Raw genomic sequence first — 126,068 nt, 5'->3', positions numbered from 1 at the left:
ATTTGGCCTAGTTTAGGAGAATATTGATTATTTTTTAATTGGAGTCGCCCACCAATAGGTAAATTTATTACATATTCTATAATAGTCTATAGTTTATAGTCTCTCTCTCTATATATATATTCTATTAAAGATAGACAAATATATAAAAATGTAAAAAATATATTTATTTTATATATTTTTATATAAATATTTCAGAAATTCTGATTTTAGAACTTTTAACATACATTGAATATGGAACTATGTTATGTTCTACCTTGTCTAATTCGATAATGATATTTTGAATTTTTTAGTAGTAAGGATTGTGTTTGGGTTGAGGATAAGACAAGCTTGCCACACCCTATTGCCATCATTGACGATGATATTTTTGAATTTTTCTAGCATAAAAGATCGAGTTCAAGGTAGTCCAACCGTGTTATGCGCCCCAATGGAGCGAAGTATGGAATAAATAACCAACCTTAAAAATAAGGCATAAAAATGAAACAAAAGACTAAATTATATCAAGATTAAAAATTTAATAATTGTAATAAATTAATTAAAGTACAAGAACTAAATTATTATAGTACATAAAAATAAAGGACAAAATATATTATTTAAAAAAATAGACAAAGTCAAAATTAAACACGTGTAGCTTTCAATCTAGGGCAATATTCAATTTCAAACTAACTTACACCATTTTAAGAAATAACTAACCTTGAAACATGATGCTATTATTAACGAGTATGGTTAGCACTCACTTAACCTAGTTGTGTCATATGTCATTTGTTCCACTTTTATAGTCTAATCCCCTAATGTTTTTGTCTTCCACCACCAAAAGAAACGAGGCTAATGACAAATGAAATTTTTATTCATAAGTTATGCAAAGCTTATATATTTTTCATGTCACGGTTTGAAATTTTCTCAATTTTTTTTTATATATATACAAGCTCTAATACTTTGCATTTAATAATAGCGAAGGTTAATATAAATATTTACATCACTATTATTAAATATTTACATTAGGCCTTAACCGCTCATACATCTCTAAATAAAAAGGACAACAAAATCTAAATACAAAATTAAACACTTCTACCCACAACACAAGCCCCCACGGATCTTTTGTTCGGGATTGCTCTTTACACATAACTACCATTCTAAAATAAAAGCTACACTAGCTTGCCTCATCCACGGTTCCCTTAGTTGGAATGATGCAAAATAAATATGACTCACAAGCCCAATAAATATAATATACAATAAATGGAATCAACAAGGGATGAATCAATAAGGGAATTTTCCACCTACATTAAGTACCCCCAATACAGTGTATCATGATACCATCTAACAAAAGAATATTTACTTTTTTTTTATTTGACACACCATGACATATTATCCTCCCATCATGAACCCATACCATGATATACCATATCATATCTATACCATGATATACCAAATCATGCACCCATGCCATGACTCATATTACTATGCAATTGAGGTGCATGCTCGTTTACTCACATATGGTCATTGGGGCTCATACATAACACACCGACACCCAAGGCCTCAACATATAGGTAATATACATAATTTTAATTAAATATTTAACATGTGGATCGAGTCTCACTTATCAAGCTCATAGCCGTAATTCGCTCGCGCCAAACGCTCGTCCACCCATATCTGGGTAACAATACTATATCATCAACTTGTGGATCATTGTTCACCCATGCACTAGTTTTTTATCATGCAAGCATTACGATCTGAACCTCCCTCATTCTAGACAAGTGCCTACTGAACTTGGTTTTGGATATCCATTTCCCCCACGGGGACATAGCTGTCATGCAAAATAATAAGTGCGCTAAATAGTTATCATACACACGCATCAACTTACAAATATATATATAAATTTGTGCATGACCACATGCTTCCCATATCACTATGCTCATGGATGAACATTTCACTACACTTGTCATCCCAATGATGGTCCACAATCACATGAGATCAAAGTATGCGTGCATTAATGCCAACATGACTCAAACATTTCCAAACATATGCTCACTAAATATTCCACGCAATGCCCATACATTTCCATATGCTATATGTAATAGTCAAGAATTTCTCAAAAAACTCAAGTGTAATTTATCTTCAGCCATAAGTAGAATCGTCATATGGGGCTTCCGGGAAGTTAACGAAACCTTATGGGGGCTCCAATTTTATATAAGAATCAACCCTGAGGTAGTTTCGATATGAAACAATAGCTCGGTGAGTACACTTAGGTGAAATCGTCCTTATCGAGTAAGTCTTGAATTATTAATTTTAGATTTTTAGTATCGTAATGCAAATTAATTCAATTGTTGAGGGTGTATTAGAAATCAGAGAAATACTCAAATGAAATAGGGATGAAATTTGAGATTTAAATGTGTATTTTTTTTTGTGATAATGAATTATATAATATGTTATATATATATATATAATATGTGCATGTGCATGGAGGTCATGCCTCTGCAAACTTCAGGGCTAAATGAAGTGTCGTTTATGTAAGAAGGGATGGCCAAGGTAGTAGAGAGCCTATAAATAGAGGGAGAGATTGAGAAATTTGGAGAGAATAAATGGAAGTAAGGATGGCAGAAAGTTTGGCTAAGAAAGGGATGAGAGATTGAAAGAGATCGAGAGAGAGCTGGGAGCCTATGCTCGTGGCCAGAGACAACCGTGAGGGCGACTAGAATGGGCTGCAACAGCTTGTGGCAGTCATGGCCGCAAACTTCTAGCAACTGGGCAGCAAATGCGACAGCCGAAGTGGCCATAATGAGGGCCGCTAAGATGTGTGAAGATGACCGGCAAGGTTGAGGAAAGCCAGCGAATGTGGCAGCGACCGGTGGGGGGGCAATCGTGTGCAGGAAGCAAGGGAAGACGAAGAAGAATAAGAAAAGAAAAGGCAAATACGAAAAAATGTGGGAAAATAGGAAAACATTCTATAAAATTCTAGAAATTAATTTGAGGCTAGAGAAGCATGCTTGGAGCCAGGAAATCGATTAGGCACATGTTTTGAGGTTAGCGCACTTATACCGAGAAAGCCTGGGAGGCTAAGTCAAGGATAGTGATTTTTTTCAAAAATTATTTTATGAATTTTGGTAGGTGGGAAAATGTTTAAGGACTTATTCAGTATAGAATTATTGAGGAAATAAAAGAAGAAATAGAGAAAAATTATGAGAAAATTAGGAAAAATAAGAATATTGATACCTTTGAATAAATATGATCGTTAGGGTATGCTGACGTTCCGAATTGAGTATATTAGAAGCACGAGAACAAAGATATTTCAAGATACGTTTAAGGTAAGTGGTCCGACCGTAAACCCGATTTTATGCAAGTGCTTTTATCATGTTGGCAAGCCTTGTTAGTTGTTATGTTATATATCATGTAGATTGCATTCATATATATTGATGATGAAATACGCATATGTACACAATAAAATTATTGGTCGTGCATCACATAAGATTTGAGAGTACGGAGTGACATCGCTGCTCTACCAAGGGTGCACACATACACCTCGGCTCGGTAAGGAGGCTATAAAAATGGGGAGAAGCAGTTGGGTGCAGTCAACCTTAGACGAAAGAAATGATGACATGTTACATTTGCATACACGCATGAGATGATTTTGTTCCCTTAGATAATTCATTATCTAACTTGGACTTTGTTCCTGAAATATTCAAACGTTCTATATGGAGATTGTAGTAGAAACGAGGATGAAAGAGGCATGTAATGACACTTAGGAAAGTGTATGATCTATTGGTTGTACGATTACGTAGCTTATGTATTTAAATTCTGCTACTTTGAATTTCGAACGTTTTGAAGAATGACGATGTATAAACCTTATTCTTGGTTAATGTTAATGTTTCGTTCGATTCTTAGCTTCCGCATTTGATGTTTATGATAATTCTCATTCGAGATAGATGAATGAAAATTTTGGGATATATATAAAGAATGATATAGTTAGAATTAATTTTGAATAAAAAAAATTTATTATTCTAGAATTGTCTCAAGTTATAACATGCCTGGAAAATGAGGTATTACAGTATACACATCATTATGCTAATATTGTACATTCTCAACCCATATAACCCCATGGCAACCAACCATAACGCAACATTAACAAATGAACATATTAATAGTTATTATGATTCTGATATATACATATATATATATAAACTCCCACATAATCATAAGTATTTTACCACTCATGGCTAAATGTAATACCTATTTTTCACCCATAGTTATATTTTTACCACTCAATAATGACTAATCGATTTTTAAAATATTGATGGACTAAATAATTGTTAATAATGATGGTTAGGGCAGTATCAAAGCATAATAGGAAGCAACAGTCAACATGGTGGACATATAACTTGCAACAGTTGACCATAAGAGCGGAATGGTTGACAAATGTCTCTCAACGGTTGACCGCCAGCATTTGGTTTCCATGATCGGTCGATAGGCATGCCCCAACGATCGACAACCATCATCCATACATTCGACAGTCGACATTTGTGACACGAACAGTCGACAGCAAAACTCGGCAACATGAGCAACCACCATGCGAGACCCAAAAAATACATGCAAGATAACATCAAAATATTGCATAAACTACACCCTAATCAAGAAATGCATCACTCTTTAAGAAATATAAGGCAAATCAAAACCCTATTGATGTTTTTGAATAAAATACATTAAGTATTTAAGAAAAATCAACAAGATTAAACATGGTAAAATATGTAAGAATCATCATCTCAATCATAGGAAGGACATCAAACACAAAAACGATTAATTAGGCAAAATTCTAGAAAATTTGTAGATTACGAATGGTAACTTTAAGGGCATATTTTGGATTCATAACTCAATCAAATCTCACGAAATATGAAGCTAAATTGAAGCTCAGAATCTATAGTTTCTAAAACAACAAATGGATTAAAAATAAAAATAACTACAATAAATTATTCCCCAAAAATTGAAACAAGGATAAATTACCTGCAATAATAAAATTATAGATTTTAAGTAGAAATTAACAAGGTTGTTATGGGGTTAAAACGCAATCAAAAAATTCAAGTAATATGTCAAAACGAAGCTTATGAAGTCTAGCTTACGGAACAAAAAGAAGATTACAAATAAGATATAACCACAAAAAGTTATACTCTAAAGAGTATAGCATGCCAAAATCTGTCTGAAAATTAATAGGGTCCGAAAATTAGCATTTCAACCACCAAATCCTATAGATGGGAAGAACAAATCTTTTGAATGCAAAAGAGGTGAAAAGAACTTGTAACAATATGGAAAGAAGAGAGTAGGAACTTGCCTTTGATGGGTCCAACCCACAAACCCAATCGAATAACAAAGCTAAAGAGAGAAGGAGATGGCTAAATCTGGAGCTTGCACCCACCCCTCTTGGGGTCTTCGAGCAACAACAACATCAAGGAGAAGAAGAAAATGAGGAGAAGGACCCTAGCCCCAAATACCCCAATTTCTGATGCCCTTTTTTTTTCTTTTCTTTTATACTCATACACAAATGTTTATAATATATATCTACACACATATATAATAACCCCTGTTATACATAACAAATTAATAAAACATATAACATATATATATATACACACACACACTGACATGGTAGCCCTTACTCCCCAATATATATATATATATTTACCTAGGGTTTTAATGGAAATCGAGGGAGAGAGAATCCAAGATCTCACAAGGGATCTTTTAGTTATAATAAGGAATGGATAAGAATTTAGAGGGAGAGAGAAAATGAGAGAGAGAGATAATAGAATGGGGAGAGAAAATATTCACGTCATTTATTTCATAACTCCATTCTCTAACTGTGGCCATATAACCTCTAGCTAGAATACAAACAATTGTGAATGTACACTCGATGGTGCATGGTTGCTCTTAACCAAGTACAATCTTTATAACATAAGAGAAATTACATTTATTATCCTACCCTTAGGAATTTGGCAAATACCTACTCTTTTGAAACATTTATTGTCCTTGAGAAATTGCAAAAGTTAGGCAACTTGAGGGAATTGCCTGAGAAGATTAGGCAGGTATTTCCAGATTGTGTGATCAGGGTGTAAGTTGGTCCACTACTAGTGGCTCCACTCTTTCTGATGAGTCTTCTTCTGGAGATGGAAGTCCATGCTAGTCAAATCAATAGACCCCATGGATTTTTGTTAACATGGAGACGTGAAAAAATGGGTGAATCAACACTCATTTCGGTAACTACAGCATGTATGAAACCTTCCCTAGCTTGGCCATTATAGGAAATGGTTTATAGTACCTGGGACTTAATTTTGTCGTGGGGGTTGTACAGAAAATTTGTCACTGGAACTTTTAACCTTCAAATCGACCACATCCCCCACCTCAAAAGTTCTCATCCCATCCTATCTGCCATTTGTTTCATCTTGTTTTGTGTTATCGTTAATTCTTTCTTTATCACCTGTAGTGCCTCATGTCTTTGCTACAAGTATTGGTCCGCCCCCTTTTAATACTTGAGTATTACATGACAAACAGGTATTATTGGTGCTTTATATCCAAATTGTGCCTCAAATAGGGATATCTTCAAGGAATGGTGGAAGTTATACCACTATTGGGTTAGTGGTAACCACTTATTCCAACTCTTTGGCTTAGCAAAGCAAAAGCACCTGGGGTGGCAAGTCTTTGAGGACAAACTTGAATACTATGTCTATCTCATGCAATGTGGCATACGACTCACTATCTCATCTCATTAGCATCTCATGCAAAAACAATGGTAGTAAACTATGTGCCAGTCCATGATCGATAAATCATATTCCCCTTATGATAAATCTGAGGATCGAAAATTTCTTTAAGAAATCCTGAACTAAAGATTTTGTCACATATTCTTAACACTTAAGAATAATATCTCTACTAGGAAATTTGGGGACTCATTTATTAAGAGAAACAGAGAGATTGAATCAAGATATGACCTTCTATATATAAATATATATGAACAAGATTACATTATTTAGTGCTAATTACATACATCCCATGTAATATAAATCTAGCATTTGAGAACTAACACAAACAAAGACAATTATGTTACCTCTTGTCTAAGGACTAGTAGCACAATCAAAACCTATATCAAATCATTAATCCTCTTATCCATGTGATCAATTACTTGCATTACATTCAGCAGGTGTTCAACTAGCATTCACCCACATGTCTACTATTTTCATCAAATGAATTATGGCATGTGCCTCACCATCCTTTATTATTAGCAACTCATACTAATCAAGGATATCAACCTATGTGCCAATCCGTAATTGATTAATCATATTACCCTTCTAAGAAATCTACGGATTGAAAATATCTTTAAGAAATCCTAAACTTAAGTATCTCTGTCATATATTCTTAACAACTTAAGAATAAGACATTTATTAGGAAATCTAGAGACTCATTCATATACAAATTGACGAAGTATGAATGAAGATATGACCATAAAACATGAGAGTATATTTTATTAAATTTTCAAGATATATATATCATTAGTCCCAAGTTACATATATTAGACATCATCTAAATCTAGCATTAGGGCATTAACTCTAACATTTTCAACCTACATATTCTCATAAACACACTCATAGATCTCATTAGATAGATATATAGAATAAAAAACACTCAATATATCCTTAGCACTTAAGCACTTAAAGATTTTTGTATAAATATTTTCATGCAAAACTTGATGCAAAATTTTCATGGCTTTGAGATTTAAAACAAATTAAGATTTTTTATGCTCATTCCAATTAGACTTTGGTTTTTAAACAAATCAATTTTTGTAATCCTCCATATTTTAGAATCAATAGATAACATATATGTAAGAATCCTTCTTTTCCATTGACTATAAAAGATACCATCAAAGTATAAAACTAAATCTATAGGATATGCTTCATTTTGAGCTAATTTTTTTTAAAATACTTAGGATCACTCATAGCTATTAAGCTAAAGACAAAGAGCTTGCTCTGATTCTTCTAAGAATATTATACACCCAAGAGGTTGATGAATTGGGTGTTTTAAAATCTTTTTAAAATTTAAAAAAAAAATATACAACATATGTTTTAAACCACTTTAAATATTATGCTTTAATTATTATTCAAAACAAATTTATGACTTTGAAAGATAGTGTCGTAAATATGATTTGAATGAGTATGTCTTTAAAATAAGGCAATAAATGCTGGTTGGAATATCAGATTTTTACTACTTCAAGTATGTTGTTGTAATTGTAAATAGTGAATGTAGAAATATTAAATCTTTTTGAATAAAAAGACAAGATTAAAAAATACAACACACACATGACTTTTATAGTGGTTCAGTTCAACCAGATTGAAATATCATCGAAGAGAGGGGTGAATTGGGTGTATTGAAAATTTTTGCTCTTCTAATAAAATAACATCAAGGCTTGTTGTTGAGTTTTATGTCATGAATGTTTTAATGATAACTGTTTTATGCCAAAACTTTAGGGGTTATTCTCTTCGTGTTTCAGTTTTCAGTTTTAAATTTATTTTTAGTTTTGTATTTTGAGTGTCTGTTTTGAAATTATTAAAAATGTGTTCTTTTTGTCTGTAGCGTTCTTTGCGTTTTAAAAATTTTAAGCGTGTTTGTGATGAAAACAATCAAAACGATTTTTTATTGTTTTGAATTTTCTTTACAATTTTTTTCCTTATTTTCAAAAAATGTGTTTTTGAAAATATGGAAGTAAATATGTGTTTACTGTTTTCGAAAACTAAAAATGATCGGAAAATAACAAAGATTGCTTTGATGATGATAAGTTTAAGGAAGCTTAATAGGTTATCTATTAAAGTTCTCATTCATGCTGAGATTGTTTTACTATTAATATGTTCTTTTAGGATTTCAAGTGATATTCTAAGTATCTATAATACATGAGTGTCATGTGGACTTTATGATGCTTAGAGAAAGCTTAAGGTTGAAAAATATCTTAAGTGTTCAAAATATGTGGAAGCATTACTCAAATTTTAAGAGCAATGTGCTTAAATGTCAAACATCAAATCTCTTCAACTGACATGGATCCTCAACATCCAAATTCGTCAATCACCTTAGGGTTTCATTAACTACTTGAATAAGGCTTCAAAGGACAAGAGACTTTCTATAAGTCATTAACCAAGATGGCAACAACCTTCATAATGCCAATAGCCTACAACAGTAAAATAAGGAATTTCAAGTAGAAGATAAACAAAAAATCCATCAAACACAAAAGACGAGCATCAGAGAAGAACTTTCGAGAAAGTCTCATAGAGAAGATAGGTCGACAATTACTCTTTCATTTGAGAAACACAAAACAAATAATGGGGAGCAATTGTTGTGCCTGAGAAAGTGGGCATAAACCCCAAGATAGGCCTAAAAAAGGAAGTTCAATAGGCCTTCCCAATAGAATTGTCCCCAAGAGACTCTCTTGGAGGCCTCTCTCGGGAGTTTTCCCCAAGTATCCTCAAGAGAGACTTTTAGGAGCCTTTCCCAAGTACATTCGAGATGCTTTCTCCAGTCCAAAAATGTGCCAAACCTACTTTCTATGTCTCTGCTTAGAAATATATAACAGATGATCCAAAAGATATGGATGCTTCTTCACCTGTCAACTTCAACCTTTATAAATAAAAGGTTAAGTATTGGAGGACTCACTCAAGAGACACATGCAACCCTTAACCGCTTCTTCTTTCACAAGTCTTCTAGAGACTAGAAATTCGAGATGAATACTTTTCCATAGTTATAAATTTATTATTGTATGTAGATAATAAAATAATAAAATCTTAATTATTTTATTTTTAAAAAATATATATCTTTAAATTAATTAATAATAATACATCTTGTACATCGCACAAATCACAATGTAGTTATCCGTACTTAACCAATTGTTCATATAACAATCTCTCACATGAATCCCATAGTGTCTATGGCTAAGTTAAGTGATAAATCTCAAGAAGTCCTTATAAAATTGTATAATTACATCCACCTAGAATGAGTATAACTAAAAAGTTGTTTGAAGGATGTTGAAATCATGTGAAACAAAAGTGAGAACCAGTGATAGAAAGGGACAACAATTAATGTGGTCAAGGTATTTGGGGAGAAATCGGATGACACATGTAATACTTTGCATTTAATATATTTAATTAACTTATCTTATTATATTTGTAAACTCAATGCCAAGTAAGTCCTCAATAGTCTAACTTAGATCCAAACTAACATCACCCGTTTGAAATCGATAAAACAACAATAATCCTAATTTTTTTTTAATAATACATTTTGGTCCCAAATGATCATACCTTCTCTATAAACTCATGATTTGCTCATTCCCAACCCAGGCGAACAAAATAATCCCAAAACTTTAATCCCACCAAATAAAGTTTAATATATAAATTCTAGACTTCTACTAATACTAAAAAATAAGGATCATGCTTAACTAGTAAAGATGATACTCTATATAGGTAGTGTGATTAAGGGTGTTCAATTTGTTTGAACTGACCTTAAATCAAATCGAAATCGAAATTGATAGAAAATTCGAACCGAATATCAGATTAAATAAGGGTAGGACCCAACTGAATCGTTCCAATCTTATTTATTTTATACATAGCATACAATCAATGGCAAAAGGCATAAAACTGCCCCTTAACTTTGCCATTTTGGCCGTATGGCACCCCCAACTTAGACTTGGACTTATTATGCCTCCTTACTTCTAATTTTGTAACAATTATACACGTCATTGTCCAAAATGCAACGTATGACTACAAGAGGTCTAATGTTGCAATTCTCCAAGCGTTTGCAGAGTAAAGGAACTAAAGTCAAACTTGTCAACACTCATTTCATCTTCAACAAAGCCATAAACTAGGCTGCCACCATTTGCCCATTCAGCTTCTTCGCCGTTGAGACCATTTTTGTTGACTTCGATAACTACAGCCTGGCATAATTGAGGGCACCACGGAACCACCAGCCTTATCTTCAATGTCTCATCCACGAACTTGCTTGAAAGCTTGGCTTGTTTTGTGGCCCTCACCACTTTGTGTTCTATGTGCTCTAGCCACCCCGTGGACTACATCGTTTACGATCCCTTCATGGTGTAATGACCCGTTCCCACTTATGGGCGTCACCAGTAAATAATCGACCGGATTACTCACCCAACGAACCGCAATTGAAGGGTTGGACTATGTTTCAACAGGAAATGCCCTAAGTAGGAACTAGACTTCATCCTTCCCTTCGCTCCACTCAGGAATCGGTCCCAACTCAAACAAGAAAAACTCAGCAGACCGAGACCCGAAACCCAAGTGAGCTTCACCTCTGTTCAGATCACCCCATAACAAGCCAGCTGTGACCCAGGCACAAAACTAGCATAACAAACACTTTGCTGAGTATTCAGGATTTATGAGAACATACCTCGTTGATCCTTACTCGGTCCGAACTTGGCTTCAACAACTCAAGCCACACATAAATCATGCGGACTCATAATCATCTATCACACTGATATGATTACAACAATTATATATATCTAACGCTCAACAACACATACATTTACTCACAAGGGTATACATACATGAGATAATAAAATACACTGCTCGGGAAACATCGCTAGTTGCCACAACAGCCTCCCGGCGCCATCCTTGCTTTCATCTGAACTTGTAACATCTACACATAAGGTGAAACCTGATGAGTCATAAAGACTAAGTAAGGGTGCAATGAATGTAAATATGAATATAACCATGTTTATGTACACCAAATGCATGCAAATGAGGCTAGACCCATTTATCCTCACAACCCACCAAGGTTTGAGGCATTAACCTATCAACCTCCACCACACTAGTCCTCCATATGGCCATAGGTACACTAGATCTTGCATCACACAAAATGTAACCACTACATGCCAATGCAACATAAAAACATTATCAAACATAATTACCAACTTGCAAGGCCATATGGGGCCATCCCTTAGCCGGCTCGAAGTCTAATCTCTGTCTCGGCACGAACTCTAGCCTGAACCTCGAACTCTTCTAAAATCACCATCTTCACGGTCAAACCTAGATGCCACACAAACCCATTCACATCAGGCATTAATCCAAAGCCTGTGATTTTGCCACACACCACAAAACCACTCATCAACAAATTTCCAAATAACCCCAACCGAGGGCTTAAACCAACAAACACTTCATATTTTATAATCTCCACAACATCCCAATAACATGCTAATGCTTGAAAAGAAATTTAATAAATTTACCTTAGTCAATCTAGAAAAGAAAATCGGCCAATCGCCCACACCGGCATTGCCTCATTGACTGCCATCTCATGCCCAAAATCCTATTCTTGAGCTTCTAGTATGCTCCACGAGTCTCGAAATAATTTCCAAAATTTTCTCCCATTTTTCTGGAATTTTATGGCATTTTCTCCTTTTTTTCCCTTATTTTCTAGATTTTCCTTTTATTTTCCTTTTTTCCTTTTTCTTTTATTTTTTTCTTCCTCCTTTCTTCTTCACCTCCCCCGCGCGCCTGTTCATCGTCTTCCTCGCGCGTCCGGGTAGCCTCAGGCACGACCGCCCGCTACCCACTAGCTCACGCCTGGCCACACACCAGCCACTGCTCTGGCCGACTCTGTCACTGCTGCTCGCCACGAGCCCACCGCGGGTCGCCTCTAACCACTGCACGGTTGTTGCCACCATGGCCTCCCTAGCCCAACCTCCGCCGCTGCAACTGCAGCTACCACTGCCACCCAAGACGGCCCCTGTCGTCACTTCCATAGCGACCATCGCCTCCGGTCGATGCTAGTCCGCCGCTACTGGTCGGCTTGCATCGGCCATCGCCGCCATCACTGGAACAGCAGCGGCCGACGCCGCTGCATCTTGCTGCAAAACCGGCCAACACCGGCTTCTCCCTCTCTTGATCTCATTTTCTCGCTCACGAACTCTTTCTCTCGGCCCAACTCTTTGATCTCTCCCTTTCTGTTCTTTTCTTCTCTCTCTGCTTCTAATTTCAAAATTACAGAGACATACGAAGCTTCCTCGAAGCTTCCCTCGCCCACACTATATATATATATAATATGCACATATTACACATTTAACCCACTTAATTCTCATAATTTCACTTAAGGAAACATTAATTGCACTTTGGGAATTCTAATAATTATACTTGGACCGTCCAAAGATTTTTTAATTAATTACCCACAAGCCACCAAAACCTTAATTCTCAAAAATTAATAATTGACTTTTACTCGAAAATGTCGATTTCATCCATGCACCTGCGTGGGACCTTTATTTGACCTGAAAACGCTTCACGGTTGCCTTATTCACAGATCGGACCACCCCTAGGGTCCCCTCAACTTTTCGATAGTCCCCTGCAACGATTCGGGACTGTCACCCATCGGGCTTATACTGAAATTATTTCAAAAATTATTTTCGGTTGGACTGCTTCCAACGTCATTATCTTCATCTTGAGATGCTTATCAATATGTTGCCCTTTTTCCTGGACATCCAAGTCCCTGCCGCCAATTCGGTAATTTTATTAATTAATTACTCGAAATTGACTCTTGGGCATCTCGGATCATCTGAGATCCTGTCAAAATAATCAAAAATTATTTATTTTCAATATCATGTAATACCAGGTATTACATCTTGGTATGTTATTTTGTGGTATTTTGCCAAATACACACACACCTATGTAAGAACTCGCTGGCCCCATCTCCATTGTCACTATCTCTTATGGCAGTGCTGAGAGCCAAGCAAATGGAAGCGATAGCGTGGGGCATAAGGCTAATAAGAGCCACTTCTTATGGGTCATGAGGGTCATAACATAGGCCAAGATCCAGGGAAGAGATATCAAAGATAAGGTTGGTGGTTCCGTGGTGCCCCTAGCTATGCCAAATTACCATCGTCGAAGCCATCAGAAATTGTCTCGACGACGAATGAGTTGAAAGGGCAACTGATGATGATGAACTCGATGGTGATGAGTGTGACTTTGGCACCTTTGTTCTACATGCATTTGGAGAATTACAACATTGAGTGTGTAATTATAGTATTAGACTGAGTGCAGTCACGCACTGCATTTTGGACAACGAGATTTGTAATTGTTATAATATTAGAAGTTGAGGGGCATAATAGGTCCAAATATAAGTTGGAGGTGGGATACGACCAAAATGGCAAAGTTAAAGGGCATTTTATGCCTTTTTGCCTACAAACAATATACACAACATATATACTTATACATACATAGTGTTGGTATGATACATATGCAACCATACTATGCAGTTTGTATTTGTATATATGTTTATATATGGTAACTTATTTGATTCTCGATCTAAAATCATGATTGAACCGCACCAAAAATTAATTTCTAAAATTTTCAAATCAAAAACTAAATTAGATTTATCTGTATTATCTATTATAAAAAAACAGTCGCCAAATCATTTTCCTGCCCATTTCCAATTTCCATTTCGATATTTTATTTTAATATGTGTTTTTTTTTTTTTTTTGCTTACCCAAAATGGAATTTTTTTAGGTCATTAATTAAGTCTAGATATGTGTAAAACGTGTAATTTTTGAAACTTGTAGATGGTTTTTTTCATGGATGAATAGTGCTTGAAGAATGTCTATGCATGTTGGTATATGAAGAGGCTTAATTAATGGATGGCGTGCAGCTGCCTTTTCAGTTTCCACTGCACATTTGGTTGTGCAGTGGGTTATCTCGAGTACCGCAATGATTAATAGTTGTCATATCTTGAAAATTTATATATATACCACAAACCACGTCTTTATTTCCCATCTACTTCTATTTTCTTTGTCATTTGGAATTGCATTACAGTGAGTCATGTTTTAATGGCATTTCTTTTCTCTACTTGAAACATTTCTGAAGATCATTGTGTTTACATTGTACTTATGTAATATTTTTTTTCTTATCTACCAGCTCTCAAGTCCTAAGCAACATAGTATGAGCATGGCATCAATATTCAACTTGGTATCTGAGATTAACTTAAATAAAATTCAGTGGGTAATGAAGTTGCGGGTTGTGCGGCATTACGAGAAGCTTCTGTATTATAACGTCGACGAGGTATTGTTCTGAGTTAGATCCACCTAAGAATGGTTACGTTTTTTCATTCCATAATTTTGAGATTGGTTACATTTTTTTATTCAAATTTATTTGTAATGTGCAGTTTTGCATATTGTAGAGATTGAAATCCTCTGATTAAGATTGGTTCCATTGTTTGATTTTTTTCTATTTTTTATTTTATTATGAAGATTTACTGATAGTATTTTTGCTGTAATTTTTTCATGTTTGTTGTAATTTAATATTTTTCATCCTTATTGTACTTTACTATTTTTAACTATTGTGTGTGTCTCTTCGTTCCATCATTTTTAGATATGTTACGATTTATTTCCTTTATTTATGCTTTAGATTTTTTTTAACTTAATTTTACTTCCTTAATAGGGGGAGAATTCATGGTACTGTAAATAAGGCTTTGATTCCAACTTTTTAGCCTATGTTTTGCGAAGGAAGTTTATATGTCATTCGCAATTTTCTAGTTGCTTCGAATAACATAACGTTCAAAACTTCTTCTCACAAGTACAAGATAAATTTCTTGGCTAGAACTCAAGTAATTGAGGTGTTTGATGATAGTTTTGCAAATTAATCTTTTTGTGACATTTTGGCTTGCCCAAAACCTAATGACTCTGAACTATTTTGTATGGACTGCCTATCTTGATTGTTTCATTATAAGATTAATTTTAATTGATTGATTAATTTTTTGGATTAATTTTTATCAATTGCATTCTTCATCAGATGCAATCAGTGAAGTTGTTACAAAGTGTGAACCGAAGAGTAAGTTTGTTAAAGACAAGCTTACTACCTTATTCGACGTCGTATTGGAAGACAAGGAGTATGATTGTGCTTTGTGCATGATCTATCATAGTATCGTAAACAGTTCATTTAATATACTTATTTACTTTTAAAAATGTTTTGTCAATCTCAAGCAAAATTCATATGTTGGTCACTCTATGGGGGGATTGCACAGATCAACTTAGTAGCATCTTGAACACTAATAATTCAGAACCTGTGATCGTTCTACTTCAATACTATTGGGCAAGAATTTTCAACGGTTTTTATTTCCTGTTGGATAAGTTGAATACCTTACGAGTTAAAGTTTATAACATATGCATCTTTATCTTCACCTATGACTGATATGCTAATTATTGTTATTATTTTTTTTCTAGGTGAGATAAGAGTGTCAAATGCTTTTATGTGACGTAGATACTAATCAATGCAAATATTGACGAGATCTGCAAATTTCGGAATAAGTGTTATATCTATATTTTTGCAACGATTTAATCTTATAATGATATCTCTTATACTCGATCAATTTATTACTTTTGCCTTTTCTTTTTCTTTTTTTTTTTGTGAAGTTTGTTATCTTGGTCGAATCCTAGCGCTAATAGAATTAGTCAACTGTCATCGACATCCATTTTCACGATTGGTGATGACCTTGTCAGTGGGGGCAGTCGGATATTAGCCATGGATTAGTTGCGTGAGGCCAGTGAGGTGGGACATAAAGATATATCATTTTTTACGTGGTTTCTAAGTTTAATTTAATTAAACACAACTGTTTTTAAAATAAAATCATAAGTGGGGAGTTTTTGGGTTTGTGGGACTATTGAGGCCACAAAAATTGAAGGTGATTGGTATTTCCTTTCATGCATAAAGTGTCTAAAAAAAGGTGACCAAGGTTAGATTAAGGTTTTATTGCGAGTAGTTGCACTCTCACCCTGCAATTAAAATTCAAAACAAAACACAATAAAAATTTTAAATTTTTTTCTTTATTTAGGCGAGAGATTTATACTCGTCAGTGTACGAGTGCAGTTGTAGTACAAATTTAAATTTATACTTTCTGGATGAGTCCAGATCGTCCACTAAGAGATTTATTTATGGCAAAAGAAAAAGAATGTCACATACACGCACACGCATTTAGATGGATTGATAACAAGATTTTTTATGGTTTTTTAGATAACAAATACTAGAAAATAAAGCAAGGCAGAAGTTGAAATAAATACTGAACGTAAGAATATGAAATTGAATAGTACTTGAATTAAGACAATTTCAGCGCCAACCCGTTGATTTCCAAATTTTAGCATAAAAGATTAGCAACATTAATTTAATTTTAGCTATGAGGGTTTGTTATTAAATACAATTAGAGATAATGATAGTTCTAGTTTAAGCAATCCACATACATTATATGCGGGATTCTAATTTAAGCAACTACCATAAATTCAATTACAATTAATACACAAAACAACTAAATTGATCATCCGGGTTTGGGTATGATAGCGTTTCCAGTTCTAGTAACTCTCATGCGTGACATAAAAGATCTAAGTTAGGCTTACGCTTCAATCTAAACCTAGTGATTTCTCAATAATTAAAACACACTCATACTGAAGTTTAAATTAATGTTACTCATTTAAAACGCAGCTTTCTTTGGCAATCATTGGCGTTGGACATTGTCCTTGCCTTAACCCAAGATTAGATTTAGCCACTCATCTCCATTTGAAAATTAATTGACAGGAATTTAAATGACATAATTTAAATAACAGAATTTAAATGACAGGAATTAAAATAGTAGAAACTAACCAACCATTTAGGCGGTCAACAATTAAATGACAAGAATTAAAATTACAGAAATTTAAAGGTATAAATTAACCGGCCATTTAGGCGGTGAATAATAAAGTAACAATAAATGACATAAGAATTTAAAATAACAAAGAAATGAAGTAAGATCACAAGATAAAACAATAAAGAAAATGAGAGAGAACAAAAGCAATTTTCAAAGAGAGAATTCTAAGGAAACAACTAAACTTTGATTCGAGAATAATAATCACACTACAAATGCAATCAAGTGAGCTATTTATAGGCCACAAGATGCAATACAAACCACACAATTTCAATTATTCAATTAGACATAATTATATCTAATGGGCACTCACACACTTAAAGTTAAATGGATTTTAGCTATAATACACACCAATATTAAATGGATTTTAGCTAAAATACATACCTAATAAAGCACTCATAAAGTTAAATGGATTTTAGTTATAATACACACCTAATAGTTAAATGGATTTTAGCTAAAAACACACCTAATAAAGCACTCACATTAAAAAAATAAAAATAGATTTCTATAATTGGGTTTTTAATCCTCATTATGATTAAAAATAATGCTTGGACCTTCTCCAAATGCTATATTCCATGGGTTGCTCAAGTTGGGTCTTAATTCTTCATGGGCTTGAATTCTTCATGCCTACAAAAAAAAAATAATTCAATGTTATTAATAAATTATATATTATATATATATGTATGTATTACACATGGCACACACATATATATATTAGATTATATTATATATATTACATGCACGCATATAATGATGTATGTGTATTATATATAATTTTATATATTATTATTATTATTTTTAAATTTTACTTTAGAACTTCATTTCATTTATTTTTCAATTTAAACTTGCATATAACCATAAAATATATATTAATATCTAATTTAAGTCATTTTTAAGATCAAAATAAAGGTGCAATTATAACATAATTTTTACAAAATTAACTACTAATCATACCCCAACTTAAATATTTCTAGTCTCTTAGTAATCAGACTATACACCTGCCAAGCTTTATTCACAATAACTGTATGAATGTAAAAATTTTAAATTCGAAACCAAAATGTATAAAATCGAATAAATAATTAGCATTCTAAATCAGATTTTTGGTTAAAGGTCATACAATCTTAGGAATAGCAATTAGGATAACCAACACAAAGACTTACTCCTTTGAAGTTTTGACTTCAAACCTTACTATGGATTTTCCTTCTAATAAAAAGGATTACTCAGATGTACACACAAGGGAGAACACCGTTATAAGAGTAAATGCAGAACAAGTTCAAAACTCGGTGTCATCCCGAATACAAGGAACGTATTTTCATGAAAGAACAGGAAAATTGATATAACTTCATGACTGGGATAATGCTCTAAATGAGTAACTTCTGAAAACATGATTCCCTACTCCAAACTCGAATTCTGAGATCACATGATTTATAGCATCAAGAGGGACCAGACTGGGTTGTAATTGAGTTATGAGGTTAATAGGGGTTGTCAAAGAAAAGGTAGAGTGTGCAAAGGGTGTGTCAGGATTTTTTTTTTCCAGCATTTATTTTGAAACAATTGTGCTGAATGGCTAAGAGAATTTTTCTCTTTTTTTTCACCTTTTTTTTTCTTTCTTTTTTTTCTCTCTTTATTTTTTTTAAATATGAAAATAGCTAGATAGACTAATTCCCAAAAACACACCAGATTGGACAAAATTCATATAGGTATGGGTTAAACGAGGGTAACCAAAGAAGTTGTATTACAATTGGCTCAAATGGGCTAATAAGTGAGGTTAATGTAAAGAAAGAAAAAAGTTTGTAGGTTCAAAATGAAAGAAATTGATCCTTCTATCATGCTTCTACAAAATGATGTTGCTTAGTCATCTAATTCAGAATTTGAAACTAGTCAAATTCATCCGCTATCATACTAGACATTCAAAGAGAATTGATGTTTTGAAGCAATTAAAAAGATAAGATAAACAATAAAACATATTTAGAGTAAGTGTTATTTCACTCAGAATTAACAGTTAGTAGGCTCAAACACTCACTTGGGTAATAGTCTCCACTTCTGTTGAGGGATCATACAGTGTACTAATCAGCTAATTACTGGAGGTCGCGAGTGCAAAGGATGGCGAAAGAAGAAGAATATAGGAAAAGAGAAGAAAATAAGAAAAAAATGTTGAAAATGTGGGAAAAATAGCCAAAAAATTCCAGAAATTTGAAAATATTTCTAGAAATTATTTCGAGACTCGTGGAGTTACTGGAAGCTCAAAAATTGAGATTTGGGAGCGAGATGGCGCCCAAAGAGGCAGCGCCAGTGTAGGTGGTTAGCCGAATTTCTCCTCAAGAATGACTAAGGTAAATTTATTTAATTCTCTTCGAGTTAATAGCATTATGTGGAATAATGAATTGTGAGGTATGGGTTGGATTTAACCCTAGGTTGGGGTTGTTTGGAAATTGTTGGCGGGATGTTTTGTAGTAGGGAAAAAATATAGGCGTTAGTTTAATGTCCAATGTACGGTTTGATTTTCTCCTATATTTTCATATGTGTTCCTGTATATATTCTTGATCGTGAATGTAAATGTTGTTGAGTGCTAGATATATGTAGTTACTGTAATCATCATAGTATGATAGGTGCTGGTGAGTTTGTTGGTTGTATATGGCTTTAGTTTGTGGGGTCGAGTCTCGACTCAGGTAAGGATTGAAAGGTATATTCCCATAAATCCCCAATACTTAGCGATGTGTTTGTTATGCTAGCTCGGTGTCTGGGTTACCTTTGGTTTTCTGTGAGGCAAGCTGGAGAAAAGTGAAGTTCACTTGGGTTTCGAGTCTCGTTCTGTTGTGTTTCTTGTCTATGTTTGTGACCGATTCCTCAAGTGGAGTGAAGGGAATGACGAAGCCTAGTGCGCACCTAGGATATTTCCTGTTGAAACATAGTCCAACCCTTCTGTTGTTGGTTTGTCGTGTGAGTAATCCGGTCAATTATTCACGAGTGACACCCATAGGTGGGAGTGAGGCATTGCAGGGATCGTGAGTGTACTCAATTGGTAGGGAAGAGTTCTGCAGAATTGAAAGATGTTGTTGTGAAGGTATATTCAAAATAGTCAGACTAAATTCTATTATCATGGAATACAAAACCAAACATTATCCATCTACTTTATATTTCTAGACAAGTCTACCAAGGAGATGCTCCCCATTGAGATCGAGTCCTTGATTAGGAAGAGGATTTTTTTCAAGGTGCAAGTGAAGTCCGAAAACATACGTAGACGTAGTAATGTGTTTGTCGTTAGGCGATTGACTGACGATCGAAAAGTGATTTCCAAACACGTTGGTTCGAATGATCACGACCAGGTGGGTCATACCCTTAACCTTCTTTCCTTTGCAATGCTTTATTTAATTCGATCTAATGGTTGACCATGATTCCTGTTATTTTAGAAGTCTGAAATATTTTCGAAACTTGAAAAAACTGATGTCGATGATAAGAAGGTTGCCGAATAAATCCACAATTTAATTATCTTTTTCCATTTTCCTTGACATTCGATTTGATGGTTTGTTTTTTGTTTTTTGAAGGTATCTTCTTTTAATGATGATGAGTTGTCGACCCCTTTGAAGAGTATTACAAACCAAATTGAATCGAGTGATATTGCAAGAGAAAGTTCTCCAAAAATGAACCTATTGGGTGACCTATCATCGAACGCAGCAACCAAGAAGATGCGAGCTGTCATTAAGATAGAGAAAGATTGAAATTTTGTTTTGATCGTGTGTTAAAATTGTTGGTTTTGAGATTTCTGGATTGTTTGTTTTGAGATTTCTGTTATTTTGGTGGATGTTTTGAGATTTCTACATTATTGGTTTTGAGATGTTTTGTTGTTGCACTTTAATATATCTTAATTCTGAATTATTCCAAAACTTTAATTATTGACTTTGAATGATGCATTTTTTCCTAAACTATATATTTTGAACTTCTAAACATGGCCCTTTAATTGACTTGAAATGTATGGTCATTAGACGAAGTATAGGCGTAAAGGCAATTGATAGATATATAATTAATTAACTATGAATAAGGCATACTTAAATAAATGATAATAACTTATACTTAGCCATTAAATCAATCGTAAATATGCATTTTTTGTTTGTAACAAACAATAGATCAATCATAAGCATATAAAAAAAATTAGTTATAAATGAGCAGGTAATAGTAAGAAGTCTCATAACAATTTCAATATAAATAAATTAGTTTAGCATAAAAATAACTCATATACCATAGTGAAAAACGAATTACTTTTTTTGCTTACTAAATAGTCAGTCACCAATCCTAGATAGTCGGTCACCAAAGTAGGCATTTATTTATTTACTTACTAAAATAAAATTTTCAAAATTTGTGCATTTAAGCTACAAAATTAAATAAATGATAAATAATATACACTTAGCCATTAGAAAAAAATAAAAAAAAGGAAAGCAAGAATATTGATCGTGCTAATATAAAAGATTGGTCACCCAGTATGATAATTCGAATTCATATACGTAATCGATTTTATTAAACTAATTTCATAGTGATATTCGATAATATATTGTCTTTAGTTGGACCATCGTTATTAGTTGACATATATTAATAAACCAATATAGGACAATAAAGTATTATTTTTAGACGTGTTTGAGTTACACATGTGTTTTAGTCAAAACAAAATATGTACAAGGGAACGTATAATAATTTTTTCAAATCAAGTAGATAAAATCGTTTTACAAGTTGTTGCAAGTCGTTGCCGACTAAAAATACGAGGTCGAATCATAAGTTATTTTGGAAATAGAACACACCAACAAAATTAAGCAAACCCATATAATAATATATTGCATAAAAATATTAAAAGCCCAACATTTACATAACAACTTGGTCCACATCCCAATGGTCGACTATTGTGGTGATATTAAAAGGCAAGCTTCTAATATATCAATCCATTCATATTCTTGTACCCCCTTCTCCTCTTACTCACCATTTTGGAAAATGGTTCAGCCATTTTTTTTAGATAAAAACCCGTAAGGTCACAATGTGTTAATCCTTCCACATCCTTATCCCCATTATATATGTGTTATTAATCTCATACATTGTTGCTTATTGATTTAACACTCATACAATAATACCCTTTCAAGTTTGCTGATCCTTTTTTTCAACAAAACAATTGAATATTTTCTTTGTTCAAGTACTTCACGATTGTGCTTATCTTTTGAACGAAGTTTGGAAAATTGTACCAAAACAACAGTAATGAGGAAGCTAATAAAGTCAACGGTTATTTCTAACAAGAGGGCAAGACAACATGGTGACTCTCTCTCTCTCTCTCTCTATATATATATATATATACGCACATTTGTTCTCTTAAGATCAAAAGTGTGTATATATATATATCTTCATCCTTCCCAATAGAAAAAGGAAAAATTGTGACGGAACAAAAAACCCTAGAATTCAAATAAATTGACATATAAAAATGGAAGCCATAGATGTAGGTAAAAGAAATCAAACTTTAAAAGCCTGAACTAAAAAGATGGAGATAGTGAACTAACATCGGTTGGGGCCAGGGCCACCCTCGGAGTCGAAAGAATTGAAACGACCAACCATGGGAGAGTCACGATCTACATTGGCCCTTTCGTGGAAGCCACGACCTTTGATCTTCTAATCGGAGTCGACGACAACGAGGAACTAGGGGCGTTTGTGGTTCGGTTTGATTGGTTTTAAGCCAGTTTAAAGCACCGAACCGTAGGTTCGGTTTTCTACCAAATCAAACATGTGTGGAAAACCGAATCAGAGCACACCGCATTTTGCTATTCCGTTCGATTTTCGCAGTTTCACAATTTTTGCTTTTGGGCTAGTCCGATCCAGGCCGGTCCGGTTCGACTAAATTTGTATTTTTGCAGCAAACTCATTGAAGCACTGCACAATACAAATTTATACTAAATGCAACATAATCAAACAGAATTGCTTTAAACATAATGCTTTTGGAATCAGACATATTGTTTTTTGGATCAAGCCAGTTCCTAAACAAACATATATAATATGCATAAATGCAACATAATGCTTTCCCTAGAATGTCCAATAGATCAACTCAGAATCAAACACTAGGAATTAGCAAACGAAACAAAGGAAATACAAACAAAATTAGCTAAAAATAAGTAAAAATATAGATCAACTCAGATATTTACAAGTATAGCATTTTCTGACTAAAAATAAGTAAAAATACAGACAGAAAATACAAGTCTAGCTGAAAGTTTTTCCCACAAGCATTTTGTGACAAAAATAAGTAAATAAATAATCAACTTAACTTGTGAGAAAGACCCATACTAGCACTCGAATGGGCGATCGGAACGCTGGGGGAAGAAGGCGACGGGACGCTCGGAGTGATGACCGCTACGAGGCGACAATGGCGGTTCAAGAGGTGCATCTGATGCGAGAGCTTCAGTGGGTTGGTGTCGATCGGCAATCCGAGGGTCCATGGGGATAGAAACACAGTGCGCCTGGCGTGGGTGGGTGTGGGTTAGGGTTTGGGGGAAATGGGAGAGAAAAAGAGGAAGGAAAAGCTGAAGGAAAAAGATGGTGTCTGGCGTGGCGCCCCATTTTATATTTAATATTATAATTTATATTTTTTTAATTATATAATATATATGCAGGGGGTTCGATTTTGAACCGAACCGCCGGTCTGCCAAACAGCAAACCGTGCGGTTTGGCATTTTTCCAAACTGAACTAAACCACCAATTCAAAAAATCGGCCGATTTGGTCCGGTTTGGTTGCATACCATGGTCTTGCTGCTTTTTTGAACACTCCTACGAGGAACCTCTGCCTTTACCAATGATGGCGGACTTGAGATTCGTCTTTGTTGCGATGACGTGGGTTGGGGCTGATGGACGACTATGGTAGGGGTTGGGGTAGGTTGGGTAGAGAGATGATGGGTTGTGGGTTTTATAATAGGGGTACAAACATTAAGATCATCCTATGCAACAATTATGTACCTTGAGTGGGGTCTATTCTCACTATTTACTCGTGGTTAACCTCAACATTCACGGAACCCCATCACGTCATTCTTTTCCTTTTCGCGATTGATATCTTGATCATTACTCACCTCAACCCATATTATTAGCTTCCCATCACGCGTTGCGACATTCCGTTCCTCGACACTCATTTCCTATGCAACAACCATACTCAAAATTCAAGATTCAAATTAGACTCACCTCGCACCAAGAATATAATCCTAGCCTTACAACTGAGAACACACTCATAACTTGACCTGACCATCCTAGATGTGCAGAGTCATCTCCCTTAAACTTACTCTGATACCAAACTGTAACGGCCCACCTCCCGAAGCCTCCACTAGCATAGAGGATCCGTGAGAGGGTCATTACTTGACATATACAAAACAATAACACAACTAAAAATTCAAACACAACCCTTAATCGAACCTTACATTGTTTATTACATAAAATATCATAATCGTTCCCAACATGTTCTTACTTAGGCATTCACACCCTGAGCGCACCTGGGCTTACATGTCATACATTCATCACAAAATCATAAAACATTAACCTTAACACAACCACAACGACACTTAGGATCTAGTCTCGGGAGAGCTCTACACTTGCTATCATGGCTCGATGAACTAAACCCAACCCTATCAAATGTACCTGATCCCGTGGACAACTCCCTTACTTGTAATGATGGAAAAACAAAGATGAGTCGCGAGACTTAACAAACTCATGAAAGAAAGACAACTGGTTAAGGGTATGACTCTTCCCCAACATCCGTGTAATTTATGTCAATGCAACAACACACAATATCATGATTAATAAACACTCTAGCTCTAAATGCATAACATAAAATCAACGGCACACAAAGGGTCGTTGGGGCCCACATAAGCCACCTATTGGCACCCAAGTCCCACATACAAACCTGTTGCAGCTTAATATAGGTTACCATAATACCATTCAACAAACCTATATTTTCCTGACATTCATAATATCATTTTCCTATCATCTATCATATCATCCTACCATGCTGCGATTGTGGTCCACTGCCATGACCTACCATCCGTGGTGGGTGCCACCCATCCTCATCACTAATAGCCACACATCCTCACCATGCAAAATAACAAATAGGAAATGCAATGGCTTCTGTAGCATAAACGTGATGACAAGGCCCCCATAAATCAAGCATTAGGCCATGCTACGCCCACATAGTAATTCACACATGCGATATGCTCTAAATGCACCGGCTCACCTAAAGAACCCAAGTTGGCTTTTAGACCAGTTGGGTCATGCAAATGCTCACATCTCCCATCACACGCAAGGCATGTTCCCCAAATGAATGCAACCCAACCCACTGCAGCACACACATCATGATGTGCACACAACCAAGGCAGGAATCTGGCAGTACCAACTCATCTAGTCCTTCTTGCGCTTATCATAGCAGTTAATGACGGGCGCCCATATATCTAGCCATCCACTACCACGACCCACGGTCGATAGTCAGTGGCTTTGTACCCCATACCCTTAGACACATGTATTGACATTTCTTAAGCTTATCCCATGACATCTCATGTACTCGTAACATAACCATTAACATACCATTCTTGTTCTCATTCCTTCTCATTCACATAAAACCATCTCAACATACATAATAGACTCTTATCATCTTCCCATAATCTAGACCATAACCAATTTTCTAAGAATCTAGCCCCAACGGGTTCGACATCATGCCTAAAGAAAGCGGGAGATATAAAACCCTGTGACGGACATAAAGAGCGGCATTAAGGAATCATTTACTTAGTTTATTTAATCACTAATAGACTTATTATTGACATATAAGACATGAGATAGTGGCCACTCAGATTATCATTATTACTGCATGGAACTGAGTCAAGGTGAGAGAGTGAATAAGATACAAGAAACCACGAAAACTTTCATGGGAAATAAAGAACATGAGGAGAAGATTAGGAGCTTGCCTTTATTTGGCTGATTCTTGCATTTTCTGTGCTCCCGATGCGAAGTAAAACATTCTATATAAAATAATAAGTTAATGACTCAAATTAATTAAATTTAACCGCATAATCAACATAATCTAGCCGTATAAATTCTCTAACTTAAACATATAACATTATGCTAATTTTACTCACTTACCGGGATATTTTTGGATACCAAATAGCCTCAAATCTCTTATTTTCTCTCATTCTTCCAACCTTTTTCCTCATTTCAGCTGTTGGCCATGACCCCTCATTCTTTCCCTCTGTTCCTCGTTGTTTGATGCTCGCGAAATTGCTGAAATTGGCCTTAAATTGGCCAGAATGATAGAACTTGGCAACCAAGCAAAATGGAAGGCTCAGCGCGCGCCACGTGGCACGTGCGCTGGGCACACAAAAGGCGCCTCGAAATGGCTCCTGGTTTACTGGGAAAAATCCTAGTTTTTCCCTCGCGTGCACGCTCCCCCTCAGTCTCGATCCCGCACCCCTCGCTTGGCCGTCCTCGCGTGCTACCGCTCACGTCACATGCGTCCTTCATCCATATAGTGTGCGTGCTTACTTTTAAGGTGATCCTAGCCTTGCTTTCAAAATTCACACCGGCGCCCCAGAATTTTCAAAATTTACATAAACACCGCCTACAACTCATTTTTCCCTTATTTCACTTACACCTTGAAATTTCCAAAAATCCACTAATTTAATTTATTTCATTCTTTCATTATTTCCATAAATACCCCAAATAAAATTATTAATTGCCTTAATTTCCTATTTCCTCAAAACAACATAAATGAATATTCTCTTAATTCTTCAAATATTCCATAATAACTTCAAATACCCAAAATTAATAATTATTATTTATCTCCCAAATTTCGGATGTTACATTTACAAATTCATCAAAAAGAGTTGAGGTTAGAAATGTACAATGGCTTGACAGATATAGTATTACAAGGAGAGACTGACCCTTCAAGACATGGTAGGCATGTGGTTTTTCCATCTTCTTTCACTACTGATGCACGATACATGATACAGAACTATCAGGACGCAATAGTGATATGTAGGTGGGTTGGTTATCTAGACCTATTTATTACATTTACATGTAATCCGAAATGACCGGAGATAGTTTGTTTTGTTGAGAGTAGAAGATTGAGGCTCGATGATCGTTCGGACATAATTTATCGAATTTTTAACATGAAATTAGACCACTTGATTAAAGATCTTCATCGCAATAAGATTTTCAGTACAGTCAGAGCATGTATTCTATTTAAGATTAGTAAAAAAAAATGTGATTATCATTTGCTATTGTTTATAGCTTAACATACAATTATTTTTCCATTCCAGCTATGTATACAGTGGAATTCCAGAAACGTGGATTGCCATATGCGCACATTTTGATATTTTTGTCTAAGGAAGACAAGTATCTAACTGGACCTGACATTGATCGCATAATATTAGCTGAGATTCCAGACAAAGATTTTGACCCAAGCTACTATTCAGCAGTTCGCGATTTCATGGTGCATGTCCCATGCAACAGTTTGAGAAACAATTCTCCTTGAATGTCTAACGGCCGATGTACAAAATATTTTCCAAAGAAGTTCGTAGAATCTGCTAATGTTGACGATGATGGTTATCTAGTGTACTGAAGAAGGGATGGCAGTAAAATTATGTTGAAGAACGATGTTGAGCTTGACAATAGATATGTCATGCCACATAATCGCTATTTGTTGTTGAAATATCGTGCTCATTTGAATGTCGAGTGGTGTAACCAATCCATATCTATCAAATATTTGTTCAAATATGTCAACAAAGGACATGATCGAGTTACTGTAGCTTTTTTCAAAAGCAGTGAGGATGATGATGCAGGGTAAAAATGTTGGCGAAATAAATATGTACTATGATTGTAGGTACATTTCACCATGTGAGACAACCTAGAGAATTTTTGGGTTCAAGATCCAATACAAAAATCCTTCTGTTGAGCGTCTGAGTTTTCATCTTCCAAACCAACAAAATGTTGTGTTTTCTAATTCTGATCCGATTGATCAAGTGGTAAATCGACCTCGTGTGAACCAGAGCATGTTCATTGCGTGGATGGATGCTAATAAAATGTACCTTGAAGAAATATAACTAACTTATGCCTAATTTCGCAACAAGTTTGTTTGGAAACAATCAATCAGAGAGTAGCACTCGAGGAAACATTAATTCTCTATTGGACGTATATTCTACGTACCTCCGGCTTGTGGAGAAATGTATTACTTGAGAAGCCTCCTAAATATAATTCGTGGGCCAATAAGCTTCAACGAATTGAAATGTGTTGGTGGTGTTCAATACAGTTCTTATGGATATGCTTGTTACATACTCAGATTGCTAAATGATGACAAAGAATGTGTTGATGGTATAGTCGAGGCAAGTCATTGGGGATTTGTACATTGTTTGAGATGTCTTTTTGCGACTTTGTTGTTGTTTGATTCTCTATCTTGACCTGAGATTGGGTGGGAAAAATGTTTGCAATACCTCTCCGATGATATACTTTACAACCGATGAAGCATGTTACAACATAAAGGTATTCAATTATATTTTAATATTTGTTGCTACATGTGTAATTTAACATTCAATTGTATTATGACAACGCTTCCAATATTTTGTAATTGTGTCCACAATATGCATAATTGGAATAACTGAAGAAGAAATAAAGGGTTATGCTCTTGTGAAAATAAAAAAGATATTGAGAAGCAGTGGAAAGAGTTTACGAGATTTTCAATCAATGTCGTTCCCAGATGCAGAATATTTTTTCCGCTATCAAAATAGACTTATACAAGATGAATTACAGTACAACAGACATGCTTTGTCCCAAGAGCACATTAAACTAGTGTCTAATTTGAATGATGAGCAACGATATGTCTATGACATTGTAATGGATGCGGTGAAGTTGAATGGAGGTGGTATGTTTTTTGTATACGGATATGGAGGAACTGGCAAGACCTTTGTGTGGAAAACTCTATCCACAACTCTGAGATCGAAGGGAGAAATTGTGTTGAATGTAACATTGAGTGGAATAACATACCTCTTTTTACCCGGTGGTAGGACTGCTTACTCCAAATTTGTAATTCCACTAAATTCGAATGAAGATTCAACCTGCAACATTAAACAGGGAAGTCCTCTTGCAGAGTTAATAATCAGAAGCAATCTTATCATTTGGGATGAGGCTCATATAATGAATAAATATTGCCTTGAGGCTTTGGATAGGAGCATGTGAGATATTCTAAGATTCAGTAACCTAATGAGTTTGGAATTACCATTTGGAGGGAAGGTAGTGGTCCTCAGAGGGGTCGACAAATATTACATGTGATTCCAAAAGTTACTAGACAATATATCATGCATACAACCATCAATTCATTATACCTATAGAGAAATTGTAAGGTATTGGGATTGACAAAGAACATGAGGCTCCAACATATTGAATCTGATGAAGACTTGATCAATTTAAGGTCTTTTTCTGAATGGATAGCAAGCATAGGAGATGGAACAATTGGCGATCCAAACAACGGTAATGTGGTTATTGATATATCGGACGACCTGTTGTTGAATGCATCAGATGATCCTGTTGCGTCAATCATGAATAACACGTATCCGAACTTTACTTCTAATGTCAATAAAACTGAATATCTTCAAGGTAGAGCTATACTAGCATCGACTCTTGATGTTGTGGAGACTATCAATGAGTACATGATTTCACTTAATGTAGCTGAGGCAAAGACATAGTTAAGTTTAGACACAACTTGCAAATCAGATTGCAATATTGATCTTTTACAAGACCTTCACACGCCTGAATTTTAAAATGCAATTAGGTGCTCTGGGGGTGCCAAACCATGAATTAAAGCTAAAGGTTAGCACTCCGGTTATGCTGTTGAGAAACATAGATCATTTCATAGGGTTATGCAATGGCACTATGTTGGTTATCACAAGAACTGGAAAACCATGTTCTTGAGGCAAAAATTTTGACAAACAACAATGTTGGACATAAGGTTCTTATTTCAAGGATGACATTGACTCCATTTGACCCTAGGCTGCATTTCAGACTATAAAGAAGGCAATTTCCTTTTGTTGTGTTGTATGCAATGATAATCAACAAAAGTTAAGGTCAATCACTGTCTCATATTGGGTTGTATTTGAAGAAACTAATTTTTAGTCACAGACAATTATACGTAATTGTTTCTAGAATTACAAATTGCAAATGATTGAAATTTTTGATTTGTGATAAAATTGGGGACCAGACAAATTCAACGATAAATGTAATTTTTAAAGAGATTTTCAAAATTTTTAGTAGTTTTCTCGAGATTTATTATTTTTTTAAATAAATGTATCATATTATTATATTCACTTCTTAAGCTTTCATTATTATCGTGTTTATTTTACACATACGAAATTATAGTTGTTAATTTTAAATAAATTTAATAGATATGAAACTCTCCATATTATATCTCAACTGAGCTTTTTAATTTATTTTAATTTAATTTTAGTCCAACCAAAAATCTGCAGGCCTACTGGGTTGGACCCCAAATAAGTTGATTCGTGCACACGTCCGCCTAAAAAGAAGCCAACCACCAGCCATCCCAATATTTCGAGGGAGTTTGAACTTTTGAGTGTCCGGATGGGATAACCAGTCAACCGAGAAATTCACGTCATTTTAAGGAAAGAGAAAAGAAAATTCTCAGAGACTAGAGAACGAGGGAGAGTGAGGGGGCTGGAGGGAGACGACATTGATGGGCGTATGACTTAGGGTTTCCGATAACTTGCAGTGAAACGTTCCTGTTCGTCCATGGCCTCTAAGCTGTTCCATTTCTGTGTTCTTCTGTGCTTTCTCGCTCGGCTTCACGCCTCTCTCTCTGGTGAGTTCTCTGCCTCGAAGAATCACGCGCCAACGTTCTGTTTGTGGTTGGTTGCTGAGAAATGGAGGGAGTAGTGAGTCCTTGTAGTGCTGTTTAAATTCGTGTGTGTTGAAATCAAGTTTACTTGTCGTGCCTGATTGTTTTTAGTAGTAGCTGATTCTTCTGTTCGCGCTTTGGCAACTGAATGGCGCATGAATTGCGACGCCGCTTAATGTATTGTTACAGCAACGATTAGAAGTCATGGACTACTAATTTCTAGGGTTTTTGTAGGGTTTGTTTGTCCAGCAAAAACAAACAACAAGGAAAAGAAGGGGAAAAAAGAGCACAAATTCTAGAGCTTGTACACAGACTAATTAGAGAGATTTAGGTTTATTTCTATCTTATTTGAGTTTTTGAGCTCAGATCAGGACAGATAAATGAGTTGTTGTTATAAGGGAGAAGGTCGCGAGCCTATTTTTGGTGGTTGTTTGTTGTTACCGAAACCAAGGTGATGTAGAAGTGTAGATGGTCAAGTGCATCTACCTGGCTATTTGTAGGTGTCAAAAATTACTGAAATTGCTTTGCTTCAAAAGCTAGTAAGTTGATTTTCTCAAGTGGGCTCTTTGTGCTTCCACTTGAAGTAGCCTATTTTTATCTGGTTATGTTAAGGTGGTCCCAACTTGCAACTATATCCGATTTAGAGAAATATGTGGTATGTTGGCCAAGTGTTGAAACCTCTAAAATATGTTTAGTTTTTCTTTATCATTTTTTTGGGTGGGGGAGGACGTTGTGGAGATTGCTAATGTTTTTTCTACTTAACTTCTTATTCTAAACGTGAGTCAAGTTTTTTGGGTGATCATGCTAGGTTGTTTACTGTATGATGTCTTGAAATCAGAGTGCTTCCAAATTTTCCATCTTTTGTATTTATCGATCTGCATGCTTCACATCTGAATTATTTAAGAATTTGAACAGCTTCTGAAGAGGTTGCATTGCTGCAATCAGTTCCTGATCTTGAGAATGCAATGTACATTGTTGTTGATGGATTCCCTTGTGTGCGACTTCTTAACCTATCTGGGGAGATTGGTTGTTCAAGTAGGTATCAATTAGTTTCGTTCATTGAACTTTCTTGCAATCAATATACTTTACAGCTTTTAAGAATTATTTTTGTATTATTTTCCTACTTAATCGAGAAGTTTTATTTTTAGATCCTGGCCGTGATAAGGTTGTTGCTCCAATTGTAAGATTGAAGAATGCTGATAAGTTGTCTCAATTATCGGCAATATTGGTGTCATTAAATGAATTTGACAGTTTCCTTGCTAGGTATGTTTACTTTTCTATTTTCTAAGTACTTTTAATTATGATTTTATGTTCCGTTATAGTTTTGCATGTCATTAAAGTAGAACTATTTGGAATAATAACTTATGCTTCTTTTGTTTCCTGGAAGTTTTATTCCAATTACGTTAGATGACCTTGGTCGGACTTCTGTAATTTAGAGGTTATAGAAGCATTCAAGCCTCAGACACATAATTGTTTTTCTTCAATCAGTTAATCTGAGTTCTGAAAAGTGAGTAGAATTTGTTTTTTCTGCATCCCAAATAGGAATTATCAATTCAGTTGAGTGTTGCATAATTAATGGAGATGTAATGATGGCATGTAGGATCCTTTTTCTGGAAGTTGAACGTTGTGTTGTTAAGAAGGAACAAGAAGATCTGTCTATCAAACATTTTTTGTTCTTCTCTATCTGTCTGCCTGTCTATATTGCTACATTGGAAATGGAAAATATTCATGTAAATCAGTTTACATGTAGATGTAAAGTTGGGAGGTTTTCCATTCAATAGATTGAGGACCTCTGGGGATCTGAATACTGGACTTGCTTTAGCTATAAAATGAGTCTTGACATTGCACAACTTATTCTCAATAGTATATATATTTCCCCATACTCTTTGAAGCTTAATTGAATTTGTTAAGCATTTTACATTGCAGTGGTGCATCCAACTTTTCTGATCCAATTTCTTGCTTGATTATATTTGAAGAATGCTTTCCTACTTTCAGAGTGGATGGTCACAATTATTGTGGGATGCTGGTCTTAGACAAGATTTGGATGTGGGTTTTGGTGTTTCCTTGTTGAAGGCATTACTGAACTTTATATTAGTCAAAGGGAAGGATGTTTTGCGCTGGTTGGGTTCTATTACAGGTTGAGGTTTATTTGAATCTTGTCCTGATGAGTTAGGCTAGTATGCCTTTTGCCTTGAGAAGGAAAGTGATTTATATGCTCCCTATAAGTGTCTTTTCTTTTGTTTGGTTTGCTGTTTTGTTTACCTTCGATAATTAAATTGTAAGGAGACAAATTCATTTGTAATGGTGCTGATGTAGGAAAGATCTGGAATTCTACTAATTCCGACTGATCAAAGGCTTAGGAGGATCAGAATGCTCGCGAAAATTGTTGAAAAGACTAGGACTTAGGTATGTAACAAATTGGGAGGCAATTTAGCAGTAAAATATGGCTCAAAAGATATTCATTCACAAATAAAAAAGAAATATTAGAACAGCGTTTTATGATTCTGGTAATCACATTCCTACTAGGATTAGGAAATCCTTTTTGTAGTGGGAAACTAAACACAGTGGAAACCCTTCATTTTCCTATCAGGAAACTAATCAACATCTCCTTTTCCTATTATGAAACTGATCAAAATCTAAAGCTACTAATAATAAGATCCTAATACATAATTAGAGTTATCAAAAAGGGAACCATTATGCAAAATGACAAAAAATACCCTTGATCCATCAAATATCAAAATTAAGCCTGACAAAGCTCTAGGAGGGCTTTTCTTCATCAAAAACATCACTAATCAATGCCTGGGCCTTAGAACCAATTTTAAGATGCTTCTTATATGTCTTCAGAGGTTGCTTGCACTGTCCTCCATCAGGTGCTGTTTGAGTCTGCTTCTCACTCATATTTCAATAGCTAGGTAGATCAAACAACTTTAAAATCAAAGGTAACTTGAATTCTGCAAATTGAGTATTTATTAATTCTTTTAAAACAGTGCTACTTGGAAATCATTTTTTGAACTCAATTTGTTGGTAAGAAGCTAATGAGACTAAAGGGTTTTTGCTAGATACATTCCCTCAATGAGGACATACATTCTTGTTTATATATAAAATTGGTCCAACATGGATTATTTATTTTGTAAATGATTGAGGAGGGAGAGGGTTCGGATTCTTGTGAAGTAAGGAAGAAGAGCAAGAATGGGAAAATGCAAGGAGAAAAGACGACGACACAAATATGGCAGTTCTTCCTACTCTGGTTGTAGGTGTCATGAGATTAATTGCTTATGTGATAATTGTGACGCAAAATCCTAAGTCATCTATGATTGGATTTCCTAATTTGATTGTGATTATGATTTCGAATTTGACTCTGATTATGATGTTGTCAAATTTGATTTTATGTGGGATTTATTTTATCTGGAGGAATATTCTCATGAATCATCTTATGATCAGGATATGATTTTCTGTGTTCATTTATAGATAATTTTAGATCTATAAATAGGTGCACAGGTCACATGAAATTTGTGTGGCATTATCACTTTTGTATTAACAATTATTTGCTTAGTGATATTTTGTCCTTTTTGCCCATGGTTTTTCCCGATTTGAGTTTTTCACGTAAAATTTTGTGTTCGCTTGTGTGATTGATGGTTTCATCGTGGTTTGTATTCGATCCAATTTCGTAATAGCTTATTAAAGATTTGTTATGGTTGAATTCCATATGTTTTTAAACTCGGAGCGATTGAACGGATTGTGCATTTATAGATGGTAATTAAGACACTATGGAATTCAACTTTATAGAAGTGAATGCAACCCTTATAACAACAATAAGGTTGTTCTTTTATAACTTGAAACATTATGAGTTTGAGTTTTTTAGAAACAGCCTTTATGCAAAATAATAATAAGATTGCATATATAAATGATCCTCTCTTGACCCTCATAAAGCAAGGCCTTGTGTACTACAAACATCCTTTTAGTTGGTAGAGGTTTTTGACTCTCTCTTCATTCATTCATTAGTGAGCTTGAGAGAAATTATTTATTTATTCTTTTTTCAGTTTGGTTTTAGTCTTTAAAGTTGGGACATTCATTTGAAAATATCTTAAGTTTAACAACTCCAAGGGCTGTCAGCAGCACTAGCATAGTCAAGTCACTCTGCCTATAACCCTTAAGCTTTATTCCTCTTTTGCATCCGAAATATTGCAAAACAAAAAGGAAGCGGTACCAACCTCAGTAAATGATGTTTCACCTTACCAGCCGAATGAAGCATGAAATATAATTAAATATAATCAATAAAATTAGAATTTAAAATCTTATTGGTTGAAAATGATTTACAATAATGATACAAAGTGAAATAAGTAAAATAAAACATAGTCATGCATGGCTATGGAAGTAACCTATTTATGCACAATAATAAAATGTTTTACTATGACTATAATGCACTTTGTGGAAAAATTCTGAACCACATATATGTCCTATGGCGACTGGCAAGGGCCCAGAATAGACATGTCTAAGTGCTAGTGTATTTATGAGCAAAGACTGGGTCTCAAGTGCAGTCAGATATTAATTCACATACAGATTTTAATTAACTGCAGGTAATGATCATAGAGAAATACACATGAATGACCCCCCTTTTCATAAGGTTAAATAAATATTTTCTAGTAACAATAATCAATAATTTTAACAAATAACTAATAATGTGAAAAACCACTAATAAAGTGAAATGCCACTTACGTGATGCACCAAAATGAAAATAAATATTAACTGTAATCCCTATAAAATAGCCTACATCTGGAGCATTTCAGTTATTATATTCCCACTGTTAATATGTTGTACTTACTAAGAGTAATGGACATTACCACAAGTCCATTGATTTGTCACAGAAAGAAACAAATAAAAAAGAACTAAAAGAAACTGATAGGTTTTTGTTAGGACTGGTTATTGGTCCTACTTAATTGGGTGTAGTTCTTTCTTTTTTGTAATAGCTGTGATCAGTAACGGACGCATGGATGTATGCATGTTAGTGTATCAGCTATTAATAGCCAGGAAATGAAGGAAAAGGCCGGATGAAATTTCACAAATATTCCCTTCTCTCTTTTTCTTCTCTCTCTTACTTGTTCTCTCTCCCCTTCTCCCTATCTGTTATGTTCTCTCCCTCAAGATAATCTTTGCTGTCACGATTAGATTGAGAAGAAAGGCTCAATCTGATTGTGGAAACGACTGTTGAGAAGGATTGTTAGGATTTGGATCCTAACAATTGGTATCAGAGCTGCGTAAGTGTGCCGGGTTGTAACTAGGTGTGGGTTAGTCAGTCCCGGCAAGGAAGAAGAAGGGTGCAGGGATTTGTTGTTCAATGGTAGAGGGTGCCTGCTTGAAGACACTAGACTAGCAAGTTAAAACCATGCAGCAACAGTTTCAGGCATTTAAGGAGGAGATGGCTTCAAAGCAAGACCAGACACAACAAAAGGTTGAGTAAATCTAGAGTTGTTCTCCAAGCTGCAAGTGAATTTGAACTAGAAAGAGAAGGGACCCAAGATCGAAGGCTCCACCCCCAATTAGTAGAAAGGGCCTCTGTTACCTACCTCTCAAAAGGTCAAAACAGGGTAAGGAGGTGGTGGCAACCCAAAAATCCACTTCGGTAACAACCCTCAGTGACCTTCTCTTGGTAACTCCCGAACTACTGTCCATAACCCTTCTTATGTTGAAGAAGTTAGCCCTAGCAATATCCGTGGCAATAGTGGACATTGGAACCCTAAAATTGATTTTCCCCATATTTATGGAGAAAATGCCTGGGGATGGCTTCACAAATGTGAAAAGATATTCCTAATTTCTAAGACACTAGACGAACAAAAGGTTCATTATGCTTGAGAAATAGAAGATTCTCCTAAAACTTGGTTTATGGGGTGGATAATGGGAAAAGGGAAGGTGGATTGGAACTATTTTGCATCTAAGGTACAAAATGGAAGGAGGAAGGAATGCAAGTTGTGGTGGAGGAGTTTAATATGTTAAGGTAGTGGAATAGTGTGAAGATATATTAGGAAAAGTTTAAGAAAGATATATTAGCCGTAGGTTCTACGGCCCATTTCTTAAGAAGAGAAACACGGAACATCGGATGAATGCTTGAGCTCTTTGGAAGTTGTAGCCTGTAAGCCACACTTCCCACCTTGACAGTTATGAGAAATGGGCCATAGAACTTTGGCTGTAACTTTGAAGTAGGGTTTTGAGTTAAGGCTCTTAAGTGTCTCGGATGCAGCTTTAGATATACCATCTCTCCCTCTTGAAACTCCCTTTCACTCCTCTTTTTATCTGCGAATTGCTTCAATCTGTTCTTTGAGTTAGCCAACTTAGTTTTGATTACTTGTAGAGCCTGTTTCCTTTGCTAGAGGTAGGTGTCTAGAATTGCTACTGATGAAGAATCTCCTAATGCCGGAAGTAAGGGTGGCTTGTAACCGTAAAGGGCTTCAAAAAGAGACCTTTTAATGGCACTATGGTGGCTGGAATTGTACCACCATTGTGTTGTAGTCAACCATTTGTGTCAGGACTTGGGTTGTAAGAGACACAAACACCTCAAGTACATCTTTAGACTTTGATTAACCCTTTCTGTTTGCCCTTTAGATTCAGGATGGTAGGCGATAGACATATTGAGCTTGACTCCCAATAATTGCATTAATTCCTTCCATAGTAGGCTAATAAAGATCTTATCTCTATCCGATACTATAGCCTTAGGCACCCCATGTAACACTCCACTTTTCCAAATACATAATAATATCAAATATAAGTTGACATCACCTACGAGCGTTATGGAAACCCTTACCAACGAAAGCATTGGATTGAACCTGAAAGCTTAACTAAAGTTAAATTAAGAGGTTTCCACTATATTTCCTTTATATGTACAGGAAATGCATACAATTTTCAATAAACCCAAAATATGCAACTCACTACTTGCAGTTACAACTGCATACATGCCCAAGCTAGCAAATAAACCCTTTCCATGACAGCTTCCCCATATAACATTTAAAGTGCGTTAATTGAGATATTACCCACGTAAGCATATCAAAACCACAACCCTTAGTACAACTTTAGGGAACCCTTATACTTATTACAAACTTGAGTACCCTAACTGCTATTACAATGCATCAGTGTTGTATAATTACATGGGTACATAATAAATCAAAAACCCAAAGCTAGCGAAGCTCCACCTCCTTGCCCACGCTTTGAACTGGAACCTGAAACACCTGACACTTCTGATATACCTGGAACGTGGGGGCATCAACCCAAGTTAGATATTACATCTAAGTGAGTGAATTAGAAAATGAAATATATGTGTGTGTAAATGCAATAATGCTATTATGAAATCTACCCCTGTGGTGGCAATGCCAGGGTGTTGCAATCACCCCTGCGGTTATCATAGTCACTCATTGGCTCACCGTAAGAGCACGAGATCTTCCATGATGTCCCAACAACTAGCCACAGTTACCAACACAAACATGATATATGACAAAGCAGAAGGAATATGTATAACCAAGGGAAAATATGACATGTAAGCCACAAATGCATGATATGCAAGTCAACACCCATACCCAATGAAGCCAAAATGACCGGGATGTAGCAAAAGGATGCAAGAAATACTCACCTTGATTGTTTTCCATTCGATAGCACTATTCACAACACTAGGGGTTGTTTATGCAAAAATCACGCATTCCAGTGAACCAAACCTCAAATATTTTTACATGGGGTTGTAGGGAATTAAAAGAGGGTCAATATTGCAAATTTTCAGGTCAAGAGGAGGTCTCACGTGCCGCCGGAAGGTGGTTGGCGCGCCCTCACGTGCAGCCCCTTGCCGGCACGTGAGCTGCATGCGCCTCCCTTAAAAATCAGCCAGCTTCGCCTCCTTTTGGTATTTCTGCCATAACTTTCTCGTTTTAACTCTGATTTGACCCCCATTTTTTCCTATATGCTCCTCTTTCATCCCTCTACCAGATTATGAAAAGAAATCAGACCTACCTTGTAGTTTCGTTGACGTTTGACACGCTTTACGGTAGAGACACGAACTTTCCGACAAGCCTCGTTTCTTCTCCGATTTTCTCCCCCGATTTTGATAGAACTTTCCCTCTATTTTTGTAGCGTTTCCCCTCTCCAAAATCCCTTTCTTTCCCTTCTTGAAGAATGTCTAAATGAAGGTTACAAAGGCTTCATATTTATAGAATTTCTTGACGATTCAAAATCCGCCACGTGTCGCGAAGGATAAGGTTTCATCATTGCTGCCCATGTGCTTCCAACCAAAAGGTGCCACGTGTCCCAACTTGGAGGCTAAGCAAAGCAAAGATATTTTGATGAGATATTTTAAGGTTTCAAGAAACAATGCTTTGGCCCGAACTTTCTACGTAACTGCACATAGACCCCTTGCAACCTTGTCCCCGGGCCATTTTTTAATTACACTTTTTGGTCCCCAGAAAATGGATAAATTACACTATTACCCCAAGATTTTAGGTAAATTACACTTTTACCTGAACTTCAATATTTACGATTTTGTCCCTGGTTCAAAAATTGAACCTTTGTCTCAAAGCTTCTATAATCCTTTGAAATGATCTATTTTCTAAAGTATTAATAACCTCAGGTATCATCTCATATTTGAGTTTAAAAATTCTGGAGTATTACACCTCATGTAATTTTACTATATGATCTATGAAGACCTTGGCAATTTCCTAGGCAGTGTAAGGATGAGAAAGCCCAACGAAGTGGCTGTATTTGGTGAATCTGTCCACAATCACCATAATACAATCCTTCCCTTCCGACTTTGGGAGTCCTTTAATAAAATCTATGGATATGCTCTCCCAAGGTCCCCATGGAATGTCTAATGGCTATAGTAGCCCCAGATAGGCCACATTTTCTGTTTTGCACCTCTTGCAAGTGTCACATCCCATTACAAATTCCATGACATCCTTCTTTAATCCCGGCCACTGGAAAAGTTGTCTAACCTTATGATATGTATTGATAATACTAGAATGTCCTCCAATGGGTGAATTGTGCAAAGCTTCAATCACCTTTTGTCTGAGTCTTCCATCATTCCCCAAAACCAACCTTCCTTGGTACCTCATGATGCCATTGGCCAATGTATACCCCGATTTAGCAGTTGGATTGACCACTAACTATTGTAGGAGCTCCTTAGTTGTTCCAACTGTTCATAACTTGAACTAATTTCTTGGCACCAATCCGGAATCACCATAGTTATTGCAGCTGCATGGCCCTCCTCAAAACACTGCGATAAAGCGTTACTGCAAGGTTTTCCTTCCCCCTCCTATACTGTATAGAATAATCCAGCCCCATTAGCTTTGTCATACCCTTTTGTTGTAAGTGAGTATGTAACCTCTGTTGCAACAAAAATTTTAGACTCTCATGGTCTGTTTTAATCACAAATGTACCCCCTTCTAAATAATGATGCCATTTATCCACTGCCATCAATACAGCTAGTAGTTCCTTCTCATATATACTTAACCCCATGTGTTTAGGTGCCAATGCTTAGCTAAGAAAGGCTAAGGGTTTGCCTTCTCAGTGGCGGAGCCACGTTTTGGCCAGCTAGGGCCTTGGCCCCAACTGATTTTTTTATTTTTTTGATTTTTTATATATATTACTATAAATAATTATAATTTTTATAATTTGGCCAGGGCTAAAATTATAATTTGGCCCGGACTAAAATTCTTTCTTGGCTCCGCCACTGTGCCTTCTTGAACCAAAACAACCCCAAATCCACTAGCACTTGCATTTGTCTTTAGCACGAAGGGTTTGTTAACATCCGGTAGGCCTAGAATTGGCACCTTACCCACAACCTTTTTAAGTTCACAAAAAGCTTGTTTCGCCTCCTAGCCCCAATGGAACCCACCCTTCTTCAACAATTTAGTTAATGGCCGGTTGATAATTCTGTAGTTTTTGACAAACCTACGGTAGTAGCTAGTTAATCCCAAAAATCCCCTAAGTCCACATTAGTAAGCTGAGGCCATTCCAACATTGCTGCCACCTTGCTAGGGTCCGTACTTACCCCTGCTTTAGATATGATGTGGCCCAAGTACTCATGTATTAACTTGTAAGGGAGAGTTTACTGTAATTATAGATAGTAAGAGGGTGAAAACAGTATAATTTGTAAGCTGGCTGTAATGAGTTGTATCTAGTTAGTTGCTGCATCAGCCGCTGGTACATTCCCATGCACATGTATGCGGTTACCTCACATGGGAGGTTAGGAAATCAGCTATATATAGTGCTGAATTTCCCTTCCACGGATATATGAAAAATCTAAGAATATTCATCTTACTCTCTCTATTCTTGATAATTCCTCTCCTTCCTCAATGTCATCATCTTCTCCTTCTAACATTTGTAATTGTCTTTTGCACTTGTGGCCTGCGAATTACTTATCTCCACATTTATAACATAGCCCAGCTAATTGCCTTTGCTCCATCAGTTACTTATAGTGGTAGGGGTAGGGTTGGTGGGAGGTAATGCTAGGACACCCTTACTATGGGATCCCACTTCTCTTGCTGCCATTCTATTTCCAGCCTGCCACCCACTTGTGAATACTCAGTGCTTCATTAATCATCTCCTGTAACCTTGCACTTTCTGTAGTCTGGTTCACCGTGTGGGGTTGTATCATCTTTACCATGGGCCTCATTTCATCCCCTAAGTCACTAATAAAGCTCGAAACAAAGTACTCCTCGGATAAATGGGGACTGTGCACCATCATCAAAGATCTCAGCTCCTCCAACTTGAGCTGGTAAGCTTGGACTGTTCCTTCTTGTTTGAGTTTATTAAACTCCTCAATTATGTCCTTCATACTCCTATCTTCGAACCTTACACACAAATCATTTACAAACACACTCCATGGACTTCCCTCCTTTACTACAATCCACCCTTGATAGCAAGCATCTCCCATATCATTCAGATAAGCAGAAGCCATGGTGATCTTCTGTTGTTCTGGAATTTGATATAGGGAGAATACTCTTTCACATCTCCTCATCCACCACCTCGAATTCTCACCTTCAAACAATGGAATCTCGAGTTTTGGCATAGGATAGCTCAGTTGGTTGTGGTTAATCGGAGCTCCTGGCCTCCTTTCTCTCACATTTTCCCCCACCATTTCCGTATCGAACTTGAGCTCCGATGTCCCTACTGGCCAATGTTCTACTCTCACTCTGGGAAAAATGGGCTCCGTTCTTTCTCTAGGAGGAAAATTGGGTGAGAGTCTTACCAAATGTTGATTGGCGAACATTTGCGCAATCAGTTGCATTTGCTCCATCATTTGTTCCTGAAGCAGAGTGCTTTGCTCGCGGCTCTCCACCCTTCGACGTTCCATTGCTTGATCAATCAGGGAATCGACTCCCGCTCCAATAGAAAGTTCGTATGTCCCCATCTGATTCTACATCTCTGCAATTGCTATAGTCACTTGCTGTAGCTAGGATTCCATTTGATGCCCAAGAGCGTTGCTCTGATACTAGAATTGTCAGCTCCTCAGATGCTAACAATGGTTCTCGACCAAATAGAAAGATTGAGAGAGAAGGAGAAGAGATATTGAGAGAGAATTGGAAGAAGAAGAATGCAGAATTAAGGAAGAGAGAATACAGAGAGTAAGATCAAAATATTCTTAGATTTTTCATATATCTGTGGAAGGGAAATTCAGTACTATATATAATTGATTTCCTAACCTCCCATGTGCGGTAACCGCATACATGTGCATGGGAATGTACCAGCAACTGATGCAACAACTAACTAGGTACAACCCATTACAGCCAAATTACAAATTATACTGTTTTCACCATCTTACTATCTATAATTACAGTAAACTTCCCCTTACAAGTTAATACATGACACACTGGTTGATGTATTGTTAGATGAGTTGGGGGGTGCTAAGGTGTATTCTAAAACTGATCTGCGAGCTGGATACCATCAAAGTTAGGGTATTTGAACCTGATATTCCCAAAACTGCATTTAAGACTCGCTTTGGCCATTTTGAGTTTAGACTGATGCCGTTTGGATTAACCAATGTACATGCTACATTTCAATCACTCATGAATTAGGTTTTTGCTCCTTATTTGTGCAAGTTTATTCTTGTTTTCTTTTATGACATTTTGGTATATAGATCCTGATTTTGACAGCCATTTGGGGCACCAAAAAGCGGTGTTTGACACACTTTGGGCCAACTGGTTATATGCCAAATCCTTAAAGTGTTCTTTTGGGCAAAATCATATCGAATACTTGGGGCACATCATCTGTTCTCAAGGAGTGTCCACGGATCCTAGTAAGGTGGCCGCTATTGATGTGAATCAGGTTGCTAAAGCCTCACAAGATCTGTTGAGCATTCATGGAGGCCCAATTTGAGCATTAATGGAGGCCCAATATCTGTTGAGCATTTATGGAGGCCCAATAACAAGATATGGGGTTGATAGATTGAATTGATTGAGAAGATTTGCAAGGTTGCAAGATTTGGGGTTGATTGATTGATTAGTTGATTGATTGACAAGATTGCAAGATTTGGGATTGATTGATTGATTGGCTGATTGATTGACAAGATTTGCAAGATTTGGGGATGATTGATTGATTGACAAGATTGCAAGATTTGGGATTGATTGATTGATTGGCTGATTGATTGACAAGATTTGCAAGATTTGGGGATGATTGATTGATTGACAAGATGTGGGGATGATTGATTGATAAGATCCAAACTTCCCTTATTTCCTCTTTTGTTTTAAATCTTTTCTATTTTAGATAATTCTTGTTTCTTTACCAGATTATGTTATTTCCTTCTTGTAATCAATTCCTACTATGCCTAGGATTTGGTTTATTTCCTTCTAATTTAGAATTTGAGTTCGGCTATATAAGCCTATGTAACCCAAGAGGAATGTAGTTTTTGATCAATATTATTTTGTGAGAGTTTTCTCTTTGGTTCTTCAACGAACTATTTTGAACTTATCAAGATTTTATTTTGTGGCGTTCATCCTTGACTTATCACTCACAACTCTTCTCATCTATCTTGAGTGTGGCGTCAACCCTACCTTCTTATACCTTTGGTTCTTATCTCTTTATAGATAACGGGTCAAGGTCCTTTGTTTTCTTTATTATGAATCTGTTTTAGAACGATCCTTGGCAAAGGAACCATTTTTGATCGTCGGGTCTCACCTTCCTTCGTGGGGTTCACATCAGCTATGATGTCGTGGCCAAAGCCTACTTCCCATAAAGGCTTAAGAGGATTTTTAGGATCAACAGGCTACAACAGGAAACTTGTTAAGGTTTATGGTATAATCAGCTGGTTCTTGACAGCAGTGTTGAAGAAAAACGGCTTTGTATGGACTAAAGCAGCTTTTTCTATTTTGAATAAGGCGATGAGTTCTGCCCCAGTTCTCGTGTTTCCCGACTTTTCACAACCCTTTAGGCTTGAGACTGACGCATCAGGCAAGGGCATGGGAGCTGTGTTGATGCAAAATCAACACCCTTTGGCTTATTTCAGCAAGGCCCTCAGTGACAAACAACGAGGCTGTGACACTCGGATCTTAACCGAGAATCACTCAAACTTTCATACAACTTGCATAAAATTTCAAAAGACATACTTCATATCGTTTATACATAATTTAGAATTTAACATAGAAATACTTTATTCTAAAACAAAGAAAAAAACTGGATTTAAACTTTTGTAATCCTTTTGAAATATCACCACCACGATCCACATCCATGCTTCAATCTTCCTAATCATAGTCACCTAAAGTGAAAAAAAAAACATCGGGAAAGAAAAAAAAACATAGGGGGGAGTGAGATAAATCTTAGTAAGCACATATGAACCATTAGTTGTATTTAAGCTTGAAAAACTTGAACTTGCAACATGAGGAGACACGAAAGATTCTACCAACTTGAGGGGGGTAAGAATCTTTGTGCGTAGCTACTAAACTCCGGTCCCAAACTTGCTTGTAAACATGACATGAGGGACCATAACTTGATTTAATAAAAACACATAAATAGCTCATAACGTACTTACCTTCAACTTAACTCTTTAATCAAGGTTTTCACACTAGTTGTCTTGATTGTAGTAAGTAAAAGAGTAATGATATAATAGAAAGGGAGAAAGAGATTAGCTAACAAAGAAGAAATGAAGTAAGGAATTGTGAAAGGGGAAAGGTCATATTTATAGTGTAGGAAAGGAGTTCTATTCTTATCTTTCTTCTTGTTAATTACTTAAAGTAGTTCAATCCCTATCTTTCTTCTTATTATTTACTTAAAGTAATTCAATCCCTATCTTTCTTCTTATTATCTTATCATATCTTAGAAGAATGGTGTTAAATTACATAAGAGTTAAATGATATTATGTCTTTGCTTAAGTCATAAGTTAGTATGATGTCATGGCATATGTCATATATTAGCATGATGTCATGGCTTATGTCATATATTAGTATACTTTTAATTGTTTATAAGAGACATTCCCTCTCAATCATTCTCACATATGGATTTAAATCTTACCTTATCTCTTATAATTTAGAATATTTAAATCATATCAAGTCATACTTAAAGAAATCACATATCCATAAAAATAATCCTCAAGAGTATTCTAAAAATTCATATGTCATGGTAGGGCTAGAATTTAGACTATCCAAACTTTTCATTTTGGTTCCCAAACCATAAAACTAAATGACGTTTGGGTCTCTTAACTATCATAACTCAAAATTTCACCCCTTTAAAAATTACCCATAGTTTATATCATTGATTTCGGGTGTTACAGAGGCATGCCAGTATATGAGAAGAACTTGTTAGCAGTCCTATTGACAGTAGACATGTGGAGGCACTATCTTGAAGGGAGAAAACTTATCATAAAGACTGATCAGCAAAGCCTAAAGCACCTTTTACATCAAAACCTTCATTCTCAATTACAGAAAAGGAGTTTAACCAAACTTTTGGGGCTAGACTATACTATACATTACAACAAAGGAGTGCACAACAGGGTGGTGGATGCACTTTCCAGATGTGAAGAAGGAATTGATGACACAATAACAGCACTGGCATGCCATGCCTTATTGGTCATGGAACCACAGTGGGTGCATCAGTTGGTTCATAGCTACAACAATGATGAAGGCACTCAAAAGCTTATCACCACTGTGCTCTCGGATCCAACTTCAAAACCAAATTACACTTATACTAATGAAGTGTTGTGTTATAAAGGGCGGTTGTATGTAGGGACTAATGGAGAGATGCAAACCAAGGTTTTATCTGTAGTACACTCCTCAACTCTTGGAGGACATTTGGGGTTTAGACATACTTGTTATAGAGCCAAGCAACTGTTTTGTTGGCCTGGTATGAAGCAACAAATTAAATCCTTCATGCTCTAATGTTGTTGGGAAGAGACGAAGCTCAACCCTTTGAAAATAAACAAACCGATTTCATATACGAATGAATGGACAGAAAATAACCAAAAACATACACAGAAACGTAAAACAGATCAAAGCAAAGAACACAAGCGATTTTACCGTGGTTCACCCGTTAATGAGGGCTACGTCTATGTTGAGCTCACTGCACTAATCGTAAATGGTTACAGCCTCCACTAATACATCACAGTCTCGATAATCTGTACAAGAACAAAAATACCCTCTAACAGTAAAGCCCCATAATCACAGACAAAGATCAGAGGCAAAGAACCCTAAAACCAGAGAGAAAACGACAACCTATACAGAGCTTAATACAGCAAAAATATTGAGAGAGAGCAAAACACAATCTGATAAGGCGAAGGCTGCAGCGCCTGAATCTCGAGGAGCCAACAGACATAAATAGGCGAATCAACGGCTGAGATGATATCGGTAGAAGACAAAAGGACAATAGGGCGCCAGCAGCATGAAACGGCAAGGAGGGTTGTCATTTTGGCTCGAAGGCCCATGGGCAGTTGCCAAAAGGCCATCCACCCCTTGGCCCAATTAGGAACTGGATTGGAGCTTCACAATAATACCAACAATCTCCACCTTGAAGCTCCAACATCTTGAGGCATCCTAACCAAAAATTAGTACAACATGCTACAATCCCCTCCATCATTGCTCTTGTTGGTTGCTCCTTCAACCAATTTTGACATGCAGCAAGTCCAAACAATGTTTGAACTTTGCTGTAGTTACTATCTTAGTTCCCATATCAGCTGGGTTATCTTCTGTTGGAACCTTCTTGATTATCACAGTGCCATTTGCCACCTGATCCCTTACATAGTGATATTTAACATCTACATGTTTGGTTCTTTCATGGTATACATGATTTTTACACAAATGAATGACGCTCTGACTATCAGAAAACACTACAACTTTACCTTGTAACATATGAATTTCTTTCAGCAAACCTTGAAGCCAGATGGCTTCTTTGAAAGCATTAGTGACAGCCACATATTCTGCCTCAGTGGAAGATAATGCAACCAAAGGCTGCAGCTGTGACTTCCAACTGATGCAATTACCTCCCAAGGTAAAAAAGAAAGCAGTTGTAGATTTTTTCGAGTCCTTGTCGCCAGGAAAGTCAGAATCAACATATCCAACAAGATAAAAAACATCACATTTCTTCTTATAAATTAACCCAATATCAATGGAACTATTGATGTATCTTAACAAGTATTTTAAAGCTTCCCAATGAATTTTACCAGGATTAGACATGAATCTACTGAGTAAAGAAATTGAAAATGCTAGATCAGGTCTGGTCTTAATCATTGAGTACATAACAGTTTCAATGACATTAGCATATGGGAATTTTTTAAGCATTTCGGAATTAGATATAGGGCACTATTTCTTGGATAAAATAAAATGGCCAGCCAAGGGAACACTTACCGGTTTACACATAGACATGCCAAATTTTTGTACAGATTTTAACAAATACTCATGTTGATGAATTTTTAGACAAGAGTTACTCCTATCTTTTTCAATAATCATTCCCAAATTTTTTCTAGCTGGTCCTAAGTTTTTCATATCAAAATTGGTATTTAACAATGACTTTAACTCACATATTTTAGACTTAGACTTGCTAATTAATAAAATGTCATCAACATACAGCAACAAGTAAACAGGAGTATCAGATAACATTAAATAAAATCAATTGTCATATTCACTTCTGAGAAAACTAATCCTAGTTGCAAAATTGTCAAATTTTTTATACCATTGTCGTGAGGATTGTTTTAACCCATACAAAGATTTTTTTAGCAAGCAGGCGTGATCAGAATGATGTTTATTAACATATCCAACGGGCTATTTCATGAAAATAATTTCATCTAAATCACCATGTCAGAAGGCAGTCTTAACATCAAGTTGTTCTAATTCTAAGTCATATTGAACAACTATGGAAAACATCATACGAATGGTTTTAAATTTGATAACAAGAGAAAATATTTCAGTATAATCAATGTCTTCCCTCTGAGCAAACCCTTAAGCTACTAATCTAGTTTTAAATCTTAAGGGATCAGTGGGTAACGTACTTTCTTTGATTTTGAACAACCACTTATACTTTTTGTTTTTGAGGTCTTGGGACCAATTCCCAAGTGTTGTTGGTCATCAAAGAGTTCATCTCTTCGTCCATTGCTTGCTGCCATTTTGAACAGTCATGGGAGCGGACAACCTCCTCATAGGAGGTAGGCTTACTGCTCCTCATCTCCATACCTGCCACTAAGGCACAGTAAATTAAATCTGAGTAAGCATATCTTGCAGGAGGTCTTATAGTCCTCCTGCTTCTGTCCCTTGCCAGTTGATAGTCCCTTAGGTTTTGTTGAGGAGAGTCATATTGCGCTTCCTCTCCTTCAGGGGCTACAGATGGCTCCTCATGATCACTTTCATGATAAGAGGGTAGGTCAACTTCAGGGTTAGAAACATTTGAGGAGGAAGTGGTCGCAGATAAGGAAATACTGTCGGTTGCTTCACCTCATTTTGGGTATCACCAGTTATAAGAAAATCATCTGGGGTGCTAGGTATGGGATAGTCTTCCAAATTTTCTGATTTACAAGGAAAATTGGATTCATTGAATATAACATTTCTACTTATAATTATTTTAACTCCACCTGAACTCCTATCCCACAACCTATACCCTTTGGTGCCATCTTGATACCCCACAAAAACACATTTGATGGATCTAGGATCCAATTTTCCCACTAATTGGTGGGCATAGGCCTCACAACCAAAAACTTTGAGCTAATTAAAATTTAGTTCTCTACCTGTCCATTTCTCTTCAGGGCACTTTAAGTTTAACAGAGTGGAAGGGCTAAGGTTAATCAAGTGAGTAGCAGTGGAGAGGGTTTCTCCCCAAAAAGTTTTAGGTAGGCCAGCTGTAAACAGAAGACACCTAACATTTTCTAACAAAGTCATGTTCATTCTCTTAGCCACCCCATTCGGTTGGGGTGTATTTCTCACGGTTTTATGCCTAACAATGCCATGAGAGTCACAAAACTCGTCAAAATCTCTATTACAAAATTCTAATTCATTGTTAGTTCTTAGAGTTTTAACCCTCTTGTCATATTGGTTTTCTACTAAGGCTTTCCATGTTTTAAATTTGTCTAAAGTCTGATCCTTAGTTCTAAGAGGAAAAACCCAAACCTTCCTTATAAAGCCATCTATAATGGATAGAAAGTACTTGTTACCACCGAGAGTGGGCTTTTGAGAGGGACCCCACAAATCAGCATGCATATACTCTAAGCATACATTCACCAGGTGAGTTCTTTTGTGGAAACTCATCCTGTGTTGCTTGCTTAGAATGCATGACTCACAAAAGTTCAAGGGGTTTGTAGCCACTGGACCAAGATAGCCTTGGTTTGACAGAGCTTTCAGACCTTTCTGGATCATGTGATCAAGCCTCAAGTGTCAGAGATCTGTCTTATCAGCTTTAGTCATGCATGCAGTAGAAACATTAACAGGGGACAATGAATAACCATTTAAAACATATAGACCATGCTTTTTAGTACCAGTGAGAATCAGGTGTTTGTCCTTAAAGACATGCATAAACCCATTTTCAGCTTTATATGAACAACCTAATTCATCTAAGGTACCAAGAGATATTAGCAGTGTTCTAAAAGGCGCTAGGCGCTAGTCGGGCGCCAGGCTGGGGCCTAGCGCCTAGAGCGCCTAGGCGGGGCCTAGGCGGCGCTTAAGAAAACTGCTATTTTTTTTATTTTTTAAACTTTGTGATATAATTTGATGTTATTTTTAACTAAATCAAAGTTGAAAAATATTAATAATGCAACATAAACCAATAATATATAGAATTAAGCATGAGAAATAAATTATTGTAATTAATAAATAACATTTTAATTAGTCATACAATCAATACTATAAGCAAACAGCTAAGTGGATTTTTTGGAAATATTATAGAATATATATAATTAATAATAAAACTAAATATAAATCTATAATTATATATAAATATTAAATAGAAAAGAAAAATAAAATAAAATAAAAACAAAAAACAAAAACGGAGCAAATGCCCCAATAACCACACAGAGAGACGGGGAGACGGGAGAGAGAGAGAGAGGTTACGACAGATGGAGCTTGCCGCAGCGGAGATGGAGCTCGACGGCGAGGACGGGGGCGGCGACGATGACGCTGAGGACGACGAGGACGCGACAGATAAGAGGTGGTGACGATGAAGCTTGGCGGCGAGGATCGAGCTGGACGCAGCGACAGCGGTGAGCTATTGGCGGGCCGATGAAGCTTGGCGGTGTTGAGGCGACAGTGTTGAGGCGGCGACAGCGTTCAGGTGAGAAGAGAGAAATAGGGAGATGTTGAGAGGTTCGATTTAATGATTTAGCAAAAAAAACCCTAAAAATGGCTGAGCCAACGAGTTGGGCGCCAAGGCGCGCAGGCCGACTAGGCGCCGCCTAGGCACCCAAGCCGGCCGATTACTCGGGCCGGCGCCTAGGAGGCCCGACTAGGGCAATTTTGGGGCGGCCAGCGACCGCCTAGCGCCTAGGCGGCGCCTAGGCCGATTTTTAGAACACTGGATATTAGATTTCTTTTTAATCCAGGCACGTATCTAACATTAGGGAGTATTTTAATTTTGTTATCATGCACTTTAAAAGATATGTCACCTATGCCTTGAACACAACAAGATTGATTGTTACCCATATAAACAGTTCCTGTTTCTTTCTTACTAAAATTTTAAAACCACTCAATGTTTGGGCACATATGAAATGAACATCCAGAGTCCATTATCCATTCATTAGCAACAGTTGAGCTAGAAACAGTAAGAACTTTAGCTAGGTTATTAGAGCTGCTGGCAGCTATGGATGCATCCTCCCCTTGTTTTTGTTTCTTTAACAAGTTATAACAATATTTCTTTATGTGACCCTCTTTCCCACAATGATAGCATTTCCATTTAGTCTTTTGTTTACCCTTTTTACCTTTACCCTTAAATCCAGAACCCACAGTTTGGTTACTATTCCCTGAGTTGTTTCTCTTATCAGATTTACCTTTAACAAACAGGTTATTAGCAGATTTCTTAGAGTTATTCAATTCTAACTCTCTTGCCTTAATTCCAGAAATAACAAGATCTAGACTAGGCACAATACTCGTATATTGCAAAGCATGTTTAACCACATTGTATTCATCAGGCAATGAGTTTAAAAGGATCATAGCATCACTGATATCACCAAGGGCTTGATCTATTCCTCTTAACAATAAACTGAGTTTGGTAAACTCATCTATGTTTTCTTCCCTAGATTTAGAAACATTCATTTTAAAATTAAATAATATACCCTTTAAATAAACTAAGTTAGGAGCAGACAAAACAGAGTATAATGAATCAAGCTTGTTCCATAGTTCAATAGGGGTATTCATGCCATCTACCTTTTGTATAACATTATCACCAAGACGCAGAAAAATAAGATTGAATGCTTTTTCCCTTACCTCATCAGCTCTTGCGAGCTGTTCTACTGTCCATTTCTGTTCATTGGTTTCAAGTGCAATAAGCACTTTGTGATGAGAGAGTAGGACTCTCATCTTCTTTTTCCAACTACCAAAATCGCTTTTACCATTGAATGTACCGATTTCAAATCAGGTTGATGTCATCTTCGCCTTGCATGAAGGTACCCTAGGAAACCCTAGACACTGACCAAGACTCACTCAGCAAAAATAATAGACTGACGAGAGACTTTCAGTAAACCCGAGGAACCCAGAAAAACGACACTACAACAATAAACCCTAACTGAGATAAAAAAAAAAAACTCAGCCGTGGATACTGTAAGTATAAGGGCTCTGATACCACTGTTGGGAAGAGATGAAGCTCAATCCTCCTCAACCCTTTGAAAATAAATAGATCGATTTCATATACGAATGAATGGACAAAAAACAACCAAAAACATACACAGAAACGTAAAACAGATCAAAGCAAAGAACACAAGCGATTTTACCGTGGTTCACCCGTTAATGAGGGCTACATCCATGTTGAGCTCCAAAGAGGAGAGCTCACTGCACTAATCGAAAATGGTTATAGCCTCCACTAATACATCACAGTCTCGATACTCTTTACAAGAACAAAAATACCCTCTAACAGTAAAGCCCCATAATCACAGACAAAAATCAGAGGCAAAGAACCCTAAAACCAGAGAGAAAGCGACAACCTATACAGAGCTTAATACAACAAAAATATCGAGAGAGAGCAAAACACAATCTGATAAGGCGGAGCTTGCGACGTCCGAATCTCGAGGAGCCAACAGACATAAATAGGCGAATCAATGGCTGAGATGATATTGGTAGAAGACAAAAGGATAACAGGGCTCCAGCAACATGAAACGGCAAGGAGGGTTGCCATTTTGGCCTTCCAGCCCATGGGTTCTCGAAGTCCCATGGGCGGTTTCCAAAAGGCCATCCACCCCTTGGCCCAATTAGGAATTGGATTGGAGCTTCACAATAATGCCAACAAATGTGATGTTTACCAAAGATGTAAAATGGAGAGATTACCTTATCTAGGGTTGTTACAACCTCTGCAAGTGCCATTGCAAGCCAGGACTCATATATCGATGGATTTTGTGAAACAACTGCCTAAATCTGAAGGTAAGGACACCATCCTGGTGGTAGTGGATCAATTCTCTAAATACAGGCATTTTATTTCCCTCTCACACTGTTTCACAGCTTATATCGTAGCAAGACTATTCATAGATTACGTATATAAACTACATGAAGTCCTTGAGAGTATAGCTTTTGACAGAGATAAGTATTTACAAGTGCTTTTTGGAGGGAATTATTTTAGTTGATGGGGACCACCTTGCACTCTTCATACCACCCACAAACAGATGGATAGATGGAACGGTTTGAACCAATGCTTGGAAAGTTACTTGAGATGTATGTGTTTCCAACAGCCTAAGAAGTGGAACAAATGGCTCACTTTAGTAGAATGGTGGTGTAACACCACCTATCATAGCAGTCTCCAAATGTCTCCATTTCAGGCACTCTATGTCTTCAAGCCCCCTCAATTTCTAGCTGCTTTGGAATACCCTACTTAAGTGCAGATGGTGGAGGATTATCTTAGAAAAAGGGACAGCATTGCTGAGTCACTGAGAAATAATTTGCTTCAGGCCCAAAGTCGGATGAAATACTATACTGATAAGGACAGGACTGCTAGAGAGTTCCAAGTTGGTGATCTTGTATGCCTGAAATTTCAGCCTCACAAACAGAAGAGTGTAGTGGTTCGACCAGGGAAGAAGCTCACTCCTCACTTCTACGTAGAGGTGTCAAAAGGGCTGGGCGGCCCGCGGGACGCCCGGCCCCATAGGGGGGTCGGGCCTGGCCGGGCCAAAGAAATTGGGCCCACGGCCTGGCCCAGCCCAGTCCGTGGCCTGTTGGGCCCTTTTGGGCTGGGCCCATGAGGCCCTTATGGGCCAGTTAGTTAGGCCCTTACTTATTTTTTTTTTAATTTTGTTATTCTTTAATAATTATTGATATTGGATACTAAAAAAATTAATTTTGCAATATATATAAATAATAACCATCAATTTATTTAAAATTTTTAAGTTAAATTTTTTATATATTTAAATTATAAATAAACATTCTCCTTTTTATATGTACATTATTTTTCATATCAATTCATAAGAAAATTTATCAGGCATATAGAATTTTGAAATATAAAATGATGAAATAATATTTAAAACTTAAGAATTAAGATGAAAAATATTTTAAAAAGAAAAAAATTGATTTTTATATTTGTATTATTTTGATATTTATATATGTATATATTATATGTATTATTTTTAAAAAAATATTTAAAAAAAAGAAAAAAAGGGTCGGGCCCACCGGGCCTGACCCGCTAGGCCCCGTGGGCTAAGGGCCCGGCCCGGCCCTCTAGCCCATGGGCTGGCCTGGCCCCCTTGTAGGGGGGCCATGGCCCGGGCCGGGCCCGGCCCTTTTAAAAAGCTCATGGGCCGACTCGGGTCGGGCCGGGCTGGGGCGGGCCTTTTGACATCTCTACTTCTACGGTCCTTACAAGGCATTGGCTCATGTGGGGAAGGTTGTGTCATGACCCTAGGGGTGTTTAAGTCATTCTAATACTAATGCATATGCTGTATTGTACTCTGTTGGTGCTGTAAATGATTGTACCTTTCAGTTAGATATTAAAACTGAAAGATAACAGCCTATAGATAGGCTAAGTTTAGAGGATGGGAATCATTGTTGAGTAATAACAGATTCTTTCCCTCTCAATTTCTCTCTCCCTCTCTCTTTTCTCTGAACTTTCCCCCCTTTCTTCTGATTTCTCCCTCACTCTCTATTCTCTCTCCCCTGAATTCTTCCATAATTCCTCCCTAGGTTCAGTCCAGATACCTGACAGGTTGCTTATAAGCTAGAACTGCCTCCTCAATCCTTAATCCACCCAGTCATCCATGTTTCCCTCCTCAAGAAACAGTTGAAGTCCAACTAGCTTGTGTCCACCGACCAACCCGATAACTCTACTGCTAATTCCACCTACATTGGTACCTATCCACTGGTAGTGCTGGACCAGAAACTCTCCAAGAAGAATAGTGAAGAGGCAGTGAAACTCCTTATTCACTGGGCGCACTCTGATCCTGAAGACGCAACCTGGGAAGATGCTGAATTGCTGAAACGGTGTTTTCCAGACTTTCTTCCTTGCGGACAAGGAAGTGCACATGGGAGAAAGTATTGTTAGGACTGGTTATTGGTCCAACTTAATTGGGTGTAGTTCTTTCTATTTTTTGTAATAGCCGTGATTAGTAACAGATGCATGGACGTATGCATGCTGGTGTATTGGCTATTAACAACCAGGAAATGAAGGAAAAGGCAGGATGAAATTTCACAAATATTTCCATCTCTCTCTCTCCCCCCCCTTATCAGTTATGTTCTCTCCCTCACTGTAATCTTCATCGGCATGGTTAGATTGATAAGGCTGGCTCAATTTGATTGCGGAAACAACTGCTGAGAGGGATTGTTAGGATTTGGATCCTAACAGTTGTATGCTTCTCTATCTCTCAAATTATTTTGTATATTAATATACTTTTACACTCTTAAGATTTTACAAATATATTCTTTTGACCAATCACCCCTTTTGCAACCCACATCAGATTCCATATAAAAATTTCTTTCTTTTCTAAATACCATTCCACTTGGAGCCAGTGCCATTGATTTGAATCTAAACGTAATTGCTTCCGTTCAAAGTTAAGACCCTATTCCACAAACTGCCGCCTCAAATTTCCTATATAAAAAATTCTTCACCTCCCAAACTCCTTTCTGAATGCCGCTACATCAGATGGTTTGAAAGAAAGAAAAAGAAAATCTGTTATGCTTTCAAACCATCTGATGCAGTGGCATGAGGAAAGGACGTGCAAGAGGGAAGGGGAATTTTTTATGTAGGAAATTAATGCAGTAGCTTGTAGAATTGGGTTTGAAAGGAAAACAATTACTATAGATTTGATCAATAATACTGGCTACTGATATTGGAGTTTAGAAAAGAAATAAATTTTTATATGGCATTTGATGTGTGTTGCATAAAGAGTGTTTGGAAAAAACTTATTATTTGCAAAGTCGATGAGTGTAAAAGATATTAATAAACAAAATAACTTAAAAAGAAAAGAGTAGGCATAAAACCTATAAGTTTTGTCTAGTTCGTTTTTATTCTTTACTTAATTTTGTTGGGAGTAATAGTGATAATACAAAAAGTTAAAATTAACCCTCTATTGGTTAACAATTTAACATGGTATCAGAGTAGACAAGGGTTTTGTGTTCAAACCTCATTACTAACCCAATATTTAAATTGTTGCACGTTTTTGGACCAGTGATACAGTTAAGCTTGACCACTTATGAGAGGGTGTGTTAAGAGTAAAAATGATAATTTAAAATATAAAGCTAGCCCTCTATCTAACAACTCAAACTTTTAGATCAAATAAATTTGTTGTGATTATAGAACTTATATTATTGTTTTTTACTCTTAAGTCTTGTACAACATAGTAATGGTGGGATTGTAATAACCAAAATACTCTATATGTAGTCATTTTATCAGGATTGCAGTTTAGGTTTATTTTGATTTTGGCATATAGGGTAAGTTACTTTTTACTTTATTCTTGGCTTCTCACCTTGTTAATCATTTGTTAAAATAATTAATAATTATAATTATACGAAATATTTATCCATATTAAAGGGGCTGATGTGTATTTTTGTGTGGTCATTACTTGCAATTTATTTGAAATCTATATGTGAATTGAAAGAACTAATTGATTGATATCTGGCTATGCTCTCCCTCCTGCCTTCTGCATAATAAATACACTTCCACAAAAACATGTCTATTTTGGGCTCTTACCAGAGGACATATATGTGGTTTTGGATCTTGCCATTAGGGTGTTGTGGTCATAGTCAAATATTTGACTATTGAACTTGAATAAGTTAATCCTGTAATCATGCATGTTTATGTTTCATTTTACTTATTGTGCACTGTATTGTTGTTGTATGTCTTTGGTAGATAAAATTTTCAGTTGTGATTTTATTATGATATTTAATTATATTACATACTTAGTTCAGCTGGTTCTCAACAAATAATTAATTGAAGAGTTAAAGAATTTAAATTTCTAAAATGAAATTATATATCCCTCTGTTACACGTGATTGTGAATTTTCTCTTGAACAATGTTTGATTCGGGATTGAATGATGAGTCTGATGGTTGTGATTTCTTTTTTGGGCAAAAGTCTGATGGTTCTGAAGTTTTGTGGAATAATTTATTATATTTGACTGCTGCATGTAGAGATACTATTTCTCTTTGTGAACTATGACCAGAAATGCTATTTGGACTTGTTAAAGTGTATTGCTCTGAGATAATCTTCTGGTAGCATCAGTTAAATTGTTTAATTTAATTCAGTCTTGTATTGAATATCACTATTGCCTTTATAACTTTATCATGTCCAAACAGTAATTTTTTTTTTCCTGTATGATGCTCTTATCATTCTTATATTGCATCTTATTAAGTAGTTTCTCTAACTTGCTGCTGTTGTTAATTATTATTATCTTTTGTTTCTTTCCAGAGTATCAAACGATTCCAATTTTGCTAGACGCATAGGTGGTGTTTTAGTTGAATCAGAGAGTGAAATCAAAAATGGGTTGAAAGGTAAGTGAATATACTCAATTATGAAAAAAACTTTTGAGGGGGTTGAGGTAACTGGAGGACTTCCCTTGGGAGGCTATCAACGCTGATCTTTCTCTCTGTTGTAGGATTTTCTCCAGATCAAAAGTTTCCACAAGCTGAATTCTCTCCTTATCGAAGCATCAATTATCAATGGAACCCAATTGTACGTTATTAATTAATTGGTTGATAAGTTTTCCTTTTGTTTTATACATCTGGATAAAAACTTTATAGATTTTGGTATTCCGTTTAAATATATCAGAAGGCAATTACCTGCGAAGGAGTCAAAATTGTAGCCAAAACAAAATTTACAGTCTCCTGAATGAAGCATGCACCGCAACTGATGATAAAGAGGGTCTCAAGGATTGAGTCTTGGAGTGGAGGTAACTTCTTAGAGTGGAGTTTAAGACTGAGGTTGGGAGATTCTCGGTGTTGGGTGAGACTTGTTGAAACAGAAGTCTAGATGGTGTTTCTTAGAGAGGTGATAGGAATATGAAGTTTTTTCATAAGTTGGCGAATGTGTATAGGCGGAAGACTTCCATAAGGAGACTTGTTTTGAGTGGATGAGGTTACCAAGGAGAAGGCTATTTCATTGGGTGTTTTGGAGTTCTATGTTAACTTGTATTATGAGGAAGAGAGTTGAAAGACCTACTATACCTGGTGGTAGTTCAAATCCATCCCTGAAAAAGGTTTAGTTTAAGAGGCTTTTTTTTTTTTTTTGGTCAGAGGAAGAGGTTTTTGGTTCTTTGAAGAGTTTGAGCAGGGGACAAGGGACTTGTTGACGCCCCCCATTGGAATACGTCCTTCATTGCCCTTGTTACCAAGAAAAATGCAGTTGTAGGGTAAGGATTTTAGACCTATTCCTAGTGTGAAGTGTTTATAAAATTCTTTCTACAGTACTCACCATTAGGCTTGTGGAAGTTATTAGGGTGTTGGTTTTCAATTTCCAAAGCACCTTTGTTAGGTGGGTGTCTGGATGCTGCCTTGCTGGCTGATGAGTGTTTAATGGGGAAAAGGTCTTGTTTCTGAGCTAGACATCAGAAAAGCCTATGATCATACTAATTGGAGTTTTTAATGTTTGGCTTAAATAAGATGTGTGTAACACCCCGCCCTATACAGGCGTGTCACTATAAGGAAATTCCCGGGGTTTCTTTTTTTTTTTAAAATTCGATACTCGCGGTGCCTGTGAGCACAATCTTCACATGCAGATGAAACACTCGTCGTAAAACTACAGCCAGCACCCGCGATGATCTTAAGAACAGTCTCCACATGCAGATAATATACCCCGAGAGATCCAGTCTTACTTGTATAGTTAACAATAACAAATCTTAACTGAACGAGACAATATAAACACAGCGGAATACTTAATTAATCAAAGTGACGTGGCCTACCACGTGTTACACACCAAAATGTTCCCATGCCGTCATATGTATACAACATCAATACTAATTATTACAACATCGTCAAGTGATATATAACATCAATGCTTCCAAATTTATATAACAACAACAACTATCAAACAAACACCACTGGCTCATCTGTCATGTCCTCGACCTCGCTGTAGTCCCTGACTGGAACGTTGAATGTTCCAGGGGCATAACCCATGTTAGATGATAAACCATCTAAGTGAAGGTATGAAACAGTTATACAATGCATGAAAGACATACGAACATGGCATGCTATACGACAACATGCAAGACACGTCTAACTCGAGATACCACCTTGACATACTTAATCCCTCGAATATCCCACTGTGGCACACGTTCACCTGGTCCAACGTTAATCTCTCGGGTGCACCGTCGTGACACCCGTTCACCTGGTTTAACATTATTCCCTCGAGTGCCCCAGTGTGACACCCGTTCACCTGGATTAACATTGTCCCAATCTCAAGTAGACCCCATACCGCCCCATATGGACCCAACGATGCAATTAGACTTGACCCCATATGATATGAAAATTTACACGCCATGCACCAATATTTTAAAAATAAACAGTTAATGCAATGTAGTGAATATCGACACAACGAATGTAAGTAAATGCCTTGTAAAATAAGCTAAGTCTAGGAGCGTACGAATACTCACAAGAACTCACCAAAAGCACTTAAAAACACTTTCGAGTCAAGATAAGACTAAAATCAAACCACTCACCTTAATTCAGAAAAGTCCGGATTTTGCCTCGAAAAACGTGCCACCCCTCAAAAATTGTGTGATTCTTCTTCCAATGACCCAATTGATTCCTATTTCACCATTTAAGACCTTTGGAATCAATATTTCTATTTTTCCACAATTTCTCTATTTTTATTTATTTTTCAAACATTTCTATCTTCGGAAATTCATTAAAAATACCTAACATTAATTTTCACAAAATATTTTTCCATGATAATTCTTAAAATAATTTTACCTAAATTCTGAAATTAAAAACAAAGAAAAAACATACCTCACGCGCCCTCACGCGCCACCCAGAGGTCCCGCGAGTGGCTGCCACGCGCCGCCGCACAGTCTTCTTCTCCGGTTGTTTTCTCCGATTCCGGCGACGTCCAACGCCCTAAATTCTTATAGGGGCTTGTAGATCTCTTTAAGGCGACCTCAATGGTGCCCTTGTTCCTCGGAAAGAGTGGCCGGAGGTGGGTTTAAAACCCAGTTGCAGGTCGCGGCGGCGGCGGTTCGATTTTTCCGGCCAAGCTTCCAAAACCCCTCCAAATCTATACCAAACGCTCCCAAATTTTCCAGAATCAATCCTTAGAACACTAAGAACAAAAGCCCCTTATCCTTGTGCCTCGATTCAAGCCCGAATGCCCTGAATTTCTCTCGATTTTTGAAGAAAACCCTCGGCCGAAAACCTCATTTTATACTCGATTTTTACCCGATTCCCCACCCTATCTTGCTCGTCCTTATCCCTTAAACCCAAATCTAGCCTCTAAACCAATCGAGAAACACCAAATCAAGCGCTAGATCCCTTGAAAAATTCGGCCAAATCGGAAATATTTTTGGCCATCATTTCCTGTCACTTCGCCGCCGTGCTCGGCCAATGGCCACCCCCTGAAGCTTCATCATCACCTGCAGATCACCCTAGCACCCTTAGGCGAGCTTCCCGACGCCTCCAGAGGCGGCTGCCGGCGGCCATGTGCGGTGGTTGCGTTCCCACTATGCAAGTTTTTCAAAATTGCATTTTCACCCCCCTATTTTCTTCATTTGACATTTTGGCCCTTTTCTTTGAGTCCCTGATCTTTCTAAATATACCACAACGACCCTCAAGTTCTATATTTTCTATTTCCTTTTGAAATTTCTGAAAAATTCGTCGATTCGACCTCCTTCTGATATTTTGCAAAATCTGCACTTTTGCCCGAACTCTCCTAATTGCGTGCTTTTGACTTCAAACCTTTGAAAATCCCTGATTTTTATCAAATATCGTCTAACTGTGCCATTTCTCGTTAATTGGCTCATCTTAACTTAGTCATTCTTCTTTCGTTTCGAATATTGCACTTAGGCCCGAAACTTTGCTAAATATCATTTTGGCCCATAACTTCAGAAATTCTCTTATTATTTAATACCGGGTATTACAATGTGTTTCGGTTATAGGTGGTGTATATGGATTGTTTTTTTTTACTCCACAGTTGAGTTTTTTTTTTTTTCTTGTTTTAATGGAGTTAGAGGTGTCAAAAGGGCCGGGCGACCCGTTACTGTTCAAAAGGGGCCGGGCTCGGCTCGGCTCGGCCCCATAAGGGGGCCGGGCCAGGCTAAAGAAATTGGGCCCGCGGCCCGGCCCGTCTAAGGGCCCAGCCCGTTAGGCCCTTTTGGGCCGGGCCCATGAGGCCCTTATGGGCCAGTGAGTTAGGCCTTTACTCTTTTTTTTTTTTTAATTTTGTTATTCTTTAATAATTATTGATATTGGATACTAAAAAATTTAATTTCGCAATATATATAAATAATAACCATCAATTTATTTAAAATTTTTAAGTTAATTTTTTTATATATTTAAATTATAAATAAACATTCTCCTTTTTATATGTACATTATTTTTCATATCAATTCACAAGAAAATTTATAAGACATATAGAATTTTGAAATATAAAATGATGAAATAATATTTAAAACTTAAGAATTAAGATGAAAAATATTTTAAAAGAAAAAAATTAATTTTTATATTTGTATTATTTTGATATTTATATATGTATATATTATATGTATTATTTTTAAAAAATATTTAAAAAAAAGAAAAAAAGGGTCGGGCCCACCGGGCCCGGCCAGCTAGGCCTTGTGGGCTAAGGGCCCGGCTCGGCCCCCTTGTAGGGGGGTCGTGGGCCGGGCCCTATCCATGGCAAAAGGGCCTGGGCTCGGCGCGATCCTTTTAGTAAAAGGGCCGGGCCAACCCTTTTAAAAAGCCCGTGGGCCGACTCGGGCCGGCCCTTTTGACATCTCTAAATGGAGTCCCAAAAGTGTATTTTGGACAAGGGGTCCCTATTGCCCTCTTTCTCTTAGTTGTGGAGGTTTGAAATCTTATGATCAGAGTGGGGTTACAGGTTTTGTCTTGCTCCTTTTTTGGGGATGGAACCCTATGTTTTTGTGGAGCAGTTGGGAATGTGTTGAGGTATTTGAGGGATTTGTTTTTTTTGTTTGTTTTTAGTTAGTTCTGGTTGAAAAATTAACTTAGCTAAAAGTGTGATCATAGCAATGTGGGAGGTGTTGGACATTTAAGAGTTGGCAGCTTTTATAGGCTGTAAAGTGGGTGGTTTTCCTTTTGCTTATCTTGGTCTTTCTTTGGGGTCTCCCTTCAAATCTAAGGAGCTTTGGGATGGAATTCTTGAGCATTGTGTGACAAGGTTAGCATCCTGGAAGCACCTATACTTCTCCAAGGGAGATGGAGTTACTCTCATTGAAAGCTCCTTGTAGAGTTTTCCTACTTGTGTCTTTTCCTTGTTTTTGGTTCTTGCTTCTATTCTTAAAATGCTTCTATTCTTAAAAGGCTGGACAAGCCTCAAAGGTTTGGAGGATGAGTTTTAAGTGCCATCTATGAGGTTTGTCTTTGTTGTGAGGGCAACAGGTTGGCCATTGGAGATTGGACACTTGGGTACCTTAAATGAAGCCATTCTAAGGGAGGGCATTCTTTTGGGTCAGTTTTCTCTTGCTTCTGTCAAGAGGTGCTTATTTGTGAATGCTTCTCCCTTGACACTATTATGTAGTCCTCATGCCATAGCTGTAGCTATATCATTGGAAATTGACTTGGTGATGACTTTTCATGGCTTGCTTTATGACTATCCCTTGGTTGGTAGGTGAGGGTTTGGTGCTCACTATCGTGAAAATTCACAGTTCATGTCTTCGACGGTTCTTTATGTCATAAAGTGGCGTTATAGTTGGTATCAGAAGTATCCATATCTTTTTAACGATATGGAGTCTTAAAGCCAAATTTTGGGGATAGAATTTTTTTAAGGGGGGGCGGATGTAATACCCAAGATTTTGTAAAAATATGTGTACTTGGATTATTCTTGAAGCTATGAAATGTACTAGGGTGAAAGTGCAGTTTTCAGAAAATTTCGAGGAGCAATAATTAACCAGAAAATATTGGAAATAGATGTAATATAAGTCTTGTCTAAGGGTGCTAGGGAGATTCAAGAATAATCAAAGGACCAAATAACAAGGGGTCGAAGTGTAAATGAAGGAAGTTGTGGGTCAAAAGCATAATTTTTGAAAACCCGTAACTGGATTGTTGGAGTAATGAATTGGGTGAATGGGTAGTTAGGAGTCATGATGAGACACACATAACAAAGTGCATAAGTGGCATGGTCATGATTGGGTCCAAATTTTGAGGCAATATGTTGCCAAAGCTAATTCGCCAGGAAAGTCTATAAATAAAGCCTTTGGGGGGGGGGGGGGTGTTGTGATGCATTCTTGAACCACTTGAGAAAGTGGGAGGTGAGGATTGATGAGGGAAATATTTTGAAAAAGAAAAAGGGAAGTTCTGGTGAAAACGAAAGAGAAACAGTTTCGCTAGAAAGTTGGAGCTACACTGGTGTTCATGCCAAAATAGTTGGAAAACTACAAGATAAGTCCGATTTAAGCTTATAATTGAGTAGAGGGGAGAGAGAGGAAGCCATAGGAACAAACGGTGGTCGAATCAGAGTTAAAACGAAGAAGAAAAGACCGAAAAATCAAGCTGCAGGCTCGTCGTCGTTGAAGAAGACGGTGGCGCATGCATAACACACGCCGGAAGGAGCTCAGCTTATAGGCGCGTGGGGAGGCTTCTGGTGGCACATGAGGGCACCTGAGTAGCTCTTTTTCCCTGTAATTTTCCAGTAAAGGAAAACAAATTAATTGGAATAGGCCTATGTAAGAATATTTGGTATTTGTTTTATGAAAACTCGTGTTTTCTGCGAAAAACCCAAACCGACAGGTGTGAACAGTACTTCCAAAGGTAAAACAACAAGGTGAGTGGTTTTTGCATGTGTCTTGCTTCATCTTGATCATCTTTGGTTTCATTTGTGTGTGATTTGTGAATTACATCTCCTGGTTCCTTTGTTCCAAGCATATCCTCTCTATTTTTGCACCCATCACAGCATTCATGGCTAGTTGGTGGGTCATCATGTGTGATCGTGCCCTCGGTGGGGCTGAGGAGTTTGGACATCCTGATCATGTGCCCTCGATGGGGGTGGGGAGTTTGGACATGATGACTGGCGGGGATGAAGGCGACAGAGGGAGAATTTCATTACATATTGCATTTGCATGCACGTACTTTCTTTTCTGAACCACTCATTGAGATGTTTCATATCTTATATCGGCATATTCAAACGTGCCAGGTACCCCAGGTTCCAGTTCAAGCAAGGGCAAAGAGGTAGTACTTGACTAGCATTGAGTTTTTGATTTTGTTGTTTACCTGTGTGATCCAAATGATGTATTGTAAATAGTAGTTAGGATACCCAAGTTTGTAAGGGATGTGTGGGTGTCCTATAGTTGTACTACAAATGATGTACGAAAGATCCCGTTGAAATACTGAAGATTAGTGGGTTTGATGTATTAGGTGTATACATGCCATGACATGTTGTATGTGCCAGGGTGTGTTGTACTATAGCTTGTAGTTGTGGTACTTGTGTTAAAAGATGTGTGTGTGTGTGCATGAAAGTCCTTTATATTCATACTATAGGCAACATAGTTGGAAATCCTAGCTACCTAGCTTCTCAGGTTCAGTCATTCGCTTCCGTTATTAAGGATTTCCCCAATGCCCCTATGTGGTCTTAGCATAAAAGTTTGTACTAATGTAGTGTGAGAAAGCGGGGCGTTACAGTTTTTACATACGGGCGTTAAGGAAACCCTTTGCCAACGGAAGTAACCGATTGAACCTGTAACAAATTAAGTAGGGTTTCCACTAGTATTACTTTCACACAAGTACAAGTAGAACCCACAACCACCAATATTCAATAAAAACAGTCTCACACCTCATAGTAGCTTTGATTACAAAGTTTAGAATACAAGTTAATTAATAGTACAAAGCTTGAGATTCATAATATAGACTAAGGAAACTAAGCTTCAACCACCTCTTTTCCTTTTCTGTTACTTGTGTTTGAGGTACCTGGCACATTTGAATATGTCGTTGTAAGATATGAACATCTTAGTGAGTGATTCAGGAAATGAACTTTGTGCATGCAAATGCAAAATGCAAAAATGCCATGAAATCACCCGTCTCGTGGTAGTCATGCCAGGATGTTGCAATCATCCCCGCCCAGTCATCATGTCCAAACTCCTTAGCCCCATTGCAAAACGGGCACATAATCTCAGTCACACATGATGACCCATCAACTAGCCACATAAATGCCGTGATGCATGCCAATATAGAAGATATATGCTTGAACAAGGGAAAAATATGTTATGCAACCACAAACTTAGACACAAATGAAACAAAAATAACCGGGATGAAGCCAAAGCATGCAAGAACCACTCACCTTTGCTGTTTACCTTTTGGCAATTCTGTTCACAGAGAGTGAGACTGGGTTTTCTACAGAAAACATGAGTTTTCATAAACCAAAACTCAAATATTTTTACTTAGGATTGTTCTAAATGATTTTAATTAATTTTTTGGAAACTTGCATGGAAACATGATGCTGCACGCGCCAAGAGAAGAGGCTTCACGCGCAGCCTGTTCTGGCGTGTGTTCTGCACGCGCCGCCTTCTTTTCTGGCGACGACAAACCTGCAGCTTATTTTTTGTTGTTTTCTCACTCATTTTAACTTCGATTTAACCTTCGTTTTTTCTATAACTCCCCCTATCTCTCCTCTACAGGAGTATAATTTTAAACGGGACTTACCTCGCAATTTCCTGATTGTTTTGGCACGAATTCCAGTGTAGCTCCAACTTTCCAGCGAAGTTGTTTCTCTTTCGTTTTCACCAGAACTTCCCCTTCTTTCTTTTTTAGAATATTTCCCTCATCAATCTTCACCTCCCACTTTCTCAAGTGGTTCAAGAATGCATCACAACACTTTCTAAAGGCTTTATTTATAGACTTTCCTAGCGAATTAGCTTTCGCAACATATTGCCTCAAAATTTGGATCCAATCATGACCATGTCACTTATGCGCTTTGTTATGTGTGCCTTATCATGACTCCTAACTACCTGTTCGCCGAGTTCATTACTCCAACGATTCAGTTGCGGGTTTTCAAAAATTATGCTTTTGGCCCACAACTTTCTTCATTTACACTTTGACCCCTTGTTATTTGGTCCTTTGATTTTTCTTGAATCTCCCTAACACTCTTAGACAAGACTTATATTACATCTACTTCCAATATTTTCTGGTTAATTATACTTGCTCCTTGAAATTTTTTGAAAATTACACTTTCACCCTAGTACATTTCATAGCTTCAGGAATAATCCAAGTACACATTTTTACAAAATCTCGGGTATTACATCCGCCCCCCCTTAAAAAAATTATGTCCCCAAAATTTGGCTTTAAGACTCCATATCATTAAAAAGATGTGGATACTTATGATGCACCTTATTTTCTCTCTCCCAAGTGGCTTTTTCATAGTCATGGTGCTTCCATAACACTTTTACCAAGGGTATCACCTTGCTTCTCAAAACTTGTTCTTTTCGATCCAAGATCTCGATTGGTTCCTCTGGGTATGTCAAAGCAATAAGAGATTGGAGGCAGCCTAGGACGGTATTTGAGGTACGAAGTTTCTTAGGCCTAGTAGGTTACTATAAAAAATACGTTGAAGGATTTTCTAGTATTGCTTTACCACTTACCTAGCTAACAAGGGATTAAGTTTGAATGGAATAAGGCATGTGAGCAAAGTTTTAATGAACTAAAAAGAAGGCTACCTTCTACTCCTATATTGGCTATGCCTCAAGGATCAGGAGGATTCTCGGTCTATATGGATGCTTCGAAAATTGGGCTGGGGTGTGTCCTCATGCAAAATGTAAGGGTGATAGCATATGGGTCTCGGCAACTAAAAAGGCGTGAACAACATTATCCTAACCATGATTTGGAGTTGGCAATAGTTGTGTTTACCTTGAAACTTTGGCGACACTATTTGTATGGAGTAAAATTCGAGGTTTTCAAGGATCATAAAAACTTGAGGTACCTGCTCTCTCAAAAGGATTTGAACATGAGGTAGTGGCGGTGGATAGAGTTTTTAAAGGATTACGATTGTTCGATCTAGTACCACCCTGGGAGGGGCAATGTGGTGGCTGATGCGTTAAGCAGAAAAGGGTCTACTCTAGTAGCCAATTTGATTGCCCGGGAGTGGGAACTGGTGGAGGCTTTTAGCCTATTGACAGTGGATGTGGTTCATAAGAAAACATCCATTTTCGTCGCTAGCTTGACAATTCACTCTCATCTGGAGGAACAGATTCGGCAAGCTACTCTAGAAGACTCGAGGGTAAAGTCATGGGTTGACGACTAGGGGCAGGTCAAAAGCCCTGATTTCAGTTTCACTAATGGGATTCTGCAGTTCAAAGATCGGATCTATGTGCCAGGAGTCAAGGAATTAAGACAAACTATACTGGATGAGGCACACTAAGCTAAATACACTATCCACCCTGGGGCTACCAAAATGTATAAAGATTTGAGGAATCTATATTGGCGGCCAGGAATGAAGAAAGACAGAGCTCGACATACAACCCGATGTGACACCTGTCAAAGAATCAAGATTGAGCATCAAAGGCCTGTTGGGAAACTTCAACCTCTGGAAATTCCCAACTAGAAATGAGAGCATATCACCATGGATTTCGTGACCAGTTTACCAAAAGGATCCACGGGAAATGATGCAATTTGGGACACTTCTTCCTACTTGAGTAATACAAGAAGTTGGCTATTTCTTTGCCTCTAGTTTGTTCAGAGCCTCTTTGGTTTGCTGGAAAGGAAGTACAACAAAAGTGACTGTCCATCTTTCTTCAAGGTTTTTCTGTGGAATAAATATATAAAATCTTGGATTATCATTCTCCATATCTAGACTAATAAATTAAGGGATGTTTTGACAATCTTTTGGATTGAGAGTTGCACATCGTGAATATTTCTCTTTATCTGCCAACTAACTGATCGGACGAAACTGAAACCTGCTATGCAATAAGTCAGTCTTGATATAATCACTATCATCAAAGAGTTTTAACATTGGGGAGATCAGTCGCAATGTAGTGATTGTTCCTTTACATAATAAATGTTTACAATAATCTTCCATTAGATTTCTCTTTTGACTTCATCTGATATCCTTTGGTTAATAGAACTTTTTCCTTTACTTCTTCCAATTTCCTGGTATCAAACGAATATCAAACAAATGTCAAATTCTATAAACCCAGGGATCTCTTTACATGCTTTATGATGAACTTAAAGTGTTACTGCTTCCCAATTTACAGGGATCTGGTAGGATGTGGAAGAATTACAATTTCCCTATATTCCTTCTTTCTGAAAGTAGCACGTCGATCCTGAAGGAGGTAATGGTGTCCTAGAGATTTTTTTATCCTATTTATTGTTTTATGTTTTGTGGTTTGGTTACTATGGTATTTTGTTAGTCTTCCACTGTTAATGTTAGTTTAATTAACCGTCTGTAAGAATCGGGTTGAATACATTTAAGGTTCAGATGAAGATTCAACATTGTAATATATTCTATCACGAAGGATTCAATCCAGCCACAGGTTCCCCTATGCTTATGTCATACCTTATATGAAGGCTGGTTGGGCTTCATTATTCTAGTGCTTGAATTGAATGAAGATCCTTGTTCCAACCGACTACTAGTGTTTGGATGTCCTACAGAAAATAAGAAGTTAGTCTGTTTATGCAAAGATATGTTTATGCAAAGATATAGTATTATCCAACTAGCCTGCTGAACAGAACACATTGTTGTTTTGTTTTTTTGAATTTTTTTATCAGACCATAAGAGGTGCGTGAAGTCCTATTTCAAACATGGGTAGCATTTTTGTATTAACTGTACAATCCAACTTTTTGAACATTTAATAACGAACTTTGTAGACTTTGGTGGAGAAGGTACCTTAATTGACTTGGTCTCGAACTTGCGTGTTTAATGCTCTTTGTTGCCTCTATAGACTGGGTCTCGGACTTGTGCACTTAATGCTCTTACTTTTATATTCAGGCTGCCATAAAGAATGAAGACCACCAAAATGTTTATACTGCAAATGTTGCTGAATTTGATCTGGTGATGCAGGTCAGAGATTGTACCTGTGCATTTTTGTTGATTAAACATGTGATTGATTATTTCAAATAATTATATATGAGGTGAAAAAACTGTTTATTGATCATTGGCATGCGCCCTTTATAGACAACAAAAGCACGAACTCTTGATTCAGAATCCTGTTTGAAGGGAGAGACTTGCCTTCCTTTAGGTGGATACAGGTGAGCGTTCTTATGTTTCTTGTTTTGATTATGTTCTTATTACTATGTAATATGGGTTTAGCAGATAATGGATAGTAATGGAATCATCAAGCCAGGATTAGGGTTGTTTTTAGCTTCAAAAGTCCTTCTGCCTCCTCTCCCTTTTGTGAACATGTTCCAATTATGCTTTATATTTACAACTTTCTGTGAGTGGACTTTTTGATGTCTTTTTCATGGCTATTTGCTTTGATCAGTTGAAGGTCGATAGGAGAGCACTGTGTGGTGTGAGGAACAGAAGATCTTTTAGGGGGATGGAGGCCTGTGTGGGCTATATTTAGATTGAAAATTGGGTATTGAGTGACTTTGATCCATTGTTGGATGGAGGGAGGGATGAGTTTAATCAGAAATATACTGTTTCCTATTCTTTCCCCAAACTTATCATTGACTGGTCTGTCCTCCACCCAATTGATAAGTATAGAGAATCCACTATCACAGGGGGAGTATATGGATGAAATAGACTTGGAATCGTAAATCTCTCTCTCTCTCTCTCTCTCTCTCTGTATATATATATGTCTACCATAGCTGTCAAAGGCTTAAGGCGCACTGAGGTTCAAGAGTGCCTGGAGCCTAGGCGTGAGTCTTTTGGATGCAAGGCACACATTTATTAGATAGCTAATAGAGTGTTTTTATTGTTTTCTCTAGTTTCTTTTAATTTTTGTCCTAGTTACTACTATTTAGATTTTAATAGGTCCTTCAAAAAATAAAACAAAAAACTTATGACATGGGCGCAAAAGGTGTGCCCCTTGCTCCTCAGGATGACGGGTGCACTTTAGTGCCTAGGCACGTGCCTCATAGAGGTAGAAGCCCCTCAGCTGAGCCTTGAGCCTAGGTGCACTTTTGACAACTATGCTATTTACATGCTATGATGTATATTTATTAAGTTTGGGGTGTTTTTTTGGATTTTGCTGAGTGGATTATATGCTCCCTGTTCTACTTCATTCTCTGGCTTTATTAGAAATAATCAATTTCCTTATTTTTTCCTAAACTTATCATACGCTACTCTCCCCCACCCCCTTGATAATTATAGAGAATCCACTATCTTAGAGGAGTATTTGGATTGAATAGACTTGGTCCTTCAAATCTCTCTCCCTCTCTCTAAAAGCTATGATGTATATGTATGTTATATTAGCCCTTAGGTTAGTAAACCCTGTACCCAATTATTCTTTCATGAATGTAGCTCCTAATATTTTTTTTATTTATTTTTGATTTGTTTTTGCCTTTTGAGCATGGTACTATTATACCACTAAAGGACAGACATTTAGTTCTTGCGGCCTCAACTAATTCCCTTTCTGGCCTTCCTCTTATTCTTGTATTCCTTAACTTGGTGCATGAGCTTCTTGTGAGATGTTCTGTCATCATATCTCATTTAACAATTCAAATCCGGAAATCTCTGCTGACAAGCCCCTGTTAGTATGACACTGATCAGGCTTGATTAAGTCAATGTGTAGCACAATTCTAGTGTATGGCTTCCTGCTGTAGCTTTCAGTCTGTTTTTTTTTTTTTAATGTTGTGATGACTGGTTTCAAGTATTTTATAGGTTTTTCCCCCTTTTGGTGTTGCATGATTTTTTTTTAAAAAAAATTGCTTATAGGTGTTTATTTATGTATAAATTAATTATTATTTTTTTATTTCAGTCTTTATTGCCTTTGTTATTCTGGAATGAATACAATATTTCTTAGCATGAGTCATACTAACGCAAAGACATCTAAACTATTTTATATTTTGTTGCCTTTTGTTTTTAGTGAGCAAGAAGAAATTCTACCGAACAAATGTTTCCTCAATCATTCTCCTATTACAGTTTCTCCAAATACTTGACATAACATACAATGGTGCAGCACTACAGCCCTCTTGTTATAACTATTGTCATTAGGGGTGTCAAAAAATATCCAAAAACCGGTGAGCTGCACCAAACCGAACCGAACCATGCCTTTTGAATTGGTTCTATGGTTCGACGGTTAGGTTTTGGTTCTAAAAAATTATGAACCTATATATTTGGTTTGCTTACTGGTTTTTCTTTTCAAACCGTGATTCGAACCGAACCGGAACCGATATTATACTTGTATATATATTATAATTTTTTGAGTATATATATATATATACATACACATAAATATATTATTACTTGCAATTTTAATCTGTTAGTTTTTATTTATTTCTTTTTGTTGTTGGTTATTGTTATTTATGAACTCTTTTATTTCTAGACTTTTATGCGCTATTGCTATACTAAAGGGTGGATGTAATCTCATTTGATGATATAGTTTATGAATTATTTTGTTTTACTTTTACTTCAAAATTTGAAGCATTAATGAAGTTATGGGTTTATTTTAATTAACAAATTTGTTTGTAATTTCATATTTTGCGAAATTGTTTAGAAGCTAAATATTAATTGGATAGAACCGAAACTAGTCTGATGTGACAGATTGGTCATGGTTTGGTTTTATATATGTAATGGTTCGGTTACAGTACTTATTTTTTTGAAACCGTTAAAAATGGTTCGGTTACTGGATTCTTATAGAACCGGACCAATTCGAACCGTTGACACCCCTAATTGTCATGACCTAGATGAATTAGGAAGCTATTTTTATTCAGTTGTTATATTTTGTAGTTAGTTGTCTACTTCTAAAACGCGGCCAAGGTGGCCGCCACGATTAAGCCCTAACTGGCACCCTAGGTGCCGACCCAATTAATCCGGCCCAATCGGCGGCTAGGCAGCCCAGGAGGAAAGGCGCCGCTTGGGTTGGGCGCGACATGGGCCGTCTACCTACCTGGGTTGTGCATGGCCTGGCCGCTGCGATTTGTAAGAGCCGTGTAGAGATGGTGGACGTAGGTGCCTACCTACTTGGGTTGCGCGCGGCCTGGTCGTTGCAATTTTTAAGAGCTGTGTAGAGATGGTGGACGAAGGTGGATGAAGTGTTCTCGCCTCTGAAGCTCAAGAACATGCCATAACTGCCGCTGCTCCTAGAAGCGAAAGAGGAGGAGGCAGGCTCTTTATCTCTTGTGGTAGTAGTCATTAAATAGAGGGTGCAGAGAAGAATGGAACTCGTTTGGGAGACGAGAGATTTAGGGGGGGGGGGGGAGAGAGACCAAATACCAAAGTAAACCAAAGCAGTGGTCAAAAAGCACATGTTGAATGGGCAACAGCTAGGAAATTTGGGAGAAATTCGTGAGAAAAAAAGTCAAGAAAAGTACATTTCATGGGTTAAATTATTGTTAATATATAATTTAATTTGTGTGTGATTTACTATTAGATGAAAGCACAAAATAATGCAAGGAAGCAACAAATGTTACAAAATAATGCAAGTTTATGTGCTGAAAATAGTAGTTTTCCTAGGCTTTGCCTAGGCACCCTAGGTGCTAGGCCCCGGTTTGGCGCCCGACTAGCGCCTAGCGTCTTTTAGAATACTAGTTAGTTGTTATTTATAGTTATAAATTAGGAGTAGTTAGGTGTAGTGGAGTAGTGGAAGTGGAAGTGATAACTACTGTAAACCACTATAAATAATTGTTGGATAGCTTTATATAAAGCTATAACCCATATTGCCGAGGGGACATCAGATCAGAATTTAAGGGATATCATATTATTTCTCCCTGCTTTCTGTCTATCTCTCCCTCATTTCTCTTGGTTTCCCCCTATTATTCTGTCTGTTTCTCCCTCACTTTCAATTCTATTTTCGAAGTAAACCTTAGTTAGGACTAAGGTCTTGACATTTGGTATTCGAGCATTCAGTTCTCAATTGTCATTCAAGTGATTTGACATTTGTTGTTCAGAGTGAAATTAGAAGAATTTGAATTATGTAGATGGTCGAAAGGACTCGTGAGAGAATGGAGACTCTCGGTAAAGGAATCAAGGAAAAATTCACTAGCCTCAACCTAAAGCTAGACGACTTAACGATTATGATTTCAAAGAAGTTTTAGATTAGTCTACCAGCGGAATTCCTTCCAAGTTCCAAAATAGAACCGATTTGAGTAGGCGTTGGAATCCTACCTAATGCTTCCAATTTGCAAAAAGCGAATGAATTACCTGCACTGGATCAGACAATTCCAATTGAAAAATCATTCATATGTGCGAAAATGGGTGCTAGAGTCCTTCCTTAGATTTTTGACTTACAAGAAACTGAGGAACATTTTGAATTGGATACCAAGAAAGGAATGGTAGTTGTTGGAAAAGTCACTATGACACCATTAGAGGAGACATTTGTTGAAGATGACCCTTTGGGGTACACAAGCAAGCAGGAAGCAACGGATGTTTTTAAAGTAATGTTGGAGCCCATAAATGTTGAATCGAATTAGACCTAGAAGCAAGCAATGGGAGTAATCATCAATTACAAGAGGTATGGGGCTTTAAGAACTTTTGGTGAGCGAAAACAGACACTCAATGAGTACCTAGATGGACCAAAGAAAGAAGCTGGAGGCTGAGGAAAGACATAATCACTGCATGAAGATCTAGGACATCACTGAAAAGAACGGTTTAAGATGGATGAATTAGATAGTGAAAGCAGGGATTGGATACACGAAATATTGGTCCAGTTGTTGGATTTCTTGGGGACATGAAATCTTTTGAAGGGGAGGTAATGTTACGAACTAGATGAATTAGGATTTAGGAAGTTATTTTTATTCAGTTGGTATATTTTTTATTTAGTTGTTATTTACAGTTATGAATTAGGAGTGGTTAGGTCTAGTGGAAATTGAAGTGGTAACTGTTGTAACTGCTATAAATAATTGTTGGGTAGCTTTATATAAAGCTATAACCCACAGTGCCTAGGGAACATCAGATCAAAATTTAAGGAATCAGAATTCTATTTCTCCCTACTTTTTGTCTATCTCTCCCTTATTTCTCTCGGTTTCCCCTTTTTGTTTTGTCTGTTTCTCCCTCATTTCTTTCTATTTCTCCCTTACTTCCAATTCTATTTTCAAAGTAAACCTTAGTTAGGACTAGGGTCCTGACAACTATCTACACACCCCATTAGGCAAAGATTCAAAGAATGAAAATCAGTGGACCTGGTATAACCCATTGAACTCCAAAAACTGAAATTAGTAACCTCTATAATTGCCAAACAACATCAATTGAGATGATCTTCAACAGATTCTTCAGCCTCTACCCATACAGTACTAATGCAGTAACATATACACCTCTTTCCTGAATTATTGATAATAAGAATTGTGTTGGAGACCACAGACCAGATGGAAAAGACACCTTAATTACAGCTCCCACTTCCAAATGGTCTTCCATGGGAAAGCTGTAGGAATCTTTCTCAAGAAAATCACATCAAAATGTAACTGAAAACACCAGAATTGCCATGTCATATCATCTCACCCATCATTCTGCTTTCAGTTGTATATAAAGCTGCAAACAACTTGTCAGCAGCTTTCAACTCCTAATCTTGAAAATGAAAGCTGATTCCAACACAATAACAAGATCTGATTTGGAATAATGAGCCACAAAACTTCTCCCGTGCAATATCACAATTATAGCATTGAATACCGTATAAAATCAGCCACTAAAGCATGTTCTCCCTTGCAATAGCATAGAGGCCGAGGAGGATGGGCATTAACCTCTTTCACAAGCAAATGCCACCACCATAGCCTGTTTTTTTATTTCAGACATTGTCTGTGGTATAGAAACTTGCTTATAAATTTATACAATATGTTGAGAAGTCGGAAGATATTTAACTTGTTGCTCAAGCCTCAATTTTATAAATCCCTGGTAAAATTTGGTTTCCATACAATCTCTGCATCTAATGGTAATCAGCCTTGAAAGCATTCTTATCCCTTGCAATGGCTTAGGAAATAGTTCAGACATTGCCTGTGGTATAGAAATTTGCTTATAAAGTTACTGTAATGCTCTTTTTTTTTGGGGGGGGGGGGGGGCTAGATAAAGTTACTTCAATACATTGACTTACATGGATTTTATCTTAATATTGAACTTCATGCATCTCTAATATGAAGGGCAGTGTGTGGTCGGCACTTCCACCAATTCAAGATTTGTCTTCTGAATCATCCAAGCGTATCATATTAGCAACTGCATCCATGGATTCTGCTTCTTTCTTCCGTGACAAAAGTCTTGGTGCAGATTCTCCTATATCTGTAAGTTCAACTCCTTTAATAGAATTTTGTCATTATGGAATCAGAAATATATTTTATCTTGCTTTCCTGATCTGAATTGATGCTATTTCTTTAAACTAAATTTAGGGACTGATCTCATTGCTGGCGGCAGTTGATGCACTCTCTCATGCTGAGGGTTCCCACAGTCTTGATAAACAGGCATGCATGCATACAAAATAGTACTCATGGCTTACATAGCTAATGACATGTTTTTGTATTCTGGAGTTTTGTTACAGTAGAAAGCTGTGCTTCTCTAATAAATTGATGACACTTTCTTGAGCTGTTTTGATGGCCCTATGATGGTTCTTGATTTAGAATAGAACAACATAATGCTAATAGTCCCTAGCTACCATTTGTTTCTTGCACCTTTTTATATGCATGTATGTATGTCGTTTCTTAATTGAAAGGTCACTAGTGTGGTGGGAAAATAATGGATACATTTATATTTCTATGCTGAGAGAAAGGAGATGGAGATTAAAGAATCAAGTACCGTAGACTTCTATTGTCTAGGAATTTTACTTTGCATTGATCAGGAGTTATCCTAGTTTCCTAGTATTTTATAAGTGTTTATACAACTAAACATTGTTAATATTTTTAGATTTGGAGAATTAAATATTAAATTACAAAAATCTGGATATCTTCTCTGCTGTCTCTCCCCCTCTCTAGTTCCTCTATTCTTCTTCTCTACATCTTCTCTCTCTTTAGTCCTTGCTATCATTTGTGCCTCATCAGTTTTGAATATATTGATTCTCTCCTTTCTCTCTCTGTTCTTCCCCTTAGCTCTTTCTTCTTCTGGTCATAATTAGTTAGCCACCTTATTGAGCTTGTTTTCCTTCTATGCAACTTAAGGCTAATTTTGGTGCATTTTATTTCTTTGATTTTTATTTCTCCCCTATTCATGCTATTGATGTAACAATGGTCTGGACAAACACCTTACATTTCAACCTACTAAAATGTTTTGGCATCCATAATTTGTTTGGATAATTGTCTAATGAAGTTTGATATTGTATATCCATTGAAAGGGTGCTAAGATCTATGTAATGGTCTAGGAAGCATTGACATGGATACAGACTTATGGCAATTTGGGGAAAAAAAAAATAAGGGTATGAATATGCATATATATAAAAAAGATAATATCCTTTTTATATACATTTTTGAGTAATGATTATGAATATCTATGTTAAATAAGATAAGTAAGGGGGTATTAGTGTATTTATTTTAAAGTACATATATGTATATATATATATGCTTGTACTGTACACTTGTGGGTGAATACATACAGTTTATTTTATACATATAACATGGTATCAGAGCAGAAACCCTAACCCTAGCCACCGCCGATATTTCGACCTCTTCTAGAGTGTAGTGCCCTATGGACTAGGGCTCATGAGCTGTATACTAGTGACATCACTCGTATTTATGATGAGATTGATGCTTTGTTCAATTTACGACAGGCTAATTTGGATATGACCACATATTTGGGTAAGCTTTAAGCTTCTATTATCGACTTTAACGAGTTGATGCCATTTGATATTGATATCAAGAAACAACAGCAACAACGTGATCAAATGTTTACTATCCTCTGTCTTCATGGCATTCTACTGGAGCTTGACTTAATTAAGATAGATTCTCGGTAGTGCTTCTCTCCCTTCTCTAACAAAGGTATTTGCCAGGCTACTTAGGGCCTCTTTCATTACTGTTGATCGTGGCCTGTTCATACCTGGAGATCACTCCACCTTCCTCTGACAAAGGTATTTGCCAGGCTACTTAGAGCCTCTTTAATTACTGTTGATCGTGGCTTGTTCATACTTGGAGATCACTCCACCCTTGTTATGACCCCGATTGATCGTGGTGGTGGTGGTCGTCCTCGGCCCCAGTGTTCCTATTGTAATCGTCTTGGTCACACTAGAGAGACTTGCTATCGCTTACATGGTCGTCCACCTCACGTAGGCAATACTGCTAACATGGTTGTGGGCGCTTCAGAGGGTCAGACATCTATCACACTCAGTGATTCCTCACTAGTGATTATCTCCGAGGGGGAGTATGCTCAGTTTCTTCAGTTCCAGGCAGCACAACATGCTATTTCTTCACCTGTCACATCCTTTGCTGACACTGGTAACTCTATTGCCTGCTTTACTAAGTCTTCATCTTCTCTTGGCCCATGGATCTTCGACTCCGGTGCCACCAATCACATGTTTGGTAATTATTCTCTCCTATCTCATGTTCGAACTTCGCAGTCTCTACCTCTTGTTACATTGGTTGATAGCTCTCAAGCCTCAGTCACGGGTATTGGTACCGCATTAGCTCTTCCTACTTTACTATAATCATCTGTTTTACATTTACCACAATGTACCTTTAATTTGCTCTTTGTCAGTCAACTCACTCGCAATCTTAATTGCTCTATAACTTTTTTGTCTGATTCTGTTCTTGTGCAGGATTGGAGGACCGGACGGATGATTGGCACGGGGCTTGAGTCTCATGGTCTCTACTATCTGTCTCTCCCTGCTTCTTCAGTGGCATGCACGATGACAACTTCCCCACTATGAGTCCATTGTCGGCTGGGGCACCCATCTCTTCTCAATCTCAAGAAGATGGTTCCCAGTCTCTCTAGTATTTCTTCCTTAGAGTGTGAGTCTTGTCAACTTGGGTAACATAATCGTAGTTCTTTCCCAAGTAGAGTCAATAAACGTGCTAGTTCTCCTTTTTCAATAGTCCATTCAGATGTATGGGGTCCTAGTCGTGTCAGTTCACAAGATGGTTTTCGTTATTTTGTAACATTTATTGATGATTTCTCTCGGACTATATGGTTATATTTAATGAAAACGCGTTCAGAATTATTTTCAGTCTTCACTACATTTTGTGCTGAAATTAGAACACAGTTTAATTTTCCTATACGTGTTCTTCGTAGTGATAATGCTCTTGAGTATTTGTCTCTCCCATTTAGATCTTATATGGCATCTAATGGGATTTTTCATCAGACTTCGTGTCCTGGAACCCCATAACAAAATGGGGTAGCTGAACGCAAGAATCGTCATTTAATTTAGACAACCCGCACACTTCTTCTTCATATGCATGTTCCGCTTTAATACTGGAGTGATGCTGTCTTAACTGCATGTTACTTAATTAACCACATGCCATCTGCTGTTCTTAATGACCAGATTCCTCATTCCATTCTTTTTCCTCGAGTTGACTTATATTCTCTTCCTCCTCGTATCTTTGGGAGTATGTGCTTTGTTCACCATCTTGCCCCTGGTCGTGATAAGTTATCCGCCCGTTCCGTTAAATGTGTTTTTCTAGGTTATTCTCGCCTTCAGAAGGGGTATCGTTGCTACTCTCCTCAATTAACTCGATATTTTGTTTCAGAGGATTTATCTTCTTTGAGTCATCTTCTTATTTCCCTTCTTCGTCTGCGATCTCTGATTCTGTGTCTGCTGGGTTACCTTTGCCTGTCCATTTTCTTGACCTTACATCATCTCCATCTCTAATGTCTTCACCGTCTCCACCATCCTTTGCCTCTCGCCTTGATCGCCCCGATCTTCAGGTCTATCAACGACGTCCACAACTCGTGGCCCAACCAGCATCGACTGTCGTCGCTAGTCTGCAGGAGTCGTCTCCTGACTCATCCCCTGTGCCGATTCGTTCTTCCTCCTCTGGTCCGTCACCTTCGACTTTTGACTCACCTATTACTCTTCGTAAAGGTACTCGCCATCCTATTTCCCATTTTGCTTGCTATGATTCTTTGTCCCCTGGATATTCTGCTTTTGTTTCTTTTTTATCTTCTGTTTGTCCTCCTAAATCTGTTCTCGAAACTCTTTCCCATCCAGGGTGGCGGGCTGGAACTTGGGACTTGGTACCTCTTCCCAAGGGTAAGTCTACTGTTGGTTGTCGCTGGGTTTACACTGTTAAAGTTGGTCCTGATGGTAAGATTGATTGTCCTAAGGCTCGTCTTGTTGCCAAAGGATACACTCAGGTTTTTAGTCTTGATTATGGAGATACATTCTCTCATGTTGCTAAGATTTCCTCTGTTCGTCTTTTCTTGTCCCTTCTTGCTATGTTTCATTGGCCTCTTCATCAACTGGACATCAAAAATGCCTTTCTCCATGGCAATTTACAGGAGGAGGTGTATATGGAGCAACCTCTTGGCTTTGTTGCTCAGGGGGAGTCTAGGCTGGTGTGTCGCCTTTGAAAATCTTTATACGGTTTAAAACAGTCACCTCGAGTTTGGTTTGGTTGATTTAGTTCAGCTGTTCTCGAGTTTGGGTTAACTCAGAGTGAAGCTGATCATTCTGTTTTTTATCGTTCCCAGTCTGACCGCCACATTCTTCTAGTGGTGTATGTTGATGATATAACACTTACAAGGGATGATGATGTTAGTATCACTGAATTGAAGGCACATCTTCACCATCAGTTTCAGACTAAGGATCTGGGTCCGTTAAGATATTTTTTGAATATTGAGGTAGCTCGGTCAAAGCAGGGCATCTATATTTCTTAGAGGAAGTATGTCTTGGATATGCTAGAGGAGACAAGATTGCTTGGATGTAAGCCTATAGATACCCCTATGGATCCAAATATCAGGCTGTTACCGTGACAGGGGGAGCCTCTTTCTGATCCTGGACGCTATCGTCGACTAGTTGGGAAACTTAATTACCTCATAGTCACTCGTCATGATATTTCATTTGCTGTGAGTGTGGTAAGTCAGTTCTTGGATTCACTTTGTGACAGTCACTGGGATGCAGTGATCCGTATTATTCGGTATATTAAGGCTACCCCTGGTCGGGGTGTATTGTATCAAAATCATGGGCACAGTCAGATTGTGGGATATACGGATGTTGATTGGGCAGAATCACTTGGTGACTGGAGATCCACATTTGGATGTTGTGTATTTGTGGGTAGAAATCTAGTCTCTTGGAAAAGTAAGAAGCAAACTGTTGTCGCCAGATCTAGTGCAGAGGCTGAATACAGGGCAATGACCGTAACATCATGTGAGCTAGTGTGGTTGAAGCAATTAATTGAGGAGTTAGGAGTTACACAGATTAAGTCTATGCAATTGGTTTGTGACAACCAGGCTGCAATGCATATTGCTTCTAATCCTGTGTTTCATGAGAGAACCAAGCATATTGAAATTGATTGCTATTTTGTTAGAGAAAATGTGCTCTCTGGGGATATAGTTACAACATATGTGGGTTTCAACGATCAACTGGCTGATTTACTCACCAAGTCGTTTAGAGGGATCTCGTGTGGATTATATTTGTACCAAGCTGAGCATGCTCAATATATATGCTCCAATTTGAGGGGGAGTGTTAAATAAGATAAGTTATGGAGTATTAGTGTATTTATTTTAAAATACATGTATGTATATATATATATATGCTTGTACTGTATACTTGTGGGTGAATACGTACAGTTTATTTTATACATATAACAATCTAAATATTGCAAAAATAAAAAATGCCACTAATCCAACATCATGAAAATATTCAAGCCATAGAGTAGAAAACAAACTGTATGAATTAGAATAATTCTTCCCCCTTATTTCAGTATGTACACGATCACATCCTCTTATAGATGAGAAGATATACAACATAAGGAAACTATCCTAAAAACCAAGAAGGAAAGAATACAAAAAGGAAAAGATACATATGAACATTTTTAGGAAAATTTCTAAGTCTGAATTAGGAAATATCCTATTCTAGATTTGGAAACTTCTAAATCAGATCTCTTTCATGATATTTCTTTGAGAACTAATACTCTCCTCTAAGTTGGTGAATGAATGTCCATCATTCTCAGCTTTCCTATTAGTTCTTCAAATCTTTTTGCAGCCAACCCTTTAGTTAGCACAATCAACCACTTGATTTTCAAATGATAGATAGGGAATATGAATTAGGCCCGCGTCCAACTTCTCCTTTATGAAATGTCAGCCTATTTCTATATGGTTTGTCCTGTTATGTTGAACAAGATTATGGACAATATTAATAGTTAATTGATTATCACAAAATAACTCAATAGAACCTTGAATTTGATCTTCAAATCCTCTAGGACAATCTGTAGTCACATCAACTCACATAAACCAAGGGCCATAGCCCTAAATTCTGCCTATGCACTAGATCTTGTCACAATGCCTTACTTCTTGCTCCTCCAAGACATAAGATTTCCTCCTAAAAACACACAATATCTAGTGGTAGATTTCCTATCAATTAGTGACCCTCCATAGTCTGCATTCGTGAACCCCTTAATATTCAATTTAGTCCTTGTTTTATGCAAGATGCCCTTACGATGTGTGGCCTTTAGATAGCTTAAAATCCTTCTTACTTCCTGCATATGCTCCTTAGTTGGGCTGTGTGCATGAACTGTCTTACTAGGCTGACATCAAAAGCTATGTCAGGCCTAGTATGAGAGAGATATATTAGCTGACCAACTAGCCTTTGGAGCCTTCCCTTATCGACTGCTTGCCCATCAGGATTTTCTTGCAGTTTAATGTTAGGTTCTATGGGTGTGCTGGCTCCTTTTCCTCCTATCACATCCCTGTTTCAATGAACAAATCCAACACATACTTACGTTGAGACAGGAAGATTCCAGCCTTAGAGTAAGCAGCTTCTATTCCTAGAAAGTATTTGAAGGCCCCAAGGTTTTTAATCTCAAATTCCTTAGTCAATTTTTCCTTGAGAATCAGCTGTTCTTCTTCATCTTTTCCAGTAACTACTATATCATCCACATATACTAGCAAGGCTATGACCTTTTTTGCTGAATGTTTGATGAAGAGGGTATGATCCCTTCTACTTTGGTAGTATCCCATAGACTTCATGGCCTTAGAAAATTTGTCAAACCATACCCGTGGGGACTGTTTGAGCCCATACAAAGCTTTCTTAAGTTTGCACACTTTCCTTGCATTTCCTTTTTGAAATCCAGGAGATAAGTCCATGAACACTTCTTCCTCCAAATCTCCATGTAAGAAGTCATTCTTCACATTTAGTTGTTGCAACTTCCACCCAAAAGGGGCTGCTAGTGAAATAAGAATCCTCATGGTAGTCATCTTTGCCATGGGGGCAAAAGTCTCAAGATAATCTATGCCATAGGACTGAGTATAGTCTTTGGCCACCAGCCTAACTTTATACCTCTCCAAGGTTCCATCAGCCTTGTATTTCAAACTAAAGATCTACCTGCAGCCTACTAGGTGACTCCCTTAGGTCTAGGCACCAACTCTCATGTCTGATTTTTATTTAAAGCTTTCATCTCCTCTAGGATAGCTTGCTTCTAGTTCTAGTCTTTTAGAGCCTCATCAACTGACTTAAGAATAACAATAGTATCCAATGATGTTAGGAAGCTTTTATGGTTTTGGGGGAGACGATGGTAGGAAAGGTAATTAGACAAGGGATGTTGTGTACAACTTCTAACCCATTTTTTGACCGCAATTGGTAGGTCCAAATCATTAGGAATGGGGCTAGATGGGGTTGAAACCAATGGTTGAGTGAATTCCATACCTTGGCTGAGGTCTGATGCTTATGCAGGCTGAGGATCCACAATGGGCTGCCTTCTTTTGAATACATAGGGAGAGCCCTTAAACCTAACCAGAGATGGTAGCTATTGAGTTGCTTGCTTATTGCAGTTTGCAAGCTTAGGGGAGAGAGTAGGCTGAGGAGAGGAAATAGCAGAGGAAGTAGGGGAAATAGGAGTGGAGGTAGGCTGAGGAGACTGATTAGTGTCAACTAGTTCATTGGAGCTGGTTGGTGCTGATCCTAAGTTAGGAATGGGATCCCTAGAGCTTTGGTCACCCCATTCTCCAGTCTCCCCTTGGGGACCAACTTGAGGAGGACCAAAAAAGGACTAAGATTCTACAAAGGTGACATCTTTGGAGGCATAGAATTTTCGAGAGGAAGGGTTGTAACATTTGTAGCCCTTTTGAGTAGGAGAGTAACCAATGAAGACACGCCTAAGAGTTCTAGGGTTGAGTTTGTCTCGGTGAATTTTAGGAATGTGAACAAAGCACACACAACCAAACACTTGAAGAGGAAGAGGAGTATGCAAACTTAGATTTGGGAAAAAAGAGGGCATGAAGTAGAAAGGACTTTGGTTATTTAAAACTTTAGATGGAACCTTGTTAATCACATAAGTTGCTGTTAAAACAGCTTTTCCCTAGAAATTTTTAGGAACATAGTGATGATGGAGAAATGCTCTAGCAACATTAAGGAGACGTCTCATCTTTTTTTCAGCTACTCCATTTTGTTGTGAAGTATCTATGCAGGAAGACTGATAAACAAATCCCCTCTTGTTGAAAAAATTGATGCAAGTGATTGTTGAAATAATCCCTTGCATTATGAGTATGGAACTTTTGTATGGGAGTGCCAAATTGAGTGGAAATCGTTTTACAAAAGTAGGGTGAGATAGTTCCAATGGAAGCTTTATTTTTTAATAGAAATATCCAACACATGTGAGTACAATCATCTATAAAGAAAATAAGCCACCTTGCCCCATAACAGTTTGGAATCTTAGATGTTCCCCAAACATTAGAGTGAACTAAGGAAAATGGTTTAGATGACATTTTATTGCTGAGTGGATAGGACACACGATGGTGTTTAGAAATTACACACACATCACACTGAAACATACTAGGATCTAGAGTCCTAAATAAGGTAGGAAATATACTTTTTAATAGAACAAAAGGAGGATGACCTAGCCTATAATGATGGAGCCAAATGTTGGCAAGGTTGGAGTTTGATTGAGATGAACAAGCAACCTTTTGCTGACTCCCTTTAGGACCACTCTCCCTTTTTAAGAAGTACAATCCATTATGTTCCTCAACCACACCAATCATCTTCCCCGCGTTCATGTCCTAAAATTCAAATGTATGAGGATAGAAAATGGAATGACAATTTAACTACTTGGTAAGTTGATGATCAGAGATAAGGTTGGTAGCCAAGTTTGCTACATGAAGTACTTGTTTGATAGATAAGATAGGGCTAAGGTCAACCTTGCCCTGTCCAGTGATGGGAACTGAGGTTCCATTAGCAATGGTTATCTGTTTAGAGGTTTCAAGAGGCTTATATGTCTCAAAATTATTCAAGTCAGTGGTTATATGATTAGTGGCTCCCGAATCAAGGATCCACATGTTATTCCTATTAGTTTTAGAGGCAGGAAAAGAACCAAAATGTAGGCATTTACCTTGTTGGGCAAGGGAGTTAGGAAGCTCTTGAGTTTATTAATCTCTTATGCATTCAATTGATTGAGATCAAATCCAATGGAATTTGTCTTATTGGTGGATCCAACTTCCTCTTGCTCCTTGTTTGTGATATAGGCCTTGTTCTTGGGTGTTAGATTCCTAAATCCTCCCATTCTGCTCAAAACAACTTCCTTCCCATGGAGTTTGAAGTATGTATCCCTAGTGTGCCTAGGTTTCTTACAATAGGTACACCACAACCTTTCATAGCCTGAGTTCTTCATTTGAACCTCTAATTTTCTTGTTCTAAATCTTGCCCCTTCTCTTTTATTGGACACCTTAGTAGAACTTTCTGTACTAGGTTCATTGAGCATAGCTACCCTTTGGTTTTCTTCATTTCTAACAATGGCAGACACTTCATTAAGAGTAGACAGTTTCTCCCTACCAAGAACTTGAATTCTCACCTGATCATATTTTGGATTTAGGCCTGCTAGAAACTCTACAATCTTGCTCAAGAATGCAATTGAGGGTGGCAACATCCTCACTACACACTATTTTGATGTCTTGATAGCGATTGAGTTCTAGCCATAATCCTTTCATCTTATTATAGTACTATGTTACAGTGAAAGTCCCTTGTCTAGTGCAACTAATCTTGGTTTTAATTTCTAAATTTACCGAGGCATCTTGGACCTTAGAATAGGTTTGCCTCACTATCTCCCAAATCTCCTTTGCTGAAGTTAAAAACATGTAATTCTTACTAATCTCAGGCTGCATGACACTCCATAGCCAAGACATGATCAAAGAGTCTTCAATATCCCATGTTGTAAAAGTGGGATCCGAGACCTTTGGAGGGGGTGCAATCAAGTGGCCAATCTTCCCTTAGCCTTTGAGGAAGGTCCTCACGAGTTGGGCCCATTGCAAGTAATTCCTACTGTCTAGGCAGTAAGAATGATGCATTCTAGGCAGCTCTCTGGCTCTAGTTGGCTGATCAACTGGAGTTGATTCTTCAGTTGTCATGGACGGTGTAGCTTAAGAGATTTTTTACATGTTCACCGTAATAATCAACTGAACAGAGAGGAAGCAAAGAAGGCTTAGAAAGAACAGGAGAAAGAATGTGCAATGAAGGCACACTAGGGTTTTTTAGTAAGAACAAGAAGGTATCGGTGGCTTTGATACCATGGAGAAAACAAACTGTATGAATTGGAATAATTCTTCCCCCTTATTTCAGTATGTACACGATCACATCCTCTTAGAGGAGAAGAGATACAACTTAAGGAAACTATCCTAAATACCAAGAAGGAAATAATATAAAAAGGAAAAGATATATATGAACATTTTTAAAAAAGTTTCTTAAGTCTGAATTAGGAAATATTCTATTCTAGATTTGGAAACTTCTAAATCATATCTCTTTCATGATATTCCTTCAAGAACCAACACATAGTGATAGTATGTAAAAGTATTGAAAGAAATGACTAATCTAATGTGAAGATACAATTTAATCCATAATAGCCACAAAATAAATATTGTTTGATATGCAAAAAGAAAACCCAAACAAACAAAATACCTTTACCAGCAATTGAAAGTTGGCTAGCCGGAAGTGAAGAAGAAGAACAATAATCCCCCCCCCCCCCCCCCCCCCCTTCCCATCTCTAGATGCTTGTTATTCAACCATTGATACCAATGAAGATGCATGTCTATCGTGTGGCCTAAACATACCTAGAAAGGGAAATAATAATAAAAATTTAAGACAAGCCATTTGGCATGCTATATATGTATATAGTATTGGCATGACATGTAAAATAAAGTGCTCATGCTTTGTAAGTTATGTTTCAATGGCCAATCAAGTCTGTAGGCTAGTTCTTGTTATGGTAGCTAGTTGAGTAATCTAAATAAATGTGTAGTTAGGCTACTAGAATTTGAATTTCCATTTTAGCATAGCTAGTAGAATGTTCCAGCATGTTGTTAGCCATTGTAAGTACACATGGGCAAGGGACCAATCGTTTTTGGCACCCAAACTTAGCCCAGATCAGTATAAGTAACTGATCAAGTGCTAAGCTACCCACGTTGAATGAAATTGGAAATTAGTTTTCCTCTAATTCTCTCTCCTTGTAAATCTCTCTCCCTGTTCTAATCTCTCTCTCTCCCTCCCAAATATCTTCCATTCTCTCCCAATTCTCGTTCTCAATTCCTCGAGAACTCTTGTCAAACTTTTAATCTGACAAATTGGTCTTAGAGCAATCTCATGGCCGAAATTTGCTGGACGATTGGAATGATGGCAAACGGAACTAGGATGTGGCAGATGGAGATGTAACGCCAACATGTGACAACAATGGTGTCCAAGATGCAAGGAAGGGTGGAAACAATGGAGGAAAGAGTAGGTTCGATTGTGGATAGAAAGTTTGAGGCATTGGCCGATCGCCTCAGGGGGGATATGCGTTTGCAGATCCGAGAGGAGATGCAGGAAGTTCGGGATCAGGGAAATTTGTTGCAGGGTCAATTGCAACAATTTATGATGATGTTTGTGAATCAACTACAAGTGAGGATCCCTCCTGATTTTTCGCCTAGAGAATGATCGGAGCCAATTCTACTAAGAATTGGCATCAATCACCGTAGTGTGGGGTTGGCAGGATCGGAAGGGGAACCAGCTATAGGGGAAGAATTGATGCTGGAGAGAAGACAGGGTTGCCAGACTGGATTTCCAGTACCTAAGTTGGAACTACTAGTATTTGAGGGTGTTAAACCTCGATGGTGGCTAAGGCGATGCGAGAAATTGTTCGAAATTCACCAAGTGCTGGAGAACCAGAGGGTGGCCTTGGCAGTAGCATACCTCCATGATGGGGGAGATATGTGGTTTTAGGGCTGGTCCAGAGTAAGGGAGAGCTATAATTGGGATGATTTCACAAATGGCCTTAATGATAGGTTTGGGGAATGAGGCCGATTTGATGTGGTGTAGGAGTTCAATTACTTGAGGTAGGAAGGGTCGGTAATGGAATATCAAGTAAAGTTCGAGGAGCTCAAGTTTATGATGTTAAATAGGAACCCTGGCCTGACCGAAGAGTACTTCGTGTTGAGTTTCATAGGGGGACTAAACGATGACCTAAGATCAGTAGTGTAGGTGCTCCGGCCAAGAATGGTCTTTGAAGCAACAAAATGGGCCTTATTATAGGAAATGACGTTTGAAGCCTTGATGAGGAAGTAGAAGGGCGGAGGAAAGGAGTGCAAGGAGGGATTATATCCCATGGGAGTAGGCCAATGGGGAAGGAGCTGATGAGGGGCAGAGGAAAGGAGTGCAAGGAGGGATTATACCCCATGGGAGTAGGCCAATGGGGAAGGAGCCGACGAGGGTAGGGCCTGGCATCAGGTACCCCGCGTTGCCTATAGCCCCTTAAAATGTGCAGAACATAGACAAGATGATAGAACAGAGAAGATGGCTGAATTGTGCCTCAAGTGTGGAGAGAAGTATACCCCGGGGCATTAGTGTAGAAAACAACTTCTGTTGCTGGATGGAGGAGAAGAGGAAGAGGAAGAGGAAGAGGAAGAGGAGGAAATAATAGTGATGGAAGAAGAGGAGGAGGAAGGCAGTGGAGCCATATCCCTGCACGCCATCAAAGGAGTGGCCAATAGCAAAATTATTAAGGTTGAAGGGAAAGTGCAAGATAATTTCCTCATGGTATTGATTGATAGTGGGAGCACCCATAGTTTTATCAATGAAGCCACGGCTAAGAGGACGAGGTACCCAACAGTTAGAATTCAGCCGTTGTCAGTGACGATAGCCAATGGGGACAAAGTGATTAGCAAATCAGCCTGTTTGGGGTTTTGTTGGGAGATGCAAGGGGAGGAATTCCAGGCTGACCTGAGGCTACTTAGGTTGGGGGGCTGCCATATTGTGCTTGGAGTGGATTATATGCAAGAGGTGAGTCCTATTAGTTTTGATTTCAACAATATGGAAGTAACATTGGAAAAAAAGGTGAAGATGGTGGTTCTATAGGGCAATATGGAGGTGGGTACCTACAAAATGATGAGGGGCAAGAAGCTGCAGTGGATGTTCAGGAAGAAATGGGCACAAGTGGCTCAACTATTTTCCATTGAAGCCACTGAACTGCAGGAGGAGAATTCAGGGAAGGGATGCTCATAACCTTCCCGATAGGTACATGAATTGACCCTTTTAGATTCATTGCTAAATGAATATCAGGATCTTTTCGTAGAACCTAAGGCATTGCCCCCTAAACGTTCATTGGACCACACCATACCTCTGATACCCCATGCTGAATCGGTAAACATTCGTTCGTACCGATTCCCACCCAAACTCAAATATGAAATTGAGAGGATAATCAGAGAAATGTTAGACCAATCAATTATTCGCCTTAGCCACAACCATTTTGCTTCCCATGTCCTATTGGTTAAAAAGAAGGATGACACTTGGCATTTCTGTGTTGATTATAGACAACTCAATGCCATCACCTTTAAGGACAAATTCCCCATTCCAATCATTGAGTATCTACCCGATGAACTTAAACATGCAACTATATTCACCAAATTGGACCTACAGGTAGGATACCACCAAATTAGAGTGGACCCTAATGACATTTCTAAGCCAACATTTAGAACACATCATGGGCATTTTGAGTTTACAGTCATGCATTTGGGCCTCACAAATGCTCCATCTACATTCTAAGCCCTCATGAACTAAATCTTCGAACCTTACCTCAGAAAATTGGTGTTGGTTTTTTTTTATTACCTTTCTTTTGATCAACACCTTATTCACCTTAGAGCTACATTTGAGATTTTGCGATTCAATTAGTTATGTATCAAGCGGTCAAATTGTCCCTTTGCATAGCCACAAGTAGAATACCTTGGGCATGTTATTTTAGGGGCTGGAGTGGGGATTGACCCTAAGAAGATAGAAGTGTTAGTGTAGGTGCTCTAGACCCAATCAGATTGGGCATGTTGTACACCGACAATTGTAATCATATTTATTATTGAATAAGGAGTTATTCAATTTCACAAGAAGTCATTCTATTAATTTCTTGTTATTATTGTAATAACCGAATGAAACTAGATAGAAGTCTACATGATGTATATTGTGATTAATCTATAAAAATGTGAGATGATACATCACAGTTTCTAGACATCATTAAACGTCCCAAGTCGTAACAATGTTAAGAATGGACATTGACAATTGCAGTAAGACTTGTATGTGCTATGTTTTTTCTATATGATAGTAATGGGGTCTCACACCTATAGGCATGAGGATGCCTAGACAAGTACATAGGTGACCAATGTTGGAGAACGTGTCACTGGACATGACTTGCCGTGAGAACCATTTTGGTTATATGTTGATGGTATTCTCATACGAGATGGGTGTAACTAATCCTTGGATCTGAGGTTGTCACGGTCATCTCATAAGAAAACCGGTATGCTTTGACATCGTTTCGATTGGCCTAGATAAAGGCTCCACGTGGGCGATTGTTGGGTATATCTTGAGGCTTATGGAGATGGGTGCATAGCCAAGATGGGACTTGTCTATCCCTTGATAGAGGATGATGTATCTACGGCGCATTCGGTGGATATTCACTTTAAATCCATGGCCATGGTGAAAGAGATCAATAAGGAGTTATTGATTTACTTTCTAATTAAGTGAAGATATCTGGAAGATCGAAGAAAACTCATGTGATCGTTATCAAGCAACACATCGCCATACTTGAGATCACATAAGATACATTGACGAGAGAATCGAATTACACGGTAACCATGCTTGTGAAAGGTTATTTGCGGATTATGAATTCTTCTGAATAATTGGGTAGGCATGACGCCTTGCTAGAGGCCAATCTTGTCTTATGTGTTTGTACCGACACATTGCTAACATATTCGGAAGTCTAATGAGTCATACGCAATAGGCACGGTCCCTGGCTTAAACCAGGAGAGTGGATGTATGGTTAAGTGGGACACTTCGACAAGAAGTTGTGCCGTCGTAGGTTCTCACGAAAAAAGAACAAATAGACGTAATGACGTCGATATGGCTATGAGTCGTCATAATGGAAAGAGTTTCCTAAAATGGCAATTGATTAAATTAGGAAGGAGTTTCTAATTTAATAATTTTCTATTTGTTGGAGTGGCAAATAGGAAATAAAATATTTTGGACTTAAGTTAATATTTGTACTAAATTTGATTTGGGCCAAATATTAAATTAAATATTATATTTGGACTAAATTGGTTCTGAGCCAAATATTAAAATAAATGTTATATTTGGACTAAATTAGATTTGGGCCAAATATTTATTATTATATTTGGGCTTGAATTAGATTTGGGCCAAAATATTATATTTAAACTTATAAAAGGATTGGGCCATTTAATTATATTTCTAGTTGAACTAGGATAAGCCCACTTAAGATTTTAATTAAATTAGAATTAATGGGCTAGCCCAATCCATTAAGGTTTTAGAAACCCTAGGATATTTCACTATAAATATCTCTTTATGGGTTGCCCAAAATTGAAGGGGTTTTTGGTGTCGTTTTTCAAGAGTTGAAAAAACGTATTGCTGCTCACTCTTCCCTGTTTCTTTTGGCATCAATACGAAACGAGGGCGTTCTTTTTCGGTCCATACACAAGTCACGCAAAGGAGAAGGAGCTAGCACTCCTATTCCGCTCTTCTTGCCAACGGATGCGTGCCGCGTATCACGAGTTAGAGGCCTGACGCTTGGACGGCTCGAATCCGCGAACGACTCGATAAACTAAAGGTTAGATTTATTTATTTGTTTGTGAATGATTTGATTTCGACGTTGATCCAATCGCTAGGATCGGGGTAAGGTTCAAAATTTTTGAATTACGCTGCTTGTCCTGTAGCGATCTTGCTTAACTTTCAAGAAGCAATTGTGACATGGCTCAAGCCCACTAACATCCGAGTCCTAAGGGGGTTCCTGGGACATACTGGTTACTACCAGAAATTTGTGAAGAGTTATGGCACCATAAGTTAGCCCTTGACCAAAATGCTGAAGAAAGACAGATTCAAATGAAACCCCAAGGCAGAAGAAGCATTTGAGCAGTTAAAAAAAGCCCTAGGTAATGTGCAGATATTGGGCTTACCTGACTTTAATAAGCCCTTCACATTGGAGATAGATGCTAGCAATACATGGATAGGAGCAATGCTTTCTCAAGAGGGCTAGCCTTTAGCATTTCTTAGCCAAGCTCTAGCCTTCAGACATCAAGGTCTTAGCATTTACGAAAAAGAGCTGATGGCAGTGTTAATGGCTACGGAGAGGTGGTGCCACTACTTGGAAGGGGGAAGGTTCGTGATCAAAATGGACCACGAGAGCTTGAAATTCATCCTACAACAGAGGCTGCACACTCAACTACAAAAGAAAGGTATGGCCAAACTTATGGGATTAGACTATGTGATTCAATTCAGGAAAGGTCGGAGAATGTTGCAACAGACGCCTTATCACGTCGCCATGAGGAAGGAATGGTTGTAGCCATCTCTACAGTGGTGCTCGATTGGCTCCAAGAAGTCATTGACAACTACAAAAAGTGTGAATGGACCAAGGTATTACTAGAGCAATTGGCAGTTAATGCAGCCAACAAACCAGGCTATTCACTGGCCAAGGGGGTAATAAGGTATAAGGGTAGGATGGTGATTGGAGAATGTAAAGAGTTGAAGGACAAGATCGTACATGCATTACATGGATTACCTATCGGAGGGCACTCGGGTATCCAGAGTACCTATCACAAGGTTAAAGAAACATTTTTTTGGCCACAGCTAAGGAAGTATGTATGTGATTATATCTTGAGGTGTGAGGTATGCAGAAGGTGCAAGCATGAAACAATAGCCCACCCAGGGCTACTACAGCCTCTAGAAGTTCCTGATTGCGCATGGACCAATGTTACCATGGACTTCATCGATGGGCTACCAAAATCTAAAGGGAAGGACTATATTCTAATAGTAGTGGATTGGTTCACGAAATTTAGCGACTTCATAGGATTGACGCATCCCTTAACAGCACAAGTGGGTAGGGCCTACTTGGAGAATGTGGTTAAGCTACTAGGAATCCCAAGGTCAATTGTATCTGATTGTGACAAAATATTTATTAACCTCTTTTGGAAGGAGCTCTTGAAAATCCTAGGGATACTCCTAATTTCTACAGCATACCATCCAGAAACGGATGGTCAAACAGAACATGTTAATCAGTGCTTGGAGGGGTATCTAGGGTGCTTGAGTCTTATGTAGCCGAGGGGATGGCACAAGTGGTTGGTAGTGGTGGTACAATTTGAGCTTCCATAGCTGGATCAAGATGACACCTTTCAAGGCTTTGTACGGTTACAAGCTAGACCTACCTCCTACCCTAGGAGGCCACACAACAGTAGCAACAGTTGAGGCCTATCTACAACAAAGGCAAGAGGTGCTAAGAATCGTAAAAGAGGAGTTGGCCAAGGCGAAGAACAGGATGAAACAGCTAGCAGATCGAAAGAGGTGCGAATGAGATTTCTCAGTGGGGGAAGAAGTGTATTTGAAGCTCAGCCAGCAGCACTTTAGGGCACTGACCAAACAACCCATATCCAAGTTGAACCCCAAATATTATGGGCCTTTAACGATTTTGGAGAAAATAGGGGTAGTAGCTTACTGGTTGCAACTGCCTAAGGAGGCGAGAATACACCCTGTCTTCCACGTCTCTATTCTCAAGAAAGCCGTGGGCACACAGAGATCTACCCCAAAATTACCTCCTATGGTGGGAGAAACGCCTCTAGACGCCGTGCCAACTGCTATTGTGGACAGAAGGGTCATACACCGCAATGGAGTCCCTTTGATACAGGTGTTAGTCTAGTGGTCTTCCCTTCACTTTGACAATAACACTTGGGAATACTTGTCGGAGCTTCTCCAACAATTTCCCAATGCTGCAAGTTGCTACATATTTCTTGCGGACAAGAAATACTTTAAGGGGCGGGGATTGTTATGGTAGCTAGCTGAGTAATCTAAATAAATGTGTAGTTAGGCTATTGGAATTTGAATTTCTGTTTTAGCATAGCTGGTAGAATGTTCCAGCATGCTATTAGCCATTGTAAGCGCACATGGGCAAGGGACCAACTGTTTTTGGCGCCCAAACTTAGCCCGGATTAGTATAAGTAACTGATCAAGCACCAAGCTACATATGTTGAATGAAATTGGAAATTTGTTTCCCTCCAATTCTCTCTCAATTCCCTCTCCCTCTAAATTTCTCTCTCTGTTCTGATCCCTCTCTGCCTCCCAAATATCTTCCATTCTCTCCCAATTATCGTTCTCAATTCCTTGAGAACTCTCGTCAGACTTGCAATCTGACAGTTACCTCCCCCCCCCCCCCCCCCCCCCCCCTCTTTCCCTTTCTTGTTATATTCTTCTCTTCCTCATTTCTTTCCCACTGAAATCTCCCACTTGTTAGCTCGTATTTTCTCTGCCAGACTGCCATGTTTAGTACCTGAGCACAATGACCTTGTTTATTTTATCTTAGAATTCTTGTTTACCAAGCATTTCTTGGTTTTTATACTTCTAACTATATAATTGGATTATAGGGGTTGTTGATATTCTGAAGTGTTTGGTTTGCCTTTGATTTGTGTTTTAGCTTGTTTTGCTGGCCATTCATTTATATGTTGTTCTGCTTGGTGCTTTCTGTATATTCTCTAATTGTTGTTTTACTAATGGTTCTTCCTGCCTCAACTTTTCTTACCGCAGCTTGTTTTTGCAATTTTCACTGGAGAGGCTTGGGGTTACCTTGGCAGCCGAAGATTCCTACTTGAACTTGATCAACATTCAGACGCTGTTAATGGGCTTAACAACTCGTTGATTGACACGGTAACTGTGACATCATAATTTAAGGATAATTTGGACTGCTAAAATTTTTGTCATACAATTAAAGGCCTTGATTTGATTTCTAATTCATTTCATTAATTTGCTATAGTATAGATTTTCCTTTCCTAAATCCGACATCAATGTTTACAAGCTAAATGATGTAATGAAATTTCAAAAATCCTATAAACTTTTGGTGTTTTTCAATGTACTGACAATTCTTTGATATGCAATTTATTGAAAATAAGCAAACTTGAAGTTTATGAAAGCTCAACCATAAATAACACACATTCTTGTTTAAACCCCTGAATGCTTCAGCTTTCTTGTGAATTCTGAGTCATTACTATTTGGTTTATAGGTGCAATGAAAAATGCATTTATCAGTAACCATTCTATTTTGAAAGAAACTGCTTAAGTTCATATAAGGATGTTTTCTTCTTAATGATTTACGCTTTGGGTCTAGGAAAGCCAAGTAGAAATTTTTGACAAGGGGTTCCTAACCGTTTTAGGTGGGTTTGATTTCATGGACTCTAGCTCCCCAATCATCCCTATCTATGACCTTATCTTCTATCCTTATCTTCTATAAGGTCATTATAACTCATGTAAATGCTTTGGAGTTTTCCACCGAGTGCTTTTTGGGCTTCCTGTACTACTTTTATTCCAAGCTTCTTCTATTCTATCCAATTTTTATAGAAGCACCTAGTGGTCTTTTTTTCACATGTCCAACCTATCTTATTCTTAATTGTCTCACACTTCTTATTTTTAATAGAAGCTACTTCGACTTTTTTATTGATAACCTTATTTCTAAGTTTTGTCCTTTCTTGTAAGGCCACACATCCACTATAACGCATCTTAGTATTGCTAATGGTTTATTGTTTTATTATACCAGGGAAATTTATGTTAGGTTGTATAAATAATGGCATCACACACCCAAGAGGCGAGGTGAATTGGTTGTTTTAAAAAATTTGTTTAAGCTTAATTTTTTTTTGCTTATTGATGAGGTTTTAGTGCAATAAGATGATGAATATGGAGTGATGCTTAAAAAATTGAGGAAATGAATGATAAATACAAAAACGACACAAATGATTTATAGTGGTTCAGTTCAAACAGCCTAATTCACTACCTTAGCTCCTCACTAAGGATTTTCAACAATCACTAAAACCTCCTACTTGATTCCAAGTAGGCCTTCTAGTACAACTACTAGGATTACAACCTCCTACTTAACAAAGTAGGCCCTCTAGTAATCTTGCTAGGCAATATCCAATGAATTTTAAAGAAGAGATGATCTGAGAGATAAATCTCCTTGTTACAATGTCTCTCAAATATTGCACACGAAGGCTTAAACAAATAATACAAATCTTTTTTGAGAGAAAAATTTGAAATCGTAAGAGCACTTGAATAGAATAGTATGACTTGAAGCTTGTAATTGTTTCTCTAACACCTCAATTGCACCATCTTGCTAGTATTTATAGGTTTTTCATGGGCTTTGAATTTATTAGCCGTTGATGGAGTCGTTGGTTGCATTTAATAATATGCAAAACTAGCTGTTAAAGAGATCTGCGATGAAAACGGTCGATAGGCTCAAGAAACGATCGACTAGTTAGTACAAAACCTCAAGAAATGGTCGACATGAGAAAGAAAAATGGTTGACATGGACAAAAACGGTCTATCGGTTTTTATGTAGTAGTTGTCGATCGGAGCTTGCCAAGAGCCTACATAAAACCAATTGACAGGCTTGGAAAGCCGGTTGACACCTAAAGGGCAAGTGGTCAACCAGTTTGTGAAAAAAGGTCGGTAGTTTGGCTTTCAAATTTAAAAACATGGTTTTGATGTTCAAGTGCTATATGGCCAACTTTGATGGGTTAAATACAAAAGATTCGTGTCATGACCCTAGGAATTACCCAAGGATATATTAGTAAATATAATAGTAAGAGTTGGCATACAATATACAATAATTGTAATTTCTTTTCTTTCTTTTTATTATAGTGTTTTGTCCTATTCTATTGGCAATTAGACTAGTTGTTATATTACACATGAGAGTATGTGGGAGGCTGTTAGGCTATATATAAGCCTCAGCTGTGGTTGGATGGATAATGCTTGATTTGAATGAATTCTTAATTCTCATTTCTCTCTAAGACTCTCTAATCTCCCTCAAGTTCTCCCTCTTTCTCTCAATATCTCTCCCTCTTTCTACTGATTTCGCCCCCCCTACAATTCTGATTTCTTCCCCCAATTCCTATCACAACCCTAACTAACCCTAGGGTTGTGACAAATGGTATTAGAGCCAACATTCCTTGGCTGTAATTCCTGCAATTAGTAGTAGTTGATATTGACGACTCTCAGCGGAATCGATCGAACAGAGCCTCGAGTGATTTCGGTGAGCCAGATTAGCGTTGATCAAACAAGGAGATAATTTCAGTAATTCTAATCCGACTTGTTCGTATGCTGAAGCAAAGCTAGGCGAATTCCAAATATTCGGTGAGCAGAACCGGTCTGATTCCTGAGGAATCAAGGACAGGTCGTCACCAAGTGAGGTCCTCCGTGGAACTGATTGAGGCGACTTTGAAGGACAGTAAGGGAGTCGATCTCGGCCATCTAGGCGAGCTTAGGGAGCGACAACAGAAACAGCGGTGTTGGACGACGGGTGTAGAAGTTGGCCAGGAGACTCGCTACGAGGGTAGAAGGCTGGTACGAGAGCTCCGCTGTAGTTGGCGACGCGGACGAGGAAGGTGTCGCGACCATTATCAAACGTGACCAGTGAGTAGTTAGAACTAGAGGAAGGATCCGAGGTGAGTCTAGTAGTCCCGATGAATGGTTCGGGGCTTCCGATTCTGCTTACCGATGATAATTGCTGTTAGGCGATTCCTCGCAAGTAGATAGTGAATAGTGCAAGGGCTCAGCTGATCGATTTGGATTGAGTGAGATGAAAGAGCCAATTCCGACGAGGAAGGACGGCGTGAAGTGGGAAGAGGCTTGGGTCTCTGCTAAGAAGTCTAGCAATTTTGGTATCTGATTCCAGCAAAGCTCGTAGCAGCTGGGGAGTGGATTTTTAAGGGCGAGTTTGGATGGGTGATTCTTGGCTGTGAATTCCGGTGCTCCTTTGCTGTAATTCCAATCCGACTTCATTAAGGTAGATCATAACGGAGCAGTAATTTCAGGCGGTGGATTTCGATCGACATTCTAGGCTGTGAGCAAGGGGAAACAAGAGGTAGATTTCAGCCGTGAATTTTGGTTAACTTGGTTCGAATTGGAAAGGCAGAGAAGAGCAAGTGCCTCGACTATTGAATTGCATTGAGGCGATTATAGTTTAAAGCCAATTAGTTCAGGGAAGTGTGGGATTCATCATGTATAGAACTCCTTCTACTTGGACTTCGAAGTATACTGTTGCTGAAAAATCAGCCGTGGAAAGTAGTGCATGCATGAGGACATTGGAGTCTCAGTCGCAGCAGAAGGGTGCTTCATTTCAAGGGGACGACCTGCTCGTGAGGCCATTGGGAGTAGGTCATACACGAAGTAGATGAGCCCTCAATTGCAGCAGAAGAATGCTTTATTTTTAGCTAGAATGGAGCCTCAATGGCAGCCAAAGAAGGCTGCATTTTCAATTGGCAACAACATGGACAATGGAACAAGCAATGGGATTCAAGATACGAGTAAGGAATTTGACTTTATGATACGCGAGAAGCTACAAGAGTTTGTAATGATACTTATTAAGAAGTATCATTACAACTTTCCGATAGAATATTTTGATGATTATCACGAAAATTTTAACAAGAAAAAATTCCTTGGAGTGGAGTGAAAGAAGGATATTGGTTTCGATGGAATTGACAAGGATGGTGGCTGTTAGGACAGTGCTGGCAGCAACAACAGAAAGTCCGAGGGCTTGGCTCAAGGTGTTTGGATAAAAGAGGAATTAAAGGAGTACTCTGATTCCTTTGGAAAGGAGGTTGTTGACGAGGATGATCCAGATGATAATAGCGGAAGTCCAAAACAAGAGATGCTTGAGGCATTCAATCAATTGTCAAGAATGATAGGAGACACCAAGGAATCTCTAGAATTGGAGAGTGATTCAGCTGCAGTGATTGAGGAGTTAGAAATAATATCTCAGGAAGTACCTACTGAAAGGCTGGAAGATGAAAGTGGAGAAGATAAGTATGGTGTGTATTGCAATGATCAGGAAACAACTCTGGGAAAGGAGTTTCCTGCTATTGCAATTGTTCAAATTCCGATTGGTGAGCTACAATATCAGGGCTGGTTTTGGTTGGCAAGGAAGATTGAGTCCCTTACTATAACTGGAAATGGCATGATTGAGCATGTATCTCCGGTGGAAACATCTTCTAACGTTGTGAAGATATGTGGACTGGGTAAGGAATTTCAGGGATAACTGATAATTGGTGGGAAGCTGAGAGAGATAACTGAAGAAGTCAAAAGTTTGGTAATAAGGGATGGAACTACAACTGCTCTAGTGGTTCTTGCTCCAACGATAAAATTCATGTTTCTGTCTACTGTATTGACAGAAGAATTGACTGCTGGAATTGGGGTTGTGGCAGCACCTAGTTCTGAAGCTCACAAGTAAGCCTCGTCTAAGTATCTAAGGCAAGTCAGCAATTTCCCATTTCTGCATTTCCAAGATATTGCTGGTAACTTTGCAATAGAACATGGCAGTGGGCTGGATGGAAATGCAATAACTGTTGCTAGGGATACTTGCTTAACTTACTTGTATGGGATGGGGATGGACTATCCAAGGAAGCCATGGGTGCAGTTAACTCTTCCTTTAGACTCCAAGTTCCAACTACTAACCATATTAGGCCAGGTGTGGCCGATCATGTTTTTCAATGGAAGACCGAAATTGATTGGACAGCTATAGGGGGAGGTGGTTGAATGGGGCTTGCATTCGATAAAGTTTCTCCTATGGAGGTGGGGCAACTTAGGCTTGGAGTTGATCTTAGACACTTCAGAACAAGGAAGAAGAAGAGGCCTAGAAGGAGAAAGAAAGAAAGAAAGATAGATCAGATAGTAAATGCGGGAATTGGATGAAGCAATGGCTACTTGCTGCAAGTTCTTGAGGACAAGAACTCTCTCAAGGAGGTCATGACCCTAGGAATTACCCAAGGATATATTAGTAAATATAATAGTAGGAGTTAGCATATAATATACAATAATTGTAATTTCTTATTGTATTTTCCTTTCTTTCTTTCTGTTATAGTGTTTTGTCCTATTCTATAGGCAGTTAGACTAGTTGTTATATTGCACATGGGAGTATGTGGGAGGCTGTTAGGCTATATATAAGCCTCAGCTGTGGTTGGATGGATAATGCTTGATTTGAATGAATTCTTAATTCTCATTTCTCTCTAAGACTCTCTCCAATCTCCCTCAAGTTCTCCCCCTTTCTCTCAATATCTCTCCCTCTTTCTACTGATTTCCCCCCTCCTACAATTCTGATTTCTTCCCCCAATTCCTATCACAACCCTAACTAACCCTAGGGTTGTGACAATTCGTTTGACAATAAAACTTGGTTTTTCAAATGCCATCAAAGATATTGAAAACGTATTTTGGCATTGGATAATTTTTAGTACGGTGCTTAAAATAATTTAGTTGCACCTATAGAGAATCATTTTATAAAAGATGGACACATAATATCAAATGAGGTTTTTCATCATCAAAACAATATCAAAGAGCAAAACAACAATTTATAGAAGATAGAGAAAGGTAAAATGTCAATAACATCTTCAGTAAAGCAGAGCACACGAGGAATCTTTTCCACATTTTCTTCAATGTCCTTAATTCCATTCTTATTTTTGAAAGCCCATGAGGTAGGAGAGAGATTGGAACTCACCTTGGAAACTGTTTGATATACTTCCATGTCACTATTCTTAGCTACTCATAGCTAAGACGTTTGTTTCTCCTTAGAAGCACTAATATTTATAAAAAGGTTTCTTGTTCTTGTTGGACACACCTCCAACTATGAGTTATTAATTTGTCCATATTATTAGAAATAAACATACTGGGGTGCTTAGGGGACAAATGCATCCATCACTTTTTACAATTAAAGAAACCTACAGGTTAGAACTTAGAACGAATAACTGAAAGCCAATTGTTGGGCCTAAGGGATAAAAATCTAAAGGAAATTCTATATAAACAATGATGCTCCTTGTGGAGGGTTATTCTTTTATGAATGGACTAATTAAAATCCTCGAGGAAACGTGGTTGGCTCCGAGCTGGCACAAATGTGCTTAATGATTATTGCTCTTTCTTAGTGGAGCATATGAGGAAAGTTTGGGGGTGAGTTAGCCAGAGGGGTGGGTTTTGGGAATCACAATAGGTGTCAAGTGTGGAGATTGTCGGAGTGGAAAGGGGAGATCATGGTGAAAGGAATCCTTGGGGAATTGGGGATGACATCATCAATCATGAGTTGTAGCTAACGATGATAGTGACACAATTGTATTTTCACATGGAATCTGAGTCGCTTGAGAGAGGAAGGACAATGCCTTCATGAAACTTGAAGTTAGTCTCCAATCCACCAATTCCCTTTTGAGTCTTAAGGGAGACATAATTCAAGCCAGGGAAGTTTCATAGGCATCCTTAATAATAGCCCACTGGTATGACATTGTATGCCCTAGCTTGATTGAATCTCTGATGTAGCACTAAGACAGGAACAAGAACAAACTCAAAAAACTTAACTCAAATCAAATCCTACTCTAGGTAGGATTCAAATAGACATAAATCCTATCTAACTAGGATTCTAATGGAACCTAATAACTAAAGAATTATCTAAAAGATATTAGGAAACAAAAGAAATAAAATAAATGAGCTAATCCCTTTTTTTCAAATCTAATTTTTCATCCCTGGAAAGAATATTCTGCTCGCACAAAATAATGTTAAGTTTAAATTTGTGTGCATTGCAGAAAGGTAATTTTACTGGTCTTTGATTCAGGAATAGTTTAAAGTAAATGGATCAAAAACAGGTTTATTGAAGGTAGGACCAATTATGAAACAGAAAAGGATAGTTGAATATTAGACAAGGAGAAAATGGGTTTGATCCTCAGGGAAAACATAAGGAGATTTTTCAATTTCCTTACTGAGGTTCATCAGGGATTTCCTCATGTACTATCACAATTTCTTCTGTTACCTCATGTTTAGGCTCTTCTTGGTTAATACTTAATAACTTGAACTTCTTGTTCTTTTACTATGTCTTCTACTGCTTACTCTTAAGGGATCATTTACTTGAACATCAAGAACAAACTCATTAGAATGAGGAGAGCAGAATGACTCACCTTCAATAGGTTGTATAGCCAATAGTTGGAGTTAATCCAACTGATAAAAAATCATTTGATAGTACCTCGACTCTTGAGATTGTTCATTTTGGTCGCAATGGCTTTTAAGGAATTTTGCAAATATTGGACATCAATAGGTGTAGAGGAATTTTGGTCGTGTTTCTTAGGAAACATGATAATTAAAAACATGTGATAATGGGGAAGGCCAAAAATAAATGATGCAAAGATGGGAAGGCTGAAAAGCCTCAAACTTTACCCATGAAAATCCAAGCACACAAGTTAAATAACATTATTTTAGAAAACTAAATATTGATCCCAAAGAAGGAAAGAAACAACTGTTACGATCCTAGGGTTTGGTTAGGGTTCGGATGGGAATTTGGAAGAAATGGAGGGAAATTAGACTGAAGGAGGGGAAGAGATAGCAAAAATTGGGGAGGATTTACAGAGAAAGAGAGAGAGATCAGAGGGAAATTGAGAGAGAATTCGTGAGAGGGAAATGGGAGAATTCAATTATCATTCAAAAACATACTATCCTCTAACTACTTCAGCCTATATAGGCTTACAACTGAATATACTAACAAGTATAACAAAAAATACAATCAAATAAGAAACATATAATTCGTATGACTATTATATCCTTGGGGATTCCTTGGGGTTGTGACAATCCCCTCCCTTTCAAACAATTCTTGTCCCCAAGAATTGACAGCTGTTGATCCTGTTCTTCAGCCAATTTCAACCTTAACAATCTAGTTTATTCTTCTCCTCTTTCTCCTTGATTTCTTTCTCCTTCTAAGCTTTGTCTCGTCTTCTCTTATGTTTTGATGCTTTTGCTTTTCCCACAAAAATAAAATGTAGACTCCAAGGATTGCCATGTCAAGGCTCCCTTCTCCAATGTCAAATCTCCCAAACCAGATGGCAGTAACCTCCTCTTCCACAATATCAAAACTCCCAAACCAAATGGCAGCACCCTTCTTTTCCTTCTTTTTTTGAATTTGATCTACACCACGTGACATGACAGTAATACTGTCATATTACCTAAGATCTAAATTGCTCAAAACAGAGGGGAGATTTTCTTTGGCTGGAATCATCTTGACCTGTGACTCCTCAGCCTTTTCCAAAACCAAAGGCAAAGAAGCCATACTCTTAGAATCTGTTGCCTTAGAACTGTTCTTGCCCTCAGCCTCTAGTTTTTTTCTCTGGTCTGAGTCTTCATCGATTGCTTGTCCTTGCTTCATAGCTTCAGTATCAACTTCCTTAGAGCCATTGTAAACTTGTTCTAGTCTAGATTGTTCCATCAACTCTCCCTTAGCTATATGTGGTCCGTTACAAACTTGCAAGCTGCTCTTACGATAACTTTTTGGTGACAGTTCATGCTTTCTGTAAATAGCTTCTAGTGCCAATTCTTGCAGCCTCGCTTTCTCCGCCGCTTGTTCCATCGTAGTAGGGCTGGGCATTTTTACACTAAGTCTTAGCGCATCGTCAAGACCATTAATGAATCTTGATACAAAATAATGTTCTATCAGGGCTAGCTGAAAGCTCCACATTGGGGACCTTAGCTCGTCAAATCTAACCTGATAATCTGTCACCGATCCCTCCTGTCTTAATTTGTTGAACTCCTCAATCACATCCATCATGTTTTTCTCCCCAAATCGATCACACAAATCTTTAGCAAAATCAGTCTGTCTGACCTTCCCTTCCCTAGGCATTGGGGTACGATTGGGAGTGTGGGAAAGTGATCCTCTTACCTAGATTTCTGGTTCCAAGACTAGGAGTTCCTCCATCTCTTGCAGTCCATAGATCATAGGGAGGATGCCATGGTTGGGTAGAATTGGATCAGCTATTGCCTGGGGACGAAAATCCGATGATAACTGGAATTGAGGTAGTGAAGATAGCATGTTGATCTGCTAGCCATGTTGCTCCATCATCTCCCGATGCCTTTCCAATTCTCTCTGCATTCCTTATTGAGAGACAGCTACATCCTCTCGCGTGTTTTCTCTTATGGTTGCAATATCCCCTCGGCTGTGGGTCATTGCCTCATTTGTTTACATCATGGTTTCCAATCGTTCCATCCTTATTCCCTCTGCCATAGCCACGTATCAACATTCCTTCAATCCAATTTCAAAACCGAGGATTGCTGGAATGAGCTCCACTGAGTCACCTTAGTCACCTGCAACGACCTAGATCTAAATTTCAGCGGCTTTGATCCGAGTCATCTTCTTGGATTGCATTGTTGGTTGTTCAACGATTGCTTAATATCTGCTTCCACTGCACCCTTGATTTGCCTTCAAATTCAACTCAGTATCTCATCAGAACTATTTCGGCCTGTGCGGTCTTCAAACCCGAGTCAAATTTGGCTATGCTCAGCTTCACCTTTCAAATCCGATTCTATTACAATTGGGAGCACTGTTGGTCTAAGAAACCACCCAATAAACCAACAAATATAATCACTCTTTAGCACTCTCTCACTGATTCAACAAAACAACATAAACATGAAATTAAAGAATTGACAAATGATAAAGATAGAGCAATCAAACCACACAATGCACCAAGATTTATCTTGGTTCGAACTGGTTAAAACCAATCCTACATCCAGCAGTATCGAGAGCAATCCAATATGAATGAAATTAGATACAAGAGTTCCCACACTTGCTCTCACACACGAGTACACTGTTCTCTCTTGAGATCACAAAGAACTTTTCTTGACACAAAACCTTTCCTCTTGACACACAACACTCTACTCGTTCACAATAGAGAGTTTTCTAAAAAAATGAATGATACCCTAAGCGCTAACTCGAGGCCCCTATATATAGGCAATAGGATGGTTACATCAAGGGAATTAAAAATATAACAATACTTAAAATACCCTCAACTTATAATCACCGTTAAAAACACCAAACGGTCACTAACGACTGCAAGGGATCCAACTGGGATCTCTCTATCTCTTCCTTCTAGATCCTTAATACTTAATGCTAAACATCACAACGATTAATTGAATCGATAATGGACCTCGATTAATTGGATCGGCTCTGCTTCAATTCGCCCCAGGTTGATGTCCACTTCTTATTCACCCAATCACCATCCAACATCCGAAATCAGAGCAACTTTGATATGTGTTTAGATGTTGTCCGGATTCCACTTTGGAAACCACCTTCCTAATCGTCCAGATCCAATTCGACAACTGAGGACTGCCACTTAGTTGCCGTCAAACAAATCGAAGGCCTAGGACGTTCTTCGTTGTGGTCTTGTGAGGATTCGATCGACTCTGTTGTAGCTTTCTGTGAGTTCGATTGGTTCTGTTGCAGCTCCTTAGGAGTTCACCTGTATCGCCGGAAATTCACCTAATGCTGTTAACCTTAGAACTCTTAGATTACAACCTTAGGCGAGAAAATCCTCTCATAAACCCTCTCAAACACTCTCGGATGTAGTGTAAATGAAAGAATAGAATATAAACCAGACAAAATCAGAATGTAAACAAGAAATACAGAAAGATAAACAACAAACCAAACGGAGACAGAAATTATCCTGGTTCGGAATGCCTTTGGCAATCCTACATCCAGCCTTCAAACACTCACCAAGAGCAGCCTTTTATTAGGATGAAACTGATCAGTACAAAGCCCAAGCCCTCTCTCAACCCTATTGCTCAAGTACAACCCTTGTTCACTCCAAGAAAACTCAAGAACACAATACACATGCCTCACTTTCTCTAGAATAAAGAATACTCACAATAGAAACAGAGAACTTGACAAGAGAGAGGAGTTATTAGACTGCTGTCTTGCCCTCTTATTTATAGAGGAGGTAGACACACTTAGGCAACTAACTAACTTAGGGAAATTACATATTAACCCTAACAAAATGTACTAATTACACTTAACCCCTAGCTGCCTAATTTCTTGAGCCAAAACTACTCTTTTATGCTCCTTCCGGTTTTGCTATCTTCTAGGACAAAACTTGAGGCAAACTTCAACAAATGCTGCTTGCTACCAAGATCGCTGGGATTTGCCTAGCTCTGTTTCAGCATATGGACAAGTTGGATCGGAATGACTAAATCACAACTGAGGAATGATTGGTTGAGACTGCTTTGCTCTCTCTCGATTACTATGGATATTTGATATCTTCCAAATTGGATCGGAAACAATCACCATTGAAATTTGCTTCCAGTGGCCAATTTTACAAGGATTGACTAACTGCTTTCGTCGAAATCACAGCCGAGAATTGTCAGCTCTGATACCAAATGTTATGATCCTAGGGTTTAGCTAGGGTTCGGATGGGAATTTGGAAGAAATAGAGGAAAATTAGATGGAAAGAGGGGAAGAGAGCAAGAATTGGGGAGGATTTACAGAGAAAGAGAGAGAGATCAGAGGGAAATTGAGAGAGAATTCATGAGGAAAATGGGAGAATTCAATTTTCATTCAAAAACATACCATCCTCTAACTATTCAGGCCTATTTATAGGCTTACAACTGAATTACTAACAAGTAATAACTATAACAGAAAATACAATCAAAATAAGAAACATATAATTCGTATGACTTATATCCTTGGGGTCGTGACAACAACCTATTCTCTTAGGTAGTGTTTGTTACCCAAGATATAAATTGGAAAATGTAAGATGAAAAATATTCCAGACTTTTGTCATTTCCAATATGTTTGTTAAACTTATCTGGCGACTCTTGGAAAAGAAATCACATGACTTCTTATTTGATATTTTCCGAATATGTTTCTCTCTCCCCTTCCTCCGGATGAGCATATTATGGACTTTACAAATAAGAAAAAATGACGCATATGTCCTTTAGTGTATCCAAAAAATTTAATAAATAGTTTGAAAAAAATCTTGAAATGCTTTGCAGTTTTATCTTAATCATTCCATATTTTGGTGCGGAATGCATTCTAAGTTTATCTTGATACAACTTTATCATATTCATTTTAACAAACGCTACCTTAGCTAAGAAGAATCTAGTTTGGTGCGTGGGTTAATTAATGGTTGGATTGATTTCAATGCAGTTGGGCTTGGGGTAAATCAAATTGGGTTGGGTAATCAAATCAAGGCAAAGGCAACATGGGTTAGAAGAAACTGGGTGAGTAAAATTATGTTTTAGGTCTTCAAATTGGGTATAATCAAAGTTATCTAAATTAATGGAGAACGAGAACAAGGCTCCTTGAAACTAGTGTCTCCAATAGGTAGAACTTGATTTCTTTCTTAAACTTTTAGTGAACCTAACATGGTAACAACACTCCTTGAAACTATATTTATTGCTTTTTTATCCAACCTATGGTGGTTAGGGTCATCATCATTATAATCACAAGCCATAACCTCACTAGGCGTGGTTGACTATATGAATTCTAACTTACCTTTCCATGATTTTTTGTAAGGCTATTGTATCTCATATCACGTCTAAGGTTTTCCAATTATTTTTCTTCTCACATGTTCAAACCATCTTAATCACGTTTTGCACATCTCATCTCCAATAGGTGCCATTCCAACTTGTTTCATATAGCCTTGCTTTTAATTCCAACTTTTCTTATATGTCAGCTTGTATAGAACTTCCCTCTTATATGATCATGTTAGAGATACCCGACATATTGATGTCCATATTCAGGGATTGATATGGATTGATTTGGTAGATCTATCTTTCTATATTCCTATGCTAAATCTTCCTCCTAGGAGATCATATCTTGACTGTATTTTTCTAATTGTATTCTAGATTGTAAATATTTCCAAATCTAGATTAGGAAACTACCTATTATGGAAGAATAGGTTGTATAAATGTTTTTCTTGTAGCCCCACAATGAAAGTGTGATTAGATATTCCGTCATTTTTGACATGCTATTAGAGCCATAGGTTCATATCCTTGGAAGCACGTCAAGTTTTGGCTTCCGGTGGCCATAGTGTACATCGATTTCCAATCTCCTTTCATAGCTTCCATAACCCTATAACCATGACGAACTCCATTGAATCCAGTAACACAACCAGAGTTCCTTTTGCTGGAAATTCCAATAATGGTGCAACTTCTAGTGGGGAGCTGCAGAACATCCAGGCAACCTATAGGTTGAATGGAAAAAACTTCTTGAAATGGTCCTAGTTGATCCAACATTCTTGAAGGGAAAAGGGAAATTGAGTCACCTACTTGGATTCAAGCCTAAGGAGGATGACCCTATGTATGTAGCCTGAGATGAAGAGGACTCGTTGGTCATGTCCTGGCTTTGGAATTCCATGCTACTTGAGATTAATGACACCGTTATGTTCCTAAAGACTGCTAAGGAGATTTGGGGTGCTGTGAAGTTCACTTACTCTAAAGTACATGATGCTACTTTGATTTATGAGATTAGGACCAACGTGGTAGCCACCAAGCAAGGATCTCAGTCTATCATCGAGTATGCAAATCTCTTGCAAACTTTGTGGCAAAAATTGGATCACTACCAATGCATTCAGATAAGTGCAGTGAAGATGTTGCTATATAAAAAATGTTAGTTGAAAAGGAAAGGACTTATGATTTTCTTGCAGGTTTGAACTTGGAGTTTGATGTAGTGAGAGTCTAGATACTTGGTAAGGAAAGTATGCTTTCTCTAAATGAGGCAATCTCAATCGTATGTGCAGAGGAAGGACGGAGAGGGGCGATGCTTGATACTACTATAGATAGTTCAACACTCAGAACCTTGAAGGGTTCTAGCGAGAAGAAACCGCCTAGAGAGGAAGGAAGGTCTTCGATTCATCTAAAATGGTTAACATGGACTCCTTATGGTGCACATATTGCAAGAAGCCTCGGTATACCATAGAGAAGTGTTGGAAACTCCATGGTAAACCACCCAAGGGTGGGTAAGAAAAAGGCCAAGGGCAAGTGTTCGTGGCCAGTTGTTAGCAGCCTACGGAAGGAAAAGCTCTAGATTAGGCAGATACAATGGAGATAGACAAGGACGAGATTGAGAAACTAAGGAATTTATTAGAGTTGTTGGAAAAGAAACCTGGTTCAGGTAACTTGCACTCTAGCCTTCACAGGTATTTCTTCCCCTTCTCTTACCTTTCATGCTTCAGATATAACTCTTCCAAATACCTAGATAATTGACTTTGGAGCCATAGACCATATGATATGTTCTTCACACCGATTTATATCTTATACACCATGTTTTAGTACAAGGAAAATAACTATGGCTAATGGGTCATTAACAACTGTAGTTGGCCAAGGAGATGTCCTTATAAACAATAATCTTACCCTCAAGAATGTTCTCCATGTCCCTAAACTTTTCACCAATATTGTGTCCATTCAAAAGCTTACCACAAATGCTAATTGTCGAGTCATCTTTTATCCCCCTTTCTGTGAATTTCAGGCATAGGACACGAGGAGGATGATTGGGCGTGCTAGGGAGAGAGATGGACTTTACTACCTTGAAGACTTTAGTGGGTAGATTGATAAAAGGAGAGTTTCCCTGTATCATACCTAGTTAAGTCCAATAAAGATAGGCTGTGGCTTCATCATTTTCGTCTTGCTGATCCATCTTTTGAGGTTCTTAAGTTGTTGTTTCCTTCATTATTCAAGGGATTAGATGTTAGGGACTTTCATTGTGATGTGTGTGTAAACTCGCAAAACATAAAAGAGTCTCATTTCCTCTTTCAAATAACATAAGCTCTCTTCCATTTACATTGATTTGCAATGATATATGGGGTCCTTCTCCTGTTCCTAATATTTCAAGGGCTCGATGATTTGTCTTATTTGTGGATGATTGCACTCGTGTATTTTGGTTATACCTATTAAAGGCTAAATTTGAAGTGTGCACAGTTTTTCCAATTTTCTACAACATGATCAAAACTCAGTTTGGGGTTGAGATAAAAGGGTTTGGTTAGATAATGCTAGAGACCATTTTAATTAGTCTTTGTTTGTTTTCTTTCAAAAATAGGGTATAATCCATGAGTCTTTGTGTTCATACTCCTCAGCAAAATGGGATGACTGAGAGGAAGAATGATCACTTGTTAGCTGTTACAAGAGCTCTTCTCTTCCACAATAATGTTTCAAAACAATATTGGGGAAAAGTAGCCTTAATAGCCACATATCTTATTAACCGGCTACCTTCTAGGAGTCTTGATTCCCATAGTCCAATTCAACTCCTCACAAAGGTCTTTCTTGAGTTTAATGCTTCTAATGGTCTCACTCCCAAAGTTTTTGGTTGTCCAATTTTTGTCCATATTCACACTCCCAATAAAGGCAAACTTGATCCTTGTGCTCTCAAATGTATTTTTGTTGGGTATTCTTCCACTCAAAAAGGCTATAAATGCTATCATCTTCCTACCAAGAGGTTTTTTGCTTCAGTTGATGTTAGTTTTGTGAAAGATAGTTCCGACTTTAATCATCTTTATCCTCAAGGGGAGACTACCTTCTTGGAAGATAGGGATAGAGAATTATTTCTTATCTACCTTCCTCCTTCTTCCTTACCTTCTTGGGTCTCTCTCTCTCAGAGGATTCACAAAGCATGATACAGAGGGAAAATCTACTACCTTCTTCTAGTCCACTATAGGTGCATTCAAGGAGAAAGGCCCTAGCTCCTCCACCTATGCAAGTTGCAATATTTGAACCGAGTCTTGAACTTGACATTCTTATTCCTGAACCTAATTCATCCTCCATCAAACCTACACCTGATCCTGACACTGGTGTGTGTGATCAACCTAATCTCAGTGATCTTGATCTTCTTATTACCATTTGGAAGGGAACAGGGACTTGTACCAAACACCTTCTCCACTTGTTCATGTCCTACTCAAATTTGTCTCCTAAGCATTCAACTTTTCTCAGTAGTCTAGACACCATCTCTATTCTGAAGACTTTTTCTGAAGCAATAGGTAATGAGAACTGAAAGAGTGCCATGGAGGTAGAGGTGGCAGCACTAGAGTATAATCAAATCTGGGAATTAGTCAAATTGCCAAAGGGAAAGAAACCTGTGGGGTGTAAGTGGGTGTTCATCGTGAAATATAGATCCAATGGGTCCTTAGAAAGATACACAAGGTTGGTTGGTTGCTAAGGGATATAACCAGATTTATGGGGTAGATTATTTGGAGACTTTTTCTCCAGTAGCAAAGATGAATACAACAAGGGCGTTATTATCCTTGGTTGCTAATCTCAGTTGGCAACTGCAATAATTTGATGTCAAGAATGTTTTCCTACACAGGGACTTAGAGAAGGAGATCTATATGAAAGTGCCACCTGGTTTTGGTTTAAAAATTAAGGACAATGTGGTACGCAGGTCAAAAAAGGATCTCTATGGACTAAAACAATCACCATGAGCATTGTTTGGGCGTTTCATAAAAGTTATGCTTGGTATGGGATACAAACAAAGTCAGAGGGATCATACCTTGTTTGTACATCATTCAGCCATAGGGGGAGCCATAGGGGGAGTAACTGCATTACTAGTGTATGTGGATGATATTATTGTCACCCATAAAGATGTGGAAGGAATAGAAATGTTGAAAGGATGCCTGATCTAGGAATTTGAGATCAAGGAGCTGGGTAGATTGAAGTATTTTTTGGGAATTGAAGTGACTCATTCTAAGGAGGGAATTTTTATATCTCAACATAAATATATACTTGATCTGTTGACTGACACTGGTATGCTGGGTTGTAAGGCTATTGACAGTCCCATTGAGCTTAATCACAGACTAGGAGTTGTTCTCAAAGATGGTGCAGTAGACAAAGAATCCTATTTGAGGCTAGTGGGAGGACTTATTTACCTATCACATAAATGGCCAGACATTGCTTATGCAGTGAGTGTGGCTAGTTAGTTCATGTATAGCCCTAAGGAGACTCACCTAAAGTGTGTGCACAGGATCTTACACTATCTAAAGGGGACTCCCAGTAAGGGTATATTATTCAGAAAGGGGGAAGAGTTGTTCCTTGAAGCATATACAGATGTAGATTATGTAGGGTCAATTGTTGATAAAAGGCCTACTTCAGGGTATTGCACATTCCTATGAGGTAATCTTGTGACTTGGAGGAGTAAGAAACAAAATGTTATGGATCAATAAGTGTTGAAGCAGAATTAAGGTCAATGGCCCTAGGAATATGTGTATTACTATGGATTAAGATACTATTGGACGACTGAAAGATCAAGTGGACAGCACCTATGAGACTACTATGACAACAAATCAGCCATTAGCATTGTTCATAATCCAGTTCAGCATGATTGGACAAAACATGTTAAAGTGGATAGGCATTTCATTAAAGAGAAACTAGATAGTAGATTGATTTGCACTCCCTTTGTACCTACGAGAGATCAGTTTGCAGACATTTTGACAAAAGGTCTGCCCGGCCATGTGTATCAAAGGTTACTGGGCAAGAGAATGCATGACATTCACTCACCATCTTGAGGGAGAGTGTTGGAGATACTCGAGAGATTGCTATCCATATTTAGGGATTGATATGGATTGATTTGGTAGATCTATCTTTCTATATTCCTATGCTAAATTTCCAAATCTAGATTAGGAGATCATATCTTGACTATATTTTCTATCTGCATTCTAGATTGTAAATATTTCCAAATCTAGATTAGGAAACTGCCTATTATGGGAGAATAGGTTGAATATATGTTTTCTTGTAACCCTACAATGAAAGTGTGATTGGATATTCTGTCATTTTTGACAGACCACATAAAATGTTGGACGCACTTCTATAAACAATCAAATCTGATTTAATAGAACTTGCAGCATTTCAGGCTTTTAGGTATGACACAAGGAATGTAATGCTATCTGTTCTTCCAGATCTTGTCAACTTCAAGTTCCTGCATCATTACGAGTAGTAAGCTTCACATGTTTGGCTATATCTCAGTGCCCTTAAGGGACAGTTATATCTCAGTGACCATGAGAAATTAAGCATCTTGTGATATACATTTTGCCTTCTTGTTGCACACTTGCACTAGTCTGTTAGGTTCCCTTTTAACTCTTCTAGAGCTGGTCCATTCTTATTTTATGTAGATGTTGGAACATGCTAATTGTTGCTTTTGATGATTTGCATTAATTATTGAATTTGTTTCGTTCTTGATAATTTCTATCCTTGGAAATGTGTTGGAACCTACTGATTTTGCTATTTTGATAACTCTACATAGATTGTGGAAATTGGATCTGTTGGAAAGGGCTTTAGTCAGGGCATCAAGAGGTTGTTTGCACATACCACACGGGTAAAATCCTTTGTTTTTCAATTATACATTCCTTCACGTACCGATACCTATATCCAATTTTTGCTTCAACCTCTTACATTTAAATTTCATTGATTCTGATTTTGTGTTGAAATTCTTATGTAATTGGTGAGGAAGCAAAGACATTGGTGTTCCAATGTGATGTAAGACTGCTGGTGGAAAATGGTGTAGGTAATTGAAGTGGTGGTTATGGCTATGAACTATGGTGGAATTTGGTAATCTGTGGGTTATAGTGAGGGACCATTGTCGATGTTGGTAGTTTGAGGAGATGGCAGTGGCATCAATTATATTTGCACAGAGAATAGGATTGATGGAAGCAATGCGGGGGGTGAAGTGATTTGATTATGCTCAAAAACTTGTTATCAAGATTTCTACCTATGGAAAAATATGGCCATAATTTTCATTGGACTGGTAGACACATATATACACATAGGATGCTTACCTAACTATGAAAACAAATCTCCTAATTGAGTAATCTTTTATTTATTATACCATAGATATAATCACATCCTAATTACAACTTTTAATCTACATAATATTGACCAATCACACATATAATCAAAGCCGTGATTCACGACACTCTCTCTCAAGCTAGAGAATAGACATTATCCATTCCTAAACTGTAAGCTTGTGAAAGATTTGGCTATTGAGTCCCTTGGTTAGAATATCAGCTAGTTGTGATTCACTTGGTATATAAGGTTTGCAGATAAGACCACTGTCTAATTTTTCTTTAATAAAATATTGATTCACTTCAATGTGATTTGTTCGGTCATGTTGCACAAGATTGTGTGTAATGCTGATAGCCAACTTATTGTCACAATAGAGTGTCATAGGTCCATCCCATTTGAGTTTTAGATATTTCAGAATAATCTTTAGCCATAATAGTTCACATATCCCTTGTGCCATTGCCCGGAATTCTGATTCTGCTCTTGACCTTGCCATGACAGGTTGCTTTTTGCTCCTCTAAGTAACCAAGTATCCTCCCAAGAAAGTACAATATCCCGTGGTAAACCTTCTATCAACCATTGAGCTTGCATAATTTGCATCAGTGTAGGCCTCTAGGGTGAGTTTGTCCAATTTTTTGAATAAAATTCCGTTTAGAGTACCCTTGAGGTAATGCAAAATTATATAGACTGCTTGCAAGTGAAGTTCCTTGAGTTTTTGCATGAATTGACTTACTATACTAATGACATAGGCTATATCCAGCCGTGTGTGAGATAGGTAATTAGCCTTTCGACCAACCTCTGATATGCCTCTTTGTCTGTGTCTCCATCTCCCTCAACTTCACCAAGTTTGTGAGTAGGGTCAATTGGAATACTGGATGGCTTGCAAGCCATTTTTCTTGTGTTTCGCAAAAGATCAAGGACATACTTGTGTTGAGATATAAATATCCCTGGTCTAAACCGTGCCACTTCAATGCCTAGGAAATATTTCAAATTCCCTAATTCCCTGATCTCAAACTCCTCAGCCAAACATCTACCCAAGTTCTGCCTCTTCTTTTCATCGTTTCCTGTCACTATAATGTCATCAACATAAACAATAAGAGCTGTAACAAAACTTGAACTTGAGTGTTTTATGAATAGAGTGTGGTCCCCTTCGCTCGATTTGTAACCCATGGCCTACATTACTTTGAAAAATCTCCCGAACCAAGCTCTAGGTGACTATTTTAGGCCATATAGTGCCTTTTTGAGTCTATAAACCTTAGTCTCAGATATGTTTTTGTTGAACCGTGGGGGTATGTCCATGTAAATTTCCTCCTCAAGGTCTCCGTGTAAGAAATCATTCTTCACATCAAACTGTAGTAAATGCCAGTCAAGTTTAGTTGCTAGGGATAAGATAATTCTCACTGTATTCATTTTGGCTACCGGGGCAAAAGTTTCTTGGTAGTCTATTCCATATGTTTGGGTGTAACCTTTAGCTATCAACCTAGGTTTGTATCTTTCAAGTGTCCCATTTGCTTTGAACTTGATTGTGAAGGCCCATTTGCACCCAAAAGGTTTCTTCTTGTTTGATAAATCCACAATCTCCCATATATTATTCTTCTCCAGGGCCTGCATTTCAACATTCATGGCATTTCTCCAATTTTCATAGTTTAAAGCCTCTGATAATATGGTTGGAATGGATGTTATATGTATGTTGATAGGAAAGCTTCTATGAGATGGAGAGCATCTTTTAAAGGATACAAAGTGAGAGAGTGGATATAAGGGATATTTCGTGCCCTCTCTAATTCCTTTCCTTAGTGCTATAGGCAGGTCAATATTGGTCATGAAATCATTAGAAGGTGAGCTAAGAGATGTTACCTCATATCCAGACGTTGGATCTAATGATGGGTGCAGCCTTGGTTCGGGTTCTGGATTAGTTCTTCTGGAGTAAATTTGGAAAAATCATTTGTTAGTGGTGGCCTCTTGCCTTACAATTTGGAAACCAAGTTGTAGGGAGGATTCAGGTTTATGAGTTTGTAGGGTAGAGTCAAGTGCAAGTTTGGGCAGTAGGTCAGGAAGAGGTTCAAATGCAGGTTTGGTGGATTCAAATGTAGGTTTGAGTAGAGGTTTAGGAGTTGATGATAAGTTAGGAAGGAACAACTCATCTGTATCTTCCATACTTGAGGTCTCTATTTGAAGAGAAGGGTGAGTAAAATAGGGTTCAATCTCAACAAAGGTAACATCCGCGAAAATAAAAAAAAAATTAGTCGGAGGATGATAGCATGTATCTTTTTTGTGTAGAAGAATAGCCCACAAAGACACTTAAGAGCTCTAGGATTCAACTTCTCCCGATTAGGGTTGTGAACATGAACAAATGAAACACACCCGAATACCTTAGGGCTAAGTTGATTCGTGGTAGGAAGAGAATGATAGAAGTGGGATAAAATTGCCATTGGAGTTAGAAAATGGAAGACTCTGGAGGGTAACTGGTTGATGACATGAGTGGCTCTGAGGACGACTTCCCCCTAAAATTGTTTAGGCACATTTGTATGAAAAAACAATGTCCTAGTAGTGTCCAGGAGATGGTTGTTCTTTCATTCTGCAATCTCATTCTGTTGAGGGGAAGAAACACATGTGAACTCATAAATAACTCCCCATTAAAGGAAATAGGTGGAAAGGGTTTGGTTGAAATAATCTGTTAAATTGGGAGCACTGGAATGCACTTAATCTAGGCCAAAATCCAATCACACACACGGTATTGAACCAAAACAAAAACAAATACAAGAATAGAATTAAATGGCAGAGAGAAGATATGCAAACCACATGAAGACACCGCAATATATCCTAGTTCAGATCATATAAAGATGATCCTACATTCAGCCTCTTGATCTCGAGAGCAATCCACCATGAATCTTGAAATCAAATTGTACACAAGAGTCCCTCACGAGTACATATGAAGACCGAGATTACAAAGGCTATCTTTCTCTCTAGACTTTCCTCTCAATCACAAGCACTCATATAATCACATAATGATACCTCAAGCAAGTGCCCCCTGCCTTATATTTATAGACATTTGGGGCGGACCATACAAGGAATATAAAAGACATTATAATACCTAATATACCCTTATATACAAGTTACCGTTAGACAAAACCCTAACTAACTAGTCTGTTGCTTGAATATAAATTGGATTCCACTGATTTCTTCAAGGGCTTGACTTGATGCGAACACATAACATAATCCCTTGCATTGTTTGACCTAAATCGTTTGATTTGTGCCCCAAATTGATTGTTGATCATAGAAAAGAAATTGTGGAGAATATCACTCACATTAGATTTAGATTTAAGAAGAAAGACCTATGTAACCCTTGTGCAATTATCAATAAACGAAAATAAACCAACATGTCCCAGAAGCATTTGGAATGGTTGATGGACCCTAGATATCACTATGAATTAATTCAAAAGGAAGATGACATATGTTATTGCTAGTAGGAAAAATAACACGTCTATATTTGACAAACTCACACACATCACAATGAAATTGTCTAATATCTTGGTCTTTAAACAAAGAAGGAAATATGATTTTAAGAGTGGAAAAAGCAGGATGTCCCAGCCTATAATGATGTAGCCAAATAGTGTCCTTGGGGGTATATGTAGTTCTGAAAGGCATGTTAAGGGCTGGTTCCACCTGCCAATTGAGAATTTTTTAGATTTCTCAAGATAGTACAAGTCATCCTATTCCTTAGCACGTCCAATCATCAATCCTGAGTCTTTATTCTGAAACAATCAGCAAGAAGGGAGAAAAATCACTTTGCAATTGACATTAGGATAGTTTGGATACAAAGAGAAGGTTGGCGGACAATTTGGGCACATGGAGGACATTTTTGAGGGTCAAGGTAGGACTGAATTAATCTCTCCTATCCAGCTACTGCGATCAAAGAACCATCAGTTGTATTAATTTTTCGACTGTTAGAATAAGGTGAGTATGAGTGAAAAAACTAAGAGAAAGGAGTCGTATTGTCAGTGGTTCCAGAATCAATAATTCATAAGTCTTTAAAGGATGTATCAAAGGATCGGAAATTGAAGGTTTACCTGAGTGTAGTAGTGAGCAGGTACCTGAAGATGATGGTTTGTCAAGAGTACTTGGACGTACCACAACCTTGCAATCTCCTCCTTGTTGAATTCCTTTGGTTCATGGGATTGTTCTTCCCTTTGTAGGGTTGCCATATTGGCTTGCCCCTAGCTCTGAGGTTGTTGTCCACCTCTATTTCCCCATTCCTTATTTGGTGGCTTTCCATTTAGCTTCCAGCACATCTCCTTAGTATGCCTTGGTTTTTTTTGCAGAAAGTACACCACATATTCTCATAGTTATCACTGCCTTAGTATGCCTTGGTTTTTTTTGCAGAAAGTACACCACATATTCTCATAGTTATCACTGCCTGTGGATTTGGGACATTTTTTGCCATTCTCTCCAATTAGCTGGTCCTTAAACCTACGACTTCCTCCATTTGCCACCATTGCTGAGGCCTCAACTGGTTTTGGGTCCAACATGACACCCCGCCTACTTTCCATGGCTAGAATAATCAAAATCACTTTATTAAGTGAAGGCAAGTCATATTTCCTTAGGATTTGAATCCTCATTTGATCATACTCCACGTTGAGACTTGCAAGGAAATCGTAGGTGCGATCTTTGTCTACAAAGCTTTCAAGGTGGCTGCATCATCATTGTTCTTCATCTCAACGACTCGGTAGTGATCCATCTCTTGCCAGAGCCCCTTTCAGAAATTGGCATACTCGGTGACAGTTTTGTTCCCTTGCTTCGCTGAAGCTATTTTGGTCTTCAATTCGTAGATTTGGGCTACATCTTTAACCTTAAAGGAGGTTTGTTGGATAGACTCTCAAATCTCCTTTGTTATTGATAAAAAATATGCAGGTGTCACTGATTTCGGGTGCCATGGAACTCCACAGCCATGCAATTATTATGGAATCTTCTTCGTCTCATGCTGCATAGGCTGGATCTTCCTTCTTTGGTCTGGTCCCCATAATATGGCTAATCTTCCCTTTCCCTTTCAAAATGGTTCGAATCAACTAGGACTATTTAAGATAATTCTTTCCATCCAACCGATAGGTAGCATTGATTTGCTGCAATTCTCCCGACGGCTAAAGCAACAAGGGTGCTGGTGTTTCTCTTGTGTCATAGGAACTAACTTCACCAGTGGTGGCTGACATCTCTAGTTAATGGGAAGGGCTGAGAGAAGAATGGTAAATAATGTACTATCACAGTAATGAAGGCTGCTAGTGATGGCTGTTGGTACAGCAGAGGGGTTGTTGGCGATGAAGGCTCGAAAAAAGAGTCTTAGGTTTTCTTAGACTCTGATACCATGCGGAAAAGTATAGCCATAATTTTCATTGAACTGGTCGACATATATATACACACAGGATGCTTACCTAACTATGGAAACAAATTTCCTAATTGAGTAATCTTCTATTTATCATAACATAGATATAATCACATCCTAATTTCAGCTTTTAAATCTACAGAATATTGACCAATCACATATATAATCAAAGCCTTGATTCACGACACTACCTTTGATTTGGAGAGAAAAGCCTAAGTACTAGGGCCAAATTCCACAGAGAGTCTTTTGGGCTGAATAATGAATATTTGGGCTTTTCATACTACTTGTTTTGTTATTTTCTTTATTTGAGTAAGGTGCACTCTCTGTTGAACTGTTTTTGATTGGCTGACAGTCTCATAATTGATAGAATCAATATTCTTGTACATGCACTTTGTACGTCCTTATGTTGTGTCTTTCTTTTGCACTTCATATTTCTTATTCTTTTCTACATTATTCTTGCAGGCTTCCACTGCCACAAATGAAACATTGAATGCTTTACAGCTTGCTCAAGATTCATTTCAATCTAGTGGGATTGAGGTCTTGTCAGCAAATGCATCAAATCCTGGCATACCTCCATCATCATTGATGGCTTTTTTGAAGAAGGTTAGCCACTGTTCCTCTTTTCTGCTATGTTAACTGTGATTTCATCACTTCTCCTTTTCACTGTTATGGTTTCACTCACTGTTCGTCCTGTTGACGAAGATCGCTAGGAGAGAGGCCAGAGGCAGACCAAGTCTGTGTTGCTCCATAAATGCTAAATAAATCGCATCCCCCCCCCCCCCCCCCCGGGCTCCCCTCTTCCTTGCCCTTTTTTTTGCTATATTCTTTCATGTTGCCATTTCGGTTATTCCTAGCCACCTTACTGCCTGGATGCGGTTTAGGTGGTGCTAGTCTTTGTCAAGTATCTGTTCAATTTATTCCATCTCTAAATTTGTACAGATAAAAAGAAAGCAATACTAGCATGTTCTACCTAATTCTTTATCTGATGCCATGATGCAAGTTCTCTCATTGGGATTGTTACTTTGAAACACAGCTGGAATAAAGATCATTTCCATTAAGAGAAAATTAAAAAACTAATGAGAAATGTCTTCAATTTATTGGGCCTTTTTTCAAGTTTATTGCGTCATTAATCGGTTCCTGGGTACTTAAATGTTCTTTGTATATGAAAATATTGTATCTAGTATAAGAGCTAGGGGGAGATAAAGAAAATTTTGGTGGGGGACACTTAGATATATATGAGTTATAAGAAGATAATGCCATCGAAATCATTGACGAGATAGAATTCATGTAACTGACCCCATATGGCAAGATAAAGATTTGATATGTTGTATTTTATCTGATATAAAAATAGAAGAAATAGGAGAAAGAGAAAATGGAACAATAAATTGTTTATTTGCTATTTCAATGAGTAGAAATTTGTTCCTCTTTTCTTCATAACACTATCAAGAATTTCTGCACAAATTTAATTTATTCATCCCAGTAGATAATGCTGAATGTTATGAAGATATAAAGGAAATCCCCAATGAACAAGACTCCCTGCTTTGTGAGGATCTGCAACAGACTTGCCCTTGTGTTTTTTTTCCACAAAAAGACTCTTTCTAACTTGAACCTATGACATTTTAATCACAAAAGGACAACCTTACCATTGAATGTCATGAAGATATACTGCAGAAAATATTTGTGGAAAGCTTGTATGAGGCATAATGAAGCTGAGGTTTGGTCCAACCTCATTCAGCACCATCAAAATAGAAGAGAAAGGTGCACCACCAAAAATAGAAAAACCAAGAACAAAAAGTAAAGAGAATACATTCATGGACAAAGTACCTTCTTAAATAGAAGAGTGAAATAGGTATATTTTCTTCACCAGTCAATGTTACTGTATACAATGGTGAAAGTTGGCTACAAGAAGATGATTTACAGTTCAAAGCCGAAAATGTCAGATTTGATGTTTGACAACGAATTTGAATCTGTATTGCAAACTTCAATTAAAATTTATTGTAATATTGCCAAACTTGTCTTTCTTGGCTGTTTCCTTTAACAGAACCCTGAGGCTTCTGGTGTTGTCTTGGAAGATTTTGATACTGTCTTCACTAACCAATTCTACCATAGCCATCTTGATGGTTTGTGTGAGTCGCTTTGAATTCATTCTCGTACTTTTTTGATCTATATCGAATTTCATACTTGTCCGTAAAGGTTAATCATTTTATTTCAATGTTTCTCTAATTGCAGCAAACATCAACTCCTCAGCCATAGTGGCTGCTGCTTCTCTTGTTGCCCGCACTCTTTACATTCTTGCCAGTGAAAAAAAGCATTTTACTACTGCAGCTCTAAATGCTATCAATGTGAATTCATCTCTGGTCGAAGAACTTGTGGGTTGTCTATTGACCTGTGAACCGGGTTTATCATGTGGGCTTGTGAAGCACTATATTTTGCCCTCCACCGCCTGCCCAAACCATTATGTTGGTGTCCTACTGGGGGAACCTTCATCCACACCATATCTGGGATACATTGGTGATGTTCCACGATTTTTGTGGAACTTTCTGGCTGAAAAAACATCAATTCCTGCAGATAGTGCAGGTTCTGCTTGCCCGAACAACTGCACTAATACTGGTCAACTGTGCATTAGACCAGAGACTGATGGAAAGGGAGTTTGTGTTGTCTCCACAACCAGGTAATTTACTATCAGATTTTGCAGAGTCCGATGGTTTTGATGTTTTGATATATATATATGTATATATATATATATATTTTTTTTTTGGGGGGGGGGGGATTGGTGTATTTGTTCATTTTTTATATTATTGGTTTGTCAGTTTGCTAGTGGGGCCTTTGCAATCATCAATCTTGGATTTTCGCTAACCATGCTGCTCCAATTCTCTTGGGCCCTTTGGTGTTTACGCACTGATCTGAATCAGTAACTTTCAACCTTACCACATTACTCACTAGTTACATTAATCATGTTCCGTTATGTCAATCATTGATCTGAATATGTAACTTTCAACCTAGTTTACCTCATTCCTCACTTGTTACATGGATCATCTTCCTTGATGTCAATCATCTCCCCATGTTGTATTAGTGTACTGCCCCTATATTGACATGGAGGTGTTAACATCTTGGTTGTGCCAACCCTCCCTAACCACCAAAGATAGGTCTGAGAATTCATTCTTCCCCATGGTTTTGTAGTGTGGTCTTTATGGTAGTGCTATTCAAAAACTTCCCTTTTTGAAAATAGGCAACTTAATATACCATTTGATGGTGGTACATGTTCAAATATGCTGGACCCCAATGCCATATATTGGCCAATTTGGTTGACTGTTAGTCTCTTACTGCTGCAGCCATTACCTTACCTTGGTGAACCTATTAATTGAGCTTAGGTGATGCTTAGATAATTGAGCTCCTCTTATGTGTGTGTGTTGACTTGACTAACATATGTTTAAAAATTTCAGGTATGTGCCAGCATATTCAACCCGGTTGAAGTATGAATCAGAAAGTTGGAAGGTCTTGGCCCCCAATTCTTCTGATTCCATCGGTATGGTTGACCCTGTTTGGACAGAGAGCAATTGGGACGTGATTAGGCTGCGGTTGTATACTAAACAGGATTCGTCTTATGACTGGATAGTTCTGCTTGCGGGCTTTAGTGTCACAGTATTGGCTTACCTTGCTATAGTAATCACCAGAGCCCTCATCAATAAGGCCCTGAAGATGGATTGACATCTACTTGCGTTAGTCTTCACCCAAGTTGGCTGAAGTGTGATCCAAAAGTTAAAAAGACTTGTGGTACCCGTCTGATGTTGCCATTCTGGGTAAGTTTTTTAGAAATATACCCATACAAAAGTACAAGGGAATACAGGGCTAGTGGGAGCGAACATCAATTGGCCAGTAGTTTTGGTAGAAGAAAAGCTCTTGACATTTTGATTCATGCAGACATTTAACACTGTTTGCATGGCATTAATGTCATGCATTATTATTGTAGTTTATCTTCGTTTGCTTTATGGAAAAATATCGCAAATTGTGTTTTTTTTTTTTTTCAGTTTGTTTTGCTTGGACTTTAGAAGGTGGGGGGTGGGTTATGCATGATATGGTCTTGTAAGGGTAAAAGACTTGCAAGTCTTGGTGAAACTGGTTTGTAACTAAGGCTCCAGATCCACTCTTGTGAAGACGACATCTTTACTGTCTGGCTGCTGACAAAGGTCGTCGCCAGTGTTGTGTTGTCACAGCACAGATGTTTACCATGAGTGTAGTGATGCGCCCACTATTCACATATTTGCAATTCAAAGATATGAATGACCCATCAAAATCAAGGGCGATCAATGTATGCTCAATAATTTATTGACTTGGATTTGGTTGGGTTTTGCTTCTGAAGTAATTAATTGTATCAAATTCAATCAGAATTTTCTTTTAATCTACAACCTGTGTTTTAAGGTTTTGAAAATTTTATTTTAGCAACAATTAACATTTTAAAACATCAGCTTTAACCCTCTAAAAGTGTACCAAGAAAGAACAAAAACTAGTGTTGCTACATATAATGCATGTGTAATTGTGTGTTTTTTTTTTTTTAATTTTTTTATACATATATATTTGTTGCACACACCGCTCAAGTACTAATCCCCGCTCCCACGACCCACATTTATTTAAGAGGAAGTAAATAAATTTGATGCAAATGCTTTTAAAAATATGATAGAAAATAAATATGTTTGATGCTAAAGAGTTTTTTTTTAACTATAGTGCAATGCAATGCTTGGAAGATAATAAATGCACAAGAGATTTATATTTGTTTGGCTCTTTTCGGTGTATGTCCACTGCTCTAGCACGTATCTAGAGATTTTTAATCTATCAAACAAATTTTAAATTATAAATCATAGCGTAATACAACTATTAGCTATCTAACTAATCTGTTAGCAGTCATCACTAAGAAATTCTCGAAACTGACAAAGAAAAATGAGAGATACAACTCTCAATACACAAGAATTCCAAAAGAATATTTCTAGCCATTGGAGATAAAAAAAAAAAAACAATGAAACTTAAAATAGAGAAATCTGAAAATCTTATTTCTCTCAAGATGTATATATATAGCCAATCTCTCTCCAACTCGATAATCTTCAAAAATGTTTTCTACATATAGCCTTTGACATTCCTTCAAATATTTCTAGCCATTGGAGATAGAAAAGACAACAAGTCAGTTTACAAAAGAATAGTTGTTAATGATTTTGTAAACGTAACGGGTTGATGATTTTTCATAGGCAATCGGCAGTTTTTTTTGAGATTCATCAAAAGTAGTCAATAGTTTGATGGAATTAGTCAATTGTTTACTAAACTTTGATTATATGCAGTCTTTGCTAACAGTTAAGACACATAGAGCATGCAATTTGTTTAGCCGACAATTTAAGAGAGCTAATCAACAACTTATTCTGAGTTGTTTAGAAATTTGTTTTCAATGATCGAAAACACTCATGCATTTTTCTTTCTTTTAAGACTATTTTTTCTTCATTTTAAAACTTTGACCTAACATTTTGAAAGCCATAAAAAATAAATATTGTTCAAAGTAGTTTAAGTCCAAGATTCAAGCAACACTTATTAAAGTTTTGTGTGAAAATACTTATTATCAAAATATAATCAAAAGCAAATGAACTCCTAACACCACAAATAATAATTCATACAATTGTATATAAATCTTGAATCCACACTTTGGATCAAATATAGCAATAAACACAACAACTTTAAGTGAAATACTTTGTAGTGAAACATTCACAAGACCTTGAATGACGAAGCTTTTTGATGCTTCCTTTAATGCTTTGGTTGTTTTTCCCTCACAAGATGAAATCTAAGCTTTTAAGTGCTTTGAGAGCTTTTCAATTGAATCTTTAATGTGTAATAAATAGTTAATTTTTGATCAAGTTGGAGTTGTTTACATACTCCATAGATGGGGAAGTCCCTAATAACTAAAATTGCATTTAATGCTCAAAAGTGAACTTGCAACACAAAAACCAAGCAAATAAATAGTCCTTATAGTCATGTAGTCAAGCCTATAGTTGATTATAGGATTCAAAGTTTGAATTTGGTAGGCTTAGTTGATCTAGCATTTGACTAAAGGCAACAATTATCAAATCTATAATGTTTTGGGGGTCAACTTAATTGAACTAAACATCAATTGTAAACCTCCTCAACTCTTATTTCTAGAAAATTGAGGAGGTTTGGCTTGATTGAGTAAAACCTCAACTATAGGGTTGTATTGATACACATTTTTGTAACATCCTGCATCGAGCGATAGGAAGATTCGAGACAACTTACCCTGATAGACCTATGTGAACTTCCCAGGGGAGTCATCCATCCATGGGCTACCCCAAGTCAAGCATGCTTAACCCTGGAGTTCTTTGCCTACATTCAACCTAAAATGTATCCAACTTGTGTTATTTCCTTTATTACTTACTCTCGATATATACTACCATTCTCTGAGCTCTTGGGATATTACACACATCGTGTCATCATCATGGGACCCACAGTTGCGGGTCAACTCTTTAGCTCTCGCCCTTCAACGGCCAGGAGCTCCACTGCACTTATGAGCCCCTCAGTGGTTGCCCTCTGGGAAACTGATGTGGGACGAACTCGATGCATCCACACCATTCCCCCCTCCTTGCAGGTGTGGTGGGGCTCTATCAGCCCCTCCTTTATCGGGGGTTGTAGGGACCATTAGGGGGGATTCCTACAGACGGTACCAAATATTGACACACATTTTTGTAATACCCCGCATCGAGCGATAGGAAGGTCCG

General features: G+C 37.7%; 2 protein-coding genes across 4 annotated transcripts; both read left to right on the top strand.

Moving 5' to 3' along the window:
- The first annotated feature begins 29,400 nt into the window (after positions 1-29,400).
- Positions 29,401-29,892, top strand: LOC127802189 (uncharacterized). The gene has a single exon (XM_052337895.1). It carries the CDS (start codon positions 29,401-29,403, stop codon positions 29,890-29,892), a length of 492 nt encoding a protein of 163 aa, XP_052193855.1.
- A 1,348-nt stretch (positions 29,893-31,240) lies between these two features.
- Positions 31,241-123,703, top strand: LOC127801744 (nicastrin). Of its 3 annotated transcripts, none has more exons than XM_052337120.1 (16): positions 31,241-31,525; positions 32,477-32,596; positions 32,710-32,824; positions 58,020-58,102; positions 58,207-58,283; positions 68,953-69,030; positions 69,687-69,758; positions 69,873-69,946; positions 75,934-76,066; positions 76,172-76,243; positions 94,933-95,052; positions 113,395-113,466; positions 119,767-119,907; positions 121,346-121,424; positions 121,534-121,975; positions 122,748-123,703. In XM_052337120.1, exons 1-16 carry the CDS (start codon positions 31,456-31,458, stop codon positions 123,010-123,012), a joined length of 2,013 nt encoding a protein of 670 aa, XP_052193080.1. In that variant the 5' UTR covers positions 31,241-31,455; the 3' UTR covers positions 123,013-123,703. The 3 variants fall into 3 exon arrangements, with proteins under 3 accessions (XP_052193080.1, XP_052193078.1, XP_052193081.1); XM_052337118.1 differs by having other exon boundaries at positions 121,346-121,430; XM_052337121.1 differs by lacking the exon at positions 113,395-113,466 and having other exon boundaries at positions 121,346-121,430.
- The last annotated feature ends 2,365 nt before the right edge of the window (positions 123,704-126,068 follow it).

Source organism: Diospyros lotus, chromosome 5 (assembly GCF_014633365.1).
Source record: "Diospyros lotus cultivar Yz01 chromosome 5, ASM1463336v1, whole genome shotgun sequence".
NCBI lineage: Eukaryota > Viridiplantae > Streptophyta > Magnoliopsida > Ericales > Ebenaceae > Diospyros > Diospyros lotus.
This window is presented reverse-complemented; position numbering and strand designations above follow the sequence as displayed.

Bases quoted from the DNA above. Each gene is read 5' to 3' on its own strand.
- LOC127802189 (XM_052337895.1), top strand. From the start codon at position 29,401: ATGTCGTTCCCAGATGCAGAATATTTTTTCCGCTATCAAAATAGACTT.
- LOC127801744 (XM_052337118.1), top strand. From the start codon at position 31,456: ATGGCCTCTAAGCTGTTCCATTTCTGTGTTCTTCTGTGCTTTCTCGCT. The intron at 58,284-68,952 runs GTACGTTATTAA...CCCAATTTACAG, and splicing joins ATTATCAATGGAACCCAATT to GGATCTGGTAGGATGTGGAA. The intron at 95,053-113,394 runs GTAACTGTGACA...AACTCTACATAG, and splicing joins ACAACTCGTTGATTGACACG to ATTGTGGAAATTGGATCTGT.